This window comes from Chlorocebus sabaeus, chromosome 8, assembly GCF_047675955.1.
Source record: "Chlorocebus sabaeus isolate Y175 chromosome 8, mChlSab1.0.hap1, whole genome shotgun sequence".
In the NCBI taxonomy this organism is placed as follows: domain Eukaryota; kingdom Metazoa; phylum Chordata; class Mammalia; order Primates; family Cercopithecidae; genus Chlorocebus; species Chlorocebus sabaeus.
In genome coordinates, this window is record NC_132911.1 from 75,927,158 (window position 1) to 76,071,336 (window position 144,179).

The window sequence follows — 144,179 nt, forward strand, 5'->3', positions numbered from 1 at the left end:
GCTAGTGAATAAGTTCAGCAAGACTTCAAGATTAATATACAAAAATCAACAGTATCTCTATACATTTGCAATGAGCAATCCAAAAATGAAATTAAGAAAACAATTCTATTCACAGTAGCATCAAAAAGGATGTAACACTTAGGAATAAATTTAATAGAAGTACAAAACTTATACTCTGAAATCTATAAAAACATTGTTGAAAGAAACAAAACATCTAAATAAATGGAAAAGACATTTTATGTTCATGGACCAAAATATTCAACACTGCTTAAATGGCAATATTCCCCAAACTGATCCATAGATTCAATGCAAACCCTATCAGAATCCTAGTTAATTTCTATGCAGGAAGTGACTGATTCTAAAACTCATATGAAATTGCAAGGGACTCTGAACAATTAAAATAATGCTGAAAATTGATAATAAACTGAGGAATCACACTTCCCAATTTCAAAATTTAGTATAAAGCAACAGTAATCAAAATAGTGTAGTACTGACAAAAGAATAGATATATAGAGTAGTCGAACAGAATTGAGAGGCCAGAAATAAATCCATGTATCTATAGTCAACTGATTTTCGATAAGGGTGCCAAGACTAGTCAATGAATAAAGAATAGTCTTTTCAACAAATGGTACTGGAGTAACTGGATAGCCATAGGCAAAGGAATAAAGAATAAACACTTATCTCACACTCAAATCAACTCCAAATTGATCAAAGACCTAAATGTAAGGGCATATAATTATAAAAGTCTTAGAAGAAAACACAGGAGCAAATCTTTATGACCTTTTTTCATATGAAATCAAAATCTTGAGCAGCACATGAAAAAAAACTGATAAATTGGACTTTGCTATGGTTTGTCCCCACCAAAACTCATGTGGAGATATGGTCCTCATTGTAGCTACGTTGGGAGCTTATGCCTTTAAGAGGTGATTAGGTCCTTAAGAGGGATTAATGCCCTTTAGGGGTAAATTCTCACTCTCACAGGACTGGATTAGTCATCATGAGAGTGGATTGTAAAGTGAGGTTGCCTCTCGTGTTTGGTCTCTGCACATACTCACTTCCCCTTCATCTTATCTGCCACATTATGATGCATCATGAGGCCCTCACCAGAAGCCAACCAGATAAGGCCACTTAATCTTGAACCATCCAGCCTCTAAAACTGTAAGATAAATAAACCTCTTTCCTTTATAAATTACCAAGACTCAGGTATTCAGATATAACAACAGAAAACAGATTAAAACAGACTTCATCAAAATTTTTAAATGTTGTGTTTTAAAGAAGCCAGTCACAAAAGACCACATCCTATATGATTCTATTCATATGAAAGTCCAGAATAGGGAAATCAATAGACAGAAGGCGGATTGTGGTTGCTTAGGACTGGAATCAGTGAGAGGGAAAATGGGGTGGAGGAGCAAGAGTTGTATTAATCATGGTTCTCCAAAGACAAGAAAATCAATGGGATGAATATATAGAGAGATTTGCTTCAACGGATTGACTTACACAATTGTATTAATCAGGGTTCTCCAAGGAAACAGAACCAATATGATATAAAGACAGATACATGAGACGGGCTTTATTATGGGAATTGGTTCATGTGATTATGGAAGCCGAGAAGTCCCACAATAGTGTGTCTGCAAACTGGAAAATCAGGGAAGTTGGTGGTATAGCTCAGTCCAAGTTCAAAGGTGTGAGAACAAGGGAAATGGGTGGTATAATTTTTACTTCGAGACTATGGGGTGACAGAGCAGGTGTGGAGGTTTTGTTACAATTCTCAGAGTCCAAAGGCCAGAGAACTTGAAGTTCTGGTGCCCAAGGGCAGGAGAAGATAGATGTCTCAGCTCCAGAAGAAACGGCAAATCACCTTTCCTCTGCCTTTTTGTTCCATTCAGGCCCTCAAATGATCGTATGATACCTACACATTGTGTACGATGAGGGCACATCATCCTTACTTAGTCCTCTGATTCAAATGTCAATCTCTTCAAGAAGAATCCTCACAACCATACCCAGAAATAATGCTTTACAAAGTATCTGAGTATCCCTTTACCCAGTCAAGTTGATACCTAAAATTAACTATCACAGGCCAGGCACGGTGGCTCACACCTGTAATCCCAGAAATTTGGGAGGCTGAGTTGGGTAGATCACTTGAGGTCAGGAGTTCAAGACAGCCTGGCCAACATGGTGAAACCCCATCTCTACTAAAAGTAGAAAAATTAGTAGAAAATGGTGGCAGGTGCCTGTAATCCCAGCTACCTGGGAGGCTGAGGCAGGAGAATCCCTTAAACCCCCGGGAGGTGGAGGTTGCAGTGAGCTGAATCATGCCACTGCACTCCAGCCTGGGCAACAGAGTGAGACTCCATCTCAAAAATAATAATAACTATCACAATTATGGAGGCTGGCAAGCCCAAAATCAGCAGGGTGGGCCAGTAGGCTATACACAGCATGAGCCAATACTGCAGTTCAAGTCTGAAGGCCAGAATTCTCTCTTGCTTGAGGGAGATAAGTCATCTGTTCTATTCAGGTGTTCAGCTGATTCAATAAGGCCCAACCACATGATGGAAGGCAAAATGTTTTGCCCCAAGTCCATTTGTCTAAATATTAATCTCGTCCAAAAACATCTACACAGAAATATCCATAATAACAGTTTTGACCACTTACCTGGGCACCATGACCCAGCCAAATAGACACATAAAATTAACCATCACAGAAAGGATAAAAGTAAGAGTTTATTTTTTTAGGTGATGAAAATGTTCTAAAGTTGATTGTGGTGATAGTTAAGAGATTAAAAAAGTTTAATGGTTTTAGTCTATTTTAATGACTAGGCTAAAAACCATTGTATTAAATAAACAGTTGAATTGTATTAGTTATATATCAAGAAAGTTGTTTTCTAAAAGGAAGAGCAGACTCCAATGGCAATCTTCATATCCTTGGAGAATGAAAAAAAGTTATTTTACCTGCATTTTTTTAAAAAGCTGCACATCTACAGATACCAAGAAAACCTAAATTACTCCTCTGGAATGGTAACCAATCAGTTATTTAACAGGTATTTATTAAGACTTGTCCCAGAACATTGCTGAATACATAGACAGCCCTCCAAAGCACGTGCTGATGGATTGATTTATTGTTCCCATAGTGGAATTGGATGATTTTCCTAGGGAAAAAAATATACTCCATTCAATTCTCTAGGAGCTTAGAAAAAATAACAGTATTCTGCTGCTAATAGTAACCCTTGGAAATTCCATGCAAAGTTCACTGAGCAACACAGAAATGTAATCCCTAATCTATATGAGCTTATATTCTAGTTAGTAAGACACACTACCAGACACAAAACAAAACTATAAATAAAACCATTGTTAAACCTTAAAGCGACCATAGCTAAAGGGGCTCCAGTCCAGAAAAAAATAAGAGAAATAATATTTATCATTAAATACTTCATGAAATCCTACCATGCACATAAGTGGATTCATGCATACACACACCATACACACACGCATTTATACATACTTCCAAAGCCCAGAAAATAATTTGCAACTTAAGCCTTATTCCTGATCTAATCACTACTACCACTTGTATTTAACAGTCTCTGTAGATTATATTTTCTAAATATCAGGAATAAATACAACACACAACAGTCTAATGAAAAACTAAGATGTTATATGCAAAAGGATTCAGCTTATTTGTTATATAGTCACAGTGACACCCTAGGGTGACTGGTCTGTCACCAGCCAGAAACCTCTGTGGCCAGTGATGCCTCTGCTTGGGGTTTGCTTGCACCTGCTGGGCTCATCCACCCAAACAGCCTGGCAGGCTGCGCTCAACTCGCACTACCGGCCTGGATCCAATGCCTGCCAAGGGTGAGTCAGGCATTGAGTAGTGAGAGGTGTGTGAGTGAGCAAGCATGGGTCCAGCCACTGTGCACAGCCAGGCATGCCAGCTGTGGCAGGGGGGCAGCTCCAGGCACTGGCATAGATGCCGGCTCCATGTGAGGCTGTGACTGGACCAAATGTAACACAAGTGGCTTCTGCTGCAGGTACCAACATCTAGATAAAGGAAATGTGGTGGCACCTGAAAGCTTGGAGGCACGAGTAACCACAAAACTCCAAAGAGGGTGTTACAGTGTGTCACAGCCCTAGACTGGGGAGCCCTGAGGTCTGGACTCCCAGAAGGGCCACAGCTCTTCTCTCCTCATCAACCACAATGTGGCAAGCATGGAACATGTTTCAGCCGCGTTTGTATTACAGCTCTTTCAGTCCCACCATTCAGCAGGCCCCAAGTTTTTGTCCCACATCCAGGAAGAAGGAGATACACAAACAACTGGAGGGTGAGCGATGCAGAGAGGATCTTCATTGAGCAACAGAAAAACTCTCAGGAGACCTGAAGTGGGTCACTCCTTTGGGTAGCTCCTTTCTGTAGCCAGGTCATTCCGATGAATGTCCAGCTCTCAGCAGAGAGGAGACCCATGGTGGGTAGCTCCTTTCCACGGGCAGGTCATCCAGGTAAGTTTCCAGCTCTCGGCAGAGAGCAGAGCTATGGTGGGTAGCTCCTTTAGGCAGGCAGGTCATCCTGAAGAGTTGAGGAGACCTGAAGTAGGTAGCTCCTTCTCACAGCTTATAGTCCCAATGCCTGTGTTAGTCTGGCTGAGTCTGGGGTTTTTGTGGGCTCAGAAAGGAGGAAGTGCATGCTGATTGGTCCATGGGCAGCCATGGAAAAAAGCACCATAAAGTTCTCATCTGGGCAGTGGATTCTACCCAGAACTCACAGCCTGGCCTCCAGGCTTCAAGCTGTCCCTGGTTAGATGGCGGGGTTTCACTGGGGACTTGCCCTTTTCCACCAGGAACCTGTCTGCCTCCTGCCATCATCGACATGCCATCCACAGTGCCCAGGCTCCTCATGCCAAGGGGCACCTGCAGGCCTGCACAGAGCCACCCTCAGCCCCTACCAGCCTCCCTCCAATGCTCGTCAGCACCCAAAGTCTAGAGGGAGCCAAGGTTGCAGGGGGCTAGCATGTTAGTGCCTCTCTGAGTGCTCACACACCCAGCTAGGTCACAATAGCACCCAGGCTTGGCTACAACTTTGCTCCACACCAGAGAAGGTGCCGGGAGTGGGGAGAGACAAGGAAGCAGAAGTGGGCACTTCCAAGCCTGTGGGGGGAAGGGGGCTTCCTGGGCCCCTAAGAGTGCAGGGATCCCCAGGTCTAGAGCCACAGCTGGGAAGCTACAGCTGCACCCAGGAGCACAAGTCTCCTGCCCTACTGACTCAGTAGAGGGCAGGGCTCTCACCTGCTCCTGCCCCCACTGGCTCTGCAGAACAGGGCAGCCCCAGCCACACCTCTCCCGCTGCAGCCCACATCTTCACGGAGGCCATTCCAGATGGGCTGCCACTGTCATTAATATAATTCTAAAATTTTTTATCTAATTATTGCTATCTCGTACATGTGGAAGTAATTTTACAAAGATATAATAACAACATCAAAATCAAGTTCAATAATACTATCTTGGTGAAAGAATATCAAAAACATAAAATTTCAGGGATAGTAACAGTCTGCAAAACACCATCACATACAGTATCTCACTGATTTTTCACAACAGTCCTTGGAGACATTATTATTATTATTAAATATGTAATTCTTATTTTACAGATGCAGAAACTGGGACTTAAATGACTCATCATCCAAAAAATAATGTCAAGTCTAGGAATCAAACTCCAGTCTTTGGACTTTAAATAAAAATTTCTACATTGCAATTAAAAGTAATTGTTGCCTCAAGCCAAGAATTAAGACTACTCAGAAAGGTGTCTAAGACACTACTTATCTATCTTAATCTGTTTTCTGTTGATTAAAACAGAATACCTGAAACTGGGTAATTTATAAAGAAACAAATTATTTCTCACAGTTCAGGAGGCTGGGAAGTCTAAGGTCAAGGGGCCACATCTGGTGAGGCCCTTCTAGATGGTGGGAACTCTCTGCAGAGTCTCAAGGCCATACAGGCATCCCATAGGAAGGGTGCTGACTATGCTAGCTCAGGTCTCTCTTCTACTTCTTATAAAGTCACCAGTATCACTCCCATGATAACCCATTAATGTATTAACCTATTAATCCACTAATCCATGAATGGATAAATCCATTCATGAGGCAGTTCCTTCATGACCCAATCCCCTGTGGAAAGCAGTTTGGAGATTTCTCAAAGAACTAAAACTAGAATTACCATTCAACCCAGCAATCCCATTACTGGGTACATATCCAAAGGAAAATAAGCCATTCTACCAAAAAGTCACCTGCACTCATGTTTGTCTCAGCACTATTCACAATAACAAAGACATGGCATCAACCCAGGTGTTTATCAATGGTTGACTGAATAAAGAAAATGTGGTAAATACACACCACAGAATACTACACAGCCATAAAAAAGAACAAAATCATGTCCTCTGCAGAAATATGGATAGCTGGAGGCCATCATCCTAAGTGAATTAACACAGAAACAGAAAACCACATGTTCTTACTTATCAGTGGGAGGTAAACAATGGGTACACATGGACACAGAGATGGGAACAATAAACACTGGGGATTCCAAAAGGGAGAAGACAGGGAGGAGGGCAAGCGTTGAAAATTTACCTATCAGGTACTATGTTTACTACTTGGACAATGGGATCAATAGACACTAAAACCTCAGCATCACACAATAAACCCACGTAACAAATCTGCACACATACTCCTGAATCTGGGGGAAAAAAAAAAAACACCGGCCCCACCTCTCAGTACTGCCACATTGGGGATTAAGTTTAAGCATGAGTTTTGGAGAGGACAAACATTCAAACTGTAGCACTATCAAGAGAGAGTTTTTAAAGTACAGCAACAGCAGCAGTGAAGAAACTTTCAAGTTCTGTACCAGTCTAGGCAAAAAGAAAATACAACATTTCTGCAAACTACATCTTTTCATTTTCCTCTAGTCCTTTCCTACTATCAAAGCAATATATCTAAAAGAAAGAAACTGCAAATTCCCTATATTCTGTGATCTTTATATTCCATGAAGAATATAATTAAAATACATAATTATATTTTATATATTATTATATTTTATGCATTTTATTATATATTTGTATATAACATATTTATAATATATTTTACTTTGTTTTATATATAATTATATTTTATATTATAATTATATTCTTTATATTCTACATTCTTTATTCTGTTTCAATAAGCACTTCAGATTCTGAGGCACACTAAAGGTTGAGAACCACTAGTCTATGAGAAGCATAGTATTCATATTTGAAGATATGAATGTATAATTATATTCTTTATGGAATATAATTATATACATGCTGTTTATTTTACTGTATATAACATATAATTATGTATTATATTCTGTTTAACATTTTTTAAAAGTACTTAAGTCCCACTTTCACAAAATAAAAGGCACAAATCTTAAAACGAAGGATACCATTTAACTACATAATCATCTCTATAACAAACTAGATCTAATAGCAAAATATAGCCTCTTTGGGAAACCACAAATGGTTCATGTTAACTCCAAAGACTACTATGTATATGTGCAAATGCTCACCTAGAAAAGTCCAACTTTGAATTTATTATAATCATTAAGTGGGGCATCAGCCAGCAGAGTTAGAGACGTATTATATATCTCTGATCCCCACAATTACAAGGACAAGATTTACAATTGGAAATGAGCATCAAGATATTGTGCTAGAAATTAATGTTTGGCTTTGGTGTTCTCCTGGCTTGCAGCAATATATAGTTGATCATATAAACCAGGGAACAAATTAAGCAGCACATCCAATTTCTCTGTGGTTCCACTGCCCTCTAGTGGCTGTTTTGAAACTAGTTATTAACTGATAGCCTTCAAAAGTCAACGGGGATTCTCAAAGAAGGGAGGGGAGAACACCAGCATCAGCAACATCCAGGAACTTTTTTAAACATGCATATTTCAAGTCCTACCTAATGCCTGCTAAAAAGAAACTCGGGATAGGGGCCAGCAATGTCAGCAATGTGTTTCAATAAGCACTCCAGGTGATTCTGATGCACACTAAAGGTTGAGAACCACTAGTCTATGAGGATAGTATTCATATTTGAAGATGTGAATGTATATAGGGGCATATGAGTGTTCTTTTATGAAAGTATTGCTCATAATTATTTTTCTGCTTTTTTAAATTTCAAAAGGCCTCTTATATGCACATAATAATCTAGAAAAATCTTATAATTTAGTTGTGGAAATTTAAGTGTTGTAAAGCCATGACCAAACCATATAGAACATAAGAGGATAAAATTAATTAAGTTCATTCTATATTAAAAGTTCATTTTAAAAGCTTACTATTTAGCCAAAACATCTGACCAGGATCTTCCCCTTTCTTTCTTGGCTATAAAACCAATAAGAAAACGTTTGTTGGATGGAATGAATACTCAATCTATGTTTCTGTGGGATACTTAGCATTCAAACTCCTTAGTAGATGTATAATATATTATTTCCTACCCTTTTTCCCACTACATATATTGTTAACAGGATTGTTCAAGCTAACAAAGACACAATTCCAGCTCTACCTTGAGCTAAAGCTGGAAAATATGTAGGCTAAACGTTTTTAAAAATTATATCATAAACAAATAAATAATTTAGGCCTGGCATGGTACCTCATGCCTGTAATCCCAGCACTTTGGGAGGCCAGGCAGGTGGATCACTTGAGGCCAAGAGTTTAAGACCAGCCTGGCCAACATGGCAAAACCCAATCTCTACCAAAAATACAAAAATTAGCCAGGCATGGTGGTGCACACCTGTAGTCCCAGCTACCTGGGTGACTGAAGCACGAGAATCACTTGAACCCAGGAGGTGGAGGTTGTGGCGAGCCACGATCACACCACTGCACTCCAGCCTGGGTGACAGAGCAAGACTCTATCACAAAAATAATAATTTTTAAATCATGCATAACTTAGCATAGCTCTAGATAACCTATTCATCAGATAAAGACAGCATGGTTTCACAAAAAATAAACTGGATTTGAGGTGAAAAATCCTGAGATTTGATCTGTGTGAACTTTGGCAAATTACTTAAACTCTATGAACCTTGGTTCTCCCAGTTAAAGGGTAGTGATGATAATAATATCTATATTGCAGTTTTTATCAGGGTCATTAGAGATGAGAAAGAACTAAATGTTAAATTTAAAAAGCTTTATACATCTTGTCCAAGTAAATATTACAGAAAGATTTTACTTTTGAGGCAAAGTCTCGCTCTGTCACCCAGGCTGGAGTATAATGGCATGATCTCTGCTCGCTGCAGCTTCTGCCTCCCAAGTTCGAATGATTCACCTTCCTCAGCCTCCCAAGTAGCTGGGATTAGAGGTAGCCGGGCTAATTTTTGTATTTTTAGTAGAGATGGGGTTTCACCATGTTGGCCAGGGTGGTCTTGAACTCCTGACATCAGATGATCCACCTGCCTCAACCTCCCAAAATGCTGGCAGAAAGACTGGCAAATATTACAGAATGATTACTGAAAATGTTATAGATTAATAAGAAGGTAGGTATATCTCTTATTGCACAAATCCTCTCACAAATAACCACTATGAACTCTGTACAAAATACTGACAGTTACTTGAAAGCACTAGACAGCAAAAAAAAAGCAAGCAGACACTGGAGAGTGGTCGACATCTGGAAGAAGGAATGGCACTGAGTCAGAGCAGACCCCACTCAGCACATCAACTACACAAAATCCAAATTTAAAAACCTACAGTTTTAGTGGTTTTAAGGCCCAGAGAATGGAGTATGCGATGACCACAACTGCTGAAAAATGAGGTGGAAAATCTAGGAGAAAAATAGAACCAACAGAAAGGAAGTCTCACTTCATATATTAATTCTGCCCAAATTTTAGGCTGACCTTGAACTATGCATATAAGGGAACACCCTATGCAGCCCACCGAAGGTTAAATAAAGATTGTTTAGAGTTCAGAGCTTACAGTTCAAGTTACTGCCTGCTGAAAAGAAAAAAAAATGTTCCTCTGAAGAACAAAAATAATCAAGAGGATCTAAAATGTATCAGTCATACCATCAAGGACACAATTCAGAAATAGTAGCCATATGAGCAAACCTGAAAATGTAACCCATACTCAAGAGAAAAGGCAATCAATGGAGACCATTCCCACAATGACCCAGGTACTGGAATTAGTGGACAGATTTTAAAGCAGCTATTTTAAATATGATCAAGGATATAAAGAAAAATATGCTTATGATAAATAAAAATACATAAAATTTTAACAAATAAATAGAAACCATAAAAAGAACCCAAGGAAATTTCAAGAACATAAAAATACAATATCTGAAAAATGTTAAAAATTCATTATATGAACTTAACAGAAGATTGAAGATAGGGGGAAAATCAACCTGAAGACAAATCCAATCTAAAGAACAGAGAAACAAATTGGAAAAAAATGAACAGAGCCTCAGGAATATGTGGGAGAATATCAATAGGTCTAACACACATGGAAGTGGAGTCCAAGAAGATAAAGGGGCAGAAAAAGTATGAGAATAATAATGGCCAGAAAATTCCTAAATATAAGAGAAGACAAAAATTTACAGGTTCAAGAAACTTGGAGAACCCTATGTAGGAGAAATACAAAGAAAAAACTAGAAAAAAAATACTATATACATGAACACAGTAGTCATACAACTGCAAACCAACAGCTAAAGGTAAAAATCTCAAGAGCAGCTAGAAAAAAACAACAAATTACACACAGGGGAATAATGATGTAAATGATCACTAACTTTTTATCAGAAACAATGGAGACCAGACAATAGTGGAGTGATGTCTTTAAAACGCTTAAAGGAAGGAAAAACCCTGTCAACTCAGAACTCTATATCCAACAAAAATATCCTACAAGAAAGAAAGATAAATAAAGATATGTTCAGATTTTAAAAAATAAAAAAAGAATTCATCACTAACAAACCTAAATGATAGAAAAATCCATAATAAATTATCCAGGCTGAAGGGAAATAATAACACATAGACATTTAAATATTTGAAAACAAATGAAGAACACTTTCACTTTATGATTCAAAGTCTTCTGGCTCTTTATTACTCAGAGATTCTGACTCAGATGCTGCCAAGCAGCTTAACTTCTTTTCTCACCTTCACCCCACAAACATACATGCAAACATATACACCAAACATGCAGAAACAGGGAGCTATGTAATTATACAAGAATTATGCGCCCAAGATAAACCAAAGATTTCCTGCCTCCTACAAGAGTATATGGTTCACACTGATTAACTTTCTCAAAGAGTAGTATAGGGGACATATTACTGAGTTTTTGCCCAGTTTTAATAAGGTTATTTAGGCTTTTTTGTTGTTGTCCAGTTATAGAAATTATTTATATACTCTTAGAAATAGACAGTTCTCAAAGAAGATATATGAATGGCCAATAAGCACATAAAAAGATGCTTAACATCACCAATCATTAAAGAAATCCAAATCAAAACTACAAAGAAATATCATCTCATATTCATTAGGGTGACCATTATCAAAAGAAAAAAAAACAGAATACAACATGTGTTGGTGAGGACATAGAGAAACTGGGGCATTTATGCACTATCAGTGGGATTGTAAAATAGTGCAGCCATTATGGAAACAGTACGAAGGTTCCTCAACACAACTACCATATGATCAAGAAATCCTACTTCTGAATAGGATTTAAAACAGAATTACCATGTGATCAAGTAATCCCACTTCTGAGTATATATCCAAAAGAACTGAAAGCAGAATCTCAAAGAAGTATTTGTAAACCCAAGTTCACTGTTGCACTATTCACAATAGCCAAGAGGTGGAAGCAACCCAAATATCCATTCATCAATCCATTCATCAATGAATGAATGGATAAAGAAAATGTGGCATATACATACAATGGAACACTATTCAGCCTTAAAAAAAAAAAGTAAATCTTGTCACATGCTAAAATATGAAGCACAGAGACATTATACTCAATGAAATAGGCCAGTAACAAAAGACAAATACAATATGACTACACTTATATGTGTCTTACTGTGTTTTCTCCTGAATACCAGGGACTGGGTAATTTATAAAGAAAAGTTTACTTTATTCATGGTTTTAGAGCCTGGGAAGGCAAAGAGCATAGCACTGGCATCTGGTGAGGGCCTCTTTGTTGTATCATAACATGGCAGAGGGCATCAAATAGTGAGGGCAAGAGTGTGCTAGCTCAGGTCTCTCTTCCTTTTCCTATAAAACCACCAGTCCCATCATGGGGAACCCATCCTGATAACCTTATCTAATCTAATCTTAAATACTGCCCAAAGTCCCCACCATTTCCAAATGCCATCAACATACATATTTGAAGATTAAGTTTCAAACACATGAAATTTTGGGAGCACATTCAAACCATAGCAATAAGGTATCTAAAGTAGTCAAACTCATAGAAACGAAAAATTATAATTGTGGTTGCCAGGGACTTGGGAAAGGAGGAAATGGGGATTGGTTCAATAAATAGAGAGTCTTAGCTTTACAAGACGAAAAAGTTCTTGAGATCTGTTGCACGAGGTGAATACAGTCAACACTGGTGAACTGTACACGCAAAAGTGATTAAGATGGTAAATTTTATATGTTTTTACCATAATTTTTTAAAAATAAAAACAATTTAAAAATATGACTTAGATACAACTATTCTAGCACAAATAGGAATAATATAATTATGTTAAGAGTGCGTTAATTCAGACAAGCTAGGAAATCAGTAAATAATGAAATGTCAAACCTCTCAAATGCATACCAATTCTCTTTTGTACTTATGAATTAGAGATTTCATGGATGAAAGCAGATGCTAAAAATTTGTTTTCTTCTTTCCTTTCCTTCCCTTTTCCTCTACTCAACCTGTCCCCAACTGCAAATGTATGCACTGAAGACAATAAAGGAAAAAATCATAAAGTGTTCTGCTTTTCTCTTCCCTTTGCAGTCCTCCACAACAGGTACAGTAGTATTAGTTCAGGAACAAGGAAGAAAAATGGGAAGGAAGCTCAATTCCAGCCTTCCCATTATGAAAACCAGACCATTTCTTACATTTCAGGCTCAAGATGGCAGCTCTACCAGGCAGTAGAAAGATATCTGAGTACCCAAGATCTTCAAAACCAAATGAGAAATTAATTTTAAAAATAAAATACTACTATGTACCTCCTATTTCACAGAATTAATTTCAAATTAAAGGTGGCAAAAATAAGAGACAATACACTCACATGGTACACATTTTCTTTACTAACCAATGAAATAAAATATAAGAAAATATATATCATAAATGAATAGCTTATTCCATTAGGAAATATCTCATTCTACATTCTCTTAGAACTGGTTTTCCATCAATTTCATCACATTTTGTTTCTTCACTTCTGTTGGGGTGAAACGTCCCATAATAAACAATAAGAAAAAGAATTCCAAGAAGAAGAGTAAGAACTATAGTGATACTGATAGGTATAAAATAGTCTGAATTAAAAATAGTGAGAGGGCAAACCCAGAATACAATCAATATGCCCAAAGTGCCCAGTACCCTAACAATATAATAACAAGACATTGGACACTTGGTATTCTGTCCCTTAATATTAAAAAATGTAAAGATAAGAATGAATCCAACAACAATCCTATATAAGAATTCCATACTTACAGAAGTACAAAACTGGGTGTTCTTTTTAAATGCCCATATTACACCTAACAACCAAAGAAATAACAACATAAATAAAGCAATCTTAACATTTAAGAATAGTAGAAGTACAACACTCAGCATCCACGATAATAATGTAAAAAACTTGTAAAAGAGATATGTGATTTTGGGACACAATCCATTAAGAAGCTTTTTGTCAGGTAAGGATTTTCTTAAAGCTACTTGATAATCAACAGTTGACCAAGAAATAGCACAGCAAGAGACCATGATAGCTGCATCTACAAAACAAAAAAATAAAAAAGATATTGTTATAGGAATAATAATAAAATATTAAATTACTATATCCCATACATGCTATATCTACATATACACACCCACAAACACGTCAGGTACTTTACTCATCTCATCTAATCTTCTGAAGTAGACATTAATACATCATATATTACATATGAGGGAACTGAGGCTTGGAGAGATACACTGCTTGACCCAAGCTGCGAAGCTAGCAAGTTGCAGAACTGAGATTTGAACCTGATTCCAAAATGGATAGATTTATCTACTATATTAGACTGCTTTATTATGATTTTTTTTAATTCATTGGGAAAAATTTTATTGAGCAACTGATATACTCTGTGAGTTAAGAGACTACACTTACAATCCTAGTTTTTCTAGGTTTTTTGACCGCGATTTTAGGCATACACCCAATTCACTAAAAGATAATAGCTTCAAGCAGGGGTAAGGGAAGGAGAAGAGGAGGGGTAGAGAGAGAGAAAGAGGGTTAAACAGAAAATTTACTATGAGATATTAAACAAGCCCAACTTCCCATATCCTGAAGATATTGAAACAATTGAACGAGTATGTTCTAAAACTTACAAATTTCTGTAGGATTTACATCTCCATCCCATTTTTTCTCAACAAATAACAGAAAAGTAAGTTAATTGCCACTTTGTTTCTTTCTTTCCTTCTTTTTGAGATGGAGTCTCACTCTGTCACCATGGCTGGAGTGCAGTGGAGCAATATCTATCTCTACTTCCCAGGTTCAAGTAATTCATCTGCCTCAGCCTCCTAAGTAGCTGGGACTACAGGCCCACACCACCACACCCAGCTAATTTTTGTATTTTAGTACAGATGGGGTTTCATCATGTTGGCCAAGCTGGTCTTGAACTCTTGACCTCAAATGATCCACCCAGTTCAGCCTCCCAAAAGTGCTGGGATTACAGGCATGAGCCACTGCACCTGGCCTACCACTTTCTATATAATATGATTGAAAGGCAGACTTACAAAAATTTATCTATTAATGAAGAAAATTAGGACAGGACCTTTACAAATGCATTTGCATGCTCTCTTGGTTTTAGCATACACCACTGTACCTCATTAGTCAAACTTTATTGGAGACTGATCTGAGTAACAATAAAACTCCAGTCTACTGCAAAGAAGGCTCTGCATGAATTACTCTTTCTCTATTGTAATTCCCATCATGATAAATTGGTTCTGTCCACACAGTGGCAAGGTGAACCCACTGGGTGGTTACAAATCTGGGGCCTCATCCAGCAATGCCCTTGTGACTACCAGCCCATGGGTCAGTAGTCCCACTCTGGCAATGGATCCAGAGGCCAGCCCAAGTGGCTGCCTAGTTCTCTTGGACTGGGGGCTGACTCTGCTACTCTTGGCAGTGCTGCCCACCCAATGTGCATGGATTTAACTATAATAAAGAAATAGTCCTGGTAAGACATCCCGTTACTGTTGCCCCCTCACAGGGTATCTATAGCTCCATGGCAGAGTGTCTGTAGCTGTAACCCCATTACAAGGTGTCTGGTTTGGTGAGTATCCTAGGTACTGCCAATGCCTCCTTCCTTCTCCCAAATGGTTCTGTAGCCCCATGATGGGGTGTCTGTCCACAGCCCCATTGTGGGGTATCTGTTTGTAGCTCCACCATGGGATGTCTATCTCAATTCAGCTCCTTCAGGGGTCTTGGTTTGTCTATAGCCCCACTGGGGGGTGTCTGTCTCGGTTCAGCTCCTGGGGAGTCATGGTTGGCTCTTTCTACTAACTAGTAGGAAGTCTTGGTTCAGGAGACTTCTCCTCAATCAGGAAGATTTCAGGGAGATTTCTCAGACTGAGAATAGGAGGATAGTTTGGATGAGATACTCTTGGAGTTCTTGATTAGGAATCTGATTTGGAAGGCCTTCTGTCCTTCTTGTCTTAGCGTATGTTTGTACATGTGGAGGGGATCTCAGAAGGAATTGTCTACAGAAGTTCCACAGTCCTAACTCAGAGAACTTTCCTTGTCTAGTTACATTCCATGAGCCTGAAAGAATGCTCAACAGGCCTGTCTCAGGGTGACTATCCACTCTTCACCTTGCCCAGAGACCACCCGTTGTGAATTACCATTCAGAGGTCATCCTTCCCCACCTAGAGTAGATCAAAGTCAACAGGGGACCAACAGGAGAAAGTCTGAGCTTTGACAGGTTGATATTGGATGCTGAATGAGGTGACTGGTGTCTGTTTTGTTATGTGTATTTTGCTAGAATGGAAAATGTTAATTTGGTTCCCCATGCAGCCCATTAGGCAACATCTTGCAAAATTGAGAATCTTTTGTCTATGATTCCATAAGACAGAAAAAGTGGCTTTTGTAAAGTGGCTGGAACCCCACAGCTATGGCACATCAAGCAGGATCATCAAAAGTTGCTCCATTCTTCTGGAAGCTGCAGAGAAAAGGAACCTGGAAACCTGGTATGCCAGCAAAAAAAAAAAAAAGCATATGAAATTCTTACCAGCCAAGTTTCTGGTCTCTTTCTCGCTCCTTCTCTATGTGTGTATGTAAATGGTAGACATCACTATTTGTCTCCTCTGCATGAGTCTGATTGATAGAAAAAAGGATTTGTGAAACTAGCCTTAGGCTGTAGCAAATCTGGTGTGCTGTGTGCTAAGAATTTGTCTTTCTGTGTTATTCTGTAATAGGTATCACAGGATACAATGAGGGTTTAGGGCCCCTATAAGGCTGCTTTTCAAGCCAGCCCCAGCAGGCTGGTCATTTACAAACTTTGCTGTGGGTCCCTGAAACCAATACTGGATGAAATTTCTCTATCTTGTTTTGTGTCCTTAAGAACTTAACCCTCGCAACCAAGTGGGGATACTTTCCCTTGGTTTCTGCCATCCAGAGGACAGAAATTTTACGGTTCATATCATAGCCCTAAAATTATCTTAAGCAATCAAGAGCCTTTGCAAGCTTGAAATTGACTGCTCTAGACTTCTTCTGGGAAGAGGACTAGAAACTGCTCAATGCTGTGTAGCTCAGTAGCTAAGGCTTTGTTTTTTGACAATGGTAGTCCAGATTCAATTCTTGGCTTCCGGAATAATTTCTCTCTGGTTTATTATGTGTGTAACTTTGCCACATATTAAGGTTTTTTTCCCCTCAACAATCACTTCTGATTTCCTGTCTTGAATTTTCCTTTCTCTGAACTATCCTTGGGGAGATTATAAATCTTCTTTTTTTAAAAAAATGCTTACCATCTCTTTAAAACACTTTATGCATCCATGGTTAAGTTATAACCTTAGTTAAAAGTTATTAATTTCATGTGGAAAGTTACTTGTGGTAGAATTCAAAAGCCAGAAATATTGGCTCTTCTGGCTAGAGTCTGGTAACAAGAAATTTAAAAGAATTTTTCTTTAGAAAAAAAAGAGCTCTATGGAGAAAACTGTAAAGGGTTCTAAAAAAGTTTATAAAAATATTACCTTATGGTCAAACTAATTTAAACTATATAGATTTATAATATTTTATTTAAAAAACTAGCTTTAACATTGAAGATGCACTAATGCAAACATGAAATTTGGTTTTCTCATTTGAAAAAGATTTTTATGTAATATTAAAAGATAATGAAAGGGGGTTTTTTGCCCCTTTGGGTATATGGCAGGGAAAAAGGGGGAGGAAAGACAAGATATTAGTTGGCCTCTTGCTATCTCCATTGGGTCTTGTTTGGAAAACTAAAACTTCTATCAGAGTAAAGGGTTTTGCTTTAAAAATATTTTTTTTGAGTTACTACCTCGGATAAGTAAATAAACTGTGATCCCATTTTGTGATATCCAGTGTTTTATGCCTTTGATATCTGACAAACTTTCCAAAATCAAATTATAAAGTATGGCACTTTCTGACCTAATTAATCCTTTAGACTTTAGGTCCCCTGAAGTCCAAAAATGATGTGTTGGCTTATTTGGTATAAAAATCACACAGGAAGCACTGTCAAATTTAAAATGGTGTTTGGCTTTCTTTGGGCTATATTTGTGTAAATGTGTTATAGGTATATGCTCCAAAATTATGTGAAACTCCTACACCTCTGATATGACTTAGTATTAGTATATGATATCATTAAGAATTATAATTATGTTAAATTATTGTGTGCCACAGAGGTAACACATTTTCTTGTCAATTGTGACTTTAACTATGGCTGCCTTAAGATTTTTTGTCATCCATAGGCAATTGTTGCCTTATTTTGATCCTCTTTAAATGGTGGTTTCCTAATCAGCTATAAAACATTGCCAGGTGCTCTTGAATGCAAGTTTCTTATAACTTTGGGGATTATGACATTAGAATGAAGAGAAAAAACTTCCAAGACTCCCATGGAGAGCTGAAATATTCATGAATATCAAGCAGAACAGGAGTTAACTGAACTATTAGAAGACTCAAGTAATCTTTTTCTGACTTTTTTGCATAAAACATTGCTGCTGATCCTTTTTGTTTCCAGAGCCAAGAAAACTTTTGAGCTATTTACAGCTTTTAACAATTTAGTAAAATATATTCCTATGAACAAAATTTGGAGCATATTTGTTTCTCTACCTAATTTATCCAGAATTTGGAAACTACTTGTGAGTATTCTCAACTTATGGCAGTATAGTTATTTGCATAAGTGCAATAAGAATCTGTTTTCATTTGTAACAGGACACAATTGGAGAAACTGGTTATTTTACCAAGACTTTGACTGCAATGGCATACTTTCTTTAAATAATCAAGGTTGACTTATAGAGCCAATAACAGCCCCTAGGGAAATCTGGCCTCATACTCTGTCTACACAGTCCCTGTACAAGGTTCCTGACCTGTAGTAAGTAAAGAATGTCACTTTCTAACAGGCCTAGGAGCCCCAAGTTATCCTGGGACCTCAAGAGGAGAGGAATTTTCCCAGCTCATAGGTATTTGAGGTACAAGCCCATGGCTGGGCTCCGCTTTAAAAAAATCTTATCTGAGATTCCCTATGGAACAGAGTTCCACCAAAGTCAATTTTAAAAAGCCTATGTGAAAAATAATCTTGCCTCACTGTATGCAATTATCAGGCCAATTACAATAAGACTAAAGTTCATTTTGTAAACAAATTAGTTCTATTATGATTTGTTTTTCATAAAAATGGGGACTGGAGAGAGAAAAATTATGCTTCAAAAGAAAAAACTATAGAACACCTGTTGTTAACTGTTCTTGAGTTTTTTTCTGCAGTTTGGACAAAATCCTAAATTCTTTGTGGGCTACAAGTTCCCAAACTAATGCTCTCAGATTTCTACTTTTAAAACTGGGAACTGCACTCCTTATCTTAGAGCTCATCATTTAGCTTATAGTATGCTACTCCCTTAAATGCTGTACTAAAACTATAGATGACAATACTAACGCCTTTAACATGCAAGCCTTGGAAGCCCAGCCTGCTCTGTGTGAATATAATCAGACAGTTGCAAAGTGGTTCCACTCCTCTCACCTTGGGGTCAACACCTACCACCACTATGCCCCTGATCAGCAGGAATAAGTTAGAGAAGTCTTCGCCCTTTTTCCATCTTCATTAGCCAACACCTTAAGATTAAGAGGTATAAAACCTAAAGAGAAGGACTGAAATTGCCACTGCAAAATTACACCTTAGACAGTGAAAGAGACCTGACGTAACCAACTCCATCTTGCTTCTAACCCCCAAGCTCTCCTTGTTCATTCCTAGGTATAGGTTGATCTAACTTTGGGAGGAGCATAGTTTCTAGTTTTTAGTTTAAAAAAAGATAACAGGCCTTTCCCAAAACAAGCCTCTTTCTTGCCTGGGGACTAAACAGCCTTTGTAGGACTAACAAATTAGCCATGAGATTAGAAATTATGGTTTAGGGGGCCGGGCGCGGTGGCTCAAGCCTGTAATCCCAGCACTCTGGGAGGCCGAGATGGGCGGATTACGAGGTCAGGAGATCGAGACCATCCTGGCGAACACGGTGAAACCCCGTCTCAACTAAAAAGTACAAAAAACTAGCCGGGCAAGGTGGCGGGGACCTGCAGTCCCAGCTACTCGGGAGGCTGAGGCAGGAGAATGGCGTAAACCCAGGAGGCGGAGCTTGCAGTGAGCTGAGATCCGGCCACTGCACTCCAGCCTGCGCCACAGAGCGAGACACCATCTCAAAAAAAAAAAAAAAAAAAAAGACATTATGGTTTAGGAGTCATGCAGCTGAAGGTGACAAGATTCTGAACCTACCTGAATTGCTCCTAAGATCAGTGCTTGAGATATTTTGCAGACCCTGCACTTGATGGATCAGGTGGCACCACCCAGATCAATAAACTGGCTCATCTGATCTTGTAGCCCCCACCCAAGAACTGATTCAGCACAAGAAGACAGCTTCTACTCCCTATGATTTCATCACTGACCTATCAGCACTCCCAGCTCACAGGTTTCCCCTACCCACTAAGTTGTCCTTAAAAACCCTGATCCCCAGGCCAGACATGGTGGCTCACGCCTGTAATCCCCGCACTTTGGGAGGCCAAGGCGGGCAGATCATGAGGTCAGGAGTTCGAGACCAGCCTGGCCAATATGGTGAAACCCCATCTCTACTAAAAATATAAAAATTAGCCGGGCATGGTGGTGTGCGCCTATAGTCCCAGCTACTCAGGAGGCTGAGGAAAAAGAATCAATCGAACCCGGGAGGCGGAGGTTGCAGTGAGCCAAGATCACGCCACTGCACTCCAGCCTGGGTGACAGAGAGAGACTTGGTCTCAAAACAAACAAACAAAAAAGTCTGATCCCCAAATGCTGGGGAAGACTGACTTGAGTAATAATAAAACTCTGAAGTCCTGAAAAAAAAAAAAAAAAACTTGTCTTTTTAATTCAAAAACATTTTAGTTAAAACATAATTTTCCCAGGCCGGGCGCGGTGGCTCAAGCCTGTAATCCCAGCACTTTGGGAGGCCGAGACGGGCGGATCACGAGGTCAGGAGATCGAGACCATCCTGGCTAACACGGTGAAACCCCGTCTCCACTAAAAAATACAAAAAACTAGCCGGGCGAGGTGGCGGGCGCCTGTAGTCCCAGCTACTCGGGAGGCTGAGGCAGGAGAATGGCGGGAACCAGGGAGGCGGAGCTTGCAGTGAGCTGAGATCCGGCCACAGCACTCCAGCCTGGGCAACAGAGCGAGACTCCGTCTCAAAAAAAAAAAAACAAAAAAAACAAAACAAAAAAAAAACATAATTTTCCCCTAAATTGCCCCATGATATCTTTTTTATAATCAGTTTTAATTTTTATCAAATTAACACATACACAAAGGGACTTCCAAAAGTTCATGGAAAATGGAACTAAAAGATAAAAACAAAAAATATAAACTTTATTTTTTAATATAAGCTCCATCAAGATCAAGACATTTCTATAAACCATGATACCAGCCACATAGTCCATCCCTAAAGAATCGAGGGTCCTGGAAATTTAACCACGTCAATGCAGTCTTTTTTTACACTATTAACTCAAGAAAAATGGGTACCTTTTAACAGATTTTTTTAAGGAAACAAAAAGAAGTCAGAAAAAGCCAAATCAGGACGGGCGTGGTGGCTCACATCTGTAATCCCAGCACTTTGGGAGGCCAAGGCCGGTTGATCACCAGGTCAGGAGATCGAGACCATCCTGGCTAACACGGTGAAACCCCGTCTCTACTAAAAATACAAAAAAAACTAGCCGGGCGAGGTGGCGGGCGCCTGTAGTCCCAGCTACTCGGGAGGCTGAGGCAGGAGAATGGCGTAAACCCGGGAGGCAGAGCTTGCAGTGAGCTGAGATCCGGCCACTGCACCCCAGCCTGGGCGACAGAGCAAGACTCCGTCTCAAAAAAAAAAAAAAAAAATTAGCTGGGTGTGGTGGCGGGCACCTGTAGTCCCAGCTACTCAGGAGGCTGAGGCAGGAGAATGGTGTGAACCTGGGAGGCAGAGCTTGCAGTCAGCCAAGATCACGCCACTGCACGCCAGCCCATGCAACAGAGCAGACTCTGTCTCAAAAAAAAAAAGAAAGAAAGAAAAAAAGAAAAAATAAGCCAAATCAGGACTGTAAGGTGGATGTCTAACGATTTCCCATCAAAACTCTCACAAAATTGCCTTTGTTTGATGAGAGGAGGAGCAGGAGTATTGCTATGATGAAGATGGACTCTCTTGTGAAGCTTCCTTGGGCATTTTTCTGCTACAGCTTTAGCTAACTTTCTCAAAATACTCACCATAAGCAGATGTTATTGTTCTTTGGCCCTCCAGAAACTCAACAAGCTAAATGTCTTGAGCATCCCAAAAAACTTTGGCATCTTTGCTCTTGACCAATCCACTCTTGCTTTGACTGGACCACTTCCACCTCTTAGTAGCCATTACTTTGATTGTAATTTGTCCTCAGAATCATACTGGTAAAGCCATGTTTCATCTACTATTACAATTCTTCAAAGAAATGCTTCAGGATCTTAATACCATTTGTTTAAAATTTTCATTGAATGCTCTATTCTTACCTGCAGCTACTCTGGGTGCAACAGTTTGGGCACCCACTGAGTGAAAAGTGTGCTCAACTGTAATTTGTCACTCAGAACTCTGTGTCCTGAACCAAGTGAGATGTCTGTGGTGTGGGCTATAAATGTTTCTGCTGTTGTCAGTCCTCTGCAATTCAGGAACAAACAAAATTAATTTTTTCTTCATGTACTGACGTGGATGATCTGCCACTAAGGTGTTCAACATTGTTTCATCCATTCTTAAAATGAGTTATCTATTTGTAAGCTGCTGATTTCTTTGGGGCATTGTCCCCATAAAGTATTCATAAAGTATCAATGATTTCACTATTCTTCCAACCAAGCTTAACCATAAATTTGATGTGTGTTCTTGTTTCAATTTGAGTATTAACAGAATTCATATTGCTGTGATGGGGCACTTTTCAAACTGCTATCTTGTCCTTCTTAGTGCCTCAAATTGGATTCTGCTTAGACACATTATAACAAGTTAGACTGAGTTTATCTGGGGAGAAAGAAAATGTAAAATCCATTTGTAGTTTTTTTCATAATATGCATTTCCCCGAACGTTTTGTTTTTTTGTTGTTGTTGTTTTGTTGTTGTTGAGATGGAGTCTCACTGTGTCACCCAGGCTGGAGTACAGTGATGCAATCTAGGCTCACTACAACCTCCGCCTCCTGGGTTCAATTGACTCTCCTCCTTCAGCCTCCTGAGTAGCTGGTATTACAGGTGCCCACTACCATGCCCAGCTAATTTTTGTATTTTTAGTAGAGAGAGAGTTTTCCAGTGTTGGCCAGGCTGGTGTTGAACTCCTGACCTCAAGTGATCTGCCTGCCTAAGCCTCCCAAAGTGCTAGGATTACAGCCATGAGCCACCGCACCCAGCCCCATGAACTTATTTTAAGTCCTCTCGTACATCATTTTTAAAAGTCAAAAAGTTCTACAGAGTATATAAGAAAAATGGTACCTTGCTCTACATCACCTCACCCCTCAATTGTAAACCCCAGAAGAAATCACTATTAACTCTTCTAGTTTTTCTCCTGACATCTATTGTCATATTTATGAATAAAATATATATTGTGCTTAATGTATTTTGTACAGTTTATTGATTTCCTATTTGGAAAAGGAAATGTTAACACATACACACATATATACACACACTTCTTCCATTTTCCTCTCCCTCCCCCATCCACCCAAAAGAGCAACATCAAAATTTTTGGTAAATATTTGGTGTTTGCCTTATGATATGGTTTGGCTTTGTGTCCCCACCCAAATCTCATCTTGAATTGTAATCCCATAATTCCCACATGTCATGGTGGGAGGTAATTGAATCACAGGGGAAATTTCCCCCATGCTATTCTCATGATAGTAAGTTCTCATGAGATCTGATGTTTTTATAAAGGGTCTCTGCCTTCATTTTGCTCTCATTCTTCCTCCTGCTGCCATGTAAAGAAGGATGTGTTTGCTTCCCATTCCGACATGATTGTAAGTTTCCTGAGGCCCCTACCAGCACTGCAGAACTGTGAGTCAATTAAACTTTTCTTTATAAATTACCCAATCTCAGCCAGTTCTTTATAACAGCATGAGAATATACTAATACAGTAAATTGGTAACAGAAGTGGGGTGCTGCTATAAAGATACCCAAAAACAGAGAACCCAGACTAAGATGGCCGAATATGAAAAGCTTCAATCTGCAGCTCCCAGCAAGACCAACGCAGAAGGTGGGTGATTTCTGCATTTCCAACTGAGATACCAGTTCATCTCATTGGGACTGGTTAGACAATGGGTGCAGACCATGGGTGGTGAGAAGAAGCAGGGTGGGGTGTCACCTCACCCATGAAGTGCAAGGGGCCAGGGACCTCCCTCACCTAGACAAGGGAAGTCATGAGGGACTGTTCTACCAGGTCCAGACACTATGCTTTTCCCACGGTTTTTGCAACCCACAGAACAGGAGAACCTTCATGTGCCTGCACCACCAGGGCTCTGGGTTTCAAGCACAAAACTGGGCAGCTGTTTGGGCAGACACCAAGCTAGCTGCAGGAGTTTTGTTTTTTTTTCTTTCCTAGCCCAGTGACACTTGGAACCCCAGCAAGACAGAACTGTTCACTCCCCTGGAAAGGCAACTGAAGCCAGGGAGCCAAGTGGTCTCACTCAGTGGGTCCTACACCCAGGGAGCCCAGCAAGCTAAGAATCACTGGCCTGAAATTCTCACTGCCAGCATAGCAGCCTGAAGTCGACTCAGATGATCAGTGCGGGGAGGGGTGTGCGCCATTACTGAGGCTTCAGTAGGTGGTTTTCCCCTGAGAGTGTTGAGGAAGCCCAGAAGTTCAGATTGGGCAGAACTCACCACAACACGGCAAAATGGCTATGGCCAGGGTGCCTCTCTAGATTCCTTCTCACTGGGCAGGGCATCTCTGAAGAAAACACAGCAGCCCCAGTCAGGGACTTGAGGATAAAATTCCCATGTCCCTGGGACAGAACACCTGAGGGAAGGGGTGGTTGTGGATGCAGTTTCAGCAGACTTAAACGTTCCCACCTGCTGGTTCTGAAGACAGCAGTGGATCTCCCAGGACAACATTTAAGCTCTGCTAAGGGATAGACTGCCTCCTCAAGTGGGTCCCTGACCCCCATGCCTCCTGACTAGGGGGTAGCTCCCAGCAGGGATTGACAGACACCTCATACAGTAGAGCTCCAACTGGCATATGGCTGGTGCCCTCTGGGATGAAGCTTCTGGAGGAAGGAGCAGGCAGCAATCTTTGCTGTTCTGCAGCCTCTGCTGGTGATACCCAGGAAAACAGGGTCTGGATTGGACGACCAGAAAACTCTAGTAGATCTTCAGAAGAGGGGCCTGACTGTTAAAAGAAAAACTAACAAACTGAAAGCAACATCAACATCAACATAAAGGACACCCACCCAAAAAACCACATCCAAAGGTCATTAGCATCAAAGATCAAAGGTAGATAAATCCACAAAGATCAAAGGTAGATAAATCCACAAAGATGAGGAATAACCAGCACAAAAAAGCTGACAATTCCAAAAGCCAGAATATCTATTCTCCTACAAAGGATCACGGCTCCTCTCCAGCAAGGGCATAAAACAGGATAGAGAATGAGAATGAGTTTGACGAATTGACAGAAGTAGGCTTCAGAAGGTGGGTAACAACAAACTCCTCTGAGCTAAAGAAGCATGTTTTAATGCAATGCAAGGAAGCTAAGAACCTTGATAACAAGTTACAGGAACAGCTAACTAGAATAATCAGTTTAGAGAAGAGCATAAATGAACTGATGGAGCTGAAAAACACAGCAAGAGAACTTTGTGCAGTATACACAAGTATCAATAGCCAAATCAATCAAGCAAAAGGAAAAATATCAGAGTTTGAAGATCAACTTAATGAAATCAGTCAGGCTTGAAGACAAGATTAGAGAAAACAGAATGAAAAGGAATGAACAAAGTCTCCAAGAAATATGGGACTCTGTGGAAAGACCAAACCTATGATTGATTGGTATATCTGAAAATGATGAAGAGAATGGAAGCAAAGTTAAAAAAAAAAAAATTCACGATATTATCCAGGAGAACTTCCCCAACCTAGCAAGACAGGCCAACATTCAAATTCAGGAAATACAGAGAACATGACTAAGATAATCCTCAAGAAGAGCAACCACAAGACACATAACCATCGGATTCTCCAAGACTGAAATGAAGGAAAAAATGTTAAGGGCAGCCAGAGAGAAAGGTCAGGTCATCTACAAAGGGAAGCCCATCAGACTAACAGCAGATCTCTCTGCAGAAACTCTACAAGCCAGAACAGAGTGGGAGCCAATATTCAACATTTTAAACAAAAGAACTTTCAACTCAGTATTTCATAACCAGCCAAACTAAGTTTCATAAGTAAAGAAGAAATAAAATTCTTTACAGACAAGCAAATGCTGAGGGATTTTGTGACCACCAGGCATACCTTACAAGAGCTCCTGAAGGAAGCACTAAAACATGGAAAGGGAAAACTGGTACCAGCCACTGCAAAAACACATGAAAATATAAAGACCTATGACACTATGCAGAAACTGCATCAACTAATGTGCAAAATAACCAGCAAGTATCATGATGACAGGATCAAATTCACACACAACAGTATTAACCTTAAATGTAAATGGGCCAAATGCCCCAATTAAAAGACATAAACTGGCAAGTTGGATAAAGAATCAAGACCCATTGATGTGCCGTATTCAGGAGACCCATCTCACATGCAAAGACATACACAGGCTCAAAATAAAGGGATGGAGGAATATTTACCAAGCAAATGGAAAGCAAAAAAAAAAAAAAAAAAAATCAGGAGTTGCAATGTTAGTCTCTGATAAAACAGACTTTAAACCAACAAATATCAAAAAAGACAAAGAATGGCATTACATATTGGTAAAGGGATCAATGCAACAAGAAGAGCTAACTATCCTAAATATATATGCACCCAACTCAGGAGCACCCAGATTCATAAAGCAAGTTCTTAGAGATGTACAAAGAGACTTAGACTCCCACACAATAATAGTGGGAGACTTTACACCCCACTGTCAATATTAGATCAATGAGACAGAAAATTTAACAAGGATAATCAGGACTTGAACTCAGCTCTGGACCAAGAGGACCTAATAGACATCTACAGAACTCTCCATCCCAAATCAACAGAATATATATTCTTCTCAGTGCCACATAGCACTTATTCTAAAATTGACCACATAATTGGAAGTAAAACCCTCCTCAGGACATGCAAAAGAATGAAAATCATAACAAACAGTCTCTTAGACCACAGTGCAATCAAATTAGAACTCAGAATTAAGAAACTCACTCAAAACTGCACAACTACATAGAAACTGAACAACCTGCTCCTGAATGACCATGGGGTAAATAACAAAATAAAGTCAGAAATAAATAAGTTCTTTGAAACCAACGAGAACAAAGACACAACACACCAGAATCTCTAGGACACAGCTAAAGCAGTGTTTCGAGGGAAATTTACAGCACTAAATGCTCACATCAGAAACCAAGAAAAATTTAAAATCAACACCCTAACATCACAATTAAAAGAACTAGAGAAGCAAGAGCAAACAAATTCAAAAGCTAGCAGACGACAAGAAACAACTAAGCTCGGAGAAGAACTGAAGGAGATAGAGAAACGAAAAGCCCTTCAAAAAATCATTGAATCCAGAAGGTGGGTTTTTGAAAAGATTAACAAAATAGACCACTAGCAAGACTAATAAAGAAGAAAAGAGAGAAGAATCAAATAGACACAATAAAAAATTAAAGGGGATATCATCACTGATGACATAGAAATACAAACTTCCCTCAGAGAATACTATAAACACCTCTATACAAATAAACTAGAAAATCTTGAAGACATGGATAAATTCCTGGACACATACACCCTCCCAAGACTAAACTAGGAAGTCAAATCCCTGAATAGACCAATAACAAGTTTTGAAATTGAGGCAGTAATTAAGAGCCTACCAACCAAACAAAGCCCAGGACCAGAGGGATTTGCAGTTGAATTCTACCAGAGGTACAAAGAGGAGCTAGTACCATTCCTTGGGAAACTATTCCAAACAACAGAAAAAGAGGGACTCCTCCCTAACTAATTTTATAGGCCAGCATCATCCTGTCACCAAAACATGGCAGAGACACAAAAAAAAAAAAGAAAAGAAAATTTCAATCCAATATCCCTGATGAACATCGATGCAGAAATCCTCAATAAAATACTGGCAAACTGTATCCAGCAGCACATCAAAAAGCTTATCTACCATGATCAAGTCAGCTTCATCCCTGGAATGCACAGCTGGTTCAACATAGGCAAACCAATAAACGTAATCCATCACATAAATGGTACCAATGACAAAAACCACATGATTATCTCAATAGATGCAGAAAAGGTCTTCAATACAATTCAACACTCCTTCATGCTAAAAACACTCAATAAACTAGGTATTGATGGAACATATCTCAAAATAATAAGAACTATTTATGGCAAATCCATAGCCAATATCATACTGAATGGGCAAAAGCTGGAAGCATTCCCTTTGAAAACCAGCACAAGAAAAGGGTGCCTTCTCTTACCACTCCTATTCAACATGATATTAGAAGTTTTGGCCAAAGCAATCAGGCAAGAGAAAGAAATAAAGGGTATTCAAATAGGAAGACAGGAAGTCAAATTGTCTTTGTTTGCAGGTGACATGATTGTGTATTTAGAAAACCCCTCATCTCAGCCCAAAAACTTAAGCTGACAAGCAACTTCAGCAAAGTCTCGGGATACAAAATCAATGTGTAAAAATTACAAGCATTCCTATACACCAATAATAGACAAACAGAGAGCCCAATCATGAGTGAACCACCATTCACAATTGCTACAAAGAGAATAAAATACCTGGGAATACAATTTACAAGGGACACAAAGGATCTCTTCAAAAAGAACTACAAACCACTGCTCAAGGAAATAAAAGAGGACACAAACAAATGGAAAAAAACATTCCATGCTCATGGATAGGAAGAATCAGTATTATGAAAATGGCCATACTGCCCAAAGTAATTTATAGATTCAATGCTATTCCCATCAAGCTACAACTGACTTTCTTCACAGAATTAGAAAATCTACTTGAAATTTCATATGGAATTTTTAAAAAGCCCATATAGCCAAGACAATCCTAAGCAAAAAGAACAAAGCTGGAGACATCATGCTACCTGGCTTCAAATGATACTACAAGATTACAGTAACCAAAACAACATGACTGGTACCAAAACAGACATATAAAACAATGGATCAGAACAGAGGCCTCAGAAATAACACCACAGGTCTACAACCATCTACCACCATCTGATCTTTGACAAAAACAAGCAAAGAGGAAAGGATTCCCTATTTAATAAATGGTGTTGGGAAAACTGGCTAGTCTTATTCAGAAAATTGAAACTGGATCCCTTCCTTAAATGTTATACAAAAATTAACTCAAGATGGATTAAAGACTTAAACCTAAAACCTAAAACCATAAAAACCCCAGAAGAAAACCTAGGCAATATCATTCAGGACATAGGCATGGGCAAGGACTTCATGACTAAAACACCAAAAGCAATTGCTATAAAAGCCAAAATTGACAAATGGGATCTAATTAAACTAAAGAGGCTCTGCACAGCAAAAGAAACTATCATCAGAGTGAACAGGAAACCTACAGAATGGGAGAAAATTTTTGCAATCTATCCATCTGACAAAGGGCTAATATCCAGAATCTACAAAGAACTCAAACAAATTTACAAGAAAAAAACAACCCCATCAAAAAGTGAGTGAAGGATATGAACAGACACTTCTCAAAAGAAGACATTTATGTGGCCAACAAACATATGAAAAAAAAAAAAACTCATCATAACTGGTCATTAAAGAAGTGCAAATCAAATACCAACTCACACCAGTTAGAATGGTGACCATTAAAAAGTCAAGAAACAACAGATGCTGGAGAGGATGTGGAGAAACAGGAACACTTTTACACTGTTGGTGGGAGTCTAAATTAGTTCAACTATTTTGGACAGAGTGGTGATTCCTTAAGGATCTAGAACTAGAAATATCATTTGACCCAGCAATCCCATTACTGGGTGTATACCCAAAGGATTATAAATCATTCTACTATAAAGACATTCAAATATATGTTTATTGCAGCACTATTTCCTATAGCAAAAACTTGGAACCAACCCAAATGCTCATCAATGATAGACTGGATAAAGAAAATGTGGCCCATATATGCCATGGAATACTATGCAGCCATAAAAAAAGAATGAGTTCATGTCCTTTGCAGGGACATGGATGAAGCTGGAAACCATCATTCTCAGCAAACTAACACAGGAAGGGAAATCTAAACACCCCATGTTCTCACTCATAATTGGGAGTTGAACAATGAGAACACATGGACACAGGGAGGGGACCATCACACACTGGGGCCTGTTGGGGTATCAGGGGCAAGGGGGCAAGAGCATCAGGACAAACAGCTAATGCATGCGGGGCTTAAAACCTAGATGATGGGATAATAGGTGCAGCAAACCAACATGGCACATGTATACCTACGTAACAAACCTGCACATTCTGCACAAGTATCCCAGAACTTAAAGTAAAACAAAAAAATAAATAATAAATAAAAATAAATAAATAAAATAAATAAACAAAGATACCCAAAAATGTGGAAGCAAGTTTGGAACTGGGTAACAGGCTGAGGTTGGAACAGTTTGGAGGGCTCAGAAGAAGATAGGAAAATGTAGAATAGTTTGCAACTTCCTGGAGAATTGAAGGACTCAGAAAACTGGAAGATGTGGGAAAGTTTGGAACTTCCTAGAGATTTGTTGAATGCCTTTGACCAAAATTCTGATAGTGATATGGACAATAAAGTCCAGGATGAAGTGGTCTCAGATGGAGATGAGGAATTTGGAGGGAACCGGAATAAAGATTACTCTTGCTTTGCAAAGAGACTGGCGGCATTTTGCCCCTGTCTTAGAGATCTGTGGGATTTTGAACTTCAGAGAGATGATTTAGGGTTTCTGGTGGAAGAAATTTCTAAGCAGCAAAGCATTCAAGAGGTGACAGAGCATAAAAGTTTGGAAAATTTGCAGCCTGACAATGCTGTAAAAAAAGAAAAATCCATTTTCTGAACAGACATTCAAGCACACTGCAGAATTTGCATAAGTAATAGGCAGTCAAATGTTAATCACCAAGACAATGGGAAAAATGTCTCCAGGGCATTCCAGAGACCTTTACTGCAGGCCCTTCTATCACAGACCTGGAGGCCTAAGATGAAAAAATGGTTTTGTGGGCTGGACCCAGGACCCCCGTGCTCTGTGCAGCCTCAGGACACGGTTTCCTGCATCCCAGTTGTTTCAGCTCTAGCTATGGCTAAAAGGGGCCAATGTAAAGCTTAAGCCATTGCTTCAGAGGGTGCAAGTCCCAGGCCTTGGCACCTTATAAGTGGTACTGGGCCTGCAGAAGCACAGAAGTCAAGAAGTGAGATTTGGAAACCTCCACCTAGATTTTAGAGGATGTATGGAAATGCCTTGGTTTCCAGGCAGAAGTTTGCTGCAGGGGTGGATCCCTAACTGAGAACCACTGCTAGGGCAGTGCAGAAGGGAAATGTGGGGTTGGAGCCCACACACAGGGTCCCCACTGAGGCACTGCCTAATGGAGCTGTGAGAAGAGAGCCACCATCCTCCAGACCTCAGAATGGTATCTCCACCAACAGCTTGCACAGGGCACCTGGAAAAGCCACAGACGCTCAACGCCAGCCCAGGAAAGCAGCCTGGAATGGGGACGTACCCTGCAAAGCCACAGGGGCAGAGCTGCCAAAGGCCATAGGCATCCACCTCTTGCATCAGCATGACCTGAATCTGAGACATGAAGTCAAAGGGGATCATTTCAGAGCTTGAAGATTTGACTGCCCCACTGGATTTCAGACTTGCATGGGGACTGTTGCCCCTTTGTTTTGGCCAAATTCTCCCATTTGGAATGGGTGTGTTTACTCAATGCCTGTACCCACATTGTATCTAGGAAATAACTAACTTGCTGTTGATTTCACAGGATCATAGGTGGAAGGGACTTGCCTTGTCTCAGATGAGACTTCAGACTTGGACTTTTAGGTTAAAGCTGGGATGCGCTAACATTTTGAGGGACTGCTGGAAAGGGCAGGATTGTGTTTTGAAGTATGAGGACATGAGATTCGGGAGATGCCAGGAGAGGAATGATATGGTTTGGCTTTGTGTCCCTACCCAAATCTCATCTTGAATTGTAATCCTCTAAGCTCCACATGTCATGGAAGCGACACAGTAGAGGTAACTCAATCACAGGGGCAGTTTCCCCCATGCTATTCTCATGATAGTAAGTTCTCACAAGACCTGATGGTTTTATAAGGGGCTTCCCCCTTCATTCGGCTCTCATTCTTCCTGTCACCATGTGAAAAAGGATATGTTTGCTTCCCCTTCTGCCATGTTTGTAAGTTTCCTGAGGACCCCCCACCACAGCACTGCAGAACTGAGTCAATTAAACCTCTTTCCTTTATAAATTACCCAGTCTCAGGCAGTTCTTGATAGCAACATGAGAATGAACTAATACACATTATTATAACTACATAAGTGCAGTGTTTTTATTGCTTACTTTTCAAAAAAAAAAAACACACTATATTTCCTTTCTTTTAAAATGTTCCATTATTCCTGGAGTTGACAATTGCCTTGTTTCCCTACTTGGTTAGTTTCCATAACCCTATAATTATTTCTTAGCAAAATCTTCAAATTAATTAATAAAACTCTTCTATATACATCTACTAGTTCTTTATTTTTCTGGTTTTTTAGAACACTATCCTCCCGCTCTAAGCCAGTTGCTCTTAAGTCTTGCTTCCAATCTTCCCGCAACTTCCCTTCACCTCTCTTCTACATTGCTTTCCTATTTCCTTGTTCTCCTATCATCTTTCTTGGTTTACTCTCACGTTTTGATTAAACTTTTGCCAGGCCTTCCAGAAAAAAATTTCTCAGAAGCAAAATTTTTTGAGACTTTGTATATCTCAAAACATCCTAATTCTACCCTCATACTTGATACAGTTTTGCTAGAAATAGAATTCAAAATAAAAAAAAAAAGTTTTCCATTGAAACCTTAAACTTATTGTTCTATTATGTTTTAATTTCACTGTTATGGTTAAAAATTTCATGCCATTCAGTTTTTCTATCTTTAGTACATTACTTCTTTTTCCTCTCAAATCTTCTAGAATCATCTTTCTTTGCTTCTCTGAAATGATATAATGATGTGCTTGATGTGAGCTATTTTTATTCACTCTTTCAATCTAATAACTCATATCCTTTAATGATATGCCCTGTTTTTATTCTTTGGTGATTTCTCTAGAAATCATAACATGAATATTAAGCATATCAAAGTTTAAGGCTAATCAATATTGTTACCTCAAAGATGAATATATCAATAAGATGGTGAAGCTAAAATTTCAGGGACTCTTACTTGCTCAGTCTCCTTCCAACCCTAGCAAAGCCTCATGTGTTCACCTTGTCACATATTTTTATAAAATTTGCAAAAATAAGACATTTTAATTGCAGTTGATTAAATTCCCTGTCTCTTTCTACTCTTGCTTACTTTCTCTCACATATTCCCCTAGTATGTTCAAGTGACTGTGGGCATTTTGTGGATGTGGCTAAGGGAAACTAAGTTGAGACTACATTTAGTTTAAGCATAGGGGAAATGTTTACATGATTTGCTTCAATATGTAACATTAATGAGTGGCGGAGCTAGGATTCCAAGGCAGTGTACCTGATCTTAACATTTATTCACTAAATTGTCTTTCAGATGTCAACAGGTCTTTCATTCCTAATGTGAGGGCACGATAGTCTATTCTCATCTAGTTGACACTATTATTTGACATTTTTGCCAATTTCCCACTTTCCTACCTGCTTCTAACATTTTTTCTATCATATTGCTGCCCTAAACTGTATCTTACACTCTGTTCAAACTAAATTTGTGCCATTGTCAAACTATGCGTTTGTTATACCTTTTCCTCAGTCTAAAATAACTTTGTCCAATGACATTATTCTTAATTCTGTACTTATTAATTCAGAGATTTTTATTAATTTATTTGGCCTTAAGTACTGACATCAGTGAAGAAAATAGAGAACTCCCATGTTCACTAAATAAGACATCAACAGGGAAAGGACTGTCTATTCAATAAATGGTACTGGGATAACAGGCTAGCCATATTTAGAACACTGAGACTGGACCCCTTGATTTTACCATATACAAAATCAACTCAAGATGGATTAAAAATTTAAACATAAAATGTAAAATTATAAAAACTCTAGAAGAAAATCTAGGAAATACCATTCTGGACATAGGCCTTGGCAAAGATCTCATGACAAAGACTACAAAATGATTGTAGGTTGCGTGCGGTGGCTCACGCCGTAATCACAGCACTTTGTTGAGGAATTTTGTGTCTATGTGCATCAAGGATACTGGCCTGGAGTTTCTTTTTTTCTTGTGTCACTGACAGGTTTTGGCATCAAAATGATGCTGACCTCAGAGAATAAATTAAATTAGGGAAGATTCCCGCCTCAATTTTTTGGAATAGTTTCAGTAGAATTGATACCAGCTCTTTTTTATACATCTGATAGCATTCAGCTATGAATCCATTTGGTCTAAGGATTTTTCTGGTTGGTAGGTTTTTTGTTACTGATTTAATTTCAGAATTCATATAACATAATTTTGTACATAGTTACTACAGAAAATTTGGAAATTCAGAAAAGTATTTTTTAAATGAAAACAATCATTCATAATTCCTCCACCCAGAAGCATACACACTTAACATTTTGCATATTTTCTTCCAGATATTTTTCTATATAATAATCTCTTTGTAACCTTAAAAATATGCTGGCAGAAAATTTTATAAACTGTTTTTTGCCTACATTCTATGTCATAATCGCTTTCTTGTGTCATTAAAAGTTCTTTGTAAACACTCTAGTGGCTACATGTTCCATATTAACAGCCTACAATAATTTACCAATTTCTCTATTGTTAGACAATTGAATTATATCTCATTTTATGCTATTTTTGAATAACTTATCTCAATTTCCTACTTCAATAAGAAACTATATAGATGAAAACTGAACATAAAGATAGCTATCACTGGATCTCATAGATAGTCCAGATGCTATGTATCCTTGGGAATCATCATGAGATCTCCCATAATACAGGCTGTAAGATCTACATTTTGAACTTCTAACTTCAGAACTATATAATACAGAACTGTTAAGGGTTCTGCATCACATAGAACCCAACCCATGAATTATTTGCATCAAAAAAAAAAAAAGATCTCATACACAATAGAGATCTCATACACACAATCATTTTGTGTCTTCCTAACAATCAAAGTTAAGGTAAAAATATTAGAAGGGGCTATGCTCTAGAGGTTTACAAGAAAATGGGAACAGAGACACTGTTTAACTGATATCACGTGTGAGTCTAGGACAGCAAGAACTCCAGGGAAGATAACAATCTTACTCCCTGAAATGAATCCCAGAATAAATGGAACCCTAGTCATTAATGCAATTTGGGACTATTATTTAGCAAATAAATCGTTTTTTAACATCTCAAGTTAATTACCTATAAAAGGACTTTTCAAAAAGGAAAATGGAAATAAACTTTTCTTTAAAAAATGAACATTTTTACCTTAACGAGCAAATCTACTGTAAAACAGCAAACACATTGGCCAACTTGCAAAACATTCATTAGTTTTTTAGTATTTACACTTTTACCCAGTAATTCCACTTCTGGAAATTTAACCAATGGATATACTTTTTACATGCAAGTGATTTATGTATAAGATTACTCGTTGCGCATTTTTTCAATGGTTAAATATAAGAAACAACCTAAATTAACATAAATAGGGAGCTTATTAAATAAATTATGGTACATTCATAATTTGCAATACAATGCAGAAAATAAAAATGAATGTGGGAAATTTTTCTGTACTAATATGAACGGATCTCCAAGATACACTATGAGGCACAAAAAACGAAGACAGTTTTTATTTTATGTTAACATTTGTGTTAAGGAAAAAAGAAAAAAAAAGGACATATGCTTTAAAAACTTTTCTGAAGGAATCATCAAATAACTAACAATAGTAGTTTTCTTTCTGGGCAGATGGATACAGTATATATCCATATATTTTTTGATATTTCAACCATATTACCGTACTTCCTTTTCAAAAGAATAAATGATTTTTGAAGTATTAAAAATTTCTAAAGTCAGCCAATATTTATATAGTTGACATAAGGTCTCAGTGGCATCCATCTAACACAAGGAGTTAAGAAAAACTTACACTGACTGAAATTCGCTTGTCCATGCTCCAGAAGAATGTAGAGTTGAAGAATAAGTTGTGGGCAGCCTTCCAGGTAGGTCTCAAATAGTCTGAGCATGCTCAAATCAGTCACTCTATCTATAACTTCTTTATGTAGATCGATTTGTTCTTCCATGAAGTTAGTAGTATTGCTGTCATACATAAAAGCTGCATGGTAACCCCTTTTCAAGGCAAACCAATACCTATAAAGTAAACATAAACATTTCTCTTTAGTCTTATATTCTTTATAACATGTCTGTTAATACACATAATAATTTGGGAAAAGGAATATGTGGGTTTTTTTTTATTATTATACTTTATGTTCTAGGGTACATGTGCACAACGTGCAGGTTTGTTACATATGTATACATGTGCCATGTTGGTGTGCTGCACCCATTAACTCATCATTTACATTAGATATATCTCCTAATGCTATCCCTCCCCGCTCACCCCACCCCACAACAGGCCCCGGTGTGTGATGTTCCCCTTCCTGTGTCCAAGTGATCTCATTGCTCAATTCCCACTTATGAGTGAGAACATGCAGTGTTTGGTTTTCTGTTCTTGCAATAGTTTGCTGAGAATGATGGTTTCCAGCTGCACCCATGTCCCTACAAAAGACATGAACTCATCCTTTTTTATGGCAGCATAGTATTCCATGGTGTATATGTGCTACATTTTCTTAATCCAGTCTGCCATTGATGGACATTTGGGTTGATTCCAAGTCTTTGCTATTGTGAATAGTGCCACAATAAACATACGTGTGCATGTGTCTTTATAGCAGCATGATTTATAATCCTTTGGATATATACCCAGTAATGGGATGGCTGGGTCAAATGGTATTTCTAGTTCTAGATCCCTGAGGAATCACCACACTGTCTTCCACAGTGGTTGAACTAGTTTACACTCCCACCAACAGTGTAAAAGTATTCCTATTTCCCCACATCTTTTCTAGCATCTGTTGTTTCCTGACTTTTTAATGATTGCCATTCTAACTGGTATAAGATGGTATCTCATTGTGGTTTTGATTTGCATTTCTCTGATGGCCAATGATGATGAGCATTTTTTTCATGTCTCTCTTGGCTGCATAAATGTCTTCTTTTGAGAAGTGTCTGTTCATATCCTTTGCCCAGTTTTTGATGGGGTTGTTTTTTTCTTGTAAATTTGTTTGAGTTCTTTGTAGGTTCTGGATATTAGGCCTTTGTCAGATGAGTAGATTGCCAAAAGTTTTCTTCCATTCTGTAGGTTGCCTGTTCACTCTGATGGTAGTTTCTTTTGCTGTGCAGAAGCTCTTTAGTTTAATTAGATCCCATTTGTCAATTTTGGCTTTTGTTGCCATTGCTTTTGGTGTTTTAGACATAAAGTCCTTGCCCATGCCCATGTCCTGAATGGTATTGCCTAGGTTTTCTTCTAGGGTTTTTATGGTTTTAGGTCTAACATTTAAGTCATTAATCCATCTTGAATTAATTTTTGTATAAGGAGTAAGGAAAGGATCCAGTTTCAGCTTTTTACATATGTCTAGCCAGTTTTCCCAGCACCATTTATTAAATAGCGAATCCTTTCCCCATTGCTTGTTTTTGTCAGGTTTGTCAAAGATTAGATGGTTGTAGATGTGTGGTATTATTTCTGAGGGCTCTGTTCTGTTCCATTGGTCTATATTTCTGTTTTGGTACCAGTACCATGCTGTTTTGGTTACTGTAGCCTTGTAGTATAGTTTGAAGTCAGGTAGCATGATGCCTCCAGCTTTGTTCTTTTGGCTTAGGATTGTCTTGGCAATGAGGGCTCTTTTTTGGTTCCATATGAACTTTAAAGCAGTTTTTTCCAATTCTGTGAAGAAAGTCATTGGTAGCTTAATGGGGATGGCATTGAATCTATAAATTACCTTGGGCAGTATGGCCATTTTCACAATATTGATTCTTCCTATCCAAGAGCATGGAATGTTCTTCCATCTGTTTGTGTCCTCTTTTATTTCATTGAGCAGTGGTTTGTAGTTCTCCTTGAAGAGGTCCTTCACATCCCTTGTAAGTTGGATTCCTAGGTATAGGTATTTTATTCTCTTTGAAGCAATTGTGACTGAGAGTTCATTCATGATTTGGCTCTCTTTGTTATTGGTATATAAGAATGCTTGTGATTTTTGCACATTGGTTTTGTATTCTGAGACTTTGCTGAAGTTGCTTACCAGCTTGAGGAGATTTTGGGCTGAGATGATGGGGTTTTCTAAATATACAATCATGTCATCTTCAAACAGGGACAATTTGATTTCTTCTTTTCCTAATTGAATACCCTTTATTTCTTTCTCTTGCCTGATTGCCCTGGCCAGAACTTCCAACACTATGTTGAATCGGAGTGGTGAGATAGGACATCCCTGTCTTGTGCCAGTTTTTAAGGGGAATGCTTCCAGTTTTTGCCCATTCAGTATGATATTGACTGTGGGTTTGTCATAAATAGCTCTTATTACTTTGAGATACATTCCATCAATACCTAGTTTACTGAGAGTTTTTAGCATGAAGGGTTGTTGAATTTTGTCGAAGGCCTTTTCTGCATCTATTGAGATAATCATGTGGTTTTTGTCTTTGGTTCTGTTTATGTGATGGATTATGTTTATTTATTTGTGTGTGTTGAACCAGCCTTCCATCCCAGGGATGAAGCCATCCTGATCGTGGTGGATACGGTTTTTGATGTGCTGCTGGATTTGGTTTGCCAGTATTTTATTGAGGATTTTCAAATCGATGTTCATCAAGGATATTCATAAAGGTTCTAAAATTCATCAAGGTCTAAAATTATCTTTTTTTATTGTGTCTCTCCCACGCTTTGGTATCAGGATGATGCTGGCTTCATAAAATGAGTTAGGGAGGATTCCCTCTTTTTCTATTGATTGGAATAGTTTCAGAAGGAATGGTACCAGCTCCTCCGTGTACCTCTGGTAGAATTCAGCTGTGAATCCATCTGGTCCTGGACTTTTTTTGGTAGGTAGGCTATTAATTATTGCCTCAATTTCAGAGTCTGCTATTGATCTATTCAAGGACTCAACTTCTTCCTGGTTTAGTCTTGGGAGAGTGTACGTGTCCAGGAATTTGTCCATTTCTTCTAGGTTTTCTAGTTTATTTCTGTAGAGGTGTTTATAGTATTCTCTGATGGTAGTTTGTATTTCTGTGGGGTCAGTGGTAATATCCCCTTTATCATTTTTTATTGCGTCTATTTGATTCTTCTCTCTTTTCTTCTTTATTAGTCTTGCTAGCAGTCTATCAATTTTGTTGATCTTTTCAAAAAACCAGCTCCAGGATTCACTGATTTTTTTGAAGGGTTTTTTGTGTCTCTATTTCCTTCAATTCCGCTCTGATCTTGGTTATTTCTTGCCTTCTGCTAGCTTTTGAATGTGTTTTCTCTTGCTTCTCTAGTTCTTTTAATTGTGATGTTAGGGTGTCAATTTTAGATCTTTCCTGCATTCTCTTGTGGGCATTCAGTGCTATAAATTTCCCTCTACGCACCTCTTTAAATGTGTCCCAGAGATTCTGGTATGTTGTATCTTTGTTCTCATTGGTTTCAAAGAACATCTTTATTTCTGCCCTCATTTTATTATGTACTAGTAGTCATTCAGGAGCAGGTTGTTCAGTTTCCACGTAGTTGAGTGGTTTTGACTGAGTTTCTTAGTCCTGAGTTCTAGTTTGATTGCACTGTGGTCTGAGAGACAGTTTGTTATAATTTCTGTTCTTTTATATTTGCTGAGGAGTGCTTTACTTCCAACTATGTGGTCAATTTTGGAATAAGTGAGATGTAGTGCTGAGAAGAATGTATATTCTCTTGATTTGGGGTGGAGAGTTCCGTAGATGTCTATTAGGTTCACCTGGTGCAGAGCTGAGTTCAGTTCCTGGACATCCTTGTTAACTTTCTGACTCATTGATCTGTCTAATGTTGACAGTGGGGTGTTAAAGTCTCCCATTATTATTATGTGGGAGTCTAAGTCTCTTTGTAAGCCTCTAAGACTTGCTTTATGAATCTGGGTGCTCCTGTATTGGGTGCATATATATTTAGGATAGTTAGCTCCTCTTCTTGAATTGATCCCTTTACCATTATGTAATGGCCTTGTCTCTTTTGATCTTTGTTGGTTTAAAGTCTGTTTTATCAGAGACTAGGACTGCAACCCTTGCCTTTTTTTGTTTTCCATTTGCTTGGTAAATCTTCCTCCATCCCTTTGTTTTGAGCTATGTGTGTCTCTGCACATGAGATGGGTCTCCTGAATACAGCAAACTGATGGGTCTTGACTCTTTATCCAATTTGCCAGTCTGTGTCTTTTAATTGAAGCATTTAGCCCATTTACATTTAAGGCTAATATTGTTATGTGTGAACTTGATCCTGTCATTATGATGTTAGCTGGTCATTTTGCTCATTAGTTGCAGTTTCTTCTTAGCATTGATAGTCTTTACAATTTTGCATGTTTTTGCAACGGCTGGTACCTGTTGTTCCTTTCCATGTTTAATGCTTCCTTCAGGATCTCTTGTAGGGCAGGCCTGGTGGTGACAAAATCTCTCAGCATTTGCTTGTCTGTAAAGGATTTTATTTCTCCTTCACATATGGAACTTACTTTGGCTGGATATGAAAATCTGGGGTGAAAGTTCTTTTCTTTAAGAATGTTGAATATTGGCCCCCTTTCTATTCTGGCTTGTAGAGTTTCTGCCAAGAGATCTGCTGTTAGTCTGATGGGCATCCCTTTGTGGGTAATCCGACCTTTCTCTCTGGCTGCCCTTAACATTTTTTCCTTCATTTCAACTTTGGTGAATCTGACAATTATGTGTCTTGGAGTTGCTCTCCTCAAGGAGTATCTTTGTGGCATTCTCTGTATTTCCTGAATTTTAATGTTGCCCTGCCTTGCTAGGTTGGGAAAGTTCTCCCGGATAACATCCTGCAGAGTGTTTTCCAACTTGGTTCCATTCTCCCCAGCACTTTCAGGTACACCAATCAGATGTAGATTTGGTCTTTTCACTTAGTCCCATATTTCTTGGAGGCTTTGTTCATTTCTTTTTACTCTTTTTTCTCTAAACTTTTCTCACTTCACTTCATTCATTTGATCTTCAATCACTGATACTCTTTCTTCCAGTTGATCGAGTCAGTTATTGAAGCTTGTGGATTTGTCACATAGTTCTCATGTTGTGGTTTTCATCTCTATCAGGTCGTTTATGGACTTCTCTGTGTTGGTTATTCTAGTTATTCATTCATCAAATCTTTTTTCGAGGTTTTTAGTTTCTTTGCACTGGGTTCGTAGTTCCTCCTATAGCTCTGAGAAGTTTGATCGGCTGAAGCCTTCTCTCAACTCGTCAAAGTCATTCTCTGTTCAGCTTTGTTCCATTGCTGGCGAGGAGCTGTGATCCTTTGAGGGGGAGAGGCATTCTGATTTTTTGAATTTTCAGCTTTTCTGTACTACTTTTTACCCATCTTTGTGGTTTTATCTACCTTTGGTCTTTGACAATGGTGACGTACAGATGGGGTTGTGGTGTGGATGTCCTTTCTGTTTGTTAGTTTTCCTTCTAACTGTCAGGACCCTCAGCTGCAGGTCTGTTGGAGTTTGCTTGAGGTCCACTCCAGTTAGGCTACGCCCAGTTAGGCTCTCCCAGTTAGGCTACTCAGAGGATCAGGGACACCCACTTGAGCAAGTAGTCTGTCCATTCTCAGATCTCAACCTCTGCACTGGAAGAATCACTACCCTCTTCAAAGCTGTCAGACAGGGACATTTACATCTGCAGAGGTTTCTGCTGCTTTTTGTTTAGCTATGCCCTGTCCCCAGAGGTGGAGTGTACAGAGGCAGGCAGGCCTCCTTGAGCTGCAGTGGGCTCCACCCAGTTCGAGCTTCCCAGTAGCTTTGTTTACCTACTTAAGCCTCAGCAATGGCGGGCGCCCCTCCCCCAGCCTCGATGCCACCCTGCAGTTAGATTTCAAATTGCTGTGCTAGCAATGAGGGAGGCTTTGTGGGCATGGGACTCTCCGAGTCAGGCATGGGATATAATCTCCTGGTGTGCTGTTTGCTAAGACCCTTGGTAAAGTGCAATATTAGGGTGGGAGTGACCCGATTTTCCAGGTGTTGTGTGTCACAGTTTCCCTTGACTAGGAAAAGGAATTCCCTTTCCCCTTGCACTTCCCGGATGAGGTGATGCCTCGCCTTGCTTCAGCTCTCGCTCGTTGGGCTGCACCCACTGTCCTGCACCAACTGTCCGACATGCCCCAGTGAGATGAACCCGGTACCTCAGTTGGAAATGCAGAAATCACCCGTCTTCTGTCGCTCACGCTGGGAGCTGGAGGCTGGAGCTGTTCCTATTTGGCCATGTTGTCACCCCACCTCAGGAATATGTGTTTTTAGTACACAATTCTCCCACAAACTCTCTCTACTAGATTTTTTGTGAATATCTCATAGTGGCTTTATTGAGATTCAGACCCTGTAAACCTTTATTGAATGTTTGATGTGCCGGTTGTGTGGGAGTTCTATTAAGTATACATAATCTCATTACATCTTTACAATAATTATGTGAGAAAAGTAGGCATTATTCCATTTCACAGATGGAAAAACTAAAGCTGAGAAAGATAGAGTGATGTGCTGAAAGTTACAGAGATAGTAAGGGGTAGACACCGGGTCCAAACCCAGATCTTATTATTCCCAGTCTTAATCACTACTTTCTGAAAGACAAACTGCAATTTTCCATTCATGCAATTGATCTGAACTACAACACAGATAATTTCCCTTATGAGAATATCAAGGTTGAAAATGAGATTGAATCGTCCCTTAATTTAATCTAGAAAACAATTACTCAATACTTACAAGGTGCTAGGCTCTTTGACCATTACCATCCCAGAAAATATATAAAACTTCAAAGACTCTTGAAATATCCCTGTTCAGGCTCTTGTTTTGAAACAATTGTAAAGTGAACACAAGTTATCCCATAGATAAAATCGATAACAAAAAAAATTGAAACATTTATTTAGAAGAAATCTGAGGCTAGCAGTAAGGCAACCAGTATTCTACGCCCAAAGCTTATCAAAAGTCTTTATCTATGTCTCAGTTTCCTCATGTATAAAATAAAGGCAGTGATATATGCCCTGTTTCAACCTGTTCCTTCTGCCAACGTTTCCCATTTCAGTAAATGGTAATAACATTCACAATATTGTTCAGACCAAAAATGTGGGAATAATTCCAACTCCTCTTTTTTCATGCGCTATAAAAATTCCTCAGCAAGTTCGCCTGGCTCTTGATCCTAACTTCAAATATATCCAGAATCTAAACACTTCTTACCACTTCCACTAGTACCACCCTTGTTTAGGCAGCCAACTCTCTGGCCTGTTATTTCAACAGCCTCGTAATTGGTCTCTCTGATTCTACTCTTGCTTCCCATGTAAGCTATTCCCTACACAGCATTCAGATTAAACTTTTTAAACATAATTCAGATATCACTCCTCATTGGGGTAGAAAATGTTTCAATGATTTTCATCAAACTTAGAATGAAATCCGAAGTCCTTACCGTATGTTACAAGGCCCTCCATGATCTACCTCCCACATATGCTACCACCACAACCACCTTTCCATCTCATTTCTCTCCCACTTCCAGTAAGGCCTCCTTGCTGTTTTTCTCAACTTAAAGGCCTTTGTCTTTGCTAATTCTTGTGTCTAGAACTCTTCTAAACTTCATATATTTTCAGTTTGCTCCTTAACTTCATTCAGGTCTCTACTCAAATATTACTTACTTATAGATGCCTTCCAGATCATACCATCTAAAGTAGTACTCTCTACCATATTCTATCCCTTTGTCCCATATTATTTTTCTTCGAAGTACTTATCACCACCTAGCACATTATTTATTTTGGTTTATTATCTTTACCTTCTCACAAGAATGTAATCTACATGAAAGGACAGACTTTGTTTTATCCATTGCTATATCCTAAACAACCAGAACAGTATCGGCACATAATAGGTGCTCAAGAAATATTTACTGAAGTAATACATGAAAGCTGATGACATTTTTTTCCATAAAGATAAATAGATGGTAGATATGAAAGGACTTTGGAAAGCTGAAAGTAAAACACAAATATAAAGTATTCCCATTGTAAACAAGACATATATATGGATATGTAAAGATTCTTTGTCTGGCAAAAAGAAGCATATTTTTACCATCACAGTTCTGGAATAACATGATCTATTATACTCAATGTGGACTGATGCCAGGGTAGGGAAGAGTGTCAACAAAAATGATGAAGGCATGGTCTCTACCCTCAATGACCTCACAACCCAATGGGAGGGCCAAGCCTATAAACTACTAGCTGCAGTATAAGGCAGAAAAAAAATAGTCATTCATCAGAAAGGCAAACGCTGAACTGTAAGTACTGAAGAAAAAATGATTAATACTGCCTAGGATTTATAAGCAAGATTTCTAAGAAAAGTTGTGTTTTAGCCTTTTCTGGGTATCTGACATAGTAGAGAGTATGTGATTACTGTTCTTGAAGTGGTTTATAATCCAATAGGCAGATACTATTGAAAAACTTGAGAAATTCACAAGTATAAACATACCCAGAGCATAATTATTACACGCAGCAGAAACTGAGAGAGGTAGCAGAGCAAAGTAGTTAAGAATGCAGACTCTAATAATGCCAGAATGCCATGGTTCAAATTCTGGCTCTGCTACCTCCTGGTTTAATCTCTCTGTGCTTCAGTTTCCTCATCTGGAAAACAGGGCCAATCATCACACCTCCCTCATTGGGTTGTTGTGAGAATTAAATGAGTTAATATATGTAAAATGCTTAGACCAGGACCTGGCACATGTTAAGTGTCTGTTAAAAACAAAACAGATAGTGCTGCCTACAAATGTACACATTTTAATTTCCAGTGTCTTTAGGTAGAAATATTTTCTAATTCTGAAACAATTAATGGCAAATATATACAAAGTTCGGCTTATCTGAGGGTAATTTCATCAAAAAGGGAATATGAATATAATTTTTAATCAATAGGACACTGTTTCACTTTTTTATTTATTTATCTATTTATTTTTTGAAACGGAGTCTCCCTGTCACCCAGGCTGGAGTGCAGTGGCATGATCTCTGCTCACTGCAAGCTCCGCCTCCTGGGTTCACGCCATTCTCCTGCCTCAACCTCCTGAGTAGCTGGGACTACAGGCGCCTGCCACCATGTCCGGCTAATTTTTTGTATTTTTAGTAGAGACGGGGCTTCATCGTGTTAGCCAGGATGGTTTCAATCTCCTGACCTCGTGATCCACCCACCTCAGCCTCCCAAAGTGCTGGGATTACAGGCGTGAGCCACCATGCCCAGCCTGCTTCATTTTTATGAAACAAATGACAAATAGGCCAAAAAAAGGAAAAAGCAGAGAGGGCTTTCTTAACATAGTGTATTCCTGTATTTTTATCCCTATATCTTCTTTTATTTGAAATAAAAAGCCACCAGTTTCCAGTAATGATGAATTACATTGTATCAGGCTGACTCCCCTATTGATTACAAATATAAATTCCAGACAAAATATAAAAGAAAACAAGGCAGAAAAGAGCAACAAAAGTAGGATTGGTGAACACGAAGATAGGTGCAATAGATTAAATGTCTGTGTTACCTCAAAATTCATTTGTTGAAACCTAATACCCAATGTGATGGTATTTGAGGTGGAGAGCCTTTGGAAGATGATAAAATGAATGGCATTAGTGCACTTATAAAAGAGGCCCTAGAGAGCTGCCTTGCCCATCCACCATGTGAGAACACCACGAGAAGGCACCATCTATGACACCAAATTTTCCAGCACCTTGCTCTTGGATTTCCCAGCCACCAGAACTGAGAAACAAATTTTTGTTGTTTAAAACTTGTATTTTGTTTTATAGCCATATCACTAGACTAACACTCAAGAGACTTAAGACCTCACTAGACTATGACTAAGGGTCAAAAGAAATCATCGAAACTAAAGCACAAAGCGAAAAAACTTAGGAGAAAAAAAAAATGAACAGAACAACAATAACAGGTAAAATTGAAGTCCTAGAAGAAAAGATAGAGGGGGAAAAAAAACTTGACAAAATATTAACCCAAAACATTTGTTAAACTTGATCAAAACCAGTAACATACAGATTCAAAAAGCTCAATGAACTCAAGCAAAATAAATACCCAAACACCCTACATAGGCACATCTTACTGAAATTGCTGAAAATCAAATGTAAAAAGAAAACCTGAAAAATAGACAGAGAAAAAAGACATATTCCTCACAGGGAAACAATGAGAACGTTGGCTGACTTCTCACCAGAAAGAACCAAAGTCAGAAAACAACCATATTAATAATTACACTAAATGTAAATGGATTAAACACTCCAATTAAAAGAGATTAACAACCTGGATTTTTAAAAAGAAAGACACAAATTCATGTGTTTTGCAAGAGACTCTCTTTAAACATAAAGACTCAGATAGTTTGAAAGGAAATCACCAAATAAAAAACTTGATATGGCTATATTAACATCCCAGACAAAACAGACTTCAAATCAAGGAATACTACCAGACATAAAGAGGATCAACATGTCATAATAATATAAGAATAAATTCATCATGAATACATAATATTTTAAAATCTGTATGCACCTAATGGAGCTTTAAGATACACAAAGCAAAAATTATCAAAGGTAAAGTGAGAAAAAGATAAATCCGCATTCTCAGTTGAGGATTTTATCACCTGACTCTCAGTAATTGAGAGGAAAAGGAGACCTTAAAAAAATCAGTAAGGATATAATTTAACATTATCTGCCTAATTGACCTAATTGACATTTATAGAACATTACATTCAGTAACTGAAAATATAGAAATTCTTTTCAAATGCACATGGAATATTCACCAAGTTAGACTACATGCTGGGCTATAAAAACAAGTCTTAATAAATATAAAAAGACTATAATCCTATGAAGTATGTTATCATAATAAATTTAAGTGTGAAATCAATAACCAACATATTTTTTAAATCCCCAAAGAGTTGGAGACTGAGGTAAAATTTATCCTAAAGTTTTATAAATATTGAACCCTAATAAATTTGAACATGACTACATGACCTCTCTCTAAGGATATTTAAATTGAAAAATAGGTAAGAAGGAGAGTGCAACTATTTAATGCCCATTTAACTTCATAGAAGGACCTAAGAATCTGTGGGAGGAGGGAGATTCAACTACCATTGTATGCATTTTTATATAATTTAAACTTTTTCATATGTACTAAAAAGAGCAAAAGTCATTTCCATATTTTAAATAATTCAAATGCCTTCCATATATCCATCAAAAGAAAACTCTCCTTTGGCAGAGAGAGGTTTTTACCACGAATCACACATAAATAGAAATGCAAAACTGTCATTTAATTTATATTCTGGAAAATGAAACATCCCACTCCACAGACCCCTGAACAGTAATGGCATACATAGTAGTAAGAGGCACACATACCTAATAAATAATTCATGTCGCTATCCCTTGTCTTTCATCTACCAACACAAATTCAATTTTTCTATTCCTTAGGGAAACAAATCCACAATTCAGCAAATCTCAGGTTTTGCAATACTTAGCCTGGACAAATCTTTGGACAATTTGGCCCATTTTTATGAACTGTTCTAATTTTTGCTCATTTCTCACTATCTATCTCAGTATTCTGCCTCTTCCTGAACTAAAAATATACAAAGAGAAAGGAAAAGGGTTGGGATATGAAGTGGCCAAGAAGGCTGACTAGAAGCAGTTAGTGTGCATGGCTCTCAGAGAGAAACAGAAGGGGCAAGTAAATACAACATCTTCAACTGAAACACCCAGCTACTCACATTGGGATTAATCAAGGAAACAACCTGACCCACAGAGAACAAAGAAAAACAAGGCAGGACAACAGCCACCTGGGAACAACACAGAGCCAGGGGATTCTCCCCAACCTAGGGAAGTGGTGAGTCAAAGAGCAACCTGGGGAAATCATGATTCTCCCACAGATCTTTGCAACCCTCAGGTCAGATCTCGTGAACCCACTCCACCAGGGCCTTCGGTCTTCAGTCTGACAGACAGAGCTATGTAGAGTCTCAGCAGAGCAGCCACTCAGGCATGCATGGAGACCCTGGAAGCTTAGATACTAGGGCTTTCCAGCAAAAGTAGCTGCAGCTATGGCAAAGTAGGACGTTAGACTCCTGTACATACCCCTAGAAAAGAGGCTGAATCTACGGGGCTGAACAGCAACAGCCCACAGGCCCCATTTCCACAGCACCTCACAAGTTAAGACCCACTTACTTGGAATTCTAGCCAGCTACCAATAGTGGCATTGCACCTCCCTAAGGAGGCACTCCTAGGAAGAGGGGCAGGCTGCCATCTTTGCTATTCAGGCACCTTAGCCATTCTAGCCTTCAGGTTTCGGGAAGTCTGAGTCCACCCAAGGCAGAGGGGATTCCCACAGCACAGCACAGCTGCTCTATCAAAACATGGCCAGACTGCTGCCTTTAGCAGGTACCTGATCTCATTCTTTTTCACTGGGCAGGACCTCCCAACCAGGGTCTCCAGCCACCCCCAACAGAGCTTTCCAGCTGACACAGATCTGAATTCCCCCTGAAACGGCACTCCTAGAGGGAGGGGCAGGCCACCTTGTTGTTTGGGCAACTTAGCCATTCCAGCCTTTGGACTTCAGAATGTCTGAGGCAACCAAGGGCTGAAGTGGACCCCCCGCACAGCCCAGCTGCTCTACTGAAATATGGCCAGACTGTTTTAAGTGGGTGCCAATCCTGTTCCTCCTCACTGGGTGGGACCTCGCAACCAGGGTCTCCAGCCACTTCCTACAGGTGCCTTTAAGCTGGCAACAGCTTTACTGTTTCACAGCCTTCATGGTAACACCTCCAGGTTCTGGAAACTCTGAGGTGACTAGGACTGGACCAGGCCCCAAGCATACCACAGCAGCCCTACAGAAAAGTGCCCAGACTGTTAAATGGGTACGCATTCCCATATCTCCTCACTGGGCAGGTCCTTCAGCCCTGGGCCTCCAACCACCCTGCCAGAGCTACCAAGTCAGTACCAACTCAGTAACACCATAGACAGAGCTTCCGGGGGCAAATGAAAGCCTCTTTGCCACTGCCTCTGCAGTGGAACATGCCTTGCCACCCTCAGACTAACAAAGGAGCAAAGATCCCAAGTGCCTTATCCACACCTCCAGGGAGCTGCGGTCAACCTAAGGAGAAGAGGCCAACCAATTTCCCACAAGTCTCCCATACCCTACCTAGCTTGTCACCAGACAGAAAACCCCTGGCTTGGACCCATAGCACAAACCCTCCATCTTGGGCTGACTGCACTGAGCAACTGCTGACCTGCATCTCTCTGGGGTGGAGCCTCCAGGAGTCAAGCAAATGACCCTTGACCACAATCACTACTATGATCTTTTCCTCTGCTGCCTCTAACCTGGAGAAGGAAAATAAACACTAAGACTGTCCCAGAGCTGCAGTGGGTAGCCCAGGAGTGACAAGTTGTGAACTACAGCCAGCAAGGGAGAGAGGAACCTACACTTTCAGAGCACTGACAGGGAACACAGTTGCAACTGTGAGGAAACATAGGGAAGCCACATAACCAAGCAAGAGTCTCCCTAAATGACTGATAAGCCTAAATGTCACCTGCTGGATCATACCCCCAAAGCTTCAACACCAAAAATATCTCACTAATATACCCCCACTGAAACCAGAGACAAGAAGCCAGCTTCAAATAAAGACCCTACACAAAGCCTCAGCCAGGTGAAAACATCCAGAAAAGAAGCCTATTGACTATACTCAATCTGCACTGCAGTTAAAGAAATACCCACATGCGAGATGAGAAAGAGCCAATACAAGAACTCTAGTAACTCAAATGCTGAGCATCATCAAAAAGCTAATCTACCATGATCAAGTAGGCTTCATCCCTGGGATGCAAGGTTGATTCAACATATAAAAATCAATAAATGTGATTCATCACATAAACAGAACTAAAGACAAAAACCACACAATCATCTCAACAGATATGGAACGGGCTTTTGATAAAACTGAACATTCTTTCATGTTAAAAACTCTCAATAACCTAGGTATTGAAGGAACATACCTCAGAATAGTAAGAGCCATGGCCAGGTGTGGTGACTCACACTTGTAATCCCAGCACTTTGGGAGGCTAAGGCGGGCAGACCACCTGAGGTTGGGAGTTCAAGACCACCCTGGCCAACATGGTGGAACCCCGTCTCTACTAAAAATACAAAAAACTAGCCAGGTGTGGTGGCGGGCACCTGTAATCCAAGCTACTCAGGAGGCTGAAGCAGGAGAATCGCTTGAACCTGGGAGGCAGAGGTTGCAGTGAGCCGAGATCACATCATTGCACTCCAGCCTGGGAAACAAGAGCAAAATTCTGTCAGAAGAAGAAGAAGAAGAAGAAGAAGAAGAAGGAGGAGGAGGAGGAGGAGGAAGAGGAGGAGGAGGAGGAGGAGGAGGAGAGGGGGGAGGAGGAGGGGGAGGGGGAGGGGGAGGGGAGGGGGAGGGGGAGGGGGAGGAGGGGGAGGGGGAGGAGGGGGAGGGGGAGGGGGAGAGGGAGGAAGAGGGGGGGGAGGGGGAGGAAGAGGGGGAGGAGGAGGAGGGGGAGGGGGAGGAGGAGGAGGAGGGGGAGAGGGAGGAGGAGGAGGGGGAGGGGGAGGAGGGGGAGGGGGAGGAGGAGGAGGAGGAGGGGGAGGAGGAGGAGGGGGAGGGGGAGAGGGAGGAGGGGGAGAGGGAGGAGGAGGAGGAGGAGGAGAAGAAGGAAGAAGAAGGAAGAAGAAAGAAGAAGGAAGAAGAAAGAAGAAAGAAGAAGAAGAAGAAGAAGAAGAGAGAAGAAGAAGAAGAAGAGAGAAGAAGAAGAAGAACAGCTCCAGTCTCCAACTCCCAGCGCGAGCGACACAGAACACCGGCGATTTCTGCATTTTCAACTGAGGTACTGGGTTCATCTCACTGGGGAGTGCCAGACGATCGGTGCTGGTCAGCTGCTGCAGCCCGACCAGCGAGAGCTGAAGCAGGGCGAGGCATTGCCTCACCTGGAAAGCACAAGGGGGAAGGGAATCCCTTTTCCTAGCCAGGGGAACTGAGACACACAACACCTGGAAAATCGGGTAACTCCCACCCCAATACTGCGCTTTAAGCAGACAGGCACACCAGGAGATCATATCCCACACCTGGCCGGGAGTGTCCCACACCCACGGAGCCTCCCTCATTGCTAGCACAGCAGTCTGTGATCTACCTGCAAGGCAACAGCGAGGCTGGGGGAGGGGCGCCCGCCATTGCTGAGGCTTAAGTAGGTAAACAAAGCTGCTGGGAAGCTCGAACTGGGTGGAGCTCACAGCAGCTCAAGGAAACCTGCCTGTCTCTGTAGATTCCACCTCTGGGGACAGGGCACAGTAAATAATAACAAACGCAGCAGCTCTGCAGACGCAAACGACTCTGTCTGACAGCTTTGAAGAGAGCAGTGGATCTCCCAACACGGAGGTTGAGATCTGAGAAGGGACAGACTCCCTGCTCAAGTGGGTCCCTGACCCCTGAGTAGCCTAACTGGGAGACATCCCCCACTAGGGGCAGTCTGACACCCCACACCTCACAGGGTGGAGTACACCCCTGAGAGGAAGATTCCAAAGCAAGAATCAGACAGGTACACTCGCTGTTCAGAAATATTCTATCTTCTGCAGCCTCTACTGCTGATACCCAGGCAAACAGGGTCTGGAGTGGACCTCAAGCAATCTCCTACAGCTACAACCTACAGCTGAGGATCCTGACTGTTAGAAGGAAAGCTATCAAACAGGAAGGACACCTACACCAAAACCCCATCAGTACATCACCATCATCAAAGACCAGAGGCAGATAAAACCACAAAGATGGGGAAAAAGCAGGGCAGAAAAGCTGGAAATTCAAAAAATAAGAGCGCATCTCCCCCGGCAAAGGAGCGCAGCTCATCGCCAGCAACGGATCAAAGCTGGACGGAGAATGACTTTGACGAGATGAGAGAAGAAGGCTTCAGTCCATCAAATTTCTCAGAGCTAAAGGAGGAATTACGTACCCAGCACAAAGAAACTAAAAATCTTGAAAAAAAAAGTGGAAGAATTGATGGCTAGAGTAATTAATGCAGAGAAGCTCACAAACGAAATGAAAGAGACGAAAACCATGGCACGAGAAATACGTGACAAATGCACAAGCTTCAGTAACCGTCTCGATCAACTGGAAGAAAGAATGTCAGCGATGGAGGATCAAATGAATGAAATGAAGCGAGAAGAGAAGCCAAAAGAAAAAAGAAGAAAAAGAAATGAACAAAGCCTGCAAGAAGTATGGGATTATGTAAAAAGACCAAATCTACGTCTGATTGGGGTGCCTGAAAGTGACGGGGAAAATGGAACCAAGTTGGAAAACACTCTTCAGGATATCATCCAGGAGAACTTCCCCAACCTAGTAGGGCAGGCCAACATTCAAATCCAGGAAATACAGAGAACGCCACAAAGATACTCCTCGAGAAGAGCAACTCCAAGACACATAATTGCCAGATTCACCAAAGTTGAAATGAAGGAAAAAATCTTAAGGGCAGCCAGAGAGAATGGTCAGGTTACCCACAAAGGGAAGCACATCAGACTAACAGCAGATCTCTCGGCAGAAACTCTTCAAGCCAGAAGAGAGTGGGGGCCAATATTCAACATTCTTAAAGAAAAGAATTTTAAACCCAGAATTTTATATCCAGCCAAACTAAGTTTCATAAGTGAAGGAGAAATAAAATCCTTTACAGATAAGCAAATGCTTAGAGATTTTGTCACCACTAGGCCTGCCTTACAAGAGACCCTGAAGGAAGCACTAAACATGGAAAGGAACAACCGGTACCAGCCATTGCAAAAACATGCCAAAATGTAAAGACCATCAAGGCTAGGAAGAAACTGCATCAACTAACGAGCAAAATAACCAGTTAATATCATCATGGCAGGATCAAGTTCACACATAACAATCTTAACCTTAAATGTAAATGGACTAAATGCTCCAATTAAAAGACACAGACTGGCAAACTGGATAAAGAGTCAAGACCCATCAGTCTGCTGTATTCAGGAGACCCATCTCACATGCAGAGACATACATAGGCTCAAAATAAAGGGATGGAGGAAGATTTACCAAGCAAATGGAGAACACAAAAAAGCGGGGGTTGCAATACTAGTCTCTGATAAAACAGACTTTAAACCATCAAAGATCAAAAGAGACAAAGAAGGACATTACATAATGGTAAAGGGATCAATTCAACAGGAAGAGCTAACTATCCTAAATATATATGCACCCAATACAGGAGCACCCAGATTCATAAAGCAAGTCCTTAGAGACTTACAAAGAGACTTAGACTCCCATACAATAATAATGGGAGACTTCAACACTCCACTGTCAACATTAGACAGATCAACGAGACAGAAAGTTAACAAGGATATCCAGGAATTGAACTCATCTCTGCAGCAAGCAGACCTAATAGACATCTATAGAACTCTCCACCCCAAATCAACAGAATATACATTCTTCTCAGCACCACATCGTACTTACTCCAAAATTGACCACGTAATCGGAAGTAAAGCACTCCTCAGCAAATGTACAAGAACAGAAATTATAACAAACTGTCTCTCAGACCACAGTGCAATCAAATTAGAACTCAGGACTAAGAAACTCAATCAAAACCGCTCAACTACATGGAAACTGAACAACCTGCTCCTGAATGACTACTGGGTACATAACGAAATGAAGGCAGAAATAAAGATGTTCTTTGAAACCAATGAGAACAAAGATACAACATACCAGAATCTCTGGGACACATTTAAAGCAGTGTGTAGAGGGAAATTTATAGCACTAAATGCCCACAAGAGAAAGCAGGAAAGATCTAAAATTGACACTCTAACATCGCAATTAAAAGAACTAGAGAAGCAAGAGCAAACACATTCGAAAGCTAGCAGAAGGCAAGAAATAACTAAGATCAGAGCAGAACTGAAGGAGATAGAGACACAAAAAACCCTCCAAAAAATCAATGAATCCAGGAGTTGGTTTTTTGAAAAGATCAACAAAATTGACAGACCACTAGCAAGACTAATAAAGAAGAAAAGAGAGAAGAATCAAATTGACGCAATTAAAAATGATAAAGGGGATATCACCACCGACCCCACAGAAATACAAACTACCATCAGAGAATACTATAAACACCTCTACGCAAATAAACTGGAAAATTTAGAAGAAATGGATAATTTCCTGGACACTTACACTCTTCCAAGACTAAACCAGGAAGAAGTTGAATCCCTGAATAGACCAATAGTAGGCTCTGAAATTGAGGCAATAATTAATAGCCTACCAACCAAAAAAAGTCCAGGACCAGATGGATTCACAGCTGAATTCTACCAGAGGTACAAGGAGGAGCTGGTACCATTCCTTCTGAAACTATTCCAATCAATAGAAAAAGAGGGAATCCTCCCTAACTCATTTTATGAGGCCAACATCATCCTGATACCAAAGCCTGGCAGAGACACAACAAAAAAAGAGAATTTTAGACCAATATCTCTGATGAACATCGATGCAAAAATCCTCAATAAAATACTGGCAAACCAGATTCAGCAGCACATCAAAAAGCTTATCCACCATGATCAAGTGGGCTTCATCCCTGGGATGCAAGGCTGGTTCAACATTCGCAAATCAATAAACATAATCCAGCATATAAACAGAACCAAAGACAAGAACCACATCATTATCTCAATAGATGCAGAAAAGGCTTTTGACAAAATTCAACAGCCCTTCATGCTAAAAACGCTCAATAAATTCGGTATTGATGGAACGTACCTCAAAATCATAAGAGCTATTTATGACAAACCCACAGCCAATATCATACTGAATGGGCAAAAACTGGAAAAATTCCCTTTGAAAACTGGCACAAGACAGGGATGCCCTCTCTCACCACTCCTATTCAACATAGTGTTGGAAGTTCTGGCTAGGGCAATCAGGCAAGAGAAACAAATCAAGGGGATTCAGTTAGGAAAAGAAGAAGTCAAATTGTCCCTGTTTGCAGACAACATGATTGTATATTTAGAAAACCCCATTGTCTCAGCCCAAAATCTCCTTAAGCTGATCAGCAACTTCAGCAAAGTCTCAGGATACAAAATTAATGTGCAAAAATCACAAGCATTCTTATACACCAGTGACAGTCAAACAGAGAGCCCAATCAGGAATGAACTCTCAGTCACAATTGCTTCAAAGAGAATAAAATACCTAGGAATCCAACTTACAAGGGATGTAAAGGACCTCTTCAAGGAGAACTACAAACCACTGCTCAGTGAAATCAAAGAGGACACAAACAAATGGAAGAACATACCATGCTCATGGATAGGAAGAATCAATATCGTGAAAATGGCCATACTGCCCAAGGTAATTTATAGATTCAATGCCATCCCCATCAAGCTACCAATGAGCTTCTTCACAGAATTGGAAAAAACTGCTTTAAAGTTCATATGGAACCAAAAAAGAGCCCACATCTCCAAGACAATCCTAAGTCAAAAGAACAAAGCTGGAGGCATCACGCTACCTGACTTCAAACTATACTACAAGGCTACAGTAACCAAAACAGCATGGTACTGGTACCAAAACAGAGATATAGACCAATGGAACAGAACAGAGTCCTCAGAAATAATACCACACATCTACAGCCATCTGATCTTTGACAAACCTGAGAGAAACAAGAAATGGGGAAAGGATTCCCTATTTAATAAATGGTGCTGGGAAAACTGGCTAGCCATAAGTAGAAAGCTGAAACTGGATCCTTTCCTTACTCCTTATACGAAAATTAATTCAAGATGGATTAGAGACTTAAATGTTAGACCTAATACCATAAAAATCCTAGAGGAAAACCTAGGTAGTACCATTCAGGACATAGGCATGGGCAAAGACTTCATGTCTAAAACACCAAAAGCAACGGCAGCAAAAGCCAAAATTGACAAATGGGATCTCATCAAACTAAAGAGCTTCTGCACAGCAAAAGAAACTACCATCAGAGTGAGCAGGCAACCTACAGAATGGGAGAAAATTTTTGCAATCTACTCATCTGACAAAGGGCTAATATCCAGAACCTACAAAGAACTCAAACAAATTTACAAGAAAAAAACAAACAACCCCATCCAAAAGTGGGCAAAGGATATGAACAGACATTTCTCAAAAGAAGACATTCATACAGCCAACAGACACATGAAAAAATGCTCATCATCACTGGCCATCAGAGAAATGCAAATCAAAACCACAATGAGATACCATCTCACACCAGTTAGAATGGCGATCATTCAAAAGTCAGGAAACAACAGGTGCTGGAGAGGATGTGGAGAAATAGGAACACTTTTACACTGTTGGTGGGAGTGTAAACTAGTTCAACCATTATGGAAAACAGTATGGCGATTCCTCAAGGATCTAGAACTAGATGTACCATATGACCCAGCCATCCCATTACTGGGTATATACCCAAAGGATTATAAATTATGCTTCTATAAGGACACATGCACACGTATGTTTATTGCGGCACTATTCACAATAGCAAAGACTTGGAATCAACCCAAATGTCCATCAGTGACAGATTGGATTAAGAAAATGTGGCACATATACACCATGGAATACTATGCAGCCATAAAAAAGGATGAGTTTGTGTCCTTTGTAGGGACATGGATGCAGCTGGAAACCATCATTCTTAGCAAACTATCACAAGAACAGAAAACCAAACACCGCATGTTCTCACTCGTAGGTGGGAACTGAACAATGAGATCACTTGGACTCGGGAAGGGGAACATCACACACCGGGGCCTATCATGGGGAGGGGGGAGGGGGGAGGGATTGCATTGGGAGTTATACCTGATGTAAATGACGAGTTGATGGGTGCAGCACACCAACATGGCACAAGTATACATATGTAGCAAACCTGCACGTTGTGCACATGTACCCTACAACTTGAAGTTTAATAATAATAAATAAATTAAAAAAAAAAAAAAAGAAGAAGAAGAAGAAGAAGAAGAAGAAGCAGAAGGGCCATCTATGACAAACGCACAGCCAACATCATACTGAATGGGCAAAAGCTGGAAGCATTCCCCTTGAAAACTGGTACAAGACAAGGATGCCCTCTCTCTCCACTTCTATTCAACATAGTATTGGAAGTCCTAGCCAGAGCCATGAGTCAAGAGAGAAAAAAAAAATAAAGGGCATCCAAATAGTAAGAGAGGGAGTCAAATTATCTCTGTTTGCAGATGACATGATTCTATATCTAGAAAATCCCAGTGTTTTGGCCCAAAAGCTCCTTTAGCTGATAAACAACTTCAGCAAAGTTGCGGGATATAAAATCAATGTACAAAACTCACTAGCATTCCTATGCACCAACAACAACCAAACTGACAGCCAAATAAGAAAGGCAATCCCATTCACAGTTGCCACAAAAAAAAAAAATAAAACACCTAGGAATACAGCTAATCAGGGAGGTAAAAAGTCTCTACAGTGAGAATGACAAAACACTGCTCAAAGAAATCAAAGAAGACACAAGCAAATGAAAAAACATCCCATCATCATAAATAGGAAGAATCAATATCATTAAAATGGCTATAGTGCCCAAAACAATTTACAAATTCAATGCTATACCTGTTAAACTACCAATGACATTCTTCACAAAACTAGAAAAAAATATTTTAAAATTTATATGGAACCAAAAAAGAGCCCAAATAGTCAAGGCAATCCTAAGCAAAAAGATCAAAGCTGGAGGCATTATGTTATTTGACTCCAAACTATACTACAGGGCTATAGTAACCAAAACAATATGGTACTGGTAACCAAAGCAATATGGTACTGGTACAAAAACAGACACACAGACCAATGGAACAGAATAAGGAGCCCAAAATAAGGCCACATATCTTTGACTATCTGATCTTTGACAAAGCTGACCAAAACAACCAATGGGAAAAAAATTTTCCTGTGCAATAAATGGTGCTAGGATAACTGACTAGACATATGCAGAAGATTGAAGTTGGACCTCTTCCTTACACCATATACAAAAATCAACTGAATACAGATTAAAGACTTAAATGTAAAACCCAAAACTGTAAAATACTCTGGAAGACACCTAGGCAATACCATGCTGGATCTAGGAACAGGCAAATATTTCATGATGAAGACACCAAAAGCAATTGCAACAAAAGCAAAAATTGACAAATGGGATCTAACTAAACTTAAAAGCTCTGTACGGCAAAAGAAACTATCAACAAAGTAAACAAGCTACAAAATGGGAGAAAGAATTTGCAAACTAGGCATATGATGAAGGTCTAATACCCAGTATCTATAAGGAACTTAAACAACTTTACAAAAGAAAAACAAACAACCCCATTAAAAAGTGGGCAAAGGACATGAAAAGACACTTCTCAAAAGAAGACATACATGTGGCAAACAACCTTATGGCAAAAAGCTCAATACCACCGATCATTAGAGAAATGTGAATCAAAACCACAATGAGATACCATCTCACACCAATCAGAATGGCTGTTACTAAAAAGTCAAAAAATAACAGACGCTGGTGAGGTTGCAGAGAAAAGGGAACCCTTTATACACTGCTGGTGGGAATGTAAATTAGTTCAACCATTGAGGAACCGTATGACAATTCCTGAAAGAGTTAAAAGAACTACTATTCGACCCATCAATTCCATTACTGGGTATATACCCAGAGCATTCTACCATAAAGACACATGCACATAAGTGTTCATCAAAGTACTGTTCACAATAGCAAAGACATAGAATCACCTAAATACCAATCAATGACAGACTGGATAAAGAAAATGTGGCATATATACACACACCAAGGAATATTATGCAGCCATAAAAAAGGCAAGATCATGTCTTTTGCCAGAACATGGAAGGAGCTGGAGGTTATCATCCTTCGCAAACTAACATAGGACTAGAAAACCAAATACTGCATGTTCTCATTTACAAGTGGGAGCTGGCCAGGTGCAGTGGCTCATGCCTGTAATCCCAACACTTTGGGAGGCCGAGGTGGGCTGATTGCCTGAGCTCAGGGGTTCGAAACCAGCCTGGGCAACATGGTGAGATGCCCGCCTCACCTATCTCTACTAAAAAAAAAAAAAAAAAACTAGCTGGGCATAGCAGCGTGTGCCTGTAGTCCCAGCCACTCAGGACACTGAGGCAGGAGAAAGAATTGCTTGAACCCAGGAGGCGGAGGTTGCAGTCATCTGAGATCACACGACTGCACTCCAGCCTAGTGACAGAGTGAAACTTCGTCTCCAAAAAAATTAAAAAAACAAGTGGGAGCTAAATTGTAAGAACTTATGAACACAAAGAAGGAAACAACAGACACTGGCATCTACTTGAGGGGGAGGGTGGAAGGAGGGAGTGGAACAGAAAAGATAACTATTTGGTACTGAGCCTAATACCTGAGTGATGTAATAATATGTAATAACAAACCCCCGTGACACGTGTTTATGTAACAAACCTTCACAGGTACCCCTAAACCTAAAACAAAAATTCTCAAAAAGAAAAACAAAGAAAGGAAAACAAAAAAAGAGTAAAGTGTTTGTTTATCTATCTGGCATCTTCCACTAATGCCCAACCTAATTCAATTTTCTTTTTCTTCCTTTTTAAATGGACAAAATATTTAAATAATTCAAAAAATTAGAAAGTTATAAGTGAGAAAACTCTATCCTACTCCTATAACCCACTATCCAGCTTTTACCCTTCCCCATGACCACAGGAATTCAGTTATTAGTTTCATGTGTACCCATCTAGAGTTTCTTCATGCAGATACAAGCAAACATAAATATACATTAGTTTTCACCATCTTTTGTTACACAGGAATATTGTATCATACTAAACCTCCTGTCTGCACCTTGTCTTTTCACCGAAAAATAAATTCTGAATATCTTTTCATTTCACTATATAAAGTACTTTAACATTCTTTATGATAGTTATGTAGTATACCATTGCACAGTATAATACAAACTCTATCAAAAGACACTAAAATTGTTAATATTTTTCTATTACAAACAACCCCACACTTAAAAATTGTGTGCAGATATCACTTTACATGTATGCAAGTATGATAAATTTCTAGAAGAGGAAGCTCTAGGGCCAATATACATATATATGTAATACATATATATGTGTGTGTGTGTGTGTGTATATATATATATTTGCAATATGGTCAAGCTACTTTCCACAGAAATTATACCAATCCATACTCTGATGAACAAGGTATGAAAGTATCTGTTTTCCCATACTTCACCAAGAGAGTATATAGTCATTCAGATTTTTGTCAATCTAGTAAATGAGGAATAATATCTCAATGTAGTTTTAATTGAAATTTTTCATGAATGAGGCTTAGCATCTTTTAAACAACTTAAGGCCCATTTGTATTTCCTTTTCTATGAACTATTCCTTTTCTCTTCCCATTTTTCTGTTGGGTAGATGGTCTTTTACTTTTTGATTTCCAGAAGCTCTTTAAATATCAGAGGACTAGCCCTTTTACTGTTATAAGTTTACAATTATTCTTCCCTGTTAATGTTGTTTTTCTTTGTTATGCTTTTGTTGTGTGTGTGTTGGGATTTTTGCTTTTGTTTATTAGCATGCATTTTTATAGTCAAATCTACAATTGTTAATAGCTTCTGGATTTTGAGTCATAGTTACAAAGGCTTTCCCCATTTCAAAGTTATAAAGGATTTCTCCGAGGTTTTCTTTCATAGTACTTTACACTAATATTTGATTCATTGGAAATTTATCCTGCTATCTGGTATCCTATCTAGAAGTACAACATGCTAGCTTAAAGTATCGCAACTTTATAAGTTAACAAAGTTTTTACTGTTCTCATGCTGCATATACTGGCTATTGTTTCCTTTTTTTTTCCAATCAATTTCAAAAAAAAAAAAAAAAGACTGGGAGCAGTGGCTCATGCCTGTAATCCCAGCACTTTGAGAGGCTGAGGCGGGCGGATCACAAAGTCAGGAGATCGAGACCATCCTGGCTAACATGGTGAAACTCCATCTCTACTAAAAATACAAAAAAATTAGCCAGGCGTGGTGGCCGGCGCCTGTAGTCCCAGCTACTCAGGAGGCTGAGGCAGGAGAATGGCATGAACACGGGAGGTGGAGCTTGCAGTAAGCCAAGATTGCACCACTGCATTCCAGCCTGGGTAACAGAGCAAAACTCCATCTCAAAAAAAAAATATATATATATATATATATGGTCTGTGTATTCATATGCCATACAGAGAAAAATTCGTTTATTGCCCTTGTAGTTTGGATGGGTGATGAGGAGAACTCTTGCAGATTATCCTTTCAAACTTTCTCCTGGCTAGGAAGAATTAGAACCCATATTTTGTCACATCAAAAACTGTGACATGCCAAAGACACATACAACATTGCACATTTCTCCCAGTGTCTACCTCTATGTTTCTACTAATATACTTCTGAAGATTTCACCACTACTTCCACAGAATGAAGATTTCATCTCCACAGAAGAGACCTCTTTTCTAGATCATGTGCCATGGTAGGGCATAGCCTAAGACTGACCTTTGTGTGAAAACTATTATCGCCAAATAAAATTTACATATTTTGTTTCCTTCTAAATGGTTACCCAGTTTCCCCAACACTTATAACAACTAAGCATAATATCAGTAAAAATGTACAATGTCTGAATGGCACTATCAACTACACTTACTAAATTTCATTTATAGAATACCAGAATAACTGCAGAAACACGTATGTTTCAAGTGTACATGAAACATTCATAAAGATGGACCATATGTTAGACAATAAAACAAGTCTGAATAAATTTCAGAAGACTGAAAACATAAGAGTATGTTATCTGAACACAAAAGAATTAAATTAAAAATCAACATTAAAATAACCACAAAAGACCCAAATATTTGAAAAAACATTTATTAGTCTAACCCTTTAGTAAAAGACAAAATCACAAGGAAGCTAAAAAATATTTTGAACTGGACTGGGCACAGTGGCTCATGCTTGTAATCCCAGCACTTTGGGAGGCCAAGGCAGGAAAACCACTTGAGGCCAGGAGTTTGAGACCAGCCTGGGCAATATACTAAGACCTCATCTGTACAAAAAAATTAAAAATTAGCCAGACCTGATGGCACATGCCTGCGATGCTAGCAACTCAGGTTGCTGAGATGGGAGGATCACCTGAGCCCAGGAGTTCAAGGTTATAATGAGCTATGATGACCCTGTCTCTATTTAAAAATAAAGAAAGAAAGAGAGAGGAAAGAAAGAAATCCTGTCATTTTCATTTGCAACAACGTGGATGAAACTGGAGGACATTATATTAAGTGAAAAAAGCCAGGCCAGGCATAGAAAGACAAATTTTACATGTTCTCACTCATACATGGGAGCTAAAAATTGAAACAAACTCATGGAGTTAAAGAGTAGAATAATAGTTACCAGAGTCTGGGAAGGGTAGCAGGGAGGCAGGTAGAATAGGGATGGTTAATGGGTGCAAAAATGTAATTAGAATGAATAGGCTCTAGCATTTGATAACACAACAGGGTGACTAAAGTCAACGATAATTTACTGTATATTTTTAAATAACTAACAGTGAAATTGGAATGTCCCTAACACAAAAAAACAAATAAATACTTGAGGTGATAAATACCCCAATTACCCTTTAGTGATTATCACATATTGTGTATGTCTGTATCAAAACATTACATGTACTCCATAAATACATACACCTATTATGTACCCATAATAATTAAAACTGAAAAAAATTTTTAAAAGAAGCCAAAGAGGAAAAAACACCTAAAGGAGTAAAGGTAAAAATTACATGCACTTTCTCCTCAGAAACCATCCAAGCAAGAAGAGAATGGATTTGAGAGGCCAAAGGAGACGGATCACTTGAGCCTAAGAGTTCAAAACCAGCCTGGGCAACATGGTGAAACCCTGTCTCTACAAAAGATACAAAAATTAGCCAGGCGTGGTAGCACATGCCTATAGTGCCAGCTACTGAGGAGGCTAAGGAAGGAGAATTGCTTGAACCCAGGAGGCGGAGGTTGCAGTGAGCCAAGATCGCCCACGGCACTCCAGCCTGGGCAACAGAGTAAGAATCCATCTAAAAAGAAAAAAGCACTCTGTCTCTACCAAAAAATATATATATAAATTAGCTCGGTGTGGTGGCACACACCTGCAGTCCCAGCTACTTGTGGGGCTAAAGTGGGAGGATCACCTGAGCTCAGGGTGTTAGAGGTTGCAGTTATCTGTGACCGTACCACTGCAGCACTCCAGCCTGAGCAACAGAGTGAGATTCGGTCTAAAAAAATAAAAAATAAAAAATAAATTTTAAAAAAAATGGAGTGAAATACTTAAAGTGTTGAGAGGAAAAAAAAGAAGAAAGAAAACACCACTCTGAATTCTGTACCCTGTGAAATTATACTTTGAAAGTGAAGAATAAAGATTTCCACAAACCCTGGGGAAACTTGTTGCCAGTAGACTTGCCTGGCAAGAAATGTTAAAATAGATTTTTCAAAGAAAAGGAAAATGTTACAGGTCAGAAACTTGGATCTATTAAAATATATAAAGAAAGGAAGAGCACTGAAGACGGAATAATTGAATATAAACAAAAACTTATTTTTCTGATTTTTAATTGATCTAATTTTAAATTATTTAAATATAATTCTTACATTTAATTGATCTTAATTTTAACTGATCCAGATAACAGTTCAAAATAATATGACAATATATTTGATTATGTATGCTTATGTGTATATATTTATATACTTATGTATACTTACTATAAGTGAAATGAATGACAGCAATGATATAAGGAATGAGAGAGAGGAATTTGGATTATAACATTCCACAGAATGTAACAGAGAGAGTTAAAAAATAAGAATTTTTAAAATCTAACATTTAACAGTTATGTTAAACACAGCGAGAAGGTATAACTTACATTTGACTGGCATCCCAGAAGGGAAAGAAACACAAAACATAGTAAAGAAAACATTAAAAAAGATAATGGCTGACAATTGTGTAGAATTAATAGAAGATAATAATCCACAGAATCAAGAGGACTAACAAATCCTAAGCAAGAGAAATAAAATATACATCTAAACATATAATTAAACTGCAGAAACCCACAGATAAAGAGAAAAGTCTTAACAGCAGCCAGAGGAGGAAGACAAAACACTTTCAGAAGAGCAGCAATGAGACTAAAATCTAACTCCTCCAGAGCAACAATAGAATCCAACAATCAATCAAATATAATATGCAGAGAGAAAATACTACTCACCAAGAATTCTATAGCCACTAAAATACCTCTCAAGAAAGATAATGAAATAAAGATACTTTCAAACAACCACAAATTGAGAGATGATGTCACCAACAGCCCCTCAATAGATGAAATTCTAAAAGGCAGACCTCGGGAAAGCAGAAGTAAAGTAATTCTAGGGCCAAACGTAGTGGCTCACGCCTATAATCCCAACACTTTGGGAGGCAGAGGTGGGTGGATCACTTGAGGTCAGGAGTTCGAGATCAGCCTGGCCAACATGACAAAACCCCATTTCTACTAAAAATACAAAAATTAACAAAGTGTCATGGCGCATGCCTGTAATCCCAGTTACTCGGGAAGCTGATGCAAGAGAATCTCTTGAATCCAGGAGGCGGAGGCTGCAAAGAGCTGGGAAGGCGCCCCTGCAGGTCAGCCTGGATGAAAGAATAAGGCCCTGTCTCAAAAAAAAAAAGAAAAGAAAAGTAATTCTAGGTAGAAGTCCTGAGATTCAAGAAGAAATAAAAAAGAGAATAGTAAATATATGGGTAAACATAAATAAAATTTAGTAGAATTTAACTACATAAAGTAGAAAAATACATAATAATATCATCTAGTGGGATTAAAAACAGGCATTAAAATGACAACAATATAAATATATTAGTTGGGAGCATAGCAAATCAAATTCTAGTGTTTTGAGGTTTTTAAATTATCAATGTTAACAGCAAAGGTTTTGTTTTACTTTATACTCAGAACAATTTAAGACCACACATTATGCACTATACTTCTAGGTAGGATCCAGTATATTGGAACAGACCAATGCTCCTGCCAAAGCAACTAGAGAAACTATAAACTGGGCTGATATATCTACAAATGCTTATTGCTTGGAAATACTTGCTGATTCTATTACTCAGAACAAGAGGTTGAAAACCTGGATTTTGCCCAAGCAAAGGGCTGTTGTTAGGCAAGAAGAGAGGCCTAGTTCAATAGATTATGGTACATCCATACTAAAGGATACACCATGCAGCCTTTAAAAAAAGTAAAGCAGCTTTGTATGAACTCACTCCAGAAGATCTTCAAAATGTTTAAGCTAGGTTTTAGAGGTCTGTTACTGAGGGACCTCAACTCAATCAATTTTTCCACCAACATATGTGCCAAATTTTGAAACTACACCATAGAGGCTAAAAGCTAAGCAGAAAGTCTTGAAAAAGCAAAACAGGCTTTCTGGTAGTCTTGTGGTGCCAAGATAAAAATCAGCGTTCAGGACTTGTGGACGTGCGATGACCACACCATACTCTCAGTTCCCTAGAGACTGCAAACCAAAAGCAGACTGAACCTTAGTCTAAATGTCTACCAGAGAAAAAGCAAAATAGCAGCATTTGGAACTTCTATCATCTTTTGTATACAATGTGTAATATTCAATCAAAAATTACTAGGTGTATCAAGAGACCCTGGAAATCAAGGCAATTTGACCTTTCTTTTATAATACAATTTATAATTTATAACACAATGTACCTTAAGGTCCTCATTTGAATGCTGATGAAAATAGTTCTGCAGATGGGCAAATTTTCCATTATTAGAATGGCAAATAACAGAGAATTTACCATATTTCTAAATTCCTTGCAAAAGCAACTTTTGTCTTTCTTCAATATTACAACTACATAATTCCCAATATTTCTCATACAGAATACTCATTTAATCTTACCTATTACATATGTATTTGTTCATCAGCACTTTTACTGTATTTCTTTAAACATTTGCATCTTACTGAGAATGTGCAGTTCGAAAATTGACTTCTAATACCAACAACTAAAGCACTTTCTTTCCAGCTTTTCCTAAAACCTGTAAACTTCTTTCTCATTGCACATTCTGTTTCTTTTACTTATTAAAAACATAATAACTATAGCTTCAAAAAGGCAAAATATGTGAAAATACTTTGAAAATTTTAAGTCTCCACATATATACAATGACATTATTCCCATTAATTAATATAAGAAAAGCCTGGAATTTTTTTTTTTTTTTTTTTTTTTTTTGAGACAGAGTTTCACTCTGTCACCCAGCCTGGAGTGCAGTGGCGCAATCTCGGCTCACTGCAAGCTCCGTCTCCCGGGGTTTACGCCATTCTCCTGCCTCAGCCTCCCAAGTAGCTGGGACTACAGGCACCCGCCACCTCGCCCAGCTAGTTTTTCGTATTTTTTAGTAGAGACGGGGTTAGTCAGGATGATTTCGATCTCCTGACCTCATGATCCGCCTGTCTCAGCCTCCCAAAGTGCTGGGATTACAGGCTTGAGCCACCGTGCCTGGCCTGGAATTTTTTTAATACATTCAACTAAGGGTCATGAATTTGCTGCTTTTTAACAGGACAGAATCAAAAGTAGAATTACTTAAAGGAATAATGGAGAGGTCATATAAAATGAAATATACAGAGAATCATGGAATTCTGAGGGTCTATTTAGAGTCTAGTTTCTCTACCTATAACAAGATGATTCTTAAGGTTGCTTTAGTTCTGACTCTGTACCTAGCTAACCACATAGCTACTGCATTATTGCAGCAAAAATTTAATTTAGTTAAATCAATGATAAGTATAAAAAAGTGAGTACTCTCTCAGTTACAAGTGAAATGTCATATTTACACAATCAGACTTAGAATATACAGAGAAGATAAAAGTTCTGTACGACACAGAAATGTCTTTTTCCTTCTCGTGAAAACTGAGTTCATATCAGAAAAAGTAACCTAATTAGATAAATTTAAACATTTTTATTAATGACCCTGGAAAATTCTGACAGTATGGCAATGACTTACATAAGCACAATAGTGAAGAGCAAGTAACCTTTGTGCTTCATGCAAATAAGGGATCTTTGTACATTTGACTATCCAGATACAAAAAGGTAGCTTCTGTTTGGATAAAAGAAACACAGTGGTAATGATTAAACATGTATGCTTACCTTGTAAAAATTCCTCCTTGCAAGCAATGAAGTAGAAGAAAGCAATGCTGACTTTCTTGGCCTGCTTTCTTTAAATCAGCCTTGAACCAAGAATAACTGAAACACTGAACCACAAGTGTTCCAAAAAGCATAAAGCTTAATGCTAAAACACTAAAAACATACTGTCCTTCATGGAAAAATCTGACAGATACCCATATGTCCACAATTAAATCAGTTATGTAGATTACAATGCCAAGAACTGACATCATAAAATTCTGTTTAGTATATTTCATTATGAATGACTATAGCTTTTCGTTATCTACTTTTTTCTCCCTCACAAAAAGGGAAAAAAAGCCGAACAAATATTAGTATATCCTTTGGTATAGCATTGAATTTTAATTTCTACTCCCTAAATCTATTTAGAAGAAAGAATAAATATTATGAAATGGGAACACTAACACCAAAGTGACTAATTTTGACTTTCTTTTCTAAATCTCTAATCTAGGTCCATTGTTACAAGGCTTTAATCAATCTTCTGTTTCACAATGATCTTCATTATAGATGACAAGACCTAAAATAAAACAGATATTTAAGTTCCAAAATATCCTAAGTATAATATTAAAAACCCTCGGCAATGATTTCATCAAAGTTCTACTTTTTCTAAAAATAATATATTGCCACTAAATACAGTTCTTATAACAACTTTGGGAAAGTCTCAGAAATATACTTGATAGTTGATAACTTCCTCTCAGACTCTTTATCTTTTAAAAATATGACCTACCCACAAAGATATTTATCACATGACTATTTATAGTGGCAAATTGGAAACAACCTAAATATTTCAACATAAGGAAATGGTAAAGTAAATAAAGGTAGATTCATAAAATGGAATATTACGAAACTACTAAAATATATGTAACAAAGGTGCAATAGTTGTAAAAATTCTTAATACGCTTTTGGCCCAGCAATTCCATCTAGGATTCTATTCTAGGGAAATATTCAAAAATGTGCAAAAAGATAATCTTTGCAGAGCCTCTTTTATAAGAGCGAAATATTGAAAACTACCTAAATGACAATTCAGAGGCCTAGTTCAACAGATTATGGTACATCCATACTAAAGGATACACCATGTAGCCTTTAAAAAGAGTAAAGCAGCTTTGTATGAACTCACTTTGGAAGATCTTCAAGACGTTTTAAGTGAAAAAAGCAAATCCCAGAAAGATAAATACCATACACTATTTATGGTTTTTAATTATATATGGAGAGAGGAAGAGGGTTGAGAGAAGGAACAAATGCAACTTCAGTTGTTTTCTCTCTATATTGCTATATTTTTTGAGTTTTTTAAACAACAGACCTGTACTGATGTTGCTAGGTATATAATTTTTTTAAATAAAAAACAGTAAATGGTACTTACGCAGAATCTCAATGACTGGAGAAAATGTTTATGCTATTAATAAAAGTTAACATTTACTTACCACTATGTGCCAAGCACTGAGCAAAATGTTGTATATAAAACGCCCCAATTTAATTCTTCTATCACTTAAAATGTAGATTCTACTATTATTACTATTTTATAAACAGTCTGAATGAATGCAATCTGTATACAAGATTTGTCTGACTCATTGGTGGTTTTTTGGTTTGTTTTCCTAATTGATTGCCAACATTTCACAAAAAATGCAAATGTTTAACTGCTGTCAAAAAACAGAAAGATCCTCTATACTAGATTACTCCTCCATGAGCAGGGGCTGCCCCTTTAGATGGGGTATGCTCTGTCCTGTTCATCACAGTAGTCATCTGGCCCATTTCAGGCATTTCAACAGCTGGGTTTCAATGTTAATGCAGCTACCTACTAGCTGTGTGTCCTTAAATGTGTTCTTTTCAGCCTTATACCTTATTTTCTTCATCTAAAATGTGGAGAGAATAATGGTATATATCTTATGGGGTTGTTGTGAAGGTCAAGAAAGATAATACATGTAATACATATAAACAAACTCCTAGAAAAGTACTTGGCACACAGTTAGGGCTCAATAAATGCTAAGTTATCATTATGACCTTGCTGACCGCTTGCCTGGCCTCTGTAAGCATATGAGTTTGCAATCTCTGACTTTACATCATATGATGTTATGTGAAAAAGTACTATGGGTACGATCTCAAAGGTAAGGAGGGAGAAATGAGCTCTGGGGCCCTGATGCAACAGGACTGGTGTTCTTACAAGAGGAAGCAACACCAGAGAAAAGGCCACGTGAGGACACAAGAAGGCAGCCATCTGTAACCCAAGGAGAGAGAACCTCACCAGAAACCAACCCTGCTGGCACATTGATCTTGGACTTTCAGTGTACCGAACTGTCAAAAAATAAATTTCTATTGTTTAAGCTAACAAGTCTGTGGTATTCTGCTACGACAGTCAGACCAATTAACACACTATATTTCTATAAAAAATATTTATTACTTTAAACACACCAAGGTGAATGTTTACTAAAAAATACACACACAAACTAATACTTACTGTGTTCTCATCATTTTATCACTTATAAGTATTTAGTTTAAAAGTCTTCAGAATAATATTAAAAGGTATTTCATTCTTCTCACAGAATAAAGCAACAGTTAAGTTCACTGCTTCTGCTGTCAAGAACATTGTGACCAACAGGACAGAAAAAAACAGTTTAAAAACTGAGTTTTTAAAATCTAGTGGGCCATGAATTTCCCTGCAGTAGGTTTCTTATGTTAACATGAAAGACCTCAAGCCAACACACACATGGGGTTTAGGAGGATGAGATTAATTGGGAGGTTCTGCTCAATTGAACTAATTAAATATTTACTTAGAACCTACCTTGTGCTGTTTTAGGCTCTTCTGGATATATCAAGTGATGAGAGACAAGTATTCCTGCCCCTGTGGAACTTATATCCTAGCACAGAAAGATAATCGAGGAGTATCTCAATTACAATGATTTTATTTTTATAAATTATATTAATGTATTATCACATGCACCTCAAAAATATGTATATTATGTATCATTTTTAAACATAAAATTTGAAATATAGTCAATTAACAATAAAAATAATGAATAAATAAATCAAATATTAGAAGGTGGTAAGTGCTATGGAAAAAAAAAAGCATAGTAAGGAAGATCAGCAATTACAGTAGAGATGGGCATATCATGGGCTGTGACATTAATTAGATTGGCCAGGGCAGGACTCACTGAGAAGGTGGCATTTGAGTAGTGAAATTGGCCACATGAATATGAGATGGAAAAGTTTTCCAGCTTGAAGGAACAGCTAGTTCACAAGTCTAACGCACTAGATTTTGAATCCTCCATAAACAAATTTCATAAAATATTGTCAGAAATTTCTTAGCATGGTTCTATTGGATATGTTTAATGTGTATACAAATCCTGTTCTAATATCATTCTTCAAAACATAATTTCTTAAGCTTTACTAACAAAAAAATTGCATATATAAAAGAACAGATGGTAGTAATAATAGCTACTACTGCTAGGTGTTTACTAAAAGTGAAGTTTTTTGGCATAAATTATTTCATTTAATCCTCACAAATCCCTTTGAAAACAGTATTATTGACTCTATTTTGCAGATCAGAAAACTGAGGCATAGAGGTGTTTGGTATTTAGGTGAGTTATCTCTAATGAGTAAAATCTGTTTGCCTCCAATGCTTAGGTCCTACCCACAATATACTTACACAGTATCTGAAAAGACAACAGAAAACATTTACAGTTGTGTGAGTATAACACTTAGGCATAGTAGTCTATAGATTTGAGATAGACTACACATTATTATTATTATTATTGTATGTATATTATTCTTTTCTGTAGTGAAATTAAAGGGAGAGAGGAATATAGTTAGAATTGCAAATGATGTGATCTAAGCCTTTCTAAACAAAAATCTTGGCCAGGTGCAGTAGCTCAAGCCTGTAAGCTCACTTTGGGACGCTGAGCCAGGAGGATCACTTGAGTCCAGGAGTTCAAGACCAGCTTGGGCAATATGGTGAAACCCCGCCTCTACAAAAAAAAAAAAAATACAAAAATTAGCCAGGCATGGTAGTGTGTTCCTGTAGTGTCAGCTACTTGGGAGGCTGAGGTGGGAGGATCATTTTAGCCCAGAAAGTGGGGGTTGCAGTGAACTGACACAGCATCACTGCACTCTAGTCTGGGCAACAAAGTGAGACCCTGTCATAAAACAAAACAAAAAAAAGATTTTTTGTTAATTTTCTTTTTCTCTAACTTATTTTCCACTACCTCTTCTCAGCAAAACTTTATAGTCTGAGAACATGTTCAAAAGAATAAAAGTTGACTAAAATACAATAGCTAAGCTAAAATTTTGCTTTAAATGATTTTAAATGTAGATAATTTCCTTAAAATTACAGACTATAATACTTCAGTATTCCATATGTGCATTTCTTAATCTCTCAACCCATAAAGAGAGCTTCCTTTACCTGGCATGAGTAACAAAAATGTAGTAGCAGGTTTGGGTTGTTTGTTGGTTTGTTTGTTTGCTTGTTTTAAGACAGGGTCTCTCTATATTACCCAGGCTGGTCTTGAACTCCTGTGCTCAAATGATACACCCACCTTAGCCTCCTGAGTAGCTGGGACTATCAGCACAGGTACCATACCTGGCCAACACTAGCAGTTTTGAGTCAACTTTTACAAGATGGAAAGAATAATTTCCAAGAAACAGAAACTGTTACTGGCAGAACATTAGATGCAATAGATTAATCTAATATGGTAATATCCATATTCCTAATTTAGTCAGGCAGAACATAACACCAAGTAGAAGGAAACCTACACAGCAAGCTAATACATATAGCAGATCTGATAAAGAGAGCCTGCAGGTCTTTCAATAACCACATAGTTGTATAACTTGTATTAAGAATAGTTCATCTCTGGCCGGGCGCGGTGGCTCAAGCCTGTAATCCCAGCACTTTGGGAGGCCGAGACGGGCGGATCACGAGGTCACGAGATCGAGACCATCCTGGCTAATACGGTGAAACCCCGTCTCTACTAAAAAATACAAAAAACTAGCCGGGCGAGGTGGCGGGCGTCTGTAGTCCCAGCTACTCGGGAAGCGAAGGCAGGAGAATGGCGTGAACCCGGGAGGCGGAGCTTGCTGTGAGCCGAGATCCGGCCACTGCACTCCAGCCTGGGTGACAGAGCGAGACTCCGTCTCAAAAAAAAGAATTTAAAAAAAAAAAAAAAAAAAAAAAAGAATAGTTCATCTCTATCTCTATGGTTGATCACTACGCCGGTACCACTCTAGGTAAAATAATGCCACCTACAAAGTTTGGCTTCATAGGGGACTTCTTACACTTACTAACTTAATAGGACAATGATATAGTTTGAATATATGTCCCTACCAAATCTCATGTTGAATTGTAATCCCCCATGTTGGAGGTGGGGCCTGGTGGGAGGTTTTGGGTCATAGGGGTGGATCCCTCATGGTTTGGTGCTGTCCTCATGATAGTGAGTGAGATTTGGTTGTTGTAAAGCGTTGCGTCTCCCACACTACTTTCTTGCTCCTGCTCTCACCATGTGAGACACCTGTTCCCTCTTCACCTTCTGCCATGATTGTAAGCTTCCTGAGGCCTCCCCAAAAGCAGATTCTGGCATTTTGCTTCCTGTACAGCCTGAAGAACCATGAGCCAATTAAACTTCTTTTCTTATAAATTACCCAGTCTCAGGTATTTCTTTACAGCAGTGCAAGAATGGCCTAACACAGAAAATTGGCACCAGTAGTAAAGTTTTGGTATAAAGATACCTGAAAACATGGAAACAGTGTTGGAACGGAGTAATAGGCAGAGACTGAAAGAGTTCGTAAGACTCAGAGGAAGACAGGAAAATGAGGGAAAGTTTGGACCTTCTTAGAGACTGGTTAAAACTTGTGAGCCAAATGTCGATAATGATATGGACAGTCAAGTCCAGGCTGCCGATGTCTCAGATGGAAATGAAGAACTTATTCAGAGGTGAAACAAAGATCACCCACGTTATGCCTCAGCAAAAAGCTTGGTTGGATTGTATTTGTGCCCTAGAGATCTATGGAAGTTTGAACTTCAGAGTGATGATTTAGGGTATCTGGCAGAAGAAATTTCTAAGTAGCAAAGCATTCAAGATGTGGACTGGCTGCTTCTAACAACCTATGCCCAGATGTGGGAGCAAGGAAATGACTTAAAATTTGAATTTACATTTAAACAGGAAGCAGAGCATAAAAGTTTGAAAAATGTGCAGCCTGGTTAGGTAAAAAAGAAAGAAAAAGCTTCTTCAGAAGAGGACTACAAGCAGGCTGTAGAGCAACCACTTGCTAAAGATACTTGTATAACTAAAAAGGAGCCAAGTGCTAATATCAAAGACAATGGGTTCAAGTGATTCTCCTGCCTCAGCCTCCCCAACTAGCTGGGACTATAGGTGCACGCCACCACATCTGGCTAATTTTTGTATTTTTATTAGAGATGGGGTTTCGCCATATTGGGCAGGCTAATTTCGAACTCCTGACCTCAAGTGACCCAACCACCTTGGCCTCCCAAAGTGCTGTGATTACAGCCATGGGCCACTGCACCTGGCCCTCTTTTCTTATAAATTATCTAGTCTCAAGCATTTCTTTACAGCAATGCAAGAATGGTTTAACACAGACAATTTCAATCCAATTCCAAATATCGACCTAGCTATGTGGCTACCTGGTTGCCAGTCAAAATACACAACTTTTGCCCACTGTACAACTATCTGAGATAAGGCAGCTATTTAAAGAAATTAAAACTAGGAAACTTTCCCTTGTCAACCAAATTTAACACATATAAAACACAGACTTACTTGTCAAATATAAAAAGCCATCTTTGATTCAAAGTCCCTTCTTGAAAAATCTTCATCTTGTGAATATTTTACTTCTTCTTCACTAAAAACAAGTATAATTAAAGGATGTGTAAACTTTTAAGATCGAATACTAAAATGAAACTGAAATCACCTGTTAGTCACATGTGGCATTTTCTAATCTAGTGATAAGAGTCTGTGTCATTATGAATTCAGTACACCCTTTTATAACTATCTCATTGAGGGGAAGAAATAGCATAGGTCCTTTCATGGGCTGACTAGGTTCCAAGCTTTCACTGTATTTGTCAAATAAGTCTAGAAAATACAATTTGCCTCACAACAAATCCAAATGGATAACATGTCATATTTGAAAAGGAGGTTCTTAAATTTGAAGTACTCTAACAAAGTATCATTAACTTAGCCCTACCTACTTTTCAACCTTATACATTCTCAAATCGTATGCCCCCAAGAGCATATGATTGTTGGTCTGTATTCCCAAAATAAGCGCTGCTTTTCTTCTATTTCCAAGCCTTTGCTCAAGGTTATTTTCCGCTGTCTAGAATAACGGCCATCTATCTGACGAAATTCTGTCAATCCTTTAAGAATCAGCTCAAAACCCACTGTCTTTATGCTTTCCCAGATCATCCCAATAAATATGTTTCTCCCCTTTCTCCTTGCAATCTCATCACTTCAATTGTACATCTCTTCTAGTATTTACCCATATATGCTTTTTTTTTAAGAGACAAGGTCTTGTTCCATCACTCAGGCTGGAGTACAGTGACACAATCACAGCTCACTATAACCTCGAACTCCTGGGCCCAAATATTCCTCCAGACTCAGCCTCCCAACAGTGCTAGGATTACAGGCATGAGCCACCATACCTGAACCCACATATACTTTAAAAGTATCTCCTTCATGGTTATGACCCTCTAGAAAGCAAAGACTATCTTATTCATTTTTAACATGCCCTCAATATGTCTACAACATTACTTTGCATGTTGTAAGTAGATAATAAACTATTGTAAATGTGACTGAACAGAACGTAAAATATCTTTGATCTGATTTCTTGGAGAGGAACTTAAACTTCAAGTCACATTTCTAAACATATTCACAAAGAATTAACTTTGTATCTTTTTTTTTTTTTTTTTTTTTTTTTTGGAGACAGAGTCTCTGTCGCCCAGGCTAGAATGCAGTGCCACGATCTCAGCTCACTGCAACCGCCGCCTCCTGGGTTCAAGTGATTCTCCTGCCTCAGTCTCCCAAGCAGCTGGGATTGCAGGTACCTGCCACCATGCCCAGCTAATTTTTGTATTTTTAGCAGAGACAGGGTTTTGCCATGTTGGTCAGGCTGGTCTCGAACTCCTGATCTCAAGTGATCCTCCTGCCTCAGCCTCTGAAAGTGCTGGGATTACAGGCGTGAGCCACTGCACCCAACCAAAAAATGTATCTACCTATCTATAGGTTTCTTCACCTGGATATACCACAATCACCTCAATTTTATCTCTACTAAAACATAGTTACTATCTACCCTCTATTTGTACTCTTCTTCTAGTATCTCCTTGTATGACCCTATGCAAGTTGCCTTACTGTTAAATCATTTGGCCTATTTCTTCATCTGCCAAATGAGGAGCTTGGCAATTGATTAAATGGAATCCAAAGGAAAGTGCAGGTGAAAGTTTAATTTTTAAAAAAAGCTAAAGAAACTGGACCCTGTCTCTCAACATATGCAAAAGCCAACTCAAGAAGGATTAAACATAAGACCTTAAACTATAAAACTACTAGAAGAAAATATAGGTAAAATACATAAGGACATTGGTTCAGGCAAAGATTTTGTGGCTAAGACCTCGAAAGCACATACAACTAAAATAAAAACAGACAAATTTGACTCTATTAAATGAAAAAGCTTCTGCACAGCAAAGGAAACAATGAACAGGGTGCAGAGACATCTGCTGAACAGAAGAAAGTATCTGCAAACTATTCATCTGACAAGGGACTAATATCCAGAACATACAAGAAACTCAAACAACTAAACAAGAGAAAACACAAATAATCCCATTAAAAAGAGGGCAAAGAACATGAATAGACAATTCTCAAAAGAAGACATACAAATGGCCAACAAATATATGAAAAAAATGCTCAGCATCACTAATCATCAGGGAAATGCAAATCAAAACCATAATGAGATATCATCTTACCCCAGTTAGAATAGCTGTTATTAAAAAGACAGTAACAAATGCTAGAGAGGATGTAGAGAAAAAGGAACTCTTATACACAGTTGGTAGGAATGTAAATTAGTACAACCGCTATGGAAAACAGTACAGAGATTTATAAAATACACACATACACACACACACACACACACACACACACAAATAGAACTACCATATGATCTAGCAATACCACTATTATTTGTATATCAAAGGTAGAACTGCACCTGCATGTTTATCGCAGCATTATTCACAACAGGAAAGATATGAAGTCAACCTAAAAGTCCATCAACAAACAAATGGATAAAGAAAATGTGATATACACAATAAAATACTATTTAGCCATAAAAAATAATGAAATCATGTCATTTGCAGCAACACGGATGGAACTAGAGGTTACTGTGCTAAGTGAAATAATCTAAGCATAGAAAGACAAATATCACATATTCTTATTTATATGTGGGAGCTAAAAAGTTTATTTCAACCAGGCATGGTGGCTCAAGCCTGTAATTCTAGTGCTTTGGGAGACCAAAGCAGGAGGATCACCTGAATCGCTTGAGTTCGAGTTCAAGGTTACAGTGAGTTATGATAGTGCCACTGCACTACAGCCTGGGTGAAAGCCAGACCCTGTAAGTAAATAAGTAAGTTAAGTAAGGAAATTAATTAAGCTAAAAGATAAAAGAATGGTTGTGCCCCGATTCTCAAGAGGACTTTTCAGCAGAGTTCTTAAAAAGTGAAGATGTGCATAGCTTCCTGCCTGAATAGCCATTAATTGATGGCTATAGTAAATACATATTGACAGATTGAAATGCCTGATGTAGGAGAATGAACTCGATGAACTGACTACAGGATCTGTGTATTTTCTTTTAGGTAATTTATAACTCAACTTTTTTAATGGGAAGCGGTAGTTAACACTGGATAGTTAATACTTGGCTGATTAGAAACCGACTTGTTACAGAGAAAATGAGTCCCTGACATCTTGGACATAAAACAGCTCCACAAGACCAGCCTAGCTCTCTGGGCAGGCGGGTAACACTGGGAGGCAGAGGCACGCTCCTTCAATCTCAGAGCGGGGCAACTGTTAGTGCGAGGCAGGCAGGAGCAAGGCTGCACACGCAGACTCTGTCACCTGGACAGCCGCCCAATCCCCGTTTTTCATTTGTAACAAAAATAGTGTCCACCTCTTAATAATGTTTTGAGGATTAAGGGAGTTAAGTGGGATGTTTGTAGAAAGCACTTAGGCACAGTAGGAAGTACTAAGTAAATATGTCTTACCAGTATTTATTACAAAAGATGAACAGGCTGGCCAGGCGTGGTGGCTCACGCCTGTAATCCCAGCACTTTGGGAGGCCGAGGCGGGTGGATCACCTGAGGTCAGGAGCTCGAGACCATCCTGGCTAACAGAGTGAAACCCCATCTCTACTAAATATACAAAAAATTAGCCGGGCGTGGTGGCTGGTGCCTGTAGTCCCAGCTACTCAGGAGGCAGAGGCAGGAGAATGGCGTGAACCCGGGAGGCGGAGCTTGCAATGAGCTGAAATCGCGCCACCGCACTCCAGCCTGGGCGGCAGAGCGAGACTCCGTCTCAAAAAAAAAAAAAAAAAAAAAACAGATGAACAGGCTACCACTACTACACACATACACACACACAGCCACTGCCTAAAAGTCTGACTGGCAATCCTTCCTGGGATTTATTACTGAATAACGAACAGTTACCAAACCTGTCTGCCCCATCACAAGACTCTTCCAGATTAAAATGCCTCTCGCCCACTTGGATCCACTCGCCTGTCTGGGACACAAACCCGTGAAGCACCAGCCCCCGTGACAGAGCCAGATTCCCGCTTCGCCTCACGCCACCTCACGCCTCGAGCCAGCCTTCCCACCACTGCCCGCGCAGCCCGCGCGGCGTCACGTGACCTCTGGTTCTACCCCCGGCCGCGCTGCCGGATCCCCGCCCCAGCTCGCCCGCGGTGTCACATGATACCTGCCCCCCCCCTCCCCCGCTAGCCAATCCCCTCCCTCTCGGCTTGCGCGGCGTCACATGGACGCTACTCGCTGTCCGCGGCCTGTTGGTTTGTTCCGCGGTGGAGTATCCAGATAGGCAACACTGCGGCGCCGGCTGAGGCGGGAATGGCTGCTATACTGCAGCGCGTCGAGCGGCTGTCCAATCGAGTCGTGCGTGTGTTGGGCTGTAACCCGGGTCCCATGACCCTCCAGGGCACTAACACCTACCTAGTGGGGACCGGCCCCAGGTAAACGTTCTTCTCCAACCTCCCCAACGTACGCGGCCGGCCGCGGAGCCCGGGCTGTGACTGATCGCCGGCGTGCGGGCAGTGGAGAGCGCCGCGTCCTGTCCCTAGCAGTGCAGCCGCGCGCCTAGCGGCCCGCCGGGACTGCACGCAAGACACTCGGATCTCGAAGCTAGCTAAAATACGACCACCCTGGGTGATAGCTCTCTAATTTAGCGAGAAATGGGGGAAAAAAAAAGAAAGAAAGAAACTTCCTGTTTTGAAACCCGATTTACTCTGCTTGATGTTTGAATGCCAGAGTGTGCATGTTTAAACTTGAGAAAATTCGGATGTCAAGAGCCCAAGAAAGGGTTTACTTTGCTCACTTGACTTTAACTGGTGTTTTGCCCAGAGTGGAACTTCCCTTCTCAAAAGCGATTATGTTGAGGCGATTTCCTCAACTCAGCAGCAGAGGGCAGGATTCTCTTGGCTTCCAAATTGGTTGTCTGTAGCCGGTGGGATCCTAAGAAGAGCTGACGTAACTAATTTGGAGAAGTTTTTTGTTTCAATTGTGTATGACCTTGTTTGAGTTTAATTTGCAGACACAGTAGCACAGCTGTATTTCTAAGAAGATACTTTTGCTCTTGTTTAACTGCGTTCTGTTTTAGTGAGATTATGCAGGAATGGGAGATTTGGTTTACTGCATAGTAAGTCTTAGGCATTTAGCAACTTTTGTAGTCTTTACTGGATGAACCAAGAAAATGTAGTGTCTCTTGAGCATAGAGTTTAATTGTACAGTCAAGACATAAATAATTTTTAAAATATAATTGATTACTAAAAACGATTTAGTCAGTACAGTTAATTGAGTTTTCCTTGGAAGTGTCTACTGTTTGGCGTTTTTCCAGTAAATAAGAATTTTAGAAGCAGCAGACCTGCAAGGTGGGCAGGTAAAAGATTAAGCTCAGAGTAAACAAGGCAGGGTCAGGTAGTTACCAAAGGTTTAGGCTACCACCAGAATCTAGGAGGATAGAGAATTAAGCAGGAAAAATGCCAGATCTCTAGGTTACAGTCAGTCTTGGCTGGAAGTCCCTCAACCAAGTAAATCCATAGGCGGTCTCTCTTCAGTGTGTCATCTTAAACTAGTCAATACCTCAGACAAAAGATGCATATTATCAGAATTACCCTGGAAAGTCTCTTAGAAGAACACCATGTTGGAGATAAGTGTATTGTCTCAGTAAGTTCAGCACAACCTGCCTTTTTTCCAGCATTGAAACAGATGTCTGATTCTGTTTGAAAACCAGATGAAGAAATTGGCTTGTGTTTAGGGGCTATGTTGTACGAAAAATACACACTGTATCTTTAAACACTAGAATCACGCTCAACATAGCAAGTGCTAGTGCTAAAAGAGACTTAAAGACTAACTGAGGGAAAAGCAGATTTATAGTCTCCCGTCTTAAATTACTTAACACTGTTGCTCACATAAATTAATGGAGTGGAATGGCCAGTGGAATTACTTGCACTATGTAAATTATTTCTCCATATAGTTGAACTAGAGAGTCGGTATAGTTGAGCTAGAAATAAGTGTAGATGATGCTACTGTATAAAGTAAAACGTGTACAATAAAAGGTGGTAGAAATTAATATTAATTGACCTCTTGTCAGATGTTCTGAGATTGGTATCCACCCATTCCGCTTCACAAAACAGTTCTAAGATCACAAGCGGCTTTTGTATCACTAACCTCAATGGTATTTTTTCTGTTCTCATCTTCCTCGAACTTCAGTGCTTTGACACCATCGACCACTCCCTCCTTAATTTACCAACACCACATTCTTCAGGTTTCCTCTTACCTCTCGAGCTGCTCTTTCTCTTTCACCTTGATAGTCACCTTCTTTACCAAATCTTTACTAATTTTAGTTATTCAAGATGTAATCCTCATCTCTCATGTCCTTCTGTTTTCTCTAGGTGATCTCATCTACTTTTTTCACTTTACCTTTATTATCTGTTTATTATTAACTACCAAATATATAACTCCAGTTCAAATTCCAAACTTGATCTTCAGACTAAGTAGCCAACTTTTAAATCTATTTGCATGACTCACTGCTGTCTGGAACTCAGTGTTTTCCATACTGAACTCATAACCTGTCCCAGAAAACTGCCAGGTCCTCCTCCAGTTGTTCATATCTTGGTAAACAAAACCATCAAAGGAAATGCCTAAATACCCTCCCAGACATTTATTTGCTTCCTACTGCATATCCAAGCCATTATGAAGATCTGTTCATGTCCTCTGCTACCACTCAGTCCAAGCCAGCACAACTCTTGCTTAGGCTACTGTAATAGCCTCCTAACTGGCTTCTGTATGACTACTTCTGTCTCTCCCCAATCCAATCTTCCCTATGTAGCCTGAGTGGTATGTTAGGAATGAAAATTGGAAGGCCTTGTGTATTCTGACCTCCATCAGTCTTATCAGGCTCCTGTCAAACCTCTCCCATTCCAGCCATGCTGGCCTTATAGTGTTTCAGATGAGGTTTATGATTCCCTGTCTCAGGGCCTTCATGCATGCTTTCCTCTTTCTTCCACTCTTCCCTCCCTTCTTTATCTAGCTAATCTCATTCATCCTTTAGAGCACAGCTGAAATACCGTTCCCTCATGGAGTCTTCTCTGACCCATCAGACTGTATTAGAAGCACTCCATACTTTTCATGGTCCTTATCTCAATGATAATGAAATGATTTTTTTGTGCAAGAAGCTTAGTGTCTTTCCACACCTTCATACCCCACTATAACATCAGTTCAGTGAAAGCGTATTCATGGCTATATCCCCAGCACCTAGCACAGAGCCTTATACATGATACAGGTGGAACACTAAATAGTTGCTGAATGAATGAGCATTCTGTACATTTTCTCTTAATTTTCACTATAATGACTCCAAGACTGCTGGATAACTATAGTTTTAGCTAGTCTTCCTTTCTCATCTGATCAGCCCATGGATGCCAAATGAATTTCACTAAAACACTGCTAGACCTAACTGTGATGCTTAGTACATAGACACTCCATAAGCATTTGAATCAACAGATGACAGCCAAATTGTCCAGTATTTTCACTTTCCTCCTCTGCTCAAGAACCTCTAAAAGCTGCAATTGTAACCTTTCCTATCAAAATTGTACATACTTTGTGGGCAGATAGTGTGGCTGATAATAGAAAAAGGCAGTCAAGTGGAATAGAATTAAAACTCTGGACCCTGGTTACCTAGATTAAAATCCTGGTGCCATTTACTAGCCATATGACTTTGGACAAGACAGTTCTAAGCTTCAGATGCCTGATACAACCCAGTGAAGGTTGTATAGTACCTACCTCATTAGATGTTATGAGGATTCAGTGAAATTTAAGTGAAAAAACATATATGAAAAGTACTTAAGTTGTAGCACATGGAAAACATACCATGTTAGCTATTATTTTTATCACTTCTGCTTTCCTCATAACATCTAGACAACACTGGGCTCATAGTAAATGTTCAGAAAATATCTAATGATTTTATAAGAGTGACAGCAAATAGAGACCAGTTAATAGCTATCTTAATATTGACATAAAATACCTGTAACAAGGAATTTGATTCTACTAATTTTCCATCAATTGAAAATTTTTTTCTCCATTCATGTAGCAAATAGTTATTGTGTGCCTACTGTGTGCCAGACACTTTGCTCTAGTGAATAAATCGTTCATAGACCGACCTATACAGATTCATCTATTTTCTTGAGCCCTTGATTAGCATAATTTGCATTTGCAAAATGACCTCGTAAGATACAGGATATTATTGTCTTGACCAAAAAGAACAAAGTCAGCTAGCCCATGTAGAGATGATACTATCCAATCATCTATTATAACTATTCACAGACATCATGGTTAGAATAACTGTTTGCTAAGGGAGAAACTAATAACATTTTTTTCAATTTCAAAACTGTTAACAGTTTTTTCAAATGTATAGCTGAAGTTTTATTTTTGCCACATAAAGAATGATTCTAAGCACTTAACCTAAGCAATCTCCTTCTGCTAGAGAGGCCATGTTTTCAATGGAGAAGTCACTGACCTTGCATCTGAACATCTAGTGCTTCCCAGCACTGCCTCTTGCTAGTTATATGACCTGGAGCAAATCACTTAGCCTTTCTGAAGACTAGTTTTCTTAAAATAAATAATTAATAAAGTAATAATTCCTCCCTAGAGTTGATATGAGGATCAAAAGAAATAGTAAATATGAAAGCTCCAAATGGTTTAAATTGCTCCGTCAATGTAATATGTTATCAGTGTGCCTTTTTTTTTCCCTCAAGCTTGTTGCAAACTCATGTTTTAGGTTTGATAGCATCTAGACACCCCTCCTTTGTTCTGAATAGATTGTATTAATTCCAGAACTTTTTTCTGTTTTCTTTCTTTTGAGAGCCGTTCTTTTGTCAGTTCCAATTTTGTTAGACCAAGACAGGACCATTAAGAGACCTAAAACTGGAGGCCCAGAAACATGTTCTTCAGTACCACAGTCATATGGTCACTCAAACTTTCAACTGCAAACAACCAGCACAGGCATTCTAAAAGATCTGTTTTCTTTGCTACTAGATTTTATCAAATTCGTGTATCAACCCTGTTAATTTTGTCATGATCAGTGTGATGTGATTTGGTCTTTAAATTACAGAGATTTATATTCATTTTTAGATAATGAGATATTTCAAAGCAGAGTTTCTTGTGAGGATGGGAAGGCAAGGATTAAGAAATAATTTTAAAAGTGGTGGGGCCTTGATGGATTGAAAAAATTTGAGTCTTACCTGAAGTGTGGAAGGATTCTTTTTGAGGACCAGAAGACCCACAAAAATAGTCCCAGTGACTCTACTTTAGGGGCAGTGAGACTTTGTGGTAAATAACCCCAAATGCATGGAGGCAGCCAAAATCTAGGATGGGTGGGCTAGAGAGTGTTATTGGAGGTATCATAGTATTATAGTCTTGTGTATTTTTAATTTAGCATGACTAAATATGCACAGTGCTAAGTGCAGTACAATGTATTATAGATAAACAAATAAATCCATAAATTCCTTGAACCAAACAGACAAGCTTTCTGCCCTGAAGGGACTCAAATTTGTAGGGTAGTATTGGGTGTGGAAATAGGCAATAAACAAATAAATATGTAAAAACATAATATGTTACATGGTAATAACATGTAATAACATTTTTTTGCTATGGAAAAAAAGCGAGGTACGATGGCTAGGAATAGCATCAGAATTCTCTCTGACCCAAATCACACTCATCTCAAATTTGCTCCCTCCAGGGTTTACCTTCTTGATTAATGACACACCAGTCCTCCCACCTAGAAACCTCAGAATCGCCAACTGTTTCCCTCCTTCCACATCTAGTTGTTTAACAAATATCCTGTTGGTTGGTTGATTGTACCTTCTAAATGTTCTTTAAGTCATCTCTTCCTTATATTTCAACTACCAACAGAACCCTATAATAAACGCCCCCTTGGTCCAATGTGACCACCTGGGCTCCTGTCTCCGGATAGGACAGTTCAACACTGTGTTTCTGAAGGACATCTACTGTGCTACAGAACATAGGGTGCAGATAGAAGCCAATGGGCTATGAGGCCATTGCCCTCCTCCCTTATGAGAGGCCAGTTTGTTTTTGTTGGCTCTGGGTCTCAGGGAGTAGGGTTAGGGAAACAAACCAACCAATAAAAAATAGCCATCCAGTTACTCACTGTTTAATTTTAATGCTTTGCAAAATGCTTTCTATTGTATGTTACTTTTATTGTTTATTTCCAGTCATATGCAGTTCCCCTTCTCACCAACAGTTGAATGTAAGCAGGGTTGTTTTGTCCTGCTTACTGCAAGAACAAAGTTGTAGCACATATTACGTAATCCGTAAACAGTTATTGATGAATGAATGAATAACTCAGACTTTTCATCAAGGCTAATCTGTCAGCCAGCATGAATTAGTGAGGTGTTACTGTGAAACAGCATGAGTAAAGAAGTTTGTGAATTGGATCTTGAGCTGGGCATGGTGGCTCAACACCTGTAATCCCAGCACTTTCGGAGGCTAAGGTGGGAGGATTGCTTGACCCCAGGAGTTAAGAGACCAGCCTGGGCAATATGACCAAACACCATCTCTACAAAAATGAGCCGGGCTTGATGGCGCATACCTGAGTCCCAGCTACTCAGGAGGTGGATGTGGGAGAATCACTTGCACCCGGGAGGTCAAGGCTGCAATGAGCTGAGATCACATCACTGCACTCCAGCCTGGGTGACAGAGCAAGACCCTGACTCCAAAAAAAAAAAATGGATCTTGAGGCACATGTCACCCCGATGTCTTTAGTTCAGCAAAACTTCATAAAGGCCACCTCATGAAACCATGAGGAAGGGCAAACAAAATATAAGGAAGATTCAGAACCACAAGCAAAAAAAAAAAAAAAAAAAGCTAATTGGGTTGTCTAAGTAAAGAATCAAAATAGCTCAGACGTTTTTCCCGTGCTTCACTAAAGCCTTCATTTTCATGTGTCAGGGTGCTAATGTAAAACTACAGTGATAAGTTCTAAATCTAGTGCCAAAGACTAGTTCCTTTAGGGGTGCCATCGAATCAAAATCTTTCATATCTATAAAACTTTTGAAATATACTGAGATATGAGATCTCAAAGGCAGATAGATAAGAGCACATATTCTGGCATCAGAATACCTGGGTTTGAAAGATGTTTCTGCCATTTATCTGTAGAGTAACCTGGGCAAGTTACTTCTAAATATAATGATAAAATATCTATGTTAACCAGTTGTTATGAGGAATGCAATTGTTAAAATATGTAAGGTCCTTGGAATGGTGCCATGTTTTCTTTAATTGCTATGTATAAATGTTCAAGATTATTGCTATTATTCCTTGTTTAGACTTAGATTTAGCTCTAATTTTTTTCAGAAAACTTTCTTAGGGTGAGATTACTGTAGTTAAGCTGAAGTGACATAGCTGTTTTTTGAGCATGAAAGTAAAATAATTTTTGCAGTTTCTTTAATGTAAATTATCTGTGTACAAAATAATGCTAATATCAACTCAGCGTTCCAATTGTGTGATTATCTTCCATTTAATTTTCAGGAGAATCCTCATTGACACTGGAGAACCAGCAATTCCAGAATATATCAGCTGTTTAAAGCAGGCTCTAACTGAATTTAACACAGCAATCCAGGAAATTGTAGTGACTCACTGGCACCACGATCATTCTGGAGGCATAGGAGATATTTGTAAAAGCATCAATAATGGTAAACAGAAAACATTCATTAAGCTCATTGAGGAAAGCCATGTTTGGAGAATAATTTATTTCAGTTACAGAGCTAAGTAGTCTATAAACCATTTACTAAATGTCTCAGTTTTAAATGGTACTTTTAGAAATTGATGAGACTGTTGAATATTGTGCCTAGTTTTAACAAAGGAGGAACGGAAAGTCCTGATTTCTGTTTCAAATCCTCAATTTTAGTCTGTGAGTTACTATTCAGACTCAATCATAACCAACAACTGTTGAGCATTTACTCTGTGCCAGGCACTGCACTAAACAATTTATGTGGATACTGTGAGGTAGGTGCTCTTATTGTTCACATTCTAACAGATTATCTCAGGCCTTCTGTAACTTTAAGGCAGTTACTAAGATATGCTGAAATTCAGGGAAGATATCATTGTATTGATAATTCATTGTCCCTGAAACCTATACAGTATTGATATTTTCCATCTCTTTATTTCCTCATCCCACCATATACCTAAATTCATTCATTCATTCATTAAACAAATATTCCTTTTACTGTTGTATGTCAGACAGTGTTCTTGGCACAAGGGGTATGGCAGTGAACAAAACAGACACTGTTCTCATGGAGCTTTCATTCCAGTAGGGACGTTAATGGTAAATAAATAATAGATCATTCTGGGTGCAGTGGCTCATGCCTGTAATCCCAACACTTTGGGAGGTCAAGGTGGGTGGATTGCTTGAGCTTAGGAGTTCAAGACCAGCTTGGGAAACATAGCAGGACCCTGTCTCTCCAAAAAAATGTGCAAAAGTTTCCCAGGTATGGTGGCATGCACCTGAAGTCCCAGCTACTCGGGAAGCCAAGGTGGACAGATTGCTTGAGCCAGGGAAGCTGAGGCTGCAGTAAGCCATCATTGTGCCACTGCACTCCAGCCTGGGCACCGGAATGAAAAAAAAAGAGAAAAAAATAGATCAGATCATCTTGGGTGCTATGCAGGAAAATAAAGGTATAAGAAGAGAAAGGGAAGAGAGTAAAGTGGAGAAGGGCAAGGGCTGTTATATCCAGAGTGGACAGAGAGAAGGAGCAAACTCCTGGCAGTAAGGCCTGCCAGGCAAACAGCATTGCAAGAGCAAAGATGCTGGAATGAGAGTGTGGTTGGCACATTCAGGGCACAGTAAGGAGGTCAAGAACATTCATGCTCGTTTACATTGAGCTAGTATTTTTAAACATTTGTAAAGATCTGCTTTTTTAGGCCTTGTGACTATAATTGGGACATCTCAGCTACCACACCCAATATCACCAGGCGGCCAGTTATAAAAAAAACTGGCAACCAAGCTTCCTTACCCTCTTAGCTCCTTTCTTCCAATCTAAGGGCACTGTATACCACAGGAACTTATAATCTCTCAGTCTGACTTTTCCTTCTCTTGTCTTGCCTCTTTTAATCTTGTCTTACCTCTTCTTTTAATCTACCTATTAAATCTTGTGAATTAAAAAACTATTTTATGCCAGAGACGGTGGTGTGTGCTTATAATCCCAGCTACTCAGGAGACTGAGGCAGGAGAATAGTTTGAGCTCAGCAGTTCAAGACCAGCCTGAGCTACAAAGTGAAACCCTGTTTGCGGGGAAAAAAAAAACACTATTCTGTGATTTCTTAATTAGCTTTGTCACCTCAGCCAACTCTTCAGATTTTTCAGTTTGAAAAATTAAAATGTTTATAGCCCACTTTTTTCCTTCATAAATCAATTTTATTGAGCTTTAATTTACATACATAAAATATGCCCATTTTAAGTGAACAGTTTGGTGAGTTTTAACAAACATGAATACCTACGTGACCATTCCAGTCAAGATATGGAACACTTCCTCCATTCCAAAAACAGTCCCCTCGTGCTGCTTTGCAGTGATTTCCCCCATCCCCAGCCTCCAACAACCACTCAAACAGGATATGTGTTTTCGTTTATATTTGCATGTAAGTTTGAAAACAGATACAAAGTTATAGTATGACATTCATTTTGTAATTTTGATATAATTGTGATTTTTTAAATTGTCTACTAAAGGTCTCATAAGCAGAAATGTAACGCCTCCATTTCTTTACTGAAAGATAAAATTATACAGCTTATAAACAAACCAAAAAAACTCAATATCTCAATCTTGTTATATGATGTCAATTCCCAGAAAAGCATATCATTGTTTTCCTTTGGCCTCTAAGATACAAAATAATAGAGTTTGGGGTTGGAAGGGGAAGTGGTATTTGTTGTTGTTTCTTTTCTTTTTATTTCAATGTTTCTGTCTCCTTTATCCTCAAACTAGCAGATTCCTATGCCTTGTCCATTTTTCTTTGAAATATCTCTTTCTGCCTTCATATATCCAGTGCTACCATCTTAACCCTAATATTCATTACCTTCCAGCTGGGAAATTGCAGTCATTCCCCTCCTGGGCTCTCTGATCTCCTTTTGGTCTCCCTACCCACAGCTGCCATATTTATCATGAGTTAACACTATTTCATTATCTTACTAAAGAATGTGTAGTGATTACACATGGTAAAGTTTATATTCTTCTACTTTGTAAAAGGTAATTTAAGACCCTTTCTGATCTGAGCTCATCTTACCTATCCAACTTTATCTCCACTCTTCCCAGCCAGTATTTTGCAGTAGAAAAATTGATAGCATTATGTTGTCAGACATGTGTCATGTTCATTCTCATTTTAATGCTTTTGTTTGTTTGTTTGTTTGTTTGTTTGTTTTGACACAGAGTCTCACACTGATGCTCTGCCTGGAATGCAATGGCGCGATCTTGGCTCACTGCAACCTCCGCCTCCCGGGCTCACTCGATTCCCCTGCCTCAGCCTCTCTAGTATCTGGGACTACAGGCACACACCACCACACCTGGCTAATTTTTTTTGTATGTTTAGTAGAGATGGGGTTTCACTGCCTTGGCCAGACTGGTCTTGAACTCCTGACCTCGTGATCTGCCCGCCTTGGCCTCCCAAAGTGCTGGGATTACAGGCGCGAGCCACCATGCCTGGACTTAATGCCTTTTCTAATGCAGTTCCCCTTACCTACAACTCCTTCTCTGTACCTTTACCCATCCTGCTCATTCTGTAAGTCACACCTCAAGTTCTATCATATTTATAAATCCTTTCCTAACTCTCCTTTCTCTGAACTCCTGCTGCCTTTATTAGCTGAATTGTCCATTTAATATTCATTAAATAGTACCAAGTATAGTTCTTTGTTTCATGTTTGTAAGTTTTAGTTTCCCAATCAGGGCAACTTTTAAGAACTTTGATATCACAGTGATTGTACTCAGTGTACCTAGTATACTGGTTAGTTAATTGGCACTCAATTGTTAATTGGTTAATTAATTTATTTTCTTTGTGTCAGTGAGGGGTGGTATAGATTAAGCTTATTTTAAAGGTTTAATATCTTAGCCAGTGGTTTGGGGCTTCATTTCAGTACTCATAGCAAGGACCTCATGCTATCATCCTTTTGTTATTAATTACTGTATGACACCTTTGCTACATGTTAGGCACCTGGATAGAGAAAAGTTTCCAGGTTCTGTATTACTGCCTCTTCAACACTTGTCAGGATGCCAAAGCTAGCTGAGATTATGAAGAACTACTTTTAAATGTTTTATATAAACTAGGAGTGACTCGAAAAATATAGAGGCTTTCTTGTAAACCTAGAGGGGCATGAAAGAATGAAGAGCTGTTTGGTTGAAAGATGTGAAATAGTTAACATCCCAGAGATAACCTGCTGTAATTCATCCCATTTTCTGTTGTCTCTTAATGTTAATATTTTATGCTGTCGTTCACAAGTGTTAGCTCTATAAAAGTTGATCTCTTAAAAGCCTTAATTATAATTTAAAGTGTGAATCAATATATTTTATATGTTTTATGACTAGACACTACCTATTGCATTAAAAAACTCCCACGGAATCCTCAGAGAGAAGAAATTATAGGAAATGGAGAGCAACAATATGTTTATCTGAAAGATGGAGACGTGATTAAGACTGAGGGAGCCACACTAAGGTAAGTAAATGTCCCTTAGCCAGGGAAGGTGAAGGGTCTGTGTATATGTGTCATAAAAAAGGATGGAAGGATCCCAGCACTTTGGGAGGCGGAGATGGGAAGATCGTTTGAGCCCAGGAGTTCAAAGACCAGCCTAGGCAATATAGTGAGACCTTGTCTCTACCAAAAAAAATTTAATTAGCTGAGCATGGTGGCATATGCCTGTAATCCTCGCTATTCAGGAGGCTGAGATGGGATGATCGCTTGAACCCAGGAGGCAGAGGCTGCAGTGAGTCAAGATTGTACCACTACACTCCAGCCTGTGCAGACAGAGTGAAACCCTGTCTCAAAAAAAAAAAAGGACAGAAGGTTTATGCATATGTGCTGGTATGTATAAAGAGTACGTCAGGAAGGATACAAAAGAAACCCAATAACATTGCTTACTCTGGGAGGAGAAAATGAGTTGCTTGAGAAATGAGAAAAGAAAGACCTCACTCTTTATTAAATTGTTTATTTGAATCATATGATTACCATTTTTTTGAAAAATGGAATTTACACTTTAAAAAATTAGCGTTGTCTCCTAAGGAGGCTTAGGGATCTACCTATCAGTTCAATTCAGGGCTTTCCCATATTCTCACTTCCAAAAGATGACCTATACCTAAATTAAATAAGTTTTAGGCCTGACCAATCTTACCTCATGATTTCATCTGAGGGCTTCAAAATGGTATTTCAAACTCAGTTGTTTTAAAACTGAACTACTCTCTCCCCCACAATCTGTACCTGTTTTCTGATCTCAGAACATCCACTTTTCTCAGTATGTAAGACTTTACTCATTCTTCTAAGACAGAGGCTTCAGGATTACCTTGCACTGCTCTTGACCTTTACCATCCCCCTCGCCTTGCCCACTACACTGATCAGGTTAGTTTTTACATCAAAAATATTTGTCAACTGACACAAACAAATGGAAACATATCCCAAGCTCATGTTTGTGTAGGATCAATATTGTGAAAATCATACTGCCAAAAGCAATCTACAAATGCAACACAATCCCCATCAAAATACTACCATCATTCTTCACAGAATTAGAAAAAACAATTCTAAAATTCACATGGAACCAAAAAAGAGCCCGCATAGCCAAAGCAAGACTAAGCAAAAAGAACAAATCTGAAGGCATCACACTACCTGATTTCAAACTATACTGTAAGGCCATAGTCACCAAAACAGCATGGTACCAATATAAAACAGTCACATACACCAATGGAACAGAATAGAAAACCCAAAAATAAACCTAAATACTTACAGCCAACTGATCTTTGACAAAGCAAACAAAACCATAAAGTGGGGAAAGGACACCCTTTTCAATAAATGGTGCTGGCATAATTGACTAGCCACATATAGGAGAATGAAACTGGATCCTCATCTCTCACCTTATACAAAAATCAACTCAAGATGGATTAAGGACTTAAATCTAAGACCTGAAACTATAAAAATTCTAGAAGATAACATTGGAAAAACCCTTCTAGACACTGGCTTAGGCAAGATTTTATGACCAAGAACCCAAAAGCAAGTGTATTAAAAACTATCTAAATAGTTGGGACTTAATTAAACTGATGAGCTTTTGCATGGCAAAAGGAACAAACAGCAGAGTAAATAGACAACCCACAGAGTGGGAGAAAATCTTCATAATCTATACATCTGACAGAGGACTAATACCTAGAATCTACAATGAACACAAATCAGTAAGAAAAAACAAGGCCATCAAAAAGGCTAAGGACATGAATAGACAATTCTCAAAAGAAGATATACAAATGGCCAACAAACATGAAAAAATGCTCAACATCACTAGTGATCAGAGACATACAAATCAAAACCACAATGCAATACCACCTTACTCCTGCAAGAATGGCCATAATCAAAAAATCAAAAAACAGTAAATGTTGGTGTGGATGTGGTGAACAGGGCATACTTTGTATGGGAATGTAAACTAGTACAACCACTATGGAAAACAGTGTGGAGATTTCCTTAAAGAACTAAAAGTGGAACTACCATTTGACCTAGCAATCCCACTACTGGGTATCTACCCAGAGGAAAAGAAGTCATTATACAAAAAAGATACTTGCATACACATGTTCATAGCAGCACAGTTTGCAATTGTAAAATCATGGAACCAACTCAAATGCCCATCTATCAACAAGTAGATAAAGAAACTGGTATATTTATATGATGGAATACTACTCAGCCATAAAAAGGAATGATGGGCCTGGCATGGTGGCTCATGCCTGTAATCCCAGCACTTTGGGAGGCCAAGGCAGGTAGATCACCTGAGATCAGGAGTTTGAGAGCAGCCTGCCCAACATGATGAAACCCCATCTCTACTAAAAAAAATACAAAAATTAGCCAGGCCTGGTGTTGCATGGCTGTAATCCCAGCTACTTGGGAGGCTGAGGTAGGAGAATCGCTTGAATCCGGGAGGTAGAGGTTGCAGTGAGCCGAAATTGTGCCATTGCACTTCAGCCTGGGCAACAAGAGCGAAACTCCCTCTCAAAAAAAAAAAAAAAAAAGGAATTAATTAACGGCATTTGTAGTGACCTGGATGAGATTGGAGACCATTCTTCTAAGTGAAGCAACTCAGGAATGGAAAAGCAAACATTATTTGTTCTCACTGATATGTGGGAGCTAAGCTATGAGGACACAAAGGCATAAGAATGATACAATGGACTTTGGGGCCTTGTGGGGAAGGGTGGGAGGGAGGTGAGGGATAAAAGACTACAAATAGGGTACAGTGTATGTTGCTCAGGTGATGAGTGCACTAAAATCTCACAAATCACCACTAAAGGACTTATGTAACCAGATACCACCTATACCCCAATAACTTATGGAAAAAATATATTTGTCAGCTGAGCACAGTGGCACATGACTGTAGTCCCAGCCACACAGGGGCTTAGGCAGGAGGATCACTTGAGTCCAGGAATTCTTGGCTGTAGTGCACTATGCCAATCGCATGTCCATGTTAAGTTCAGCGTCAATATGGTGACTTCTCAGATCTTAGGAGCTGAACACCACCAAGTTACCTAAGAAGAGGTGAACTGGCCCAGATAGGAAACAGCAGGTCAGAACTCCCATGCTGATCAGTACTGGGATCGAGTCTGTAAATAGCCACTGCACTTCAGCCTGGGCAACAAAGTAGAAACCCATCTCTAAAAAAAAAAAATAGGTAAATACACACACAAACACACACACGCACACACATATTTGTCAGTGCTATCCCTTCTTCACATCCACTACCAGTACTTCCTCCTTTATCTTACTGTCTCCAGCTCTCCCCTTTAGCCTACCATCCTACATTGTGCTACTTGAAATTTTTAGTGACTCTCGCCGCATACAAGATAATGTTTGTTCTCTTTACCATACCGCAGTCTGACCCCAGGCCACTTTTCTGGTCTTAGTTCCCACTCCCCTCACAAAAACACTTAGCCAATATACAAATACTCCTGGGCATATTATGCCTGTTTATGCCTTTGTTTATATCACCCCTTTCCACTACTTGTCTCCTTGGTAAATTCTTATCTATTCTTCAGAGCCCAGTTCACATGTTACTTATATCAAAAACGCTTTCTGGGCAAAATTAACTGCTCTTATCCCGCTTTTATATAAATGTTATTCTATAATAGCATTTATCAAGTTGTATTATGGTTTTGTGGAGGAAGGTGTCTCCTTAAAAAGGAATCAGCTCCTTAAGTTCACAATATTAGTTAATGTCAGTTGCAATAGCAAAACAACTCAGAAATGTTTAACAGCTCAAATAGGAAACAAACTTATTTCTTGGTCCCATAAAGTCCCAAAAAGGTTACCAGTTAGCCAGTGGCCCTCTGCAAGTAATGATTTATGCTCCTTCCATCTTGTGATTCTACCCTCCTCAAGACTTTTTTTTCAAGGTTGCCATGCGCAGCTTAATCAATCCAGCAGGTAGAAAAGCATGGAAGGGATATTGCATGGGAGGTTTTCATGGACCAAGTCTTCTGTTGCATTGGCTGTCAATTCAGTCATAAGCCACCCCTAACTGTAGGGAGTCTGGGAAATATACTTTAACTGTATGCCCAGCAAAATAGAGGAAATGGGTTTAGTAACTAGATAACCATTCTCTGATACAGGCAGATACCAGGTTCATCCTCACATCCTCGCCTCTAGCACACAGAAGGCACTGAATATTTATCTTACATATAGTTAGTATCTTTAAAGAGGCAAATAGATGAACAGATGACTAAGAGAAAATAAAGTAGTAGATGTCCATGTCCTCTTTTAAACTGGTGCCCCCTTTTTTCTACTTGCTGTGGTTTTCAAAATGTAGTTTAGAAACCTGCTAGTTTCTGGGCAGTTTCCTTACAATGCTGTTATTGAAAATATAGCCAGGTGTGTTGGCTCACACCTGTAATCCCGGTACTGTGGGAGGCCAAGGCAGGCGGTTCGAGACTAGCCTGGGTAACATGGCAAAACCCCATCTCTACGAGACGGGCGGATCACAAGGTCAGGAGATCGAGACCAGCCTGACTAACACGGTGAAACCCTGTCTCTACTAAAAAAAATACAAAAAACTAGCCGAGCGAGGTGGTGGGCGCCTGTAGTCCCAGCTACTCGGGAGGCTGAGGCAGGAGAATGGCGTAGACCCGGGAAGCGGAGCTTGCAGTGAGCTGAGATCTGGCCACTGCACTCCAGCCTGGGTGACAGAGCAAGACTCCGTCTCAAAAAAAAAAAAAAAAAATAGCCAGGCATGGTGGTGTGTGCCTATGGTCCCAGCTACTTGGGAGGCTGAGGTGAGAGGATTGTTTGAGCCTGTGAGGGCAGAGGTTGCAGTGAACTGAGATAGTGCCACTACACTCCAGCCTGGTGACAGAGCGAGACGCTGTCTCCAAAAAAAAAGAAAATATAATAGCATGTTATATAATTTGCCCATGACATCAAAGGAAAACAAACATTATATTACTACTTCTCAAAAAGTATTCTTGACAGTACTGAAATTTCCTCCAAAGCACTCCAGCCCTAGGCCAAGTTAATGAAAGGGGTAGAGATGGTTTATTGACTCTTCTGTCTCAAAGATTTGGAAATCACAGTACTGGTTTATCACAGTTATCATAGAATCATGGGTATTCATTAGAGCTATACCTAATTTTCCAGATTAAACATATGCCACTGTTGGATGTTAACTGCCATCCAGGTGGAACAGGACATTTTTTTTTTTTTCTGTGTGCCAAGTACTTATTTTTTTTCTTTTTTTTATTTATTTTTTATTATTATTATACTTTAAGTTCTAGGGTACATGTGCATAACGTGCAGGTTTGTTACATATGTATACTTGTGCCATGTTGCTGTGCTGCACCCATCAACTCGTCAGCAAGGACCTTTTTTTTTAAACTTCTTATCAAAGTATAATATATAAACAGGAAAGATCACATAGCATAAATGTACAAAGTAATGCATTTTCACAAATTCAACAATGCCCGTAAGCAGCATTCAGAAGAAGAAACAGAATAGTATCAGTGTCCCAGAAATCTCCCTTACGCTTACTTCCCCTTCAGTTGAGTACTGTCTTGGATTCCTGGAGTGAATTGATGCCAAAGATTTCAAATATTATATGAATTCTATTTAATTTCTGTTTTACTGTACTCTGATGGGAATCTATGTAAAGAGTTAAGGGGAAAACCGACAAAAAGAATCAAAAACAGACACATTTTAAAGATGACTAGTTGTAAATACTCTTTTCTCAAAATATAAATTCTCATTATGCTAAAGCCTGGATAAAACATTTAATTTCCTGATGACCGTGGTTTTCAATTTTCACTTTTATGAAGTCAGAAAAGCCCAATTGTTTTCAATATTAACATGTAATATTTTAAGCAAAACCTCTGTTAAGCTAGCTAGTGAAAAAGACACTTGACAGGGTTCAACTCTATGTAAATAACAGCACTTAAGAGTTTTGTTCAGCGAAAGTTGCATAAGTAGAAGGTTAAAATCTGCCTCAGTCCTCATGTATTCATTGGCCAGTTGATCTTGCCTACTTGCCAACTTTGAAAAAATAAAATAAAATGTAGTAGGGACAGAGATAATATCCACCAAGAACCTTTGCAGTAAAAAGTAGAAAACTAGAAAGGTTTTTCGTAAGAATTTGATTCTGAATGTAAACTAGCAAGCTAAGTTAAACTTCTTGAAGAAAAGTCAATCTGACAGTTTTTGATCACTGTCCTGAATTCTCTAAGAGAGTCATCCTTACAAAGTCCACTCTATCACAGAAGTAACAAAACTAGATAAATTTTCTACCTGCTAAATAGGAAGGCCACAGCTGCAGTTCCTGTGATCTTTAGCAGCGCACCTCTGATGTCATTTCCTTTTCTCCTGCCTGTGTGAAGTGAATTTTAACAGGTTTATGCAAATTACAGCAGCCACCCAGGTGACTGGAGAATTGAGATTACTGATTCCCCAATTTAAGAAACCCTGCTGCTTGTTTTCTGTTTATAGCACAGAAAACTATTAAGTTCTGGTGTGTTAGGGGGTCAGGGAGGGCTGATAATGAAGGAGGCATTGCAAGCAAGACAGTTTTCAGATGAAGAGTGGTTCTCCAAGTGAGTTTTTGTAGATTAAAAAGAGAAAGATTGGGGTTCTGTTTGTTAATGCATTCTGTGTGTTCATAAGATTGTCCACAAGATATGACACATCCCCACACACAGACACATATTTATGTAGTTGGCTGGAAATACACCCCTTGGAATTATTTTCGTATAACATTGAATACTTCTATCAACAGCTTGCAACAGGTTTAACCAGACAAAAGAGATGATTTCTAACAGCTCTTTAATACCTTGCCATTGAATCAACTATAATATAGTAATTGTTTGCAATATATGAAATATACACTTGGAAACTATAAAAGCATAATGGTTCTTAATGTCAGACACTGGCCTTTCAAAAATAATTGCTCCCATTAGTATCTAATATCTTATACCTTATATCTATTATATTATTAGATTTTTTTAAAGACTTTACAGTTTCAGTATTTAATATGAAGGATTTGGTTGATTTTTATATTTATGGCAAAGGAGAAACTTCCCTAAGTTATAGTCATTTCAGTTCTCTTAAATACTTTTATTTAAGAGTTGAATTTTATCAAATGTCTTTTCACTGTCTAGGGAGATGAACTTATTAGTTTCCTCCATATCTTTACTATGATTTTCAGGCGTCTTATAATATTGGAGCATTCTTGCATTTTTTAATAAACCTTATTTGGTCATGATCTTTCAATGTGCTTTTGGATTCTCTTTGTTCATATTTTGGTTATTATTTTTAGAATATTAATTAAATTGAGTAGTATTTTTCTTTTTGTACCTTTGTCAGTTTGGGGCTTTATCTGTTTCTTTTTTCTTTCTTTTTTTTCTTTTTTTGAGACGGAGTCTCACTCTGTCACCCAGGCTGGAGTGCAGTGGTGCGATGTTGGCTCACTGCAACCTCCACCTCCTGGGTTCAAGCAATTCTCCTACCTCAGCCTCGTGAGTAGCTGGGATTACAGGCATCTGCCACCACGCCCAGCTAATTTTTGTATTTTTAGTAGAGGTGGGGTTTCGCCATGTTGGCTAGGTTGATCTCAAACTCCTGACCTCAGGCCTCGGCCTCCGAAAGTGCTGGGATTACAGGAGTGAGCTACCACACCTGGCCTTTTTCTATGCTTCAGGAAAGTTTAAGTACATAGTAGTGAAATTATCTGACCTTTAAATGTTTGGTAGAATTATCCTGTGAAAATACTGAACCTTTAGCTCTAATGACAGTCACACATCTTTTTACCAGAGCTTCACTGTTGCTTATTAATTAATAATGTGGTCCTGTGAGTTAAGCTTAACACAAATAGCTTTATACTTATTTCTGTATACTACTTTTTATAGATTATTTTTTAATATAAGGTTGGCCTAAACGAGTTTTGTATTCTAAATTAAACTATAATCAGATCGTTTTGTAAAAAGACAGGTTTACATGGTGGCTCACACCTGTAATCCCAGAGGATCCCTTGATGCCAGGAGTTCAAGGCTGCAGTAAGCCATGATCACTCCACTGCACTCCAGACTAGGTGACAGGGTGAGACCTCATCTCTTAAAAATAATAATACAATTTTTTAAAAAACATGTTTCAAAAGGTTTACTTATTAGTGTGGCTTCTAGAATCTAAAATCCAAACTTGAAAACATTTACATATCATGACTAGGCTCATCAAGGTCTCAAGGAAGAGAGACACACATAATTACCTTTAATGGTATAGTTTTGTTGTATAGGAACATACAGAAAAATGACATAAATGATTAGCTAAGAGGTGAAAGTGGTTGCATCTAGGGAGAAAGAAAATTATACAGTGGGGGAGTAACAGTTACAAATCTTAGAGGACTATTTGATTCTTTGCTACATCTTATTTTTCAATTTGAGATATTTATTAACTTTCTACTATGAAAAAATTAGAATTGGGTTTTCCCCTTCTCCCACTTTTGAGCACCATTCCTATCCTCTAACCTGTCATAATGCTGGTTAGATCAGCCTTCGGTGTTGATGTTACGACTGTAGACACTTTACAGCTGAACCGTGTAGTAAACTATGCTTACTTTTCCTGCTTTCCTGCAATTAATCATTGTTTTTGCTTTGTTATTTTGGATAGTTTTCTGTGTATTTATCACTAATTTAACTCTGAGTATATAAATCTTCCCTTAGGGTGTTTAATTGTATCATGGATTCTCTCAATTTCATCTTCTGAAAGAACCTTCCCTTTAAGCCTCCCAGCTAATAACTTGCTCCTGTCTCGACTTGTTTTCCTCCAGGCCTGGTGCTGGTGTCATCTCAGAATTCTCTGCACTCTCAACTGGGGCTTCTGGAACTTTGCCTCTCTCCAGTGCCCCATAACTTTCTTAAAACCCCCTCTGTTTTAGAGGAACCCACCTCCAATAGCTTCCTGAGAAATGGTGAATTTTTGAGACCTTAGATGTCTAAAAGTAGCCTTTTTTCATCTAACTTGATTTAAGGTATTTATGAGTATAGATTCTAAGTTGAAAGTCTTTTTCCTTCTCAGTATTGTCTGCAAGGTTTCATTTCCTTCTGGTTTCAATATTGCAATAGAGAAAGCTAAAGCCCTTCTGTTGCTAACTTTTTTGGTCCCTGGCTTTTGCTTTTTTCCTTCTTGTTCACTGTATCCTGAAATTTCACAGTGATTCCTTCATCTTAAAATACTCAGCATGCAAAGGTGCCATATTTTGGCGGTGGTGTATTCTGAGTCCCATCATCAGAAAAAACTCAGAGGAGCTGACTATAGTTTTAGTCAAAGTGGAGTATTTGTCAATCCGTGATAGGCCTTTTCAGTCTGGAAACATGTCCTTCAGTTCCAAAACTTTTCTTGAGGTGCATATTTTCTGTCATCTCTTGTGTGCTGTTTCATTTACTAAAATTCCTATTATTTTGTTAGAACTCCTGTACTACTCTATCTTTATTTTTTTCTCTCTCATTTTTCATCTTTTTGCCTTTTTACTATACTTTCTGGGAGATTTTTGTTAACTTTATCACCTAATCTTACTACATGTTTTTATTTCTGTTCTCAGGTTTGTAATTTTCAGGAACCCTTTTTGTTTCCGAAATGTTCCTTTTATACTACCCTATTCTTGTTTCATAGTTGCAATTTCTTCTCTTTTTGCTGAGGGTATTATATTCTATGGGGTTTGGTTCTTTTGGAAATTTTCTTCATAACTGCTTTGTTTGCTTGTTCGTTTTTATTCACTGTCTTCAACATGACTTTCCTTAGATGACTAGTAATCCTGATTATCTTCTGATGTTTACTAATTGTGTTCTGATGGAAACTACAGAGCTATTTGGGGGCTCTGAGAATGTGAGGGGGAGTCTTCTGTAAGCTTTAAGCCTCACTATAGGATAATCTGGATGAGCTCTTCAGTTGGGAACCTTCCATCATTGGTATCGTAGAGTCTTTCTTCCTGAGCTGGTAAAATAACTTAGAAAAAGACTCTTCTAATCTTCATGTAGGGTAAAGGCCTGGCTGCCAGAATTATAGAAGCTGAGTGTGGAAAGAAGGCATAGGAATCTACATATATTCTTGTAATCTTCCTTTTTTTTTTTTTTAGTATATTGTCTCTTCCTCCATCTGTGCCTTGTTTTACCCTCTTCAAAGATTAAACTTCCAGCGTTTCCCTTAGTGAGATTGGGGCACTTCTCAATTCAAAGTGGGAAGAGACTCTGAGGATCTGAATGTTTGTTAAAAAGACTTTCAATAGACTTCTTATTTCGGCCACCTTCCTTCCACTTCACCCTCCACTTCCAGATTTCCCAAATCCTTAGACTTTGAGGAATTCTGCAGTGCAAATCTGATTGGTTCTCAGCTTTCCCCGCTGCTTATTTAGGCTTCCATTTTCTCCTGTCTGATAAGTCACTCATCTATATGTCATCACATTTACCCTGTTCCCACAAAATATTCCGTTATTGTGAAGATTTATTAAGTATATTCCAAGCATGGCTGGGTACAGTGGCTCGTGCCTGTAATCCCAGCACTTTGGGAGGCCAAGGCGGGCAGATCACTTGAGGTCAGTGAGGTGTTTGAGACCACCCTGGCCAACATGGTGAAACCCCATCTCTACTAAAAATACAAAAATTAGCCAGGCATGGTGGCGAGCACCTGTAGTCCCAGCTACTTGGGAGGCTGAGGCAGAAGAATTGCTTGAACCTGAGAGGCAGAGATTGCAGTGAGCCAAGATTGCACCACTGCACTCCAGTCTGGGTGACAGAGCAAGACTCTGTCTCAAAAAAATATAAACAAAAAATTATATATACAGATAGAGAAATAGATATATATTCCAAGCACATAATAACTCAATACTGACTAGAATAGACAGGTAATTATCCTCTTAAACTAAATAAAATATAATTTAAACTATATTCCTTTAGACATTTATTACTATTTGCTGTGATTTATTTATGTAAAATGTAAAATAGAGACGTTAATAATGCCTAACCCAAAGTAGTGTAAGGATTAAATGTGTAATATGTGTAAATCCCTGAAGACAGTGCCTGGCACATGGAAAGCAATCTATTACTAAAATTAGCTACTACTAAGTGCCAAGTACTGGGTATATAAAAATGAAAATGAGATGAGAGTCCTGCCCTTCTGGAACTCATAATCTTGTGAGGTAGAATAGTAAACAAAACAATCTGAAGCCTACAGAATAGTATATAATTCAAAGTAGAATAATAATGTAGAGGCAACGGTGACCAGTACAGAGAATTAAGTCTGTATATTGCTGAGAAGTCAGGGGGTGCTTTGCAGAACAGATTATTTGAACTCAGCTTTTTGTTTATCTGGTTTCTTGTTGGCATAGTTACAAAACAATATAAATGTAAATAAGAAATTTTGAAATAAAATACCTGTCATACTTTAAAAGTATTATAATCAGTTTTGTCAACAGAAACTGAAAATTGGAGGAAAGGAAAAATAAAACCAAAGCATATAAATTTCTTATGTAGGGTAAAATTTATATTAAAAAAAAAAAAGCTTCTTTTAAGCTTTAAAATAAATTTTTTATTTAAAAAAAATTTAAATACATTTTTTACCGTTTATTAAGCATGCAACTTTGTGCCACCTACTGTGCTAAGCACTTAAATACTTGTCTTTGAAAAGTATATACTGATGCCAGCCTAGGCAACATAGAGAGACCTTGTCTTTACAAAAAATAAATTAGCCAAGCATGGTGGCACATACTTGTGCTCCCAACTACTTAGGAGGCTGAAGTGGGAGAATTGCTTGAGCCCAGGAGGTCAGGGCTGCAGTGAGCCAGGATCACACCACCATACTTCAGCCTGGGTGAGAACAGCTTGGAAAACATAGCAGGACCTTGACCTATCTCAAAAATAAATAAACATATATATGTGTGTGTGTGTGTGTATATAAAATGATGTAAACATATAATGATGTAGGAAAATACAATATAGTAAGTTAAGAATTCAAAAATCAGGTATTAAAACAATATCACAGTTTTGTTTTTAAAATATAAATATGCATAGAAAATAAATATATATTCTATAATAATAAAAGCACTCCCTCTGAGGAATAGAAATGGTTGTTGATGTTCATTTCTTTTAAATACTTTCCTTTTCTATTTTCCAAATTTGTTATAATCAGTGCTTATTACTTATAAAATAAGAAAAAAGGTAGGAGGCCAGACGAAGTGGCTCATGCCTATAATTCCAGCACTTTGGGAGGCCGAGGTGGTAGGATTGCTTGAGTCTAAGAGTTCAAGACCAGCCTGTCAATTTTGTGAGATCCTGTCTCTACAAAAAATAAAAATAAATTAGCCAGGCTTGGTGGCCCACACCTGTGGTTCCAGCTACTCAGGAGGCTGAGGTGGGAGGATCACTTGAGCCTGGAAGATTGAGCCTGCGGTGACCTGTGATTGTGCCCCTGAACTGCAGCCTGGGTAACAGAGTGAGACCCTGTCTCAAAAAAAAGAAGAAAAAAAAAGGTGGGAAAAGTATTAAATTTTACTTCAGAGTGAGAATCTTTGTTTGGTTGAAGGAGAGCATTTTCTAATGATAATTTTCAGTGGGTACAAGAAAAAAAAAAAGAAGCTTTTGAACTCATCTGTTTATTTGTGTCTAAAGATAAGGATAGAGAATAATTTACTTCTCAAAATTTCTTCTAAGCCTGAGTTCATAATTGTTATTATTCCTTATTTCTTCTTTCAACCAGAGTTCTATATACACCTGGCCACACTGATGATCATATGGCTCTACTCTTAGAGGAGGAAAATGCTATCTTTTCTGGAGACTGCATCCTAGGGGAAGGAACAACGATATTTGAAGACCTCTATGATTATATGAACTCTCTAAAAGAGTTATTGAAAATTAAAGCTGATATTATATATCCAGGTGAGTAATTTTTTAATTTTTTTGTATTTTTAAATAGAGACAAGGTCTTACTGTGTTTTCCAGGCTGTTCTCAAACTCCTGACCTCAAGCAGTCTTCCCACCTCAACCTCCCAAAGTGCTGGGTTTACAGGCATGCCAAAGTGGGTAGTTTTTCAAACCTAGCAAACCATTTGTGTCAGATGATGAGGAAGGTTCATTTTGGCTTGTCTCTGTATGTATTTGGCCTTGAAGAGATAACATATAAGGCGAGGCTCGGTGGCTCACACTTGTAATCCCAGCACTTGGGAGGCCAAGGCGGGCAGACCATGAGGTCAGGAGTTCGAGACCAGCCTGGCCAACATGGTGAACCCCCGTCTCTACTGAAAATACAAAAATTAGCTGAGCGTGGTGGCACACGCCTGTAATCCCAGCTACTTGGGAGGCTGAGACAGGAGAATCGCTTGAACGTGGGAGATGGAAGTTGCAGTCAGCCGAGATCGCACCGCTGTGTGTCAGCCTGGGTGACAGAAGCAAGACTCTGTCTCGGGGAAAAAAAAAAAAACCATATAAACTACTTCTTTAAAATATACCCCTCTTTGGGAGGCCTAGGTGGGCAGATCACCTGAGTTCAGGAGTTCGAGACCAGCCTGGCCAACATGTTGAAACCCTGTCTCTACTAATAATAAAATTACCCGGGCATGGTGGCAGGCACCTATAATACCAGCTACTCAGGAGGCTGAGGCAGGATAATTGCTTGAACCTGGGAGGTAGAGGTTGCAATGAGCCAAGATCCGCCATTGCACTCCAGCCTGGGCAACAGAGTGAGACTCTGTCTCTAAAAAAAAAAAAAGGAAAAAAATACACCCCTAAGTCCTCTCTAGCTGTGCAGTTAAAGAGAAGGCCGAGAGCCATATTAATAACTTTTGATAAAGATATGAGGGTTATTTTTCAACATACAGTTATTAATAGAACTGTGCAAAGAAATAAGCTTACATTGAAATGGGAAAATATTTTCATTCCATAAGCCACCATCATTTTTGTTAACTTGATTTGTATTTGTACCACATTTTAACTGTGTAACTTTGGGTAATGTTTGACCTCTGAGCTTTAGTTTTTTTAATTTACAATATTGAAATACCAATAGCTTCTATATCAACTATAAAATGGTAATCCTTATTTCCATTCTCCAGAAAGAGAAACATATTAGTATCTCAGATCTCACTGGACTGTTCTACAATATCAATCTCTCCTTCATCTTAAGAGCTAAGAAATGGCCAGGCGCAGTGGCTCATGCCTGTAATCCCAGCACTTTGGGAGGCCAAGGCAGGCAGATCACCTGAGGTCAGGAGTTCAAGACCAGCCAGGTCAACATGGTGAAACCCCATCCCTACTAAAAATACAAAAATTAGCCAGGCATCGTGGCGGGCACCTGAAATCCCAGCTTCTCAAGAGGCTGAGGGAGGAAAATCACTTGAACATGGGAGGCGGAGGTTGCAGTGAGCAGAGATCATGCAACAGAGTGAGACTCCTTCTCAAAAAAAAAAAAAAAAAAAAAAAGCTAGGAAAGGACCCAACAAAAAGACCCAAAAGGAAAAAGGGACTAGGTCACTTAATTTTCTAAGTTCTTCTAACTTGCTCCTAACCCATTGAAAGATCCATCCATCCAGTATCTTCAACACATTTATACTCTGTGATGAGTTCCTACTGCTGGGGAAATAAAAAACATACAGTAGAGCTAGGCCTTTAGATTAATATGATGATGTTAAAGGATTGCAGGCTGATAGCTTTAGGGGTTTTGTTTGTTTTGCTTTGTTTTTGCTAAAGACCGCTATTTTTAAAGAGAAGAGGGCAGACGTTCAGTAAATTCACATTCAGGCTAAGCTAATGAGAGGCTGCCTAGTAAAGATTCTAGAGTGCTTTAATGAATCCCGTGAACTGGCTTACTAGCACAGCAGTTGTTTATATGTAAATTATGCTCTGTAGCCATAGCTACCATAATATTAAAGCCTTCTAGCCATCAGGTTTTGTGCAAGGGCCTTTACAGTTGTCATCCTCACCAAAACCCTGTAAAGTAGGTAGTGGTATCCTCACCACACAGCAGAAGAAACAGCTTGGAGAGATTCAGATAATTCCTCATTTATTAGCCACACAGCAAATAAATAATAGGTCTGTGTCTAACCAGATCCCATAACAGGTTAGCCTGCTTCTGAATATTTTGTTCTCAAATATTCGAGAACATCATTCTTCCAGACTTCTATAATATATAATATTAATATGTACTGTCTTAAAGGGGAGGTAAATTATAGTATAACTTAATCTGGGTTGTCAAAATTTCTGACATACATAAGCGTATACATAGGATTCTTAAAGTTCTACTGTGGGTCTTGTGAATTTTTAATAGAGCTTGGTCATGTACATGAAACTGCTTTTTACATTCTCCTTTTGCAGTATTTTATAAGCTTAGCCTAATGGTCAAGAGCACAGAGTGGTTAAGAGATCCCATCAGAATCCTAACTCTACCCCTTCTTAGCTATGTAACTGTGGACAGATTACCCTCCATATGCCTCAGTTTCTGCCATAAGAAAGGTATAATAATTGTACCTACTTCATGGGATTCTTGTAAGAATAATGTATATTAATCATTTAGGGCAGTGCCTAGCACATAGTGAGCACTCCATAAACATTACCTATTGTTATTATTGTAGTTGCTATTTTTATTGCTATATTTTATTGTTAAATTTTTATTCCTATTTTTAATGTACACAATATTTTCTATAGATTGTATTTGCTATAATTTTCTAATTGGGGGGCATTGTACATAATTTTTAAATCTCTTTCACCTGTATAGCTTTCCAAATAGTTCATATTTGACATTTAGTATGCTTTTTCAATATATCATATGAATTATTTTTAAATAGAGTGAGTTAGCTTCTGTTGTACTTAGTATTTTTTTATCTGGCTGAAGTAACTCTTATAATTATTTTAATTCAGGACATGGCCCAGTAATTCATAATGCTGAAGCTAAAATTCAAGAATATATTTCTCACAGAAATATCCGAGAGCAGCAAATTCTTACATTATTTCGTGAGAACTTTGAGAAATCATTTACAGTAATGGAGCTTGTAAAAATTATTTACAAGGTAATTTTCAGTTTTCTTATTTGTATGTAGTCACAGATTTATTAGAATTGTCTATTTAGTAGACTATAGAAATGGTAAACTTATCATATCCCAGATCAGAAGTTATGCCACTTTTCTAGATGTGAGACCAGCAGCCTAAACTTTCTGCAGCGCTAAAATTAAACAAAAACTGGCCTTAGAGAACAAAGATAGCCATTTTGAGCCATCATTGAACTTTATATACTTAACTATTGTAGGAGAAACTGCCTATTTAGGAGAAACTACCAAGAGCCCGATGATTACATTTTATAATAATTTTTGCATTATTCTAGCCATCTTGATTATCTCGTGTGCTAACCTGCACCAAGAAAGGAGGAGTGACCTGCTAGACAGAAATATTGGGATGGTAACAGTGAGAAGTAGTAGCAAAGCAGTGAGAAGTAGTAGCAATGCCAAACAATGGAGAAAAAGGAAAAAAAAAATCAAAGAACATGAGTAAAGTAGTATGTAGGGAAAGAGCCTTACACCTCAGTGGCCTCTGAGAATATCACTGTATTGACAGCACTATATAGCATTCAGTATAATTCAGTTTTTCAGCAAATGTTTATTAGATGTCTGCTGTCTAGGTAGCATAGCTTAGAGGTTAAAAATGTGAGCTTTTGTGGCAGGCATAGTGGCTCACCCCTGTAATCCCAGCGTTTTGGGAGGCTAAGTGGAAGGGTTGCTTCAGCCCAGGAGTTCGTGACAAGCTTGGGCAACATAGTGAGACCTCAACTCTACAAAAAATTTTTTAAATGAGCCAGGCGTTGTGGCACATGCCTGTGATCCCAGCTGCTCGGGTGGCTGAGATGGGAGGATCACATGAGCCTGGGAAGTAAAGGCTGCAGTGAGCCGACATCCTACCGTTGCACACCAACCTTGGTGACAGTGCAAGACTGTATCTCAAAAACTTTTTTTTTTTGAGACAGAGTTTCTCTCTTGTTGACCAGGCTGGAGTACAATGGTGCCATCTCAGCTCACTGCAACCTCCGCCTCCCAGGTTGAAGCAATTCTCCTGCCTCAGCCTCCCGAGTAGCTGGGATTACAGGCATGTGCCATCACACCTGGCTAATTTTGTATTTTTAGTAGAGACAGGGTTTCTCAGTATTGGTCAGGCTGGTCTTGAACTCCCGACCTCAGGTGATCCGCCTGCCTCGGCCTCCTAAAGTGCTGGGATTACAGGTGTGAGTCACTGCACCCAGCCCAAAAACTTTTTTACAAAAATTAAATTAAAATTAAACTATACAAAGGTGTTACTCTGTAACCTAATAAATAAATTATAGGGCCAACTGTCTGTAGCATCATGAAAACGTTCTAAGAATAATTTTTACATTTATTCATTCATAAAATATTAATGTGTTTCTACTATGTATTACTATGCTAAACACTGAATATTCAGTAATGAACAAAACAGATACTGCTGCTGGGCCGGGCATGGTGGCTCACGCCTGTGATCCCAGCACTTTAGGAGGCCAAGGCGGGTGGATCACCCGAGGTCAGGAGTTCGAGACAAGCCTGGCCAATGTGGTGAAACCCTATCTCTACTAAAAATACAAAAATTAGCCAGGCATGCTGGCACGCGCCTGTAATCCTAGCTACTCGGGAGGCTGAGGCATGAGAATAGTTTGAACCTGGGAGGCGGAGGTTGCAGTGAGCTGAGATTGCGCCATTGTACTCCAGCCTGGGCAACAAGAGTGAAACTCTGTCTCAAAAAAAAAGAACAGATACTGCTACTGTCTTTATGGCACTTACAACCTATTCTATCTATAGGAGTATAGATAGAATATAAAACAAGATGTATACAAAGTGAAATTGTGAAAAATTTAAGTTAAAAATGTGTTTAAGATAAACTTTTGTTACATTTTGCTTTTCTTCAAAGCTTTCAAAAAATTAACTGTTCTTTTTTTAAAAAGAAAGAATTTTTTCACCTTCATTTTTCTTTTAGAATACTCCTGAGAATTTACATGAAATGGCTAAACGTAATCTCTTGCTTCATTTGAAAAAACTAGAAAAAGAAGGAAAAATATGTGAGTATGCTTCCAAATTTTCTTCTATTACCAGCATTTAAAATATTTTTACAGATGCCTTAGTTTCCGTCGAGGAAAAATAATACCCATCAGAGTTCTCCCATGAATATCACTTTAAATTAGAGAGAGACAGGCGCTAGGAAGGTCAGTAGCACAGGGCCAGTTGACCACAAGTTGGAACCAAAGGCTCCCATGGGAATTAGAATCTCAGTTGGAATTCCAATCCTTACCCACCAGAATGGCAATCAAAGACATGTAGTAGGAAGATAACTTCTATTCTCCCAGACCCGAAAACCACAAAGAATTTTACATGTGGTAGATTTGGGAACAGCCAAAGGTTTTAAACAGTGGTAAAGGTAGTAAACTCAGAGATGTTAAAGCAGTAATTATGTAATTATTTTATAGTGTTAGTTTGTCAAACTAATAATTTATAGAAATGTAATCCTTAAAAGCCAGAATTCTAAGCTTGAATTTGATGTGGAAGCCTTAGCAATGTTTTTACATGTACCAAAAATACCCAACTTTATATTGAGCAACAAAATTATTTTAAGAATGAGTGCTTTTTCTAGCCACAAGGTAACTTAAAATCCAGTGCATTTACTTATCTATTGTTAAATTTTTACTCTCTGATTTTCTTTCTACAGTTAGCAGCACAGATCCTGACAAGAAATGGAAAGCTCATCTTTAGTTTCAGATTAAAGAAAGCTTTGTTTTATTTTGCTTTGAGAGAATGGTATGTTTTCTTAACTATAGGTTATTTTATAGAGAGTATAAAAGTATAAAACATTGAAAATAACCCTAGATATGCTTTAAAATAATGTTATATTTATGCTAAAATATATGTATTACACTATACAACCATATGATAGGTTATTTCTCTAACCTTGGTCTTATAACGTTTTACCAAAAATTCAGAATCTAATAGTTTATCAGTTTTCAATAGATTCAATAAAATGGTTACTTTAAAAATAATAAAATTTATCCAATTTAAACTTGATGTTATTTTTGGTGTTCAGTTATCTATTATTAGTGATCAGTAATACTGTTTTCTATAGCTACTTTATTTAACAGCACAGATTTCTATGCACCCTTACTCTTTCCTCAACCCTTGTCTCTATCTGTACATAATTGCTTTGTCTTGATGTTTCTATCAACTATATCATGACTATCTATTGGTTCCATAACTCTGTATCCTGTGTATTTTCTTATTCTGGTATACCACAAACGATTCATGCAAATGAATTTTTGGTGATTGAAAAATATTAAATTCCTAATTTAAAGTATTATATGATGAGTAATTATTTCTGTAATCCATTAATGCAACCAACATACTTTCCAAGTTTAAATTTTAGTATGTAAATAGTCATCAGCTGATACATGAATTATATACCAAAAGTTTACATTTAAATTAAAGGATTATAACATAGGGCATTTTTTATATTTTTATATAAGTAGTGTTCTTATATAGTGGTTAGGTTCACAAGGCAGTCCACCAGTGCTTACTTATACAGTTCTCAAACTACAATACTAAAACAAGCTCAGAATTCTGAGTGTATTTTGTTTACTCTTCTCTAAAGAGTGAGACTTTAAAAAGTTTTTTGTTTGTTTGTTTTTGAGACAGTCTCTGTCACCTAGGCTGGAGTGCAATTGCGCAATCTCAGCTCACTGCAGTCTCTACCTCCCAGGCTCAAGCAATCCTCCCACCTCAGCCTCCTGAATAGCTGGGACTACAGGCACACAGCACCACATCTGGCTAATGTTTTTATTTTTTATACAGATAGAATCTCACTATGTTGCCTAGGCTAGTCTTGAACTCCTGGCTCAAGCATTCCTCCTGCCTCAACCTTCCAGAGTGCTGGGATGATAGGCATGAGCTACCACACCCAGCCAGACTTAACATTTTTTTAATTTTCTTTGGCAGCTTCATCTCTTTCTGCCTCTTTTCCCAAGGTCCCTAGAATTTTCATGCCATTCTAATACACTTATTCTCATGCTTTGAAGACCTAGACCCGTATTCCTAGAACTGGTTCTTATTACAAAATAACTATAAACTCAAAAACAAAATCATCCTAATTGAAAAATAGGCAAAGAACTTGAATAGACATTTCTCCACAAAAGATACACAAGTGGCCCATAACACATGAAAAGATACTCATCATCACTCATCATTAGATAAATGTTAAAACCCTGAGATACCACTTCAGGCCCATTAGGATAGCTGTTATTAAAAATTAAAAATTAAAAAAATAAATAAATAACAAGTGTTGGCAAGAATGTGGAGGAATCCTTGTGCATTGCTGATAGGAACATAAAATCATGTAGCCACTATGGAAAACAGTATGGTACTTCCTCAAAAAAACCTTTAGAATTACCATATGGTCAGCAATTTCTCTTCTGACTATATACCCAAAAAATTAAAAGCAGGGACTTGAACAGACATTTGTACATCCATGTTCACAGCAACTTTATTCACAATAGCCAAAAGGTGGAAGCAACCTAAATGTCTGTTGAAGGACGACTGGATAAATAAAATATGCTATACACATATAGCAGAATATATTTCTTCTTACAAAGGAGGGAAATTCTGACGTGCTACAACATGGATGAACCTTGAAGACATTATGCTAAGTGATACTAGCCTGTCACAAAAAGATAAATACTATACAATAGTACTTATAGGAGGTGCCTAGACTGGTCAAATTCATAGACAGAAAGAAGAATGGTGGATACCAGGGACTAGGAGGAAGGGGAAATGGGAAGTTAGTGTTTCATGTAAGAAGTTTTGCAGTTTGGGTAGATGAAAAGAGTTCTGGGGATAGGTGGTAGCAGTGATTGCAAAACACTGTCAATGTAATTAATATCACTGAATGATACTGTGTTAGGGTTCTCCAGAGGAGCAGAACTGATAATACAAATGTATATCTAAAAGGGAGTTTATTAGGGAGAATTGGCTTACACAGTTACAAGACAAAATCCCACAATAGGCTATCTGCAAGCTGGGGAAAAAGAGAAGTTGGTAGCATGGCTCAATCCAAGTCCAAAAGCCTCAAAACCAGGGAAGCCAACAGTGCAACCAAGGCTGAGGCCAAAGGATTTACTCTTTTTTTTTTTTTTTTTTTTTTTTTTTTGCGCGACAGAATCTCACTGTGTTGCCCAGGCTAGAGTGCAGTGGTGTGATTTTGGCTCACTGCAACCTCTGCCTCCTGGATTCAAGCGATTCTCCTGCCTCAGCCTCCTGAATAACTAGGATTATAGCCCCAGCTAATTTTTGTATTTTTAATAGAAACAGGGTTTTACTATGTTGACCAGGCTGGTCTCAAACTCCAGGATTCGTTTTTGATATGCTTCTCTTCCTCCTCTTATAACCAAATCTTCACCAAGTACTTAATGCCTATTCCACCTCCAGAATGTATCACTACCTCTTACCCCATCAATACTCCTTAGTCCAGGCCATCATCCTCTCTTGCCTGAACTAGTGCAATTAATTCTGGACTTCCTACTTCTATTCTTGGAAGAAGTTGGGGAACAGGGATGAGAAGGGCATTCTGAGCTGAGGAAATCTTACGTAAAAGCCATGGAATCATTGTCTTTTTATAGTACCGTGGCCCACTTCAGATATTGCAGACTGTAATTAGATATATTGGAAGAGGGGTGATAATGGAAGGCTAGTACATTTATTGTTTATTGAAAGAGTCTAGCAACTGAGAGCTTTAACCAAAACAATGGCATTCATTAAATGTCTGCTTTGTCCTGGGTACTGGGCCAGGCCCGGGGACACAAAGGTAAACAAAAGAAGCTCATATTTTATTTATGAAGACATACAATTACCATGTGCTAGAGTAAAGGAAGAGGAGCTTACCTGGCTGAGTTATAGAAAGCTGCTTAAAGGACCTTGAGCTCAGTCTTAAAAGATGGGTACATGGTAGGCAAAGTTAGGGGTTTTTGTATGGGAGATGGGAGAATTGTTCCAATTGGAGGAAATCATGTATGCACATAGATATGGCAGAGCATCATTTGGTTGGGGAACTAATTTATACAACTAGAATTTATGTTATTGTGTGTTAAGGCCATAGGGATAACAAGAATCTCATGGGAACACAGAAATCACACAGGAAGCAACGTATTGTTATCCAGCCGTGTTTCATACAGGTTGGGGTATGTATACTTTAGGAATTGGAAAGCAGTTCAGGTTCTGGGGCAGTTCTAGTATTATTTTGTTGTATCCTCACAGCAAGAGTTGGTCCTCTTCTATTATGGTGATTTCATTCCTCTATTCATTCCCAGTACTTCAGACAATCACTTTACCTTCTGTTCAGAGCACCTGGAAGTTTTTGCTTACTCATGTTCTGTTTATTCAAGAGTTTCCAAAGCCTGCTTGTTGTCACCTCTGCCTTCTCTCTGCATATCTTCAGCCTCTGTTTGGCAACTGAATAGCCCTCTTCATGTCTCAGGTCCTGATCTCCTCATAGAAAATGATCTGATTGGTGTATTTGTTCTCTGTTTGAGAGAATTTTCTTGCCACACTTTCTTATATGTTACTGACCAGCCCTTATGCTAACTGCTCTGGACCAATCATCAGGGACCAGAAGTTTTATCAGAAGGGGACAGGGACCCCATTGAACAGAGGCAGTGGGGAGCGTAAGCATTCTGAGATTTGATGTTTTCAGTATCGTGGGGGAAGGAAAAAAACAGAAGGAGTATCAAGGATACTAGAATGGGGGATAAGATATAGGATAAATATTAAAGAAGAGGAATAGCACTTAGAAACCTATTAGTTATTGAGAGATGGGGGATCAGGTAGACAGAAGTCTAGAAGAGCTATAGATTTCTGGCTTGGGCAGCTGGGTAGATGTTGGTAACCAGATTGAGAGAATAGAAGAAACGGGACAGGTAGAGTACAGAAGAGAAGACAGATGCGTTTTACTACAGATACAAGTTTGAAGTACCAGGAAACATCCAAAGGGAGTTATCTAGTAGGCACTCAGATGTATGGAACTGGAGCTAAGCAAATAAGATATATTTTGTTACAGGTAACAGAAACTTATTTCAACAAGCTTAAGCAAAGGGGGAAGTTGGTTGGCACATGTAACCAACCTGAGAAGAATAAGGGTAGAGTAAAGTCAAGCCTGTGAACAAGAACAGATGTTGACATTCTCATCAATACAACCCCAAACCTCTCACCTCTATTTATCTTTGCAGGTAAGAGACCCCACATTCAACTGGGTTCTTCACATGATGAAGGACATGGACATGGTTATGGGAGCTCTGGGCTCACACTACTATTTTTTTTTTTTTTTTTTTTTTTTTTTTTTTTGGGAGACAGGATCTTGCTATATCACCCAGGCTGGAGTGCAGTGGCACAAACATGGCTCACTGCAACCTCCACCTCCCAGGCTTAAGTGATCCTCCCACCTTAACTGCCCCAGTAGCTGCGACCACAGGTGCAGGCTACCATGCCTGGCTAATTTTTATTTATGTATTTGGTTTTTGTAGAGATAAAGTCTTGCCACGTTGCCCAGGCTGGTCTTGAACTGAGCTCAAGCAGTCCTCCTGCTTCAGTCTCCCAAAGTGCTGGGATTACAGTCATGAGCCCCCATAACTGGCCTCTAGGCTCATATTCTCACCACTCTATAACAAGCAGAAAAAACTGATTTGTCTAACTTCGAGATGAAAAATCCTAGGGGAAGAATTCAGTGATTTATACTGGTTCATTACCCATCCCTTAGACCAGTCCCTGTGGTCAAGGAAACATTAGGTACTGTATTTAGCCCACCTACCCCCTGTGGCTGGAGTGAGCAAAATCTGTTTCCAGAAGAAGACTGTCACAGGAAGATTCTGGACCAATATAGTTACCTTACTGAATAACTTTGCCTTCTTTCCAATTTGTGTAAAATATATAATAAATAAATCCAATTATTCTGCAGCAACTCAAAGAATGACTGGGTCATCTCTGTGCAACCTTAATCATTTCTGTGTATTTCTCTCGAGACTTTGAGTATTTTGAAGTCATCTCTCCAGATTGTCACTTCAAGAAAAAGTTGATGAAGTGGCTAGTAGCAGGGAAAGTAGAATCCTGGAGAACATGTGAAAAGATTCAAGGGCAGATAGTCTTATTTCTGCTAGTGCTGTTTATCAGTGCCCCCTCCGAAGTCTGTGCTTATAATAATGCAACACACATCAAAATGAGACCTGCCACCAATTTCCAGGGAATGGTGGAGGAGGAAGACTCTCATTATTATCAGTCTTTCCCTCCTATTCTATTTTTGGGGGTGCTTGGGAAGATACTTTTGCTTTAATTTTTATTTTAAAAAATAGAGACTGGGCACAGTGGCTCATGCCTGTAATCCCAGCACTTTGGGAGGCGCAGGGTGGCATCATGAGGTCAGGAGATCAAGACCATCCTGGCTAACACCATGAAACCCCGTCTCTACCAAAAAATACAAAACAACCTAGCCGGGCGAGGTGGCGGGCACCTATAGTCCCAGCTACTCTGGAGGCTGAGGCAGGAGAATGGCGTAAACTCGGGAGGCGGAGCTTGCAGTGAGCTGAGATCCGGCTACTGCACTCCAGCCCAGGCGACAGAGCGAGACTCTGTCTCAAAAGAAAAAAAAAAAATTAGTCAGGCATGGTGGCGGGCACCTGTAGTCCCAGCTACTCGGGAGGCTGAGGCAGGAGAATGGCATGAACCCAGGAGGCAGAACTTGCAGTGAGCCAAGATCGCACCACTGCACTCCAGCCTGGGCGACAGAGCGAGATGCCATCTCAAAAAAAAAAAAAAAAAAAAATAGAACTCCTAGACTCAAGCAATCCACCGGTGTCAGCCCCCCAAAGTGCTAGCATTATAGGCACAAGCCACTACACCCAGCCAGTACTTGTGTTTTGTTAGGGGATATATGTTCAGTATTTGAAATATTGGGGGATCCATTCCAAGATGACTGAATAGGAACAGCTCTGGTCTGCAGCTCCCAGCGTGATTGATGTAGAGGACAGGTGATTTCCGCATTTCCAACTGAGGTACCTGGTTCATCTCACTGGGAATGGTTGGACAGTGGGTGAAACCCACAGAGGGCAAGCTAAAGCAGGGTGGGGCATCGCCTCACATGGGAAGCACAAGGGGTCAGGGGATTTCCCTTTCCTAGCCAAAGGAAGCTATGACAGACTGTACCTGGAAAAATGGGACACTCCCACCCAAATACTGCAATTTTCCCAAGGACTTAGCAACTGCCAGACAAGGAGATTCTCTCTCATGCCTGGCTCAGCGGGTCCCATGCCCACGGAACCTTGCTCACTGCTAGCGCAGCAGTCTGAGATCAAACTGTAAGGTGGCAGCCTGGCTGGGGGAGGGGCATCTGCCATTGCTGAGGCTTGAGTAGGTAAACAAAGCAGCCAAGAAGCCCGAACTGGGCAGAGCCCACCACAGTTCAGCAAGACCTACTGCCTCTAGACTCCACATCTGTGGGCAGGGCTTAACTGAACAAAAGGCAGCAGACAACTTCTGCAGACTTAAACGTCTGCAGCTCTGACAGCTCTGAAGAGAGCAGTGGTTCTCCCAACACGGCATGTGAGCTCTGAGAACGGACAGACTGCCTTCTCAAGTGGGTCCATGTAGCCTAACTGGGAGACACCTCCCAGTAGGGGCCAACAGACACCTCATATAGGTGGGTGACTTTCTGGGATGAAGCTTCCAGAGGAAGGATCAGGCAGCAGTATTTGCTGTTCTGCAATATATGCTGTTCTGCAGCCTCCATTGCTGATACCCAGGCAAACAGGATCTGGAGTGGACCCCCAGCAAACTCCAAAAGACCTGCAGCTGAGGGACTTGACTCTTACAAGGAAAACTAAATTAAAAACACAAAGGAATACCATCAACATCAACAAAAACAACATCTACACCAAAACCCCATCTGTAGGTCACCAACATGAAAGACCAAAGGTAGGTAAAAACCACAAAGATGGGGGGAACCAGAGGAGAAAAGCTGAAAATTCTAAAAATCAGAGCACCTATTCTCCTACAAAGGATCACAGCTCCTCACTAGCAAAAGAACAAAGCTGGACAGAGAATGACTTTGATGAGCTGACAGAGAAGTAGGCTTCAGAAAGTCGGTAATAACAAACTTCTCTGAGCTAAAGGAACATGTTCGAACCCATCACAAGGAAAATATAAACCTTGAAAAAAGGTTAGACGAATGGATAACTAGAATAAACAGTGTAGAGAAGACCTTAAATTACCTGATGGAGCTGAAAACCATGGCAAGATAACTTCATGACACTTGCACAAGCTTCAGTGGCCGATTCAATCAAGTGGAAGAAAGGGTATCAGTGATTGAAGATCAAATTAATGAAATAAAGCGAGAAGACAAGGTTAGAGAAAAAAGAATAAAAATAAATGAACAAAGCCTCCAAGAGATATGGGACTATGTGAAAAGACCAAATCTGTGTTTCACTGGTGTACCTGAAAGTGATGGGGAGAATGGAACCAAGTTGGAAAACACTCTTCAGGATATTATCTGGGAGAACTTCCCCAAGAGACAAAGAAGACCATTAGATAATGGTACAGGGATCAATTCAACAAGAAGAACTAACTATCCTAAATATATATGCACCCAATACAGGAGCACCCAGATTCATAAAGCAAGTTCTTAGTGAACTACAAGGAGACTTAGACTCCCACACAATAATAACAGGAGATTTTAACACCCCACGGTCAATATTAGACAGATCAAGGAGACAAAGGGTTAACAAGGATATTCAGGACTTAAACTCAGCTCTGCACCAAGCAGACCTAATAGACATCTACAGAACTCTCCACCCCAAATCAACAGAATATACATTCTTCTCAGCACCATATCACACTTATTCCAAAACTGACAACATAATTGGAAGTAAAGCACTCCTCAGCAAATGTAAAAGAACAGAAATCACAACAAACTGTCTCTCAGACCACAGTGCAATCAAATTAGAACTCAAGATTAAGAAACTCACTCAAAATCGCACAACTGCATGGAAACGGAACAACTTGCTCCTGAATGACTACTGGGTAAATAACGAAATGAAGTCCAAAATAAAGATGTACTTTGAAACCAATGAAAACAAAGATACAACATACCAGAATCTCTGGGAAACATTTAAAGCATTGTGTAGAGGGAAATTTATAGCACTAAATGCCTACAAGAGAAAGCAGAAAAGATCTAAAATTGACACCCTAACATCACAATTAAAAGAACTAGAGAAGCAAGAGCAAACACATTCAAAAGCTAGCAGAGGACAAGAAATAACTAAGATCAGAGCAGAACTGAAAGAGATAGTGACACAAAAAACCGTTCAAAAAATTAATGAATCCAGGAGCTGGTTTTTTGAAAAAATCAACAAAATTGATAGACCGCTAGCAAGACTAATAAAGAAGAAAAGAAGAATCAAAGAGATGCAATAAAAAATGATAAAGGGGATATCACCACCAAACCCACAGAAATACAAACTACCATCAGAGAATACTATAAACACCTCTACGCAAAAAAAAAAAAAAAAAACTAGAAAATCTAGGAGAAATGGATAAATTCCTGGACACATACACCTTCCCAAGACTTAACCAGGAAGAAGTTGAATCTCTGAATAGACCAATAGCAGACTCTGAAATTGAGGCAATAATTAATAGCCTACCAACCAAAAAAAGTCCAGGACCAGACAGATTCACAGCCTAATTCTACCAGAGGTACAAAGAGGAGCTGGTACCATTCCTTCTGAAACTATTCCAATCAATAGAAAAAGAGGGAATCCTCCCTAACTCATTTTATGAGGCCAACATCATCCTGATACCAAAGCCTGGCAAAGACACAATTAAAAAAGAGAATTTTAGGCCAATATCCCTGATGAACATCGATTTGAAAATCCTCAATAAAATACTGGCAAACTGAATCCAGCAGCACATCAAAAAGCGTGTCCATCACGATCAGGATGGCTTCATCCCTGGGATGGAAGGCTGGTTCAACACACACAAATAAATAAACATAATCCATCACATAAACAGAACCAAAGACAAAAACCACATGATTATCTCAATAGATGCAGAAAAGACCTTCGACAAAATTCAACAGCCCTTCATGCTAAAAACTCTCAATTAACTAGGTATTGATGGAACATATCTCAAAATAATAAGAGCTATTTATGACAAATGCACAGCCAATATCATACTGAATGGGCAAAAACTGGAAGCATTCCCTTTGAAAACCAGCACAAGACAAGGATACCCTCTCTCATCACTCCTATTCAACATAGTGTTGGAAGTTCTGGCCAGGGCAATCAGGCAAGAGAAAGAAATAAAGGGTATTCAAATAGGAAGAGAGGAAGTCAAATTGTCCCTGTTTGAAGATGACATGATTGTATATTTAGAAAACCCCATCTCCTTAAGCTGATAAGCAACTTCAGCAAAGTTTCAGCATACAAAATCAATGTGCAAAAATCACAAGCATTCCTATACACAAGTAACAGACAAACACAGCCAAATCATGAGTGAACACCCATTTACAATTGCTACAAAGAGAGTAAAATACCTAGGAATCCAACTTCCAAGGGATGTAAAGGACCTCTTCAAGGAGAACTACAAACCACTGCTCAATAAAATAAAAGAGGACACAAACAAATGGAAGAACATTCCATGCTCATGGATAGGAAGAATCAATATGAAATTGGCCATACAGCACAAGGTAATTTATAGATTCAATGCCATCCCCATCAAGCTACCAATGACTTGCTTCACAGAATTGGAAAAACTAAACTTCATTTGGAACCAAAAAAGAGCCCGCATTGCCAAGATAATCCTAAGCAAAAAGAACAAAGCTGGAGGCATCACGCTACCTGACTTCAAACTATGCTACAAGACTACAGTAACCAAAACAGCATGGTACTGGTACCAAAACAGAGATATAGACCAATGGAACACAACTGAGGCCTCAGAAATAACACCACACATCTACAACCATCTGATCTTTGACAAACCTGACAAAAACAAGCAATGAGGAAAGGATTCCCTATTTAATAAATGGTGCTGAGAAAACTGGCTAGCCATATTTAGAAAGCTGAAACTGAATCCCTTCCTTACACCTTATACAAAAATTAATTCGAGATGCATTAATGACTTAAATGTTAGACCTAAAACCATAAAAACCCTAGAAGAAAACCTAGGCAATACCATTCAGGACATAGGCATGGGCAAGGACTTCCTGACTAAAACACCAAAAGCAATGGCAACAAAAGTCAAAATAGACAAATGGGATCTAATTAAAATAAAGAGCTTCTGCACAGCAAAAGAAACTACCATCAGATGAACAGGCAACCTACAGAATGGGAGAAAGGTTTTGCAATCTACCCATCTGACAAAGGGCTAATATCCAGAATCTACAAATAACTCAAACAAATTTACAAGAAAAATAACCCCATCAAAAAGTGGGCAAAGGATATGAACAGATAATTCTCAAAAGAAGACATTTATGCAGCCAACAGACACATGATAAAATGCTCATCACCACTGGTCATCAGAGAAATGTAAATCAAAACCACAATGAGATACCATCTCATGCCAGTTAGAATGGCAGTCATTAAAAAGTCAGGAAACAACAGATGCTAGAGAGGATGTGGGGAAACAGGAATACTTTTACACTGTTGGTGGGAGTGTAAATTAGTTCAACCATTGTGGAAGACACTGTAGCGTATCTCAAGGATGTAGAATTAGAAATACCATTTGACCCAGCAATTCCATTACTGGGCATATACCCAAAGGATTATAAATCATTCTACTAAAGACACATGCACACGTATGTTTATTGCAACACCATTCACAATAGCAAAGACTTGGAACCAACCCACATGTCCATCAATGATAGACTGGATTAAGAAAATGTGGCACATACACACCATGTAATACTATGCAGCCATAAAAAAGCATGAGTTCACGTCCTGTGCAGGGACATGGATAAAGCTGGAAACCATCATTGTCAGCAAACTATCACAAGGACAGAAAACCAAACACCACATGTTCTCACTCATAGGTGGGAATTGTTCAACTCAACAATTGAACAAGCTCACTTGGACATAGGGCGGGGAACATCACACAGTGGGGCCTGTCACAGGGTGGGGGCTGGGGGAGGGATAGCTTTAGGAGAAATACCTAATGTAAATGACAAGTTGATGGGTACAGCAAACCAACATGGCACATGTATACCTATGTATCAAATCTGTATGTTGTGCACATGTACCCTAGAACTTAAAAGTATAATAATAATAAAAAAAGAAATATTGGTTGTGAAAGTCTTGGTTCCACCTGCATTGGTGCCTTGTAAAACAAATTTGGAATTAAAGTGACTAGTGGGGGAGGGGACACATACAAGTGGACTTACTTGTGTATGCAGAAAAGATATCATAAATATTAAAAGACCAATAACATTGGTTCCCTCCCAGGAGGAGAACTTATAAGTGGCTAAGGGATGGAGGATAGGACCGGAAATTTTACAGTATACCCATTTATATCTTTTGGAATTGAATTATTTGAATGTATTGCCTATTTAAAGTATAAATAATAAAACATTTTAATGAAAATTAAAGGTATCAGGGGAACCAGCCCCCAATATATCAACATAGGTTCTTTCTATTTTCCCTAAGTGTCGGCCAGTCTGAGAAATAAAGAGGAAGAGTATGAAGAGAGAAATTTTACAGCTGGGCCTCCGGGGGTGACATCACATATTGGTAGGACCGTGATGACAACCCCGAGACACAAAACCAGCAAGTTTTTATTAGGGATTTTAAAAGGGGAGGGGGTGTATGAACAGGGAGTAGGTCACAAGAATCACATGCTTCAAAGGACAATAAAGATCACAAGGCAAGGCAAAATTAGAATTACTGATGAGGGTCTGTGTCCTGCTGGGCACACATTGTCTTGATAAACATCTTAACAGGAAACAGGGTTCAAGAGCAGACAACCGGTCTGACTAGAATTTACCAGGCTGGAATTTCCCAATCCTAGTAAGCCTGAGGGTACTGCAGGAGACCAGGGCATATTTCAGTCCTTATCTCAACCACATAAGACAGACACTCCCAGAATGGCCGTTCATAGACCTCCCCCCAGGAGTACATTCCTTCCCCAGGGTTATTCCTCACTGGGAAAAGAATTCAGCGATATTTCTCCTACTCGCACATTCATCTATAGGCTTTCTGCAAGAAGAAAAATATGGTTGAATACTGCCTGACCTCACAGGCATTCAGACCTTATGGTTATCTTCCCTTGTTTCCTGAAAATCGCTGTTATTCTTTTCTTTTTCAGGGTGCACTGATTTCATATTGTTCAAACACACATGTTTTACAATCGATTCATGCAATAGTGGTCCTGAGGTGATGTACATTCTCAGCTTACGAAGATAACAGGATTAAGAGATTAAAGTAATGCTGGGCATAAGAAATTGTAAGAGTACTAACAGGGGAAGTGATAAATGTCCATGAAATCTTCACAATTTATGTTCAGAGATTGCAGTAAAGACAGGCATAAGAAATTATAAAAGTATTAATTTTGGGAACTGATAAATGTACATGAAATCTTCACAATTTATGTTCTTCTGCCTCGGTTCCAGTTGGTCCCTCCATTCGGGGTCCTTGACTTCCCACAACAAAAGGCCTGAGCTGTCTATGGGGAAGTAGATGACCACTAGGAACTAGTGAGAGCTAGTCTGCAGTGAGCAGTTTATGATAGAGGTCTGGGTTAGAGATAGAGATTGGGAAGTCATCAGCACTGAGGTTGCAATTGAAGCAATGAGTGAGTGTGTGGACAACCATGGGGTGGATACAGTAGTCCCCCGTTATCTGCAGTTTCACTTTCTGCAATTTCAGTTACCCACAGTCAGCTGGGTCTGAAAATAGGTAAGTACAGAACAATAAGATATTTTGAGAGAGAGAGACCACATTCACATAACTTTTATTACAGGATACTGTTTTAATTGTTCTACTGTATTGTTAATCTCTTACTGTGCCTAATTTATAAATTAAACTTTATCATAGGTATGTATGTATGTATAGGAAAAAACAGCAATGTATATATAAGGTTTGGTGCTATTTGGTATGCAGTTTCAGGTATCCACTAGGGATCTTGGAATGTATCCCCAACAGTTAAGGGAGGACTACCGTATACAGGAAAAGAAGCTGCCAAAGGTTAGAAAGATTGAATCAAGGACAGGACAATCACTGGGGGAGTAGTGTTTACCAGCCAAGAGAGTTGTCTGAAAAAGGAAGGTCAACAGTAGTAAATGAGGACTCTATTTTATGTGCTGCTTACGCTTATTTTGTCCATTATTGGATGATATAACAATAAATTATCGACAAAGTGCTTGTTACCAGTTTTATCCAGATAAATTACTCATAATGCTAAATTTTAAGCAGTCTGAATCCCCAACAATCCACATTAAAAGCCATTAACATTATGTACAGTTTTTTAAAACATTAAGCATTATTCTTTGAAATAATACATATTATTATTGCTACTCCTTTCCCAGACCCAATAAAAAATAATAAGTATATAGAGGTACATATTAAAATAATAGTAAAAGAGGCTGGCATGGTAGCTCACACTTGTAATTCCAGCACTTTGGGAGGGTGAAGCAGGAGGATCACTTGAACTCAGACGTTCACAAGAAGACTGGGCAACATAGTGAGACCTCCTCTCTACTAAAATTCAAAAAAAAAAATTAGGTGGGCATGGTGGCACACCTGTAATCCCAGCTACTGCGGGGGCTAAGGTGGGAGGATCCCTTTAGCCTGGAAGGTTGAGGCTACAGTGAGCTGTGATCATGCCACTGCACTCCTGCCTGGGCAACAGAGTGAAACTTTGTCTTAAAGGGGTAAAAAAAAAAAAAGGAAAAGAAAAATAGCTCTATGAAAAAACTTTGGAAAATAAAAACATATATAACCAAAATAAATAGAAGTTTGAAAAACAAAGTTGAGAAATTTTTTAGAAATAGAACAACAAAAAACAAAAATGGAAAATAGAAAAGATAGAAGAATTTAGGAGGCAAGCTGGAAGTACAATATTAACGTAATGAGTCCCCCCAAAAAAAGAACTGAAAATAGGCAGAAATTATCAAAGAAGAAATATAAGAAAATTTCCCAGACCTGCAAGATGAGTCTAAATTGAAAGGGTCTACTTAATACCCAACAATGTAAAAAAGATAAAACAATCCAAACCAAGACATACTATTGTCAAATTTCAGAACATTAGAAATAAGGAGAAGCTCTTAAGAGATTGTAGGTTGTAGGTGTGGTGGTAGGATTAGGAATTTGTAATCACTTAGAAGGGAACACAAATCAAAGTGGCACTGACTTTTTCAGTGGTGAGTAGGTATTAGGACAGAAGGCCTTCAAAATTCTGAGGGAGGGGTGGGTACAGTGGCTCACACCTGTAATCCCAGCACTTTGGGAGGCCAAGATGGGAGGACTGCTTGAAGCCAGGAGTTTGAGACCAGCCTGGCCAACATAGCAAGACCCCATCTCAAATAACTAATAAATTTTTAAAATCTGAGGGAGAAATTATTTGCATCCTAGAAATGCATAACCAACCAATAAATCATGTGTGAATGTAAGGACTCAAAAAGTGTATCTGCCATACAACTCTCCTTAGAGAACTACAGGATAATATACTCTAGAAAAATGGGAAAAAGGAAAGCACAAAATTGAAACAGTAAATCCACCACAGAAAAATGCCAAAAGGAAGTTATAAGACAAAGGTGTGCCCAAAGCCTTCTCCAGATTGGAGCAGGAGGAAGGAAGAGCTTCAGAGAGAGAGATATCCAGGGGGGAAAAACGAACCAATACATTATTTGATATATTTGAGCACTGGGGTTAAAAAAACTGCTGTTAGTCATACAACAACTCTAGTTGAACAACTGAAATAATTAGTTCATAGAAAACCATGCAAGTAGAAAATATGAGACAATTGTTTATTCCAAAAAACTAAAGTAGTGCAAGGAAGGAAACAATCATGAAATATTTTCTGCCTCTGCATTTTTTCGTAGGAAACAGTGTAAACATTGACCAAAAAATGGTGATATAGGATAACAGGAGATATAGATATAGGGAGGTTAAGAATACTAAATCATCACCTATGATAATAGAAAGTCAATAAAGCCTAAAATTGGCAAATCAAGAAGTAGTAGAGGTGTTTTATTGGTTAATACTAGAACAAAAATATCTAAAAGGGTTTAGTCGTTGCCTTTGGGAAGTGTGGGAGTGGCAGGAGAGAGAATGGAGACATGTTTTTTCTGCTGTTACTATTTAATATTTAAATTAGGTCTATTTATTAGTTTGGTATAAATTTAAATTGTTAATGTCAAAATACTGATAGTATGCAATGGATGGGTTCCAACTTTTCAGTTCAGTGGAATAAGCATTTTTTTGTCCTAGAATTTTTATTCTGCAAAACCTATCAGGAATCAGAAACAATGAAAGGTACATGCTTATTTATTGCTCACTTAGGTTTAAAAATAGGAATTTTCAAATTCCTATTATTTCATAGATACTGTTCTGAAGCACAAAGTTTTCCCTAAAAATAAATCCTGCACCTAGTATCTAGACTTAAGGACCTAGAGAATTAAAGTGAATTGGAGTCAGACCTTTATGATCTTTGTTTACTGCAGTATGAAAACCATCTAAAGATAACTAGATCCAAAGTTACCTGAATCCAGCAGGGAGCTATTTATATGTCTATGGTAGATCCCAACTTTGTTTTTTAGTCACAATATATTAGAGTATTAAAAATCTATGACAGTTCAAGTTTCTCTCACTGAGAGTTGAATTGAATTTAGGATTCAATAACTAGTAACTAGATTCAATAACTAGTAAAGAGAAAAAGGTCCCTTCCTCTATCCCTTAGTCTTCAGCCAACACCACATTTTCTCTGTGTGAGGTCAAGTTACTACTAAATCTGTATGAATGCTAACATTTATATGGCAGATTCCCTTACTTATTTTTACTAGTGTTTTTAAGAAGTGTGGGATGACTATGACCACAAAGAAGCACTCCCCTTATGAATATTTTTTCCTGATATATTTGAAAATAAAGACCAATCTTGAAAATTGTGTTGCCAGAAATCAGATGTTTCCAAATATATTGGGCTGCAGCAATTCCGGACCGTATATATGATCTTATATTATGTATGGTTGTATTAACACAGTGATGTCTTTGGCTCTTTAATGTTTTGAGTGAAGTGCATCTGTACTAAAAGACTAGGAAATTCGTTTTCCCATGTTTTTATGCCATGAGTTTAAAAGGTTTTAATCCATTGAGTATGAATTTCTTCTTTTTAGTGTGAGATTAACATCTACTCTAGTGGCATATAAAGCAAACCATGCTTTTAATATTTTCCTGAGTGTTGAAGAAAAGTCTTACTAGAAGTGTTCTGGTTTTATACCACAGATGTCTTTCCAGCTTATAGAAGTAGATTAACCCTGCTTCAGTTTTCAAAAATGGTGAAAATGTCTATTACAAATAGTACACCTTAACATTTGATATCTAAACCTAAAATGCTAAGGACTGTTGTTAACCATCCATTCTCTCAGTGTAAAAATGTGTTCCTGGACCATTTGTATCATCTGGTGACTTATTACAAATGCAAATTTCTGGACCCCAAAGGAGTATAGTTTTTTTCAACTGACCCAGATGATTATTTTACTATAGCAACAGAATTGTAATTTAATATTATGTTGGTGGCTTTTATTTTGTCAAAAGTCAGTATAAAGACACAGACATAAAAGTCCAAGTGTGGCGGTACACACCTGCAATCCCAGACCTTTAGAAGGCAAAAGGCAGGAGGATGGCTTGAGGCCAGGAATTCGAGGCTAGCTTGGACAACATTGTGATACTGGTCTCTAAAAAAAAGTAAAAATTAGCCAGGCACAATTAGCTGGGCATGGTGGTGCACCAGTAGTCCTAGCTACTTGGGAGGCTGAGGCAGGAGGATCACTTCAGCCCAGGAGTTTGTTACAGTGAACTATGATTAGAAACACTGAACTCCAGCCCAGGTGACACCAAGACCTTGTCTCTATTAAAAATAAAAAAAAAATAGACAGATAAAACCTTACCTGTTTTTTTAAATTCCATTGAAGACATTGTCTGTTTTATTGTTGAATGTTCTTCAACATCAATGGAACAAAATCTTTTCTCATTTCAGAGCTAGAACAAGTTTGTCTCTCCTGTGAACTTGTATGTTTCCTTTATTGGAGCAGCGCTTGTCAAATTTGATTAATTCTCAGAACTTCCTGGGGAATTTTTAAATTAAAACAACACAGCTTCTCAGCTGTAAGACCATTCACTGGACTCTCCTGGTGAGGGACGGCCCTTGCAATAATGATAGCTAGCCATGTTTCCAAAACTCTACATGGGATATTATCTAGTTAATTCGCCATGATCAGTTTTTGCCTTGGCTTCCTGGAAGCTAGTCTTAGAGCAATTATTCTTGGAATTCAGTTATTTAATGTAATTATTCTCCATTTCTTTCCCTATTATATTACTTGGCTCATTTAGTATATTTTTAATACATTTCAACATGGGAGGAAATAACCTAATAGTACTGTCTTTTAGATGAGCACATTCCTTGCAATAGCATTTAAGCCTAAAATAAATCAGTTACTAGGATTATAGAGTGAAAGAATATTATGGACTTTTTAAAATTTCCTCATTCAGTTTTATGGAGACTGTGGGAAACTTATCATTTGAAAAGGACTCTGAAATTTGCTATTAAAATGACATATACATAATTAAATTCCTGATCCCCCTTAAGCCTCTTTCATATGGACACCCCCAAGACTAAATGCATTGTTCTTTTCTTTATATTCACCACCTCAACGAGCTAATCCATTTTGGTGTTGTTAACATTACCACCATGCTGAATAATTTCTAAATGTGTGATTAGCTTGAATCACTCATCAAAGCCCCAGGCCTGAATCTTTTGCTGTCTGTGAGGATCCTTTATTTGGCTGTCTCTCAAAGACCAGACATGCATGTGTTGAAGAAACCCAATGCATCTAAAACCAAACTTTTCAGCTTACTGCACAATTTCCTGATTACCTCCCTTTCCCTACACACCATGTGGGTAAATGGCATTACCATTCTCCCGTGTCCCAAGCTGAATTAGTCCTTTGCCACCCTTGTTTCTTTTTAGCCCCACTCCACTTAACTGGGAAATATTTATGCTATAATTTGAGGATGTAGTTTGAAGGCAGATTGAGAACCAAAGAAAATGCTGATTGGTATAAGTGTACTCAGAAGGAGGATTAAATGGCCTAAGAAATAAAAGTGGCTTGCTTCACAGGGAGAAAACCTATCATTTGTCTTAGACAGACTCAAGGATTTATTCCTTTCTCTTCTTTGCCTAGCCTAGTGCTCATTTCCTAATTAAAATCAACTACTATTAGTTGATTTCCCTGTATGCAGCCTATTCCTATTTCCACTTATCATGGTGGTGGTATTAACAGTTTAGTAATATTCGTCTAATCAATCTTCATCTGTAGAAAAGGAATGGTAATAGGATCTGACTCAATGAGTTGTCACTATTAAATGAGTAGTTTGTAGTGTTTAGCATAGCACTTGGCATCCAATAAATATTAATTTTATTTTGATGTTATTAACAGTACATTCACATATTCCCTTATGATTATTTCACTTTGACTTATACCAACTAATTGCCACAAAGTACCATATTTAGTCTTTAGTATAATCTTACCATAATTTTATAAGCTAAAATTCACATTCTTCATCCTGGGAGTTAAAACTTAGTTGTGAAACCTTACGTTATTTTTCTGAGCCTCTATCTCCTCATTTGAAACAGGGATAACATTATGTTCTAGGTTTAGATAAAGTTAAAATTAGTAATGTATATCAGAAGTGCTTGGAGGACTGCAAAGAATTATATACATTGTAGTTGTTTTTATTTGTGCCATAAGCTTTGTCTTGGAGCACATGAACTGATGCAAACAAGGAAGGAGCTCCAAAGAATCCTTGACCATCACCCCGAGACCTGGGTTCTACTAGGCACTGAGCCACACACCAGTCTTTGATGGCTACAAGATATCTATTCAGTTCCATCAGTCACAAAGTCCCTGAGGCATAAGTCCTTCTAATTTGGGGAAGGCATTTTGCACAAAATGATGCTCTCAATGTTTAATTCTCATCAGGTGAAAATGATCTACTCCTGGCAGATGTCAGTGCATAATAACCTTATGAAGCATCCCCCGAAGCTGCTGCTGTCTCCAGAATGTGCCAGCCTCCAGGAACCAATTACCTGACACCATTTTCCTGTCTGTTCCTAAGAACTAGAACCCTCTTGAAAACACAACAAATTCAAACTGAAGTCCTTCCTCTAACTGTGATTGCTGAAATTATTTTAGAAATCACCCTACTAGATATCCCCCACAGTCCTTGGCCAGTGCCTCAAACACAAGTCACTCCATCCATTCTTCTCATTCACTCACATTCACATTACTGCTGGATTTTTCTTCCCTGATCCAACCACCTCCCACTGTTCCTCTACCTCCAGATCCTTTCTACCATGTTCTCTAGGACACCAGTGGTGGTTTGTGTTCTTACTTGTCTAGTACTTGCTCCTCCACACTTCTGGTACTAAACTCACCCTACCCACAGGGAAAAGCATGTGGCCAAAATGGGCCACAATTGTTGACCCAGAAATGATCATTCAACCTAAACTAGCTTACTTTAGGTCTTTCCTTGGAATTGTTCTGATAGAACCAGCAAGTGACCATGTTCTCTGCCATGTAAATAAAGTCTGGAAAAAGTGAAGCCAAGCTGAAACAGAAGACAGAAGAAAAATAAAGAGAGAGCGAGAAAGGTAGAGAAAGAATCTAATGAAGTCAAGTGCCTGGTTCTAGTTCCTAAGATCCACAATGCACCCTGGCTCCTGAAGCTTTTCTTTTGACTCTCTTAACTTTTGGTTCACTATATTCCCATTTCAGTCACTTGCAACTGCAAGAGTTACAACTAATATAATTAATTCCATTATATATAAACTATCTACAACTTCTGCCACTGCACCAAACATTCCCTCTGACTGGTTGTTTTAACTATATACCAAGCTCTCCCCTCAAAACATCAATCCCCTTCAGCCCTCTTGAATGAACATCTTTCCTCTGTCAAACATTGTATGTCTTCAGGTGGGGCTAATAGCCTTCTCCCTCTACAAACCATTCAGTGCTCCCTATGCCTGAAAAATCCCTGTTCCTGCTGACATATTTCCTTCTGCCCTTATTATTAATTCATTCTGTTAAAATAAGTAATTGGCCTGGCACGCTGGCTCACACCTGTGATCCCAGCACTTTGGGAGACTGAGGCAGGTGGACCACCTGAGGTCAGGCGTTCAAGACCAGCCTGACCAACATGGCAAAACTCCATCTCTACTAAAAATATGAAAATTAGCCAGGCATGGTGGTGGGTGCCTATAATCCCAACCACTTGGGAGACTGAGGCAGGGGAATCACTTGAACCCGGGAGGAGGAGGTTTCAGTGAGCCAAGATCATACCATTGCACTCCAGCCTGGGCAACAGAGTGAGAATCTGTCTCAAAAATAAATAAAATTTTTTTTTTTTTTTTTTTTTTTTTTGAGACGGAGTCTTGCTCTGTCGCCCAGGCTGGAGTGCAGTGGCCAGATCTTGGCTCACTGCAAGCTCCGCCTCCCGGGTTCACGCCATTCTCCTGCCTCAGCCTCCCGAGTAGCTGGGACTACAGGCACCCGCCACCTCTGGGCATCAATAAGGCCAATGAGCACCTTAGGCTCCTACACAAATGAACTAAAACCCAATTCTATATAAACAGTAAAAGGACACTTAAGCTTAACCAGTCACAAACCACCAACTTACCTCTAAGGACTTCCATCAGATTGTACCCAAATAATGGAAATGTTTAGCTGGACCCAATCAAGTAATTCCTTTTCTTATTTTTTTTATTTTTATTTTTTTAGACGGAGTCTCACTCTGTCGCCCAGCTGGAATGCTGTGGCACAATCTTGGCTCACTGCAACCTCTGCCTCCCAGGTTCAGGTGATTCTCCTGCCTCAGCCTCCCATGTAGCTGGGATTACAGGTGTGCTCCATCACACCCAGCTAGTTTATGTATTTTTAACAGAGATGGGGTTTCACCATGTTGGCCAGACTGGTCTCGAACTCCTGACCTCAGGTGATTCGCCTGCCTCAGCCTCCCAAAGTGCTGGGATTACAGGTGTGAACCATTGTGCCTGGTCAAGTAATTTCTTTACCTGTTCCACCTATAAAAGTCTGCTGCTCACACGGCTGAAACACAATTCTGTGAACCTCTTCTGGTTTTGAGTGCTGCCTACTTCATGAATCCTTTAATGTTCAAGTAAACTCTGTTAAATGTATTTTGCCTGTGGTTTTTAACAATTCAAAACAGAAACTTGGCTCACAGTTCTCCTCGCAGTGCCCTTCCTGAGTTCACCATCCATATGGAAGAACATCCACTGTCATTCTGTGACTACGCTGTCTCTACTAGCCTTCCTCCTCCCTCCATCCTTTCGGTGTAAAAAGAAGTGTCCCTTCCTATGTAAAGTTATAGTGGATTCCAAACTTTAGAGACCTCTGTCCATCATTTTGCCCACCTCTTCCCCCTGTCTTCAGCCTGTTCATCTCTCCCCTCCTTACCATCTGTTAATAAACATGCTCAACTGTGATATTACTCAAAACACAAAAACAAAACCTACCTTGACTCCCTTATTCTTTATTTACACACCCTGCTCTCTTCTCCCCTTCAAAGTTAAACTTCTTGAAAATATTCTACTTCCTGTTTCCATTTTTCACTTTGCATTCACCACTTACTGAAACTGAGCTCTCTTTTATCAGGGAAATATTACTCAGGCCCTGATGTGCTTGGTTAAATAGGGTGAGAAAGTCCACCTTGTGCTTGGGCTCCTTAAGCTTCTATAGGTCACAGGATTACATTCTACCCCTAGAGAGACACCTAGGTAGTGGTCAGGATGGGTCACAGAATCTTCATAGCCGTTATCAAACAGCTCTCTCCCAGTTGCCAGATCTACCTCTAAATGTGACATGCCATCTCCTGCCAGTCTTACATACTAGTAGCAACGCTGTATTATAAATTTGTTTTCTCGTTTCCATAGCAGCAAATTTGTACTCAAGGAAATCATACAATTTCCAAATATTAATGAAGTGGTTTTGCTTCCTCATGAAAATACAATTTCCTCCTCACTAGATGAGTACAATTTTATGTTTTTAAACTCATGATATAACATTAGCATGATATAACAATAGCATGATATAGCAGTAACATGTAAACAGAAAAATGATCTGTTGGGGTCTTTTTCATGGGCTTTGTGTTTCTACATAGGCAGCAACCAGTCTCTTGAACAGATCAAGAATGAGATAAGATTGAGAATCACTGCTGTCTGAAAAGTCAGAGTCTTTCTGGCAAGTACATACCCTGCAGGACTGTTTACATGAAACAAGAATGGGGTTTTTTGCTTCACAGTGGTGCACACTTGTAGTTCCAGCTATTTAGGAGGTTCTCTTGAATCCAAGGGTTTAAGTCCAGCCTAGACAACATAGCAAGGCCCCGTCTCAAAAAAACGTTAAAAAGAATGAGTTTGGCAGGCACACAGACACCTGCACCTATGACCTTGGGCAAATTACTTAACATCTCTAAGCCTCAGCTTTTCTATCTTTAAATAAAGATAACAACACCTATTTTATAAGATTTATGTGAAAACCAAATGATATATGTAAAAAGCAAAATGCCTGGAATTTAATAAGCATGTAACAAACATTTGTTTCTTACTTTTCATCAATTTGTCCCCAAGGAGAGGTTGAAATCAAACAGTCCCATTTTAGTTCTAACGTATTTCTATTAGGTAATTTCTTGTACCTACTTTCACATCATCTCAGAACAGATTTTTCATTCTTATACATGTCTTGTAAGGCCAACTAAACACAACCTCATTGAGGGCAAAGATCATATTTCTGTTCTTTTATATTTCTCATAATTACAGCAACCTTGTACCACAAATTTTCCTGGATAGACCTAATCCCAAATAAACTGCCTTCTGTCCTACAATCATTAAAAGAATCCTGAGAATTTCAGGATTCAGGCTATGTTTGCCAAAGTCTCACTTACTTAGAATGTGGCCTCCAGAGCTGAACACACATAAGCAATCAATCTGCTTGAGGGGTCCCTGGTGGGGTGGTTCACCTGTAATCCCAGCACTTTGGGATGCTGAGGCAAGAGGATTGCCTGAGGCCAGGATTTTCAGACCAGCCTGGCCCCCATCTCTAAAAGAAAACAAAACAAAAAGTCTGCTTGAGGGAGGCCTCCAGAGTCCATGTGTCTTGGTAGGACCACTTTCCCCACCACCATGATCCACCCTTGGAGAAGGTAATGGCAGTCGCCTTTCACTATAAACTTAAAAGGCCAATCCTAAAAAAGAAACGAAAATTATTATTAAACCTTCACTTTCCCCTAAAAGACCTCAGGATCATTCCACAATGATCACAATTCCACAGTTTGAAATTCCACAATTTCAAAACTCTTTCCACCTTAGTGACCTCCAGAGTCAAACTTCCATTGTTATCCATCATCACCACAATCTCCTCCCCACAAGGCTCTGTTCATCCCCTTATTTTGCTTAAGCCAAAAGCCCCTTCCCAGTCCCCAAACTCCAGGTGTGCCATCTACCAAATCCCCAACACCCTCTGCCTCTTTCTGAATGTTTTCTTCACCTTCTCGCCCAGAAACCTGGAGGCAGCTCTAACTGAAAACTGAAACCTGCTTCCCCAGCCTTCTCAAGAGGCGGCTGTTTCTTCCCTCCCACGTACCACATACCACAGAGCCTAGGGGTGGAGTGGGTGTCTTTCATAGTCCTCAATGCTGCTGACAGACAATTCTCCTCCCTTGCTCAAAAACCCCAGCTTTTCTGGAAGTCCATGGCCTGAAACTATACTACCCACTACCCTCCTGTGGCAATCATCTGCCAGTCTCTCAGGCTCTTCCTCATTTGCAGCAGATGTTAGTGCCCAGCTCCCTCACTGGCTCCCTTTCCACTCTTCTCCTTCAGTCATTCTTGGTGATTTAGCATCCATGTGAAGTGTGTGCTGAGCACCTTAGCCTCCTACTGCCTTGACTTCTCACTCTCAAAGCTCTCCTTCTCCATCCACCTCAGCTACCACTCCCACCTTTCTACCCTGTGCACCTCATTGCCAGTGACTGCACAACCTCTGAAATCATTTCCAGCATCCCACTTTCTCACCACTTCCTCCTCAGCCAGCTAGCCTCCACAACACTTCTTCAGCTCCATAGGTGCCTCTAACTCAGAGGCCCTAGCACTATTTCTCTGTCCTCTGTCTCTGTCAGAGAACTGGCAAGGAATAGATAGCCCATTCAAAAGAATTTAGCTGGAGAGAGTTTAATGAAGGGCTTATTCACAGAGGAGTAGCAGGTTGATGAACCAACAAGGGATGGTGAAGTATCTGGGGAGTAAGAGCATGGGAAGCTATTACAACCAACAGCCTGAAGTGGCGGGGGAGAGAATGAGGTCCCTGGAGCCCACTTAGAGCTGAAACAGTAACAGAAAAGCTACCTGACAGAGGCAGTGACCACAGGAGAACAAACATAGTCACTGTTGGAAACATAGTAAGGCAAGGAGGCATGATGGGAGTATAAAGAAATCCCCAAACCCACTGACTTTTGGCTAGTGTCTTCCACAGACTTCCAGTCCCATTCCAATGGGAAATGAAGGGCAAGGGAGCCCCAGTATTGCAGTCTGCAGACATTTGCCTTTCACAGCAGAAAAGGGTGAACTCTCAGGGCAGAGGGTGATAGTATAACAAGCATGACCACCACCTCATGGCCTTCACTTCATCACCCCTGCCCTCACCCTTGCACATCCTCCACATCCTTTGTCATACTGGCCTGGCAAAGTCCAACTCTGCCTTCTCCATACCTGTATCCAAACAGGGAGATATGCCTAGAGGAAATTATGTGACTCTGCTTACCAGTCTCACTTTAAATGTATGGCCCCAAATCTCAAGTGGGCCCTGCTATCTGATTACATCCCTTTAATCCACTCACCCTCCACAGTTTTACTCCATTCTCTTTTCAAATACCATCACACTATCTCCACTCCTGATGATTTTGTTTCCTACTTTACGGAGAAAGTAGAAACAATCAGAAGCAGACAACTTCATCTTGCCATTATCAGCCTACCCCTAAATTCTGCCCTCTCTCTGTTTGCTGTGGGCACCCTATCTTGTCACCGTGGTCAGCTGTGCACTAGATGCCATCAACTCGGAGCTGCTCAAGGACTTTGCTTCTGCAAGGAACTCCTGTAGAATAAATCTTTCTTATAGTTCATTCTCACCTGCATGCAAATACATCATAATGTGGCTCATCCAAAAAGAAAAGCAAAAGCCTTCCCTAGACCTCTCTTCACCATGTGCCCATTACTCTGCCTTCCCTTGCAGGGAAATCCCCTCAGATGAGTTGCTTATATTATGCCTCCATCTTGCCATTTCCCAATCTCTCTTCAACCCACTCCAGTCAGCCATTTGTTTCTACCATTTCAACAGAAAACACTCTCTTCAAGGTCACTAGTGACTCCATAAGAGTTAGGGTCCTAGCAGAAGCAAATGGCACGTTTAAATTGGGTGATCTGGGGAAATTTGTATAAAGGCACTCCCTTCAAGGGTGTGGGTACGTGGGCACGGGTAAGAAAACGATGAATGATAGTGCAGTACCCCAACGTTATAAACAATAGGGTCCCTGAAGGAGCAAGAAGGATAATTACCAAAGCTCAAGAGAGATTTGTGGAGAGAGGGTCTCCTGACAGAAGCAAGGACCTTCTGCGGAAGATGGCAAGAGTGCAGGGTAGGAGCCCACAATCATGACAGCACTGTCGCAGTTCAAGGACTCATCATCTCCATCCAATGTGGAAATCCTCAATGGGTAGTCTCTGTGCTGGAGCTCCACACACAAGACTGGCCAAAACTTTCTCAGCGGCACTTCAGTCTGAGGCGCTTCCTGCCTGATCCTTCTTCCTTCCTTTCACAGGGATCAGATCTACATTACAGTCTGAAGGCTTTCCCTGTTGACTCTCCTCCCCTTTAATTTTCACAAATGTTATTGCCAATAAGTCTCTTATGCTTCTAACTCTGTCTTGGCATCTATTTCCTGGACAACCCAAACTAACATAACCAAACAACCTCCATCTTACCAAACCCAGTGATTGCTGGGCACAGTGGCTCACGCCTGTAATGCTAGATGTCCCAGCACTTTGGGAGGCTGAGGCAGGTGGATCACGAGGTCAGAAGTTCGAGACCAGTCTGACCAACATGGTGACACCCCGTCTCTACTAAAAATACAAAAATTAGCCAGGCCTGGTGGCGCCTGCCTGTAATCCCAGCCACTCAGGAGGCTGAGGCAGGAGAATCACTTGAACCTGGGAGGTGGAGGTTGCAATGAGCTGAGATCATGCCACTGCACTCCAGCCTGGGCGACAGAGCAAGACTCCATCTCAAAAACAAATAAACAAACGAACAAAAAAACCCAATGGTCATCTCAAGTCCTATGGCTGGCCAGAGTATGATATGTTTAAGCAGTTGGAAGAAGACCAATGTGATCTTCTCACAAAGGAGTGAAAAATCACTAGATTTTGAGGTTTGAAAGGACCAATTTCAGTTTAAAAACTGACATTAGTAGAGCAATTCATTTCCAAATGACCTAGAACACTTCTATTGCACCTTGCACTGTCTCTTTGTAAATATCCACCACATTGGTCATTGTTTATTGTCTGTCTTCTATTCAGGCATGAGTTTCAAGAACAAAGACTAAGTCTGTCTTGTTAATAATTATATCCTACAACTCAGGACTTGCTTGGTGCATTGCAAGTCTTCTTAAAATATATTTAAAATGAGTAACTTTGTAGAGTCATATATCATTTTTATATTTGTTTCTTAGTTAAACTATCTTAAGGTTTTATTCTCGTTTATGTGTGGTATTTTTTATTTTCATTCCCTCAATAAATATTGACAACTAAATATTTGACAGTATAGCACCAGGTAGTAGGAGCTGGAAAAATGAAATGACTCCCAGTTCCTGAGGAGCACCAGTCTAGTAGGAAAACAGACTTGCAAACAATAGAAGATAGTATGATTACTGCTAAAATGAAATTATGTACAAAATACAAGTGAGTCCTCATAGACCTAAGTGTAAGAGCTAAAACTATAAAACTCTTAGAAGAAAACACAGGAGTAAATCTTTGGAATCTTGGGTTAGGCACTGATTTCTTATATAGGACAACAATAGCAAGTGATTAAAGAGAAAACAGATAAGCTGGACTTCACTGAATTAACAACTTTTGTGCTTCAAAGAAAACCATCAAGAAAGTAAAAAGACAGACTGAAAAAATATTTTCAAATCATATATCTGCTAAGATCTAGAATCTATTTTTATTTTTTAAAATACAGAACAACATGGACGTATAGAATAGATATTTTTAAACCCTTACAACTCAATAAACTTTAAAAATTAATCCAATTTAGAAATGGTAAAGGATTTGAATAGACATTTCTTCAAAAAAAAGATATACAATGGCTCCCGAGCACCTGACAAGGCTAGTAGTCAACATCATTAGTGCTCAGGGAAATGCAAAGCAAAATCACAATGAGATACTACTTCATACCCACTAGGATAGATAAGATTAAAAGACAGAAAATAACAAGTATTGGCAAGGATGGGAAGAAGTTGGAACTCTTACACGTTGCTAATAGGGTGGGAAATGGTGCATTCACTACGGAAATCAGTGTGAGAGTTCCTCAAAAGGTCAAACATAAAGTTGCCTTATGATCAGCAATTCCACTGCTAGGTATATACCCAAAAGAATTGAGTTCAGACAAAAACTTGTACACAAATGTTCAACTGATGACTAAGATATGCTATATCCATACAATGGTATATTATTTGGCCATAAAAAGGAATGAAGCGCTGATACATGTTACAACATGGATGAACCTTGGAAATATTATCTTCAGTGAAAGAAGTCAGTCACAAAAGACCATGATTCCATTTATATGTAATGTCCAAGCTGGCCATGGTGGCTCACAACTGTAATCCCAGTACTTTGGGAGGTGGGAGAATTTCTTGAGGCCAGGAGTCCAAGGTTGCAGTGAGCTATGATCACAACACTGTACACCAGCCTAGGCAACAGAGCAAGATCCCATCTCGAAAAAAGAAAGAAAAGAAACAACGAAAGAACAAAAAGAAATGCCCACAATAAGCAAATATAGAGAGGTAGAAAATAGATCAGTTGTTGCCAAGGGCTGCCAAGACTATGAGGGGAAATGGAGAGTTACTGGTAATGTGTACAAGGTTTCTTTTAGAGGTTACAAGAATGTTCTAAAGTTATATTATGGTGATTGTTGCACAACTTTGTAAATATACTAAAAACCACAGAATTGAATATCTCAAATAGCTGAACTATATGACATAAATTGTACTGCAATAAAACTATTGCAAAAATGCAATTGAATCATAAAAGATAAATTGCTTAGGTCACAGAATTCAGTGAAGGTTTTGAAGAGGTTATATGTAAATGAGACATGAAGGAACAGCAGGAACCTGCTGTGTCTATGAGAGGAGAGGAGAAAACATTCCAGAGACAGCAGCACACGCAAAGGCAGGGGAGAGCATGGGAAGACAGCATGCCACGGCATGTACAGTCGTCCCTCAGTCTTCACAGGGGATTGGTTCCAGGACCCACGCAGATACCAAAATCCACCCATGCTCAGATGCCTTATATAAGATGATGTAATATTCTGATGAGAAATATCCTAAATCCTCCCACAGACCTCCAATCATTTCTAGATTACTTATAATATCGAACACAACATAACTGCTACATAAATAGTTGGCTGTACTATATTGTTTAGGGAATAATCATGGGGTGGAAGTCTGTAGATGTTCAGTACAAAGACAGTTTTTTTCTTGAATATTTTTTACGCCAGGTTGGCTGAATCCACGGTGTATGCGGCACCCACAGATACGGAGAGGCAACTGTATAGTGTGTGTAGTCAATAATGCTGGTACAGAGATTACGGCCTGCAGATGCAGGGCTCCAGTCTGTCGGGGTAGGCAAGGACCAAATCAGAAAGGGCTACTTCATCATGCTAGCTTTCCACGAAGGAAAAGGAAAAACTTTCTGTCCGTTAGAAGCATCATTCTAGCATAAACGTTGAAAGGTGATCTGAAGGGAAATGAAACTAGTGATTGCCCAGAAGGAGGAAAATAATAATCACTGACTAAATTTATAAAGCCCTAACTCCCAGCTAAGCAGTTTCCTTTAATCATCTCATTTCATTGCTAAAATGAGCACTATAGTTACCCCTACTTTACAGATGATATCCACAGGGCTTGCTCCCTCACCTCCTGCAGGTCTTCAGGCAAGTGTAAGTGCCTCACACTTTCCTATTCCCCTTGCTTTATTTTTCTCCTGGATGCTCAACTCAGTTTAACATCTGTTTCACTTTTGAAATCTTGTTTAAAGATTCTCTCCCTCATAAGAATAAATTAATTTGTATTTCAGTTCTATATCCCCAGTGCCCAGGGCACAGTCAACCCTCAGTAAGTACATAAATGAATACGTTTTTAAAAATGAGGAAATGGGGTCCCATAGAGATTAAGTAACTTGTCCTTGATCATACAAGTAATAAGTGGCAGAATTCTGATTTAACAAGCCACATTCTTAAACCACTAAGTGGTTACATCAGAGTTGTAATATTGTAGGCAAGAGGCAAGTCCCCTCGGACTGTGGTAGTGGAGAAGCGGGGTGATAGGACTGCCCCGGGCTGGTGATGACCGGATGCGGAAGGGCCCTGAAAGGGCTCAATCTAGCATGACTTTGGTTTCTACATTTGGCTCATGGGTAAACAAGAGAGCAATTCTTCAGGAAAAAGAATACAAAGGACTCCTGGTTTGGGCAAAACGATAAGACGAGGACGTGCCTTTTCCACGATCTTTTTCAACTTTTTGATTACTAAAACATGTTGTTAATTTAAATATACGTGAAGCCAGTAAACCCAAACTGATCCCTTGGTCTTCAGTCTGAGGCCAGTGGGGGATGGGGGTAGGGATGGGGACGGTGACGGGGACAGGGATGGGGGTGGGGATGGAGAGGCAGACCAGAATACGGTCAGCTTTTTTTTTTAAGTTAGTCCAAACTTACAAAGGGTAGAAATAAGTCCCCGGGAGTGCTTAACTCTAAGGTTAATTTTTTAAGGCAGATGCTAAAACTGGAGAATACACCGTACCCCTGTGGAGTCAGGTAGTATTGGTAGTTTTATATTATCCTGACGGTGGCAGTCACTTGTAGAAGTGGCAGTGTGCAACAGGCCACTGACACCCAATCCCTGGGTGGCCAGGAGGGCGGGAGAGCACCCGGTCGCGGTCTCAGGCTGCTGAGCAGAAGGAGGAAGCTCGCGCCTCAAACGACTCCCAAACCCGGGCCCGGTGCGTAGCAGGGGCGGGCCGCTCACGTTCCAGCAAACTCGCCCGGCCGCGAGCCAGCGGCCTCCGGTCCCCAGGTGGCGCTGTGGCCTCGCGGAGGAGGCCGCGGCACTAGCGAGCGTCGTCTCCCTGGTGCGCATGCTCGCCGCCGCTGCGGGCTGGCTGTTTTTTTTGTTTGTTTTTTTTTTTTCTTTTTTTTTTTTTTTTTTCTCCCGGGCGGCCCGGCGGCTGCGTACTGGCTGTGGGATGGGAAGTGAAGCCCCAGCGAGCGGCTGCAGCGGGGCCGTGAGGAGCAGCCAGGGGGAGGCGGCGGCGGCGGCGAGTCGGTGAGCAGCTGGGAAGAGCAGAGCCGGGGCGGAGCACCTGCAGGCGCGGGCGGCGGCCCCACCATGGCGATTCGCAAGAAGAGCACCAAGAGCCCCCCGGTGCTGAGCCACGAATTCGTCCTGCAGAATCACGCGGACATCGTCTCCTGTGTGGCGATGGTCTTCCTGCTGGGGCTCATGTTTGAGGTGAGCCCGCCCCGAGCCCCAACCGCCTGCTCCGCCACCCCCTGCCCTGGCCCGGGCTCCAGCTGCCAGCCCCGGCTTCTCCGCCCAGGACCGCGGGGGGCTCGGGTCCGGGGTAGGTGTGGACCCCCTAGTCCCCGAGGTGCAGGCCTGCCCTGCCCCGCCCCACGCCGGCGGCAGCTCCCCAGTGGCCGGCCCGGGGATGTAAAGTCCCGGTGGGCCTCATCGCGTCCCGCAGGGGGGTGGGGACCGCCGCGTCGCCCCCTTCCTGACCCGCCGTCGCCCCCTCCCGCCGGCTGCGCGGCGTAGTTCCTGGTTCCCGCGAAGGGTTACGTGGCAGCCGGCGAGGGGCCGGCGGGCGGGCGGGGGCGGCCCCTGCGCTGCCGAGCTGGCTCGGGGCGGGTGGGCGGACTTGGGGGTACTGCCAGCATCGGCCGCTGAAGCGTCAGCCCCGCGAGGGCCGAGGAAGGCGGAGGCCCGGCCCCAGGGTCTGAGGAATGCCGGCCTGGAGGCCACAGGCCCGAGTGACAGGGGGGCCCCCCGGTAGCTCCGAGATTGGGGTGAGCGAGAAACCTGAGTCGGGCATCTGCTTTCGACTTGAAGGGCGGTGGCCGCCGGGCACCGGCACAGTGGAGGCACGCCGGATTGTTTTAATTTCTGTTTTTTCAACTGGTATTATTACCAGTTAACGAACTTTTTGCCCTGATGCTTTAAAGAAACAAGGTCTGATGGATAAATCGAGGTTCTGAACAGCGGTGCCAAGGAGTCGAGTAATTTTGTTTCTTGAAGTAGGAGAGGATAGGAATGTCAGGAGTGTGTAAATTCTCTTCCCACGTATCTAGTATTTTGATGGCTTATTTAACAGCTGTTGAACGTGGATGATAAACTTTGCAAGGTGAACGAGTAACATCCTACGTTTTTCCCCTCTCTTCTCAATACACGCGCTCATTCCTTTGCTTTTTCCCTTAATTTTTCTGTGGAGCCCTTATGTCTCAGTAAATATACAAATTAGTTTGCTCCTGCCTTGTTTTGTCTCCTCTCTCCTGCATGTAACAAGTGAGAGTAGAGATTTTGGAGTATTTTTAAGAGTCTGTATTTCCAGAGTCTAGGATAGTGCCTGGGACATAGGAGTGCTTAAAAAAATATGAGCGACGTTAAGAATCCTTGAGAAAACCTAATGCAGTGACATTACCAGTGACCAAAAGGTGAATACATTTTTTTTCATGGAGCCTTTTTTTTAATTTTAAAATTAAATAATATTTTAACCTTATTTTCGCCTCTCATCAAATGGGCTTTTCTGGATCTAGATACAGATATCATTTACTCCTGATGGTGTTGTGCATGTTTGAAACCACTGCTAAGGATGTAGCAGGTATAGTTAAAGGGTAGGTAGAAGGGAACTAACATTCTCAAACTTTAAGTCTGGGCTGTGCCACCTACTTCCTGGGTGCCCCAAGTCTGAGTCTGAATTTTTCTGCTCTTTATAAGGAAATAATATCACCTGTACTCTTCTCCTCACAGCCATTTTTTGCAAGGTTCAGATAATATGGTGTGAAGGTAAATACAGTGCTAGGCCTGGTGCGCTGGCTCACGTCTGTAAGTCCCAACACTTTGGGAGGCCAAGGTGGGAGAATCACTGGAGTACATGAGTTCGAGACCAGCCTAGGCAACATAGGGAGAGCTTGTCTCTACAAAGGATTTTTTAAAAATTAGCCAGGAGTGATAGCACGCACCTGTGGTCACAACTGGGAGGCTGAGGTGGGATAGTTACTTGAGCCCAGGAGGTGGAGGCTGTAGTGAGCCACTGCATTCCAGCCTGAAGGACAGAGCAAGACCCTGTCTCCAAAAAAAAAAGCCCAACGCTAAACATTTGTATTCACTTTCTGAATTTGATACTTATATATACTTTCTACTTTGATCTTAAAGTGATACTTTAATATATGTAGTATATTCAATTTTATGTAACTTGTCATAAACCATCTCCACATGTTAAGATTTCCTGACTTTAAAAACATATTTTAGGGGTACCGTGACCTGCAAGGTACATTTGCAGTGCTTTGAATGAACTGAAATATAAATCAGAAATTCTGACACATAGTATAACTTTGATTTTATATAAACTATTTTACATTCTCTTACTATATTTCTAGGGAAGTCCACCACCTATACCTTGCCTCACATGTTAGTGATTTTTTTTAACAGTGGATTTTCACCTTTATATAAATTTGTAAAATTTGAAAATCTAAATAGACAAAAATACTAGAGGTTTTTTAAGTCAGTTCAAAAGTGAGCGTTAAAGTGATACACAAAAGTGAAGTTTCTGCGAGTTGTTCCTTTTTCTTACCATATGTTAAGGTGTTAGGATTTCAAAGCATGTTATCTATATATAGGAATGTGTAGACTAGGTTAGTTTTGCTATTCGACTTTTAAAACAATAGCTGCTGAATCTCAAAATTAACGTAATTATAGAATTACAGTACTTGTGCTAGAATAATAGAGAAATTGATTTTTTTTTGCAGAACTGTTAAGCCTGTTGTGCAGATACATTAAGGAAATGTCAGAGGATTTATGGTGAAATCAACAAAGAAATTAACAAAGAAAGAAATACTGTATTACTAGCCAAAATGAAGAAGCAATGCAGATACACTATAAAAGCATGGATTCTGGAGCTGAAGGGATTCATGTTCAAGTTAGGGCTCTGCAGTTTGCTAACTGGGTGACCTAAGGCAGCTCAGAACTGGAGTTTCCTCATCTGCAACATGGGGCTTATTGGGTTAGTCTGATAATTAAATTAACCAATATGTATTAAGCCTAGTTCAATGCTTGGCTTGCAAGAGGCATGCAGTAAGTGGTAGCTATTATTATTCTTTAAAAACTCACCAAAATTGGGAAGTAGAAAACATTTTTATGTGAGAGAAGGGCCTGGAATCTCTTTAGTTAGCATCTAAAGAGATTATACATACTGAAAAGGCTAACAAAGTAGTCTGTTTGGTGGTAATGTAAGAGTTTAATTTCCAGGGAACTTCACATTAATCAAAAATTGCTTGTAGATTTTAGAATCATAGTTTTATTACAGTCAGTATCTGTCCACATAATTCAAATCATAGTATACAATGAATGGCTTCATATTTGAGTTAGGAAAAATTGAATGGTCAAAAAATGTTAGGGATGCTTGGGAAGCTTTCTGAAAGTGAGGATGTGGAGGAGGGGTGAAAAATTAGGGGTTCACAAGAGACGTATTTCTTTTAAGGAGTGTATAAAGGAAATATATTCAAAAGGAAAGATATTCAAAATCTGCAAGTTCTTTATGCCATACAGATTTTGGGGATGTTTACAGTTTCAGCCATCTTGAAACAGTTTTCGAGGTTTGGGGGATTTTTTTCTTTTTCTTTCCTTTTTTTCTTTCTTTTCATGACAGGTAAGGTTTTCAGGTCATAACAAAGTTTAAGGGAGAGACACATCTCACATATAAGTGTGAAACCCCAATCATCACATTTGTGAACTACAAAAGGGTCTCTTTTTTTTTTTTTTTTTTTTTGAGACAGGGTCTCGCTGTGTTGCCTTGGCAGGAACTTGACCTCCTGGGCTCAAGTGATCCTCCCCTCTCAGCCACCTGAATGGCTGAGACTACAGGCACGTGCCACTGAGCCCCACTGAAAGTGGAATTTGATATTCAGAATTGTCTTTACTTTTCAGGGATCCACTCCATGTAGTAGTCACATCTTCCTCTAAAACAAGGGCAAAATAGTTAACATCTCTATATAACAAGAAAAGATACCAAACCCCAACTAGCGACACTTAATTAAAGAAATGTTATTGTATTCATGACATTGTGTACAGCATAGAATTAGGTAATTCATTTCAGTTTCTGGTAACCTATTTAAAATGCATCTGAATAAGTCTCATTTCTTTTTTCATTTTTCCATTTTTGTAACTGGAGAGCAGTACTGTAAATGTTCAAAACTGTCATAAACTCAGGTATTTTTACTTTTGAGTGCATTATATATCTCTGTAGCCTATTTATATTCTAAACTAACTTATCTTACTACTAATTAATTGT

General features: G+C 39.3%; 3 protein-coding genes and 1 non-coding gene across 5 annotated transcripts in view; 2 read left to right on the plus strand and 2 right to left on the minus strand.

Annotated features, from left to right (window-relative positions):
• Positions 1–13,224: 13,224 nt before the first annotated feature.
• Positions 13,225–78,462, minus strand: XKR9 (XK related 9). 2 transcript variants are annotated; one of them, XM_038000406.2, is made up of 7 exons: positions 78,275–78,462; positions 74,269–74,350; positions 71,392–71,469; positions 70,287–70,362; positions 67,478–68,027; positions 36,253–36,473; positions 13,225–13,925 (listed from the first exon to the last, which is right to left on the minus strand). In XM_038000406.2, exons 5-7 carry the CDS (start codon positions 67,747–67,749, stop codon positions 13,297–13,299), a joined length of 1,122 nt encoding a protein of 373 aa, XP_037856334.1. In that variant the 5' UTR covers positions 67,750–68,027; positions 70,287–70,362; positions 71,392–71,469; positions 74,269–74,350; positions 78,275–78,462; the 3' UTR covers positions 13,225–13,296. The 2 variants fall into 2 exon arrangements, with proteins under 2 accessions (XP_037856334.1, XP_037856333.1); XM_038000405.2 differs by lacking the exon at positions 71,392–71,469.
• Positions 78,463–78,485: 23 nt separating this feature from the next.
• LACTB2 (lactamase beta 2) lies at positions 78,486–113,989 on the plus strand. The gene is made up of 8 exons (XM_008000846.3): positions 78,486–78,724; positions 85,809–85,972; positions 89,846–89,972; positions 102,714–102,892; positions 105,863–106,011; positions 107,975–108,056; positions 108,701–108,789; positions 113,256–113,989. The coding sequence occupies exons 1-7, from the start codon at positions 78,603–78,605 to the stop codon at positions 108,742–108,744; spliced, it is 867 nt and encodes a 288-aa protein (XP_007999037.1). The 5' UTR covers positions 78,486–78,602; the 3' UTR covers positions 108,745–108,789; positions 113,256–113,989.
• Positions 113,990–139,738: 25,749 nt separating this feature from the next.
• The window catches only part of TRAM1 (translocation associated membrane protein 1), a 392,129-nt gene continuing 387,688 nt past the window's right edge, over positions 139,739–144,179 (plus strand). The window contains exon 1 of the mRNA XM_073018618.1: positions 139,739–140,122. Coding sequence (XP_072874719.1) covers positions 140,000–140,122 — 123 coding nt within the window. The 5' untranslated portion in view covers positions 139,739–139,999. The remainder of the gene's footprint in view (positions 140,123–144,179) is intronic.
• LOC119624983 (small nucleolar RNA U13) lies at positions 143,527–143,633 on the minus strand. Its single transcript, XR_005241142.2, has one exon. It is a non-coding gene; the product is annotated as a small nucleolar RNA U13 (small nucleolar RNA).

What these genes read in the sequence shown, in the direction of transcription:
- XKR9 (XM_038000405.2), bottom strand. Translation starts at nt 67,749, where the DNA reads ATGAAATATACTAAACAGAATTTTATGATGTCAGTTCTTGGCATTGTA. An exon ending in CAAGGAGGAATTTTTACAAG is followed by an intron (nt 36,474 to 67,477) that starts GTAAGCATACAT and finishes TTTACTTTATAG; the next exon opens with GTATTGGTTTGCCTTGAAAA. An exon ending in ACAAGCGAATTTCAGTCAGT is followed by an intron (nt 13,926 to 36,252) that starts GTAAGTTTTTCT and finishes TTTGTTTTGTAG; the next exon opens with ATGCAGCTATCATGGTCTCT.
- LACTB2 (XM_008000846.3), top strand. Translation starts at nt 78,603, where the DNA reads ATGGCTGCTATACTGCAGCGCGTCGAGCGGCTGTCCAATCGAGTCGTG. An exon ending in AGCTGATATTATATATCCAG is followed by an intron (nt 102,893 to 105,862) that starts GTGAGTAATTTT and finishes ATTTTAATTCAG; the next exon opens with GACATGGCCCAGTAATTCAT. An exon ending in AGAAAAAGAAGGAAAAATAT is followed by an intron (nt 108,057 to 108,700) that starts GTGAGTATGCTT and finishes TTCTTTCTACAG; the next exon opens with TTAGCAGCACAGATCCTGAC.